Genomic DNA, 136,968 nt, shown 5'->3' on the forward strand with positions numbered 1-136,968 from the left:
GTCGCCCCCGCGCACCACCGTGCCGGCTCTGAGGCGTCGTAGTGGCGACGCACAGCAGGCGCAGCTGCCGTGCACCGTCGCACCGAGGGCGCTGGCGCCCCAGTGCCACAGCATGCGGCGTGGGTGACGCCCTGCCTTCCTTCATCTTCTTGTTCGTCGTTGCAGAGGATGAACACGGCCCCAGAAGCCTGAAGATCCAGCCAGCGCCTGTTCCTCCCCACGGACGGCGCCAAATGTCGTGGGATTTCTAGGGTACCCACAGCCGGGTGGCGGAGCGCACCCGCCTATTCCCAGAGAGGGAGTACTCGGGGAGGTACTAGGCGATTGGGCTGATCTAGTTCTGAGGCGTGCACACAAGAACACACGATCTTTAGTGGTTCGGGCCGCCGGAGCGTAATACCCTACGTCCACTGGGAGAAGTTTTGATCTCTGTTGTGTATGAATCTATCCTCTGCCGGGCCTTAGCTCTCACCCAGCTTGAATCTTCCTTCTAGCGGGCGCCCCCTTTTATAGACCAAGGGGGCGGATACATAGGACGTTGGGGCCCCGACAGGTGGGCCCAATGTGACTGCGCAGCATACTACGCAGAGTATTCAGATGGGTACAATGGTTACGGATCTTTCCTCCGATACGCTCTGCTAGCGCTACAGTGGTCTTCTCTTGTCCCGTCACCAAGGTGTCCGTTGGGGGAGCGTAGCTTGCGGCGTAGCCTGTGGAGGCTATTATGTAGGCGTCATAATGGGTGAAGCCGAGCCGTCGTATCCATCTGTTATGGCAGACTTGGCAGGCGCGGCGTGGGCGGCGCCTGCGGCTCCACTATCTTGGTAACACGCGATCAATAGTGCCTCCTGGTCAAAGAATCGCCTTGGCTTCCACCGCATCAATGCGGGTGTCCACCTACCACAATAAATGCAGTGGTGGGTGAGGCTTAGTATGGAGACCAAGCGGCCTTGAAAAGTCGTGCTTGTAGACACGTGTCGCTCCGGACCACCCCGAGGCAGGACGTCGACTTCTTCCCTTAGCGAGTGGTCCGGTTACCATACAAGGGGTCCGGGACCCTATGAGGGGTCCGGGACTTCCGCGGGGGTCCGAACCCCTCGGGAGGTCCGGAGCCCCGGCTGTTTGGGCTGCCCGCCTCTTCCGGGACACGCGTCGTTCCCGGACCTTTCCCAGCCGTGAGGCAGGTCCGGAACCGTCGCCGATAGATCAAGACTCCGGACCATAGGGGTCCGGCTGTTTGGACGTAGTCAAGGATAACTACAAGGCTCTTGCCTAGATATAGCAAGAAGGGGTACCCTAGTCCTGGGGTACCGACAAGGTGTGTCATGAAACATGGAATGGGATGTGAGCGGATCAAGATGGAATTTGCCCCTCCTAGATAACAGGAGAGATATCTCTGGGCCCCTCGAGATAGTTGGATTTGAAAGTGCATGGGCATGCCAAAGTGATTAAAGAGTTAATCATGATGACTAAAGGTTAGTTATGAATAGAATCCACTATTAGATCGAGAGAATGGTCGAGCTATCACAAAGGTGGCACGCATCTCGCTTTGAGTTTGACTGGTATCGTGTGGCAAAGGGATCGGTGTATGAGTATATCTAAGGTTCGGCCGATATAATCTTTATGTGTATTTTTGAGTCACTATGCCCTGCTAGGTGCCGCTATTGACTTGTGATTCGAAAATGATTTCCGATCACGACCACCTTCACATGAACCTAACGGGTCACACACTTAAGGGGTTTGGAATGTTGGAAAGCTTGCCTGTATGATTGTCTCTAGTGCAAGTGGGAGATTGTTGGTGATATGCCAAAGAGCTCATCATCACAATACGTTTTAAAGGCCCAAGAGGATATTGATCCAAGAGGGATTAGGGTTACTAATGGACCTATGAGATAGAAGCCCATTAGTACGCCCTATATATATATGAGGGAGGGGCTAGGGGGGCGAGACCCCTGTGAGCCGCGCCACCTCCTAGCCGCCGCCTCTCCCTCTCTCTCTCGGCCGCCGCCCATGCCGTGCGTGCGGTGCTAGCACACCGACGCCCGGCGTTTCATCCCCGTACGTGTGGACTCCGTGGAGGCGCTGCTACGACTGCTGCGCTGATCGGCTGCTGGGATCAAGTACGAGGAGCTCGGTTCGTGGGATGTGATCGACTACTTCCTCTACATCGACGCGCGACTTCTTCCGCTGCGCTGCGCGTCTAGTGGTAACGATCTATGATCTTCTACTCGCAAGCATCTTGGGTATATGCGGTAGTGATGCTAGCGTAGCCTAACCGTTTACCTACAATAGTACCTTCACTATTACAACACCGTACAGAGTGCAAAAAACTATGGCTGCTCCTATGACGACCATGGAATTGACATCCTCTAATATAGATGTGCATGTGTTTCATTTATGAGATGTATTTTCCTTTTTGAGAAAGGATAGCTGTTGACAATAGTTGGAAGAACATGATGAAGGGACCTCCTAGAGCAGCATGGAGCTGTCATTAAGTGATACATTATTCATATGTACCTTATGCCATATTTGTGACCTATTGTTGTTTCATTTTGAACTGATACCTTTTCTCATATGTATGTGTGATTTTTGAAAAGGTGAAAGATGCCATTTAAGTTATGCAGGAACTGTACTGAAGTGAGGCTTCTATAGTGTTGTTGTCACAAAGAATGTTGTAATATGTTAAAATCTCTTGATTGAGTGATTGACTACACGACATGCTACATTTTGTGACCGTGCAATGCTGTAGTCACTTATGCTTTGCAAATCCTATGATTCTTTACTTAATTGACATAACTTTCTTTAGCCTTTGCCATTCTGAATAACTAGATATTAATCCATCTTTATTATTAAATTACTATTCGTACCTTTCATACAATTCAGAAGTCTGCCTATTTTTAAGTACAATTGTTGTATGTTTAAAAGGGGTCAAAAAAACTATACTTTGATACAATCGTCAGGCGTCAGGCACAATGACTACACATTGTTCCTACACTAATGCTAAGAACCCAGGTCAACGCCTTTCCTACAGTCCAGCGTTAGCGCGCCCATCTTCCTAGTTGTAACTGTCATACAATACAAGTATAAACAAGAGCCCAACCACGTCACAGTTTAATCTCAGCAACCGGCAAGCGTGACACTAGTAGACAAACGCTGCAGTAAAGCAGGTAGAGGGGATCGGACACGGAGAACGAAAGGGAAGAAAAGACCACCATGACGGAGGGCGGGCGCATTAGTAGCCGAGTACCCAGTAGAGTAAGAAAAGAGCCACCGATGGCGACCCAACGAATGTTGGACGGAGATCTAATCGTCCTAATCGCTACGTCTTGTGCAATGTGTTGTCCTGCGCGGCGTTCGTGACACGCCCCTGTAACCTGACGGAGAACTTCATGCTGCCGATCACATGAACCCATCCCCGTGTCCTGTCCGCCTATATCCGTCGAGGTAGACGGATGGTGAGTTGAAGAGCCATGTGGTTGTACCATTGCGAGTTTGCGACCATGACTGTGTTTAGTTCCTTCAAAGTTTTCAAATTTTTAGTCACATCGAAATCACATCGAAATATTAATTATAACAAATGACGCATGCATGGAACACTAAATGTGGGTAAACAAAATAACTTATTGCACAGTTTAGATGTACGTTGCGAGATGAATTTTTTGAGACTAGTTAGCCCATAGTAGGACAATATTTATCACATAAAAACGAAAATGCTACAGTACTTTTCAACTTCACTTTTCGCAAATTTTTTGCATCTAAACACAGCCCATGGAAAGGTAAATTGAGTCCTCTTGATATGCATATCCAATGGCGATAGATCTTGGCCGCCTAAAGAAGGGGAAAAAACGCCAACCATCTTGCCACATGGTAGGGTCCGAGTCCCGGTACAGTCACTGTGTGGTAGTTGGCTGGGGGCGAGCCAGAACGAACACCCGTAGCGACCAGCAGCGTAGGGCAGGCGAGTGCGCAACTATTCCCGTGTCGCCCGGTTCCGTCCCTGGAAAAGCGATGCTGCCGAGCCGTTTACGTGCCCTGCACAGCGCCCCGGCATGAAGCTCGATAAAGAAATGGCAGCCGCAGAGCGGCAGCAGCACCTGCCGGTCGAGATCCGGGGAGATCCGCCTCGTGAGGTCAAGGCCCTGGCGCCTTGTCCAGGCACTGTTCCCGCACATGAGCGCACGAACATGGCGCGAGCGTTGCGCGCGCACGGAGACACGGGGACGGGGGGAGGAGGTCGCCGTGATTCAAGGTCGACGCGCGCGGAGACGACGGCACAAACCCACCACCAATCCTCATCACGGAGCAAGTGGCGACCGCGCCATTATTATTTTTTTCGTGGAAGTTGAGCGCAGCGCCGGCCCGTTTTGTCCGGTACCAACCGCCGGTTCGAGAGCGGCTCATCCTCACGTCTGGGCTCACTCGACTCGAGTGTGCAATGGAATTGGTAGCTAACGAAATTGAGTTGCCCCTGTACAGGCATGCCAGCAAGCGTGAGGAGGAGTTCCGTCTCGACGAATGGCTTGCTCGATTAGGATCCCGGCGACCAGGTCGCAAAGGACTGGACGGCGACGTGCGTGTGTTGCGGTCGCCGGCCGGCGCCCGGCGGCAGGCAGGGTGCCATGGACTCACTCCCCTCACTGTGTGGCTGTCAGGACGTACAAAGTCCGCATAATGACGCACTCATTCGATCGCAATCAGTGCCGGCTGGGGCCATCGGCAATGTTTTCCCCCTCACCTCTTAATCGAGCTGTTCATCGTGTTGCGATCGCGAGGGACTCACGGACATGCAAAACCAGCACCCGTGATCAGAAAATGCGCCATCAAAGTGCCCCTAACATTCGGAAAAGCACCCGCGATGCGAGTTGGTTGGCAACTTGACTGCCAAATGCCAAGTAGCAGGGGATAAAAATTGGCGAAACCACGGCCACGCCCGTGGATTTCATGTGGAAATGGAGCAAAGGCTGGTGCAAATTGCACGCGGATGCAGCTAACCTAGTTTTCTGATCTAAAGTGAGACCAATTTATATACGGACCACATGACACGTTCGGACAGGCTCTGAGGCAGCTCGTACAATTGTGCGTCACGGTCGATGCTGCGATACGAGCTACTACTAAAGTCCGGAGGCAACAGACAGTGGGGTCAGGCGATCTTTTTTTTTCCCTGAAGAATGGGGTCAGGCGATCAGAAAAGCATCTGCCCGTCCACTCCAATGTTCCATGTTCAGCATAGGATATGACCCTGGAGATTCAGAAAATCTGCCAAAAACATGTCACATGGTCGACGATGGCGGAGCCCAGCAGCAGCAGGTTTCATGCGGTGCGCGTGCAGTGCTGAAACGTGACGGCTGACGAGGGGCTGATGATGGCTCGGCCAGGCCCGTCCGAGAGATAAGACACTGCTGTTTTGAGGTGATCGAAGGGGATCCATCGGCCTCCCGACACGAACTCACAGGAGCGCCGGTCCGATTCGACCTCTGATCTGATCGAGCCGAGAGAAAGCTGTCTCGTAACGGACCCTCTTTCCTCTCGTGGCACGGGCTGCGTTCTCGATCGAACGATGCCGACCTCGGAGTCCCCGACAGAAGCCGGCCACAGCTCCCAGCTCGCGAACAGCGACTGCTGAGCTACGAGTAGCCGGCACGCTTTCCGTTTCTTCTTTCTTGGCCGCCGAAAGGAGAAGCTATGCTACGCAGCAGCGGTGGCGTCAGTCAAATGGCGTAGCTTTGAGCTGCGGCGGATCATGTTTAAAGGTAGCCCAGGGACCGGCCGGACCACCGTCCAATCGACAGCAAACGGCAGGAAGCAAGGGGAACGCGGGGGCGGGCGGGGACGCGTCACGCACCACACGTGGAAAGCGGCGGCGCTTTACCAGGACGGCGCTACAGCTGCCTGACCACGGTGTCTCACTAGCCGGCTGCCGGCCCGGATGATTCCGATCGGGAGCTCTGCCCCCGTGATGAGCGCGCGGTGGTGGCAGACTCGCGCGGGACAGCAGGAGGAGGACGCGAGCAGTTGCGCCGGGACCGGGACACGGGCACCACGCCACCACCCACGCACGGCCGCGAGCCCGTGAGAGGCGCCCTGCACTGGAACGGGCCTCTCCCACGTCCAGGTCGTTGCGTGAGCTGTGTGGGGGGGGGGGGGGGGGGGGGGACGTCCAGGTCGTTGCGTGAGCTGTGTGGGGGGGGGGGGGGGGACTGGGCGCGATGCTGAGTTTAAGGTCGACCGTAACTTTCCTCACTCGCGGTCGATTTTTTTCTTCCTCCTTCCCCGCACCTTTCTCCTTCCCCCATTCCCTCTTCCTCCCCGGCGCTGCTGCGCTCCCTCCCCTCCCCGCCGATGCCGCCGCCCCCCTTCCTCCCCGGAGCCGCGCTCCCTCCTCTCCCCATGAGCCCGCTCCCCTTCCTCCCTGGAGCCGCGCGCACCTCCCCCGCGGCCGATGCCGCCGCTCCCCTTCCTCCCCCCGAGCGTGTCTCCCCTCCCCTGAGCCCCGCTCCCCTTCCTCCCTGGGCCGCCGCTCTAGATCCAGCGCGGTGCGGCGGCTCCCCTTCCTCTCCTCCGCGCCGCTCGCCCGGAGGCGGCGCAAACCCCGCCGCGGCCCTTGCTCCCTCCATCGGCGCGCTGGCCACGGCTCCCTCCACACACGTCGGCAACAGTGGCGGGCACGCCCTCCTCTATCCCTGCCTGCCTCCTTTGCTCGGCCCGAAGCTGCGGCGCCGGTGGTGGCGGCCCGGAGCTGCGGCGCCGGTGGTGGGCGGCAGATCCGAGGCTGGCGAGGCCGGATCCGGCGGCGGGGGATGTGGATCCGGCGGCGGGCACCACGGCGACCGGGACCCGGCGGTGGCGGCTCCCTTTCGCTCCCTCCATGTCCGGCGGCGCGAGCGGCGGCGGGGCGCGGCGGGAGGCGCGCTGCGCCGGCAGGGGCGGCGGCGCTCGCCACCAGCGCCGCCCCCTGCCCGATCCAGTTTTTTTTTTTGGTTTTTTTTCATACAAATTTTTTTGATGTACTTTTTTTTTCTTTTCCATTTGATAAATTTCTCTACTGTCAAAATTTTTCTCGTAATTTTTTTTTATGTCACCAATTTATTTCTTGAATTTTTTTCTACCAAGTAATTTTTCACTTTGAAATTTTTTTGACTCATAAAAAAATTGTCTGAATTTATTTTTCTCAAAAAACGACAAAAAAATTTCTAAAAATAGAAAAAAAAAGCTATCGGGAAATCGACCGTACGGGAGCCTCCCGTACGGTTGACCGTAAATTAGCGGTACCCGGGACTGGGGGCGTTGCGTGAGCTGTGTGGACGCCGGGTGCGGCGGCCTGGCCCGTGTTGGGTGAGGGAGAGGTGATGGTCTGATGATGGGTCGAATGTCTCGGTGTGTCGGTGTCTATCGTTGAGCTGCGCGCGTTCGCCAACCACCCGGACCTGGGCCGGCCATAGGCCCGAGCGGGACCGTCCAAAATTCTTGCCTGGGATCAGCGTGGCTGGCGGGGACGACGAGGTTTCGCTGAGACGTCCATTGTTCGGCGCCGCGCGATGGTTGGTTGCTGCTGATGATGGCACTTGACAGCGTCAGGCGGCCGAGTAGCACCACTGCTTGTCTGCATCAGTGAAATGTCACTAGCTAGTGGCTCAGCCGTTCCAGTTATTACTGGGTATGCCGTATGCGTATGCGTATGCCTGTACTGGTGACTTGGAGAGCACAGAAATGGAAGGGAAAAACCTAGGAATCATAATTTGGACGGGAGTAATCGGCTCACCTTGCAAATGAGGAACTACTGTCTCGGGTAACAGTGATGATAAATAGATTGGCTGCTGAATTGACAGACGAGTCCTGCGCACTGCTCCTTCAGCTACTTCTGCTGAACAAACACATAAAATGCTTGCCGATACTGGCGTGGCATAATTGAGTAGTATGCCCTCAGCAGATGGTATAAACGATTCATAATTTCTCAACACGAATAGTACTGTATTGGATGACGAGCATTGACAGCTAATAAAAAATTTGAGGCTCTGAATGTACCATACAATGCAAACAAGGAGCTACGTTGCTTGTATTAACACATTCCACCGAGGTACCCGCGAAAAATCATCTGTACATGTAAATATGTAATCATTGCAACAAATCTACTGCTGTAGCAATACTGACACAACGGTTCAACAGTACAACAGGTGGCGATGCGTGATACTGGGTTTGCAGGGCTTGTGGACATCTTTCATGGGGAAGCTGGGGCAGGTGGTTTAGGAGTCTGATTTTTCTGGTTAGCTGCAGCTTGGGCAGCAGAATTTCTTGTGTCAGTCGCCATTGACTTCTTGATCTGATGATCATTACAAAAAGAGAGTAATACGTCAATACAACATGAAAAGAAAGCAAACCCTGAAAGTATAGCAGATTCAACAGACATGAATGTTCAGGCAAATTCAATGGTTATAATTGACTAATTGAGTGTTTCCAATCACAATTAACATTTTCTAGAATATGCTCCTAAGTTTCAACAGATTTGATGGAAGATGTATGGCTACATGGGCCCAATCATGCATGAAATTAGATGGATGGTTGCTGAAAACTTAAAAAGTGGGTACCAGAGCAAGCCTCTCCCTGTGAATGTCATTTATGTGCTGCAAATCATCAAGATAAAGGAGGTTAGTACAAGACGAACAAATAAGAAAATAACTACAAGAAGAAATTTGAAAGCAAGCAAAAATGAGAAATAATGAAGTACCTGTTTCTTGTATAGTTTGATTTCATCCCCACTGAAGCCTGGCAAGGTGATATTCCAGCTTCTTTCTGCAATGGAGAACTCTTAAGTTATAACAGAATGACATTTTAAATGTTACCTGAAAGGACATCACATATAGTCTAGAAGATAAAACAAAATGGGATCACCTGCATGGAGGAGTACATCTTTGGCTTCTAGGGTGTTTGACTTCCTATGCTTTGCTAATGAACAGGCAAATGTAGTGACCTGCTTAAAACAGTTGTCAGCAAATGAAACTTAAACTAGACACTGGAGAGAGAGAGAGAGACCCAAGAGACGTGATATTAAGTTAATTGATAATCATGACATGCAGATCTAATGATAGATAACTTTAACCAAACGAAACCTTTCAGAAGTTTTCATATGACATGATCTCCCATCAACAATAAACAATACTGATAAACAAGAGAGAAGAACTTTGAAAGTAAAGTCTAACAAAATGAACATTAGGGAGCCTTCAACCCTGTAAGGCTGTAATAACTGAGGAGTCTGGCACTTCAAGGAAAATTACAGAGACATTTATATTTACTCACTAAAAGATAAAACATAACTGAACTGATAATACCAAGGAAACTGGGCATCAAAATAAATATGAATACATAAGCCAAGAAAGACAAATATCTGGAAATCAGTGCATACAACATTAGGATGCATAAGATAATAGAATTTAGAAAATGGGAATGAGCACTTATATTTTCGAATGAAAAGAGATTTACACCAACTTGCTTGAGACTAAAAAGGCTTTCTTATTATCTTCATCTTGTTGAAAATATAATACACTTCCAATCTTGTTGTAAAGAAAGTACATTTCCCAAAATATGCTTTGTTTGGGGAAAAAAGAAGTCCCTAAAGCAGAGGGTGGAATAACTTACAGACTCAACAAAATCTTCCGCAATGTCCATAAGAACATCTTCGACTTCAGGATCCAGTTTTTCGTTAGGATCAATCTGTCCAGTATTGAATGATGTAAAATCAACCCAACAAATGTCTAATGTTCACTATTCACGACATTAACTAATATTTATTAACAATCCTACTTCAACATCTGTTCAAGTATCATTGAGGTAAAGTTTAGTGCAGATCATCAGAAGCACATGAATATAATGGGAACTACGAAGATGAAATCACAAACAGTTATGGTAAAATGAATTCTACTTTGTCTGTACTCTGTAAGATACTGGAATACGTATGCTGTGATGAAGTATCCTTTAAGTTTGGTCCTGTGACTGTATAAACTTGAACTGTCATTTCCGGATTTCCCCACTGCCAGGGAAACGTGGCTAGTAGCTCTACTTACGAGTTTAATAGTAGGATAATTGAACTAGCAAAGTGTTGGTCGTCATGAGTTCCACAGCCACTGTACAGACCCAGCAACAGATGGACTTGCAAGATGAAAACTGGGAGAAACAAAAGAGACCTACTGGACCTTGTTACATATTTGCCATGAGTCCATGACTTCCATGGCCACTGTACAGACCTAGCAAAGAATTTGCAAAATGAATTGAGAGAAACCAAAGAGACCCACTGGACCTTACTACAAGAATATAGGTGCAAATTGATCATATGGTCAGGATCCAAGAAAAGAAGAGGAAAAATGCAGGACCATGTACCTTTCAAACTACATTGAAGAAATAGCAGCATACCTGTGCAACTAATTCATGTATGCTTCTCTTGGTGAGTAGTCGAGTACCAGTTTCACTAACATCCGCATCAGTTGCGACTTTGTTGACAGATTGCAAAACAGTAGCATTTTGTATAGCAGGCGAATCAGGCTTCTGTGTCATTGCCACGGCGGTACGAGCAGCTTGCTGCTGAGAATGCTGTGGCTGGTTTGTGGGTGTTGAATTTTGTTGAATTTGATGTGAGGAACTTTGTTGCTGTTGCTTCTGCTGCTGCTGCTGCAAAATTTGATTGTGTGGTAGTTGCTGCTGCTGCTGCTGCTGCTGCTGCTGTGCTGAAATTATATTCTGTTGATGTGGAGTCACAGGTGCAGATTGTTGTGGTCTTGGCTGTGGAACTTGTGGCCTCTGTTGCGGCCTAAATGCTGAAGTTGAATTTTGTGGAGTTTGCTGTGAAGCAGGGGAAGGAGCAGGAGAACTCACAGACATCGGCCTCATCAAAGCATGGGAGGGGGTTCTCTGTAGGAAAATACTCAAATCAAGCAGAGATTATGAAATGAATTGGGATGAATAATGAGAGAGCATTCCATCATACATTAACAGCAAAATAGAACTTAACCAAAAGCAACTAAGGTGCTAGTACAATCCAGGTGATACACTTGGACAAAAACAATTATAACAAACTAGAGTCATATTTGTAGATTGATAACAGATAGATCAATATTTGAAGTAAACTATAATGGCATCCCATGAAAAATAAATTGAATATGGAATTTATGTCTATATTAACTTGGATACTGAAAAATGTAACTTCTATGACTAGAATTAAGATATATGATGATGCGCCCCATATAACTTAAACAGAATGATAAATTACCTACCTAGAAGTACAATATTCATTGCCTTAAACTAGAAAGTTTTCTTACTTGTGAACCTGGCATTTGACTACCAGATGGGATTGGAGTTGTTGAAGATGGAAGGCCAGGTCTTGGCTGCTGCGGACCAGATATTATTCCTGGTCTCATCTGGGATGCGCTTAGGGATCCAACCATCCCAATATTTTGAATCCCAGGGGAAGGCGGCCTAAACTGGAGCCCATCAATAATAAGGAATCTTCAGTGAAGTCAAAAGCACAGGTAAAGGATGCAATCTACTGACAATAAAACAGACCTGTAGGCAGGACAAAATTATAATGCTTTTACATGGTTTAACTAACTACAAAATAATCTTCCAAAAAAGAAGTCCCTAACATAGCTGAACTACATGCAGTCCAATACAGAAACTGAGTTTGACAATTCCTTGTGTTGATGGAAGGACGCAACACAGCAGGTGACAGAAAATAAGCAATTGAGTGTTTTCACTCCTATACCTACATTACAAATTGAATTTGACAGTTTCAGGTGCCGGGAGTGACAAGAAATAAGCAGCCGAATCTGTAGGACAAACATTGCAGAAGACATGTATCACTCCATAATTTGGAGCTTAGCTCTGAGGCACCTGTGCTCGATAAGCTGTAAACTGCAAACTTGGGTTCCAGTATTTTCTGGTATCTAATCCACAAAGGTCATGGGTGCTTGTGAGATGAAACTGCCGTAGCTAACACTCACCAGCCATGGTTTGTCTAGAGCGCAACTACATTTGAACAACTCGTGAATAAATAGTATACTAGCATAAAAATGAAAACGACCTGGAATATATACAAACCTGTGAAGATGACGGCGGGGACTGGTCAGGGCCGCGATGCATCGATCCAAACTGGTGAGCAAGCGGAGGCGGCGGCACGAACCCAGTGTAACCAGCGGGCGTCTGTGCGGGACGCGGCGCAGGGATCCCCATAACAACCCCTCCCCTTGGAATAGGGGGTGCAGCGGAGGAAGAGGGCGGAACGGAAGCGGAGGAGGATGTCGCAGTTGTGGCAGCAGAGGAGAACGAGGACATCGTAATGGGCGAGGCTAGGTGGGTGTACGGTGGCCTCATTCGCGGCGGCGGTGGCCGCGCGGACACGGCGCTGGGGCCTGGGGCCTCTAGGGTTTGAGTGGGGTTTGCTGCCGTACCTGGGTTCGGGGTGGGGGTAGGGGTGGTGATGGTGGAGTCGGAAGAGGGCGCTGCAGAGGCGGCGGAAGCCGGTGGCTTAGGTGGTGGCGCCGCAGAGGAAGCAGAAGTTGAGGTCGAGGAGGGCGCTGCCGCCGCCGCCGCGGCGTCCGGCTGCGAGGGCGGAGGCGCGTCCATGCTGTTCGTCGGGAGAGGGGCGGCTGGGGGTTGCGGCGCAGCCGCGGAGGGTCCTGGGCGGTGGCCTGTGAGGGCGGAGCAGGGCGCGGGGCGGCGGGTGGCGCGGGCGGCTGGGTCCTGCAACGCAGCCGCGAAGGGGGTCCTGGGCGGCGGCGGCCGGCGGGGTCGCGTGGGCCGATGGGCGCCGATGAGGATGAGTTAGCGTTAGAATGTTTGTGGGCCGGCGGGATGGGCCTGGGCTACTTCTATGCATATTGGAAAAAAAAATAAAGGGACGATACTTCCTTAACGTAAAGTCTATTGAGGGATTGGTCGCGCCACGGACAGATCGCGCGACCCCGCGGCCCAGCAGACCAACACAGGCCTAGGTAACCTCCGGCCTGCTCAACCTAGAAACTGCCCCACGCTCCCAATTCGACCATAGCAGCCGGCCGCGGGAAGGCGACTCCTCGCTCGCCGGCGAGGAGCGACGGCAGGAGAGCGCGGAGTGCGTGCAGCGACCAGCAGGGCACGCGCCCCCATCTCCCACAGTTCAATGTGAGTCTGAATCCTCCTCCCTCACCCCCCTATGGTGCTGCATGTTTTTGGCTCTGGCAGCGCGGCGCACGACGGCGATTCGTGCGACAGAGGGCAGCGGGGAAGGCCGTCTGCGCTCGTGCAGGGGCACGCGACGGTGCTAGATGAGGCAATGGGCACAGGGGAGGGGGTGCCTGTGCGGTGGTGCGCAGGGGGTTCGTGGGAGCACGGCACCATTGGGGGTGAGCTTAAGTGGGTGGGCGTCCGGGGTTGGGGAGGATTTTGTAGCATTCCCCTCCGGGGTTTTTGTTCGATTTGGTGTGCTAATCTCGGAAGGGGGGCAGGGGAGGGCGCAGGTTGAGCTCAAGTGGTCGGGAGCCTGGGTTGGGGAGGATTTTTTTTTAGCATCACCCTGGCTGGCTTTGATGTCCTAATCCCCGAGAGGGGAGGTAGGGAGAGGGACCATACTCTCATCTGAATTTTATGTGGGTTATCCGAGTGCGAATTTTAGTTCCCGAATATGTGTTTGTTTGTGTGAAGTTATAATCATGAACTAGCACCTTCATTCCGGCATCATTTTTCCCAAATGATGCACTAACGAACAACATCCCCCCATAAAAAATGTTACAAGTTGTGTTATTTTTTTGCATATAAATAGTGTCAAGTTACAGAGGCATGATATAGTGTCGCATGAGGGTCAATAAAACTATCAAAGCACAATTTAAAGTGTCAACATATATTCTATACACCTAATTTATTTATTTTTGTGCCTGTTTTTTTAGCATGTCTAAGAAACGGAAACTTGAAACTGTGAGACATCCTTCCCCTGGAGGGAGGGAGAGAGGGAGAGGGGCAGCACAACAATGGATCATCGAGGAGGGGAAGCCGCGATTCCCCAAGATGAGCAGCATCCCTAAGCACCAGAGGAGAGGCGGCAGCCGCCGTGGAACCTGCAATTTTCTCTGTAGAACACACAACTTCCAACACCTCGACAAATCGAGGTGACCCCCCCCCCCCCCCCGCACTTCCCATCCTTTGGTGCTCTCGTTGTCCTGTTTCCTGCTTCTTCCATGCGATGGGTCAGATTAGATCCCCCTGCTCCAATGGATGGTGGATGCCATGCATGATGTCGTTGTAGGTAGCGTTAAGCTTGGGAGGGAGGGATTAATAGGAAATAGGGGGGGAATTGCTTTTGCATGGAGCTGGCTAGGTAAACTTTAGTGACTGAGAATGCAAAAACCATAACATATATATCTTATTGATACTACAGAAGTTGGAGTGAATTATATCAAAAGGCCAGCTATGAACACCTCTTTAGAATAGCTCCGGAACAATGAGGCCTGAGTTTTTTTGCGTGCCTTTTTATACAACAAATGAGATGTATCGAAGTTTTATGGTACACCTGTATCAACTTATGAAACTCATAATATCAAGTTAGGTGTATGAGGTATCAATTTATATTTTGTGAAATTTCACATATAATGCACACCTGTATTAATTTATGCAATTTTTAATCTCAAGTTAAGTTAAGTTATTCTTTTTTCTACATGTAGGTATGGTACACCTAGGTTCTATGCTTTTTTAGACTGCAATTAAGAACTCGGAGTTACGGCACACCTGTATCAACTTAATCGTTTTTCTAATCTCAATTTAACTTTTTTGAAGTATCAAGTTTCATACGTCATGTGTCAACTTATGTCAAATATGTCACACCTTTTTGTTTTACGCATAATTTTTTCTATAACCTATTCTGCCATATTTACTAGTTTTTTTTCTTACAGCATGGCAAGACGAATCTGCCCCCTCTCCGAGGAGGAAGACGAGAGCAATGTCAGGGATGGAAGGAGTTAAATTTACTGTTACTGTAGATAACTTGCTAATATTTACTTCATAAGTTGATACACTATCTCTATATAAGTTGTTACATTATAATTTCATAAGTGGTGACAAATTTCATAAGTTGTTACATTATAATTTCATAAGTTGTTACATTATAATTTCTAGAACATAAGTTGCTACTAAGCGGGCAACAACTATGCTTTTTTCATGTTGCAAACTTTTGTTTGCAAGATTTTTAGTAACTACTTATGGTTATATATTATGTCAACTTCTGTGGTTGCATTTGTTAATTTATATAGTTTAATATATCAGACCCAACTTTTTTTAGATATTGTGCTATCAATCTATATTCATTCTGATATCAACTTGTATAGATTGTTCACCATTAATTTATGTATGCTCTGACTATCAATCTACATCCCTTCCGATTAACTGCTTTACCAACCTACACATATTTATGACTAACAGCTTAACAGTTTTACCAACCTACACATATTTATGACTATCAGCTTGTGTATTCCTACTAGCAAATTGAAAATAACAATTTTCTATGCCATTTATCTTTTATGTAAATTGATACATTATCTCTACATAAGTTGTTACTATATTTTCATGAGTGTTAAGTAATAGAAGTTATACAAAATATGTTGCCACCTGTCCATATATAAATTTGTATTAGACAACAAGTCACTATATATTTTTATATAAGTTGTCATTGTACGGTCAACATAAGTAGATAATTCTATACAAATAATTTTAAAACATATCATAATGAATCTTATATTGTAGATATTGCTATAAAAGGATACAATGGTGCAAATAAAATTGAAAACGATCCTTGACGAGAGAAATATGCAAACTTGAAGAAAATATCATCTCTATATAAGTTGTAACGAAGTAAAAGTTTTCACATATTCTATACATAAATGATATTAATAAGTTGATATAAAATCTCAATATAAATTATACAAGTAACAATATTGTACATTATAAGTTGCTATGTCTGTGTGTTTGTGCACATGAAGGACAAGTTATTATTTATAAAATATAATACAAATTATTACACAGATTGTACATATATTGTGATTACATATTCAACATAAATTGATAGTTGTATAAAATAGCTTCAAAATATACCAAATATGGATCTAGTTTTGTAGATCTCTTTGCAAAAAATACAATGGCGCAAACGGATTTAAAATATGATGTGTGATGAGAGAGTTATACTCATTTGAAGATAATATGCTTATTTCATAATGGTGACATCAGTAATGATGTCAGCTGAAAGCGATAGTTTTCCAAGATGCTTTGCGCGGGGCGAGGTTGAGAACCAACCGGGACCAACATGCATGCATGGGCATGCGCCAGCACTGGATATGGTCGCGCGGTCGCATGCAGCGCGACCCGTCGCGTTTTATCCCAGTCCCTTCCTTAAAATACCGAAGCTATATATCCAAATTTTTTCGAACTAGTTTTGAGTTTTACAATATCTTACTGGGCATTTTAGATTCGGGAAATTATGCCTAGAGGTAATGTTCCATGAATTGCCTGCCCGTCTGGCGGGACAGAGCCGTGAAGTATTGTTGCATACTCCATCCGTTCCAAATTATAAGTCATTCTAAAATTTTGGAGAGTTAAATTTTTTCAAATTTGACCAAATTTATACAACAAGATAATAACATTTACGATACCAATTAAATATCATTAGATTCTTTGTTGGTTATATTTTTATAGTATACCTATATGACATCATAAATCTTTGTGTTTCTCTCTATAATTTTGATTAAACTTTGAAATGGTTTGGCTCTCTAAGATTCTTGGAATGACTTATAATTTAGAACTGAGGGAGTACATGTGTGTCTCGGACCAATCTCATGGAGAATTTTATAGTATTAAATTTTATTTTATATTATCAATTTTGCTGATATAACGAATAAAGAGAATGAAATAGTTTCATGAAATGAGAGAGAAGTTTCATCCTCTCAGCCGTATGAGAAGAGTTTCTCATCAATTTTGCTGATATCAGAGGAGTTTCTCACGAAACTCAGCCGGCGTAAGTTCTCAATCTCGGTAAAACGTGCAGAGACTGGTCTCATTATTATGTATACAGAAATACGGGTCTGCACAAGGACTTATTTGCAAAATCAAATTTCCACAAGAACCAGAAGAACCGCGGCCGCTTCTCCGGAGGCGGGACACAAAATCGATGGGCAAAAGCGGGAAGAAGCCGAGGGAGTCGCACCGGCAGGGCCGTGGCCGCCGTACATCGCACTTCGGCGACGACTTGCCTTCATCAGCCTACGACGCGCCACCGCCCCACGACAACGACGACGGCACCAACGAAGCAACAGCGAAAGACGAACGAGAGGAAGATTCGGGAGCTGACGAGAAGGGCCAGTGGGCAGCGGGGTCCATGCCTTCCAAGTTTCACCTATACCAGCTCTCTGTGCAGGTAAATCACCGCCTCGGGCATTGCTTGGATTTGTGAAAGCCTCTAAGCTCACAACTTGTTCGACTATATGCCAATGCGTGCAATCTGTTTGTCTTTAGTCTTCAAAGGGGGACATCAGCTACCTGCTAAAGTTCTTCCTGATGTACGTTGGCGGGCGCGTCCCTCTCCACCTGCAGGAGGATTTCTGTGGCACGGCCCTCCTCAGGTGAAAGCACTCAGCATGGTAGCCTTTGTATGAATGTCCTGTATGTCGTTTTCACATACGCCCTTTTTTTGTGTGTCCTGTCGTATGTGCTCTGTTTTGCAGTCCCATTAGCAAGGAATGGTGTCCAGGTATTTGCACTTTTGTGCACGCGCTTTTTATAGGCTATCGCACTAAGCGTCTGAATAGCTGCTCTTTGGAGAACAACTTTTTTCCGTCAAATGTGTAGAGAGACGACTTAGGTTTAGAGTGCAATTCATGAATTGATCATGATTCTTGGCTGTTCTCTTGGCAGTGCTGAGTGGATCCGTACTGATGCAAGAAGGACAGCAATCGGCTTAGATTTGGACCTTGAGTCACTTGAGTGGTGCCTTGAAAACAACCTAGGCAAGATTGGAGCTGATGGGTACTCAAGGATGTTGCTTTTCCATGGAAATGTTCTACAACCTAAGGAAGCACGTCTTGTCAAGCAAAGGTTCAATGATCTTGTGCAAGGCCTTGATGTAAACAGCGGCAATGGCTTTTCAGAAAGTCACAGTTGCGAGCAGTCTAGTCTTGCTAATTCGAAGTGCATATCCAATTCGACCATGTCAGAGGCAGCTTTGCCTGGAAGGGATATTATCTGTGCATTCAACTACAGCTGCTGTTGCTTGCATAGTCGAAAGGACTTGGTTTTGTATTTCAGGCATGCATTTAACGCTCTCTCGAAAAGAGGTGGTATATTTGTAATGGATGTATATGGTGGCACATCATCTGAACGCAAGCTACGTCTCCAACGGAAATTCCCTAGCTTCACGGTGAGTGATGTCAAGTTAATTGTTAACACTGAATAGTCATTAACAAAGCATGAAGATCCTATTACTCTGAAGTATTGTGAAACAAAATATCATATGAGGCTAAGATCAGCATATATTATATTTTGCTATGGGTTCGATCAGGTTTTCTGTCTTTTTTTTTTGAAAGACAGGTGCAACACACCCTGTCCCATTTTCCATTACGAAAACAAGGCAAACAGGTTTTCTGTCTTAAATATCATATCGTCAGTTGTTTTCAAATTTAGCTTGGATAATTGGTATTATATGAAGATTATGTTGTCTCCATTACACTTTGAAACTTAGTATCCATCTAATTTATAAAATCACATAATTTGTACCCTTGTACTTTGCAAGTTGATACAAATTGCAGTCTAAGAATTTTTTGTCTTCTTTATAACCTTGCATACAGTATTTCTGGGAGCAAGAAGAGTTTGATATCATAAGTCGCCAAACAAGGATCAGTCTCCACTTTCAAGCTGGGAAGAAGCAAATGCTGCGGCATGCTTTCACATACCATTGGCGCCTGTAAGTTGCTTATACATTACTTTACAACACTTCCCTTCATAATCGCTGCTTATTATCCCCCCATTCACTTGGTGAAATGTTATGTAGGCTCCAAGTGTGTAACTCTTTTAAGTACTTCACCAATTCAATAATATTGAATCTCTAATTGAAAGTTTAACAGCATCATATACAGGCCATGAGGTTGGCTTGCAGCATTTATATGAAATTTCTCTGGCCAACCATTTCCTATGCCATATCTTTGTACCTTCTCGTAAAGAAGCGTGTGACCTTTGGGGTTTTCTTCAATTATCGTCAGCAGTGCCTGACTGCCTGTACACTTCTAAAGTACCAGCAAAGCTTCATCACTATTTTATCTTTATCTCTGTACATCATGCACTGCAATGGGAAGACAGTTTGCTAATTTTCTGCTAGTAAAACACTGTAGTCAGATGTGTAATTCTTGTTGCTCTTTGGCAGGTGGTCGATACCAGAGATCAAAGACTGCTTGGAGGAAGCTGGATTCAAGTCCATCCACGTTTGGATCAGGGAGATGCCAAACACCCAGTCAAGTGGAAACGCCAAGGAATACAATGCCAACCGAGATGTGAAATATGAAGAATCGCAGCGTTTCAATCAAGGAGATGCTTGGAACGCCTACGTCGTTGGAGTGGCAAACATCTAGCCGGCTCACGTTGCCTTCTGCTACGCAAATATGATGGAACCTGGTCGCTCTCAGTTTCCCCTGACAATTAATGATGTCTGAACGCTCACGCTTTTATCATGACTCTTGCGTCGCCATTGCTGCGGATGTATGCATGATGTACTACTATCCCATAGAATCTGTACTCGATCTAGAGTTTTGCTTGGATTACGTTTTTTTTTTAATTTCAGAATGAACTGTTATCACTTATCAAGGTACCATCCCTTTTATCCTCTTAGCCAGTCAACAATATATGTACATCCTACATGTACAATCTGCAGGATGCTTTGATAAATACTTTTCATGGCAGCTCTTCTAGCCCTTGCTTGATCGGGATTCGGATTTGGGCCGTTGATAATCCAATTGGTGATCCGTTAGGCGCCTTTCTGCCAGATGGAGCTTTCCGCTACAAACCGCTCAGCCTAATTGGGTCATGTCTAACAAGTGAAGTGGATATCGTCCACTCGTCTACACTTTTTTTTTTGTTTTCACTGGCATTGGAGCGGTCTACCGTCTACCGGTCTACGTAAGAACCGAAGAAGCAGCTCTTCTTGTCTTCTTGTCCTGTCATTTATTCGTTTGGTGGGCTGGTGCTGGAGTGGTGTGAGAAAAAAATACTGTTGACTGGCTGATGGTTGGAGGCCAGTGCTAGAGCGGTGTGAGAAAAAAATACTGTTGAGCTGGAGACTGGTGGAGCTGCCGAACACAGTGATTTTCTCCTGCATGAAGCGTCTCCGGGTCCGTTCCAGACGAGGCGGAGGCAGACACTCCATAGACGTGGCAGACACTCCATACGGAGTAGTCATTATCCCAGGTCCACGCATTCAAGACTGACGATCCAAAACGGTTAAAAATTTTACCCAGGGCCCGTTTGGTTGCACGGTGTAAAAATTTTGAAAAGGCATCTTTCTACATTTGAAGTACTAAACATAGACTAATCACAAAAATAATTACAGAACTCGTCTGTAAATCACGAGACGAATCTAACGAGCATAATTAATCCGTCATTAGAGGTTGTTTACTGTAGCATCACTGTAGCAATTTAGCGTCTGATTACAGCCTAGTTAGGTTCATTAGATTCGTCTCGCCATTTACAGACAGCAGTCGCAATGCGTTTTTTTTTTCGTCTAGATTTAAGTCTCCATGCGGGTGCCGGAAAATTTTTTTGGAATTTTAGTTTTTGGAACTGAACACGGGCCCAGTCAGCAAGTAGCAGTAGCAGCAACCCCAGTACATGCCACTTTGTCAGGAAGCTGGACTGCTACTTTGGACCAGTGCAGTGCAGCACTGCAGCGGGCCGGTAAAATTGTCTGCATTTATTTTGAAAGGGTTAAAATTGCCAGCATTGTTTTTGTCTGCACTTGCACAGAAGGTGCCCATCACTCTTTCTCTCAAAGTGCTGAAATATTCTTACCACACAGTGGACGCCCTTAAGGACACTGAAGATTCTCATTGCCTGTCATCGTGGACTCCGACTAGAATAGAGACGTGTGGATGGATGGGACGATGGGTACCTCACAGTCTCACACGACAAGGATAGATGAGGGGGAACAAACGGCAACGAAACGATCCACCTCTAGTAAACAAATAGGGAGATTTTATACTAACTTAATCAGCTGCAAAAACAAAAGAAGAGACCAGATAGTTGGGTCTCCTCTTACTCGCATGCGACGAGAGAGAAAGGGTTGAAAGCTCAGGCAGCGAGAGGCCAGAAGGCTGAGGCTTGCTCGAGAGCGACGTAAACCAGATCAATACAATGGGCTTTCCCTTTCGTAATATGGGCTCTAGTGGGTAGAACAGGACCAGGACGAGTTGGGGGCGGCAAGATCAGGGCGTGCACCTTCCGAGGCAGATCGGTTCGCGCGACGACGGGCAAAGTGTCCAACAGTGCCCGTGAGCCACAATTCCAGTGTGCCCAATTCACAATTGCTGCATACTACTCCACGAACCAAACGGTGTCGCTTGCCGTTCCCGACCATAATATACCACATCGTTTTCCACGAATCTGAATTATTTGCGCCTTTCTTTTCTGAAAGAAAAGGAGGCATGCATCTTCATCCTGAAGGCCTGCGACATGTGTGCCCAGAAATACACAAGTGCCCGGATCATACGGTCGTCGAGGGTCGACACAGGCCCACGCAATCATCAGAAAACGGCATGCGGCGTGGGCGCATTTCCTTTTCAGTTCTTGCACGACCTCCCGTCGTCCTCCGCGAGCCCGACCCCGCCAATGGCAACCGGTCGAGGAGGGCAGGAGGGGAAGACCACGCGACGGGTCCACCTGTCACGTCGTGCAGACATGTTGGTGGGTCCCGCGCACGGTGGGCGCCGGCCACCCACGTAAAATCATTACGGCCAACTTTGAAAAAAAAAATCGTTACGGCCTCCGATGCACGAACCGGAGCAGGGCACATTGGATCCCCCATTCGCCGAACCCCAAGTCCAACCAGCCACGAATAGCGCACTCCTATGTAATCCCATCTAGCGAGCCCGTTAGCACGGCGACCGATAAAAAACTCGCCGCCCCACGCGGCCGCACCCGCTCGGACAGAGCTCGGCCCAGCTCGGCTCGCCCCTCCCCACTCCCCTCCCTGATGCGCGTGCCCCCATGCGGCGGCTCCGACACAGTTAGGCCCCGTCTGGGGCTGCATCCGCGGCGGCGGCGGCGGCGGCGATGAAGCGGCCGCTGCGGCGCTCCTTCGCAGTGCTCCTCTTCGTCGTGCTCGTCGGCGCGGCCTCGTTCTCCGCCGCCCTCCGCCGCGCCGTGGCCCCCGCGCCCGCGCGGGAGCCGCCCCTCCCGGCGCTCGACCAGGCGCGCCTCAACGCCACGCTGCTCCGCCTCGCCGCCGTCGATCCCTCGGAGGCCCCGCTGCGGCGGGACGTGGACGACCTCCTCGAGGGCCGCCTCCCGGTCTCCGCGGCGCGCGACCGCGCCCGCGCGTGGCGCCGCGACCGGCTCCTCCACCCGCTCCACCTCCACCACCACCGCTTCCCGCTGCCCCGCCGCGGCCGCTACCCGGACGAGGACCACGACACCCTGCTCCACCCGCTCCCGCGCCACGACCAGCAGCTCCACATCGACCCCGCCCTCCGCCGCGCGCTCCGCTCCTGGCACCGCCTCCGCCGCTACGATCCCGCCGTCCTCGGCAGCCTCCCCTCCCTCCTCTCCCTGCCCGGCCGCATCCCATCCTGCGCGGTTGTCGGCAACAGCGGCATCCTCCTCCGGGCGAACCATGGCGCTCTCATCGACTCCCACGACGCCGTGTTCCGCCTCAACAACGCCCGCATCGCAGGGTACGCCGCGCACGTCGGCAGCAAGACCAACTTCTCCTTCATCAACAGCAACGTCCTTCACCTCTGCGCGCGCCGACCCGGCTGCTTCTGCCACCCCTACGGCCATGGCGTCCCCATCCTGCTCTACATCTGCCAGGCCGCCCATTTCCTCGACATCGCAGCCTGCAACACCACCTCATCCTCTCGCCACGGCTCCCCTATCTCCTTCACCGACGCCCGCCTCGACGTCCTCTGCTCCCGCATCGTCAAGTACTACTCCCTCCGCCGATTCGTCGCGGAGACTGGCCGCGCGGCTGAGGACTGGGACCGCGCACACGACGCCGCTATGTTCCACTACTCGTCCGGGATGCAGGCCATCATGATCGCGGTGGGAGTTTGTGACAGAGTCAGCGTGTTCGGCTTCGGGAAATCCTCCGATGCAAAGCACCATTACCATAGCAACCAGAAGGCGGAGCTGGATCTCCATGACTACGAGGCGGAGTACGCCTTCTATCACGACCTCGCCGAGCACCCGCAGGTAGTCCCCTTCCTCAAGTGCGATGTCCCGCCCGTTGTCTTCTACCATTAGGCCAGCTTCGTAAAGCGCGGCATGTGCTCGACGTTATGTGGCCCGGGTGTTTTTTTTTTCTTTTCGGGTGTTTTGATTAGTAAGTGCGATGTAAAACTTGTTGTGTCGGTGGGTTGATCTATTTTGATTAGATGAAATAGGCAAATTCAGGTAGAAAAGTTTTCGTGTACTGTTGGAGTTGGAAGTTGTATAGGGGATTTAGGGAGGCTACTCCATGGTATAGAAGGATTGCTTGGGTTTTTTAGCTTCAGCAGGACTGTAGGCAGGGTCTGGAATTGTATAATCTTAGACTGATATTTCAATTTATTATGAAACAAAATGTATATCTTATACACAAATAGCCATCACTTTGCTGCTATGTTTTCACATGTATTACAGCCTTCTTGTAGTTTTTCTATTTCTTGCCGTGATACCTTGACATTTTATTTTGATGAACTCTTTGTACAAACTCTCTTGCAACCCTACTGTTCCCTTGTCGGCATTGTCACCAATATTGTTGATATATATATATATATATAATTCACTTTCACTTTCTTCGAGTCATCTTCTTCTATTATTGAAGTTTGCAGCATAATGATAATGGCAGGTTGGAATGCAGATCATTTATACATATATTGGATATTATCTTGGTCAATGTCTAGCACATATTGGTTAATGACATTCTGCGTTTATTGTTTTCCCTCAAAATACAAATGGCCCACCATGGCCTGACAACAATATTCTCCATGTTTCTTTTAAGTAAATCCAACCATGTTCTGTGGTTCTGCCAAGTTCTCCAGTTGCTTGGTCTGTACACATCAGTCATCATGATTAAGTTCATTGCAGCCACTTGTTGGCTTTTATTTAATCCGACCTTGCAATGTGTTCAAGAAACATTTGATGATATGGTCCACGGCATTGTACCTTTGTGTTGTTACTTTATCTCTGAAGTTAAAAGGACACCACAATTATTGCGTGTACTAGATCTTCTCTCAAACATGTTAATTAATTCCTAACTTTGTTCACTTCAGGCATTTCTCCTTAGCTTTTGGGTACCCTACTATATGTATATTTCTGAGCATCTATAATTGCAACTGGAGTGATTTACTGATAACACCTGAAAATAGTTGTTGTGCACAAATTCAGTTCTGCAGTTTTTGTTTTCTTTTATACTGATTCTGCAGTTTATTGCTCTCTGCTATCTCTATAGTACGAGGAAAGAGATTCTCTGTATAAGAGCATCTCTAGCAATAGCTCCTACTTCAGGTCCCTACATTTTAAAGCAGAGGCTCCTTCTACTTTTTGAGGCTATGATTTGGGTGCTCAGCTCCAACAACAGCCCTTATATCTCAGCTCCAACAACAGTGCTATCCGTTGTTGTTTGATATAGTAAGTACTGCCACTTTTGTACAGAATTCCCGGCATGACCCTGTAACAGTATAACTGTTTTTGCAGAGGAGTTTGTTGTTATACACCAAGGTTTTCAATTGATATCAGATTCCGTATAGGATTCCCAAGGAAATCATGGTAAGTATCTGAAACAAGTCATGGTAAGTATCTGAAACGTGACCATACCAAGTGTCTCAAACCTGAACAGATGATACCACAGTTCTGTTTATATATATACTTGTCATGTTTATTTATTCCATCCTTGTCTACTGTTTTCTTTTGCAACTTATATGAGTGATGCGCGGTTAGTAAGTGTTACTGCAGGGCTTTTCTAGCAATCTCTGTGGTTACCATCACTAAGTTGTGAGCAAGGAACGATACTACTGTCTGTTTATCAAATAAAATAAAGAACTACTCAATCATTAGCCATTTACCTAAAAGCTTCTGGTCACTTGCCTGACATGGTACTTTTGCACCCACACCAATTGAAGATGCTCTTCTCCTAATAATGCCATTTGACAGCCTAGTCATGTTTATAATTCACTGGTGCTTCCACTAGCTCTTGCCAGATTGTGTTGAACTGCAGACTTTTGTTTTGAACCTTTAGTTCTCTCTCCATTTGATTCTATACGTCTGTGCTCCACCTCCATTTTCAGATGGCCAGTATATCGGCTTCACTTATCAATGTATCGCATTGCAGTCACTTTCCTGGCCTCCAGGGTAGGCTCTGCCAGATGCCTGGATTAGATGGGCCGGATCCGTTTCTGAACAATGGATGGGCCTGGTCTTGTTAATCTACCTAAAGAAGGCTTGCAAATAATAAGCCCAAACTGATAACTATCCACACTTTGCAGTGACAGTATGGGCCCAGGCCAAAAACATAAGAAGCCCAGGTATGTATTTTGCAACAATAACCAGGTGTCCAGGTTTATTTCAAGGAAACATAAATATATTAGGTGCAAACCAATCTTTTCGTGCAAACCGTGTAAATTTAATCTGAGCCATCGAATCAACATTTAAGGGACATATGGGAATTGAGTAATTTTACACTTAACCGCCCACCCTAATCACATTTTTGCAAATCCCCCTCCCACTCCCCCTGCGCACCCCCTTAGATAGCAAAAGGAAGTAAACCATGTCTTTTCTAGTTGGTGGCTGTTTTTTTTAGGGCAGTTGGTCTTTCATTTGACAACAAAGTACAGGAGACTTTGATATTTACCACTTACCACTCCCTAAACCTGCGAAAGAGTACTGCCTCTGGCACATGCTTTTACCAAGTTACCATTGACCTGTATTCTGCTGGCAGCACTAAATTGACATTGTACTACATACTTGGGCATGTATCTAACTGTTAGATACATGCACAAATGCGTAGTACAATTTTGTTCCAACCCATCAACTTAATCTGTGATAGATATAGATAGAAATCTCAATCGGCAGCGCAAGTCCGAGCAAGCTGTATACCTTCGAGAAATCAGTTTCTATCGGAGTGCGCCAGCGTGACTAGGGCCTGATGCCACTTCTCCTGAAAGTCTCTTATGACCACTCTCTGCAATCTGCAGGCTAGCCAAGGCATTTGAATGCTAGGTCCTGTCGTTTTAATCGCAGACTTTGACAGTTTGACTGATCAGGAGAAGATGGGCCTCCGACGGACAAAAGTAGTACCGCTGAATCGACGACTCCGTGCATTCGTCAAGGTAGTACTCCTACCAAGTACGTGTACCATAAGTCCATGTAGACATTGAGTGTGTTCAACCCTGATGTTACATTTGGTCCAGATTGTCTTTGATAATTGCTACGGATACGCGGCGAAGAATTCGAGCATGAATTAACAACGCAGAAATTAAACCAGGTTCAGGTCTTCTAGAACGCATTCTGCATCTATAACACAATCGAATTATAATTGTGGTAGCTGCAATGCTGCATATGGCTGCCAAAACAGAGGTCAAGCCGACAAAACTTTATCCTTTGTAGAGATCTTGCTGGACATATAGTATCACCACAAGATAACAATGTCTGTATGGTCTTTATACCTTTGAGCATATAATAAAAGAACGTCCAATTCAGCAATCTCCCAGGACGTGACTATTGCTCATTATGAAGTATTACTTTACTGAAAGTTTCCTTGCAGCTGCCGCAGGCATGCTATATGAGATCACATAGCGCCCGTATTCGTAACCATGCTTGTGTTAGTGATAATATATATCCCTTGTTTTTGGACAATCATATTTTAAGGAGAAATTTTGCTGGCCTGGTCGGTGTATCTTGACTGCAATTTGTCGAGTGCTGATATAATCAGGCATAAAAGAAATAGGACAGGTTGATCTAATTTAATGTGCATGTAGGCAGTAGTCAAAGGCCTTGTTTGGCAATGCTAGAATTCTAGCACGCACACATCCCGAAAAAAAAATCTCACATGTATGAAGCACTAAATGAAGTCTATTTGCAAAATATTTTTAGAAATGGGTGTAATTTTTCGCGACGAATCTAATGACGGTAATTAATCGATAATTAGCTATAGTGATGCTACAGTAAAATTCCTCTAATCGCGCGGTCAAAGGCCTCATTAGATTCTTCAGGGTCACTAGCGCGGGGGTTCTGAAGTTGGTTTTGTAAACTGGCTTTGTTTGACACCGTAATTAGCGGTCAAAGTTTACTATTCATTACCATGCTACAAAACCAAACAAGGCCAAAGCTACATACTGCAACTTGCTATAGATTATAACTCAACCAATGTTATGGCACAGTTATAAGAGAAACGGGGTGTTTATTTCTTTCAGAAGGGAGGTATGTGCAGATAGTTTTTACTTGGAAAATAACAAGAAAAACAGAAAAGGCCGCGAATTTGGTGGTGCATCCTATTCCTCTACACCAACGTCAAGCGAAGCGGCGGCGGTGACTGGTTTCTTTTTTGAAAAGTGAAAACCAGTTGATGCGTAAACAATGTTTCACTTGTTTTTGCTTCAATTCTGTGGGTGTGTGAAAAGGCGGAACGCCTTCGGTCTGCTCCTTTCCTTGCCTCGCCCGACATTCTTTAGCTAAAGTCGCTCGCTCTTACCTCCCTCTTTAATCATTCCTTCAGTGAAGCGTGATTGAGAGATGAAGTTTGAGCGGACCTGGAGAAGGATGGGTTGCGAAGCTGCCAGTGCTACCAGCTGCCCCTGCAAGCGAAGTGTTGTGTGCATGGTGCTAGTTCTTGTAGCTAATTAACTTGGCAATCCAATGTGCATCTCCTAATTAAACCGTATATATGCTGCCTGAATGTGCAGCTCCCGCATCCCGTGACGCCAACGTGACGCGCGCGCTGAGATCGATGTGGTAATACAAACAATAGGTGGCGTCCTAATTGCTGTCATAGCAGTTCGTACGTGTAATCATTGATTCATGTGAACACATGCTGTGTGCGATATGTGTGGAGCTAGCTAGCTTGCTGCAAATGGCCCGTCCACTTGAGACACGTCACGTCACGCCGCGCGGCGACACACGCACGATCAACGTCGTCGTCCAGCCATGGCCCGAATGTTGCTTGCGGCCGCAATGCCAGATCGATCGCCCGGAGCTAGCCCGCTCGTCGTTCCCACCCGACACACGCCACGCGACACGCCCGGCAGGATGGCCCCTCCCGCGGCCATCAAGTTCCGCTCGCATTGCTTGTTGTTTCACCATGTGAACCGGGCGGGCGTGACAGGATGGACGACGATGTGCGCGCATGATTTGTTGCTTACCTCGGCGAGCCCGACCGGGTGGGAAATAAACGGCCGGCGGCGGCGCGTTGCGTCGCCGAGCCGACAGGCCTTCGTGGCGGGTTTTATTCGGAAGCTAGCTAGCAGTACGTAGCATAGAGGCAGCTAGCACATGATCCTCGGCGCAGCACGTACTCACCCTGCGGGATTGCATCACCGGCCGGCCGTCCAGGCGGTCACCTTCGGCGCTCGCCCATGGCCTCCTTTTTGACATTCCTTCCCTCTTCACCCGCCCGTGGCTCCAGCCGCGTCCGGCGGCGGCGGCGTCGCCCGAATCCTTCGCAGATAGGCTGGGTCTCGCTGGGCTTCATGCAAGCAAGACTCTCGATTGCTACTTGGTAGTACATACATACATACTACTATGCAGATAAAGCATGTGGACTAGTCTACTTCACGAGCACGCATATTTTTCAAGTGTCAACCCCACCAACTGGTGGAATACACGAACGTATACACGTCAGGCCTTTTACCATCTTTCTTTTCCAGTTTTCTGCCCGCATACCATCGCACTCGCGCCAAATGAAGGCTGGATGAAGTGAACACACACTCGAGTCTCGATCGGTCGGGATCGCGGCGCGTGAGACCAGGCTGTGGTCCATGGCCGCCCCAAAGTTGGACTCGGAGGGGGAAAAAAAGAAAAAAGGGTCCTCGTCACCTTGGCCCCCAGGGGGGCTTTGGAAATGTGGAGACGAAAAGCATATCTGCCAAAGCAGGCCCCCAAAGCTAATCCGCGCCATAATTACTCTCTTAGCAGGTGCGACCGCCGCCCACCACCACTTGATCAAGGTAGTAAGAGCTGCGTGTGTGTGAGTGCGAGTGCGATCATCCTTGTCCAAGCTAACCTTTGATCTTGTCCGCGGTGTGCTGCGTCTGCGTCCGCCTGCTGACGCGATCGATATCGCTAGGTGCGCGTGCATCCGTCGCTTTCCCTTGTTGACTTGCGCACACATGTAGCCCTCCGCGAGGAATGATGAATTTTTTTGCTAGCTAGCTAGCGCCACATAAGAGGCCAAATCCGCGCTGCATGCTCCCGCGTGTATGCAGACCGGTAGACTGTACAGCATGCTAGAAATTAGCAAATGCAGAGTAGCATCGTCTACACAGCAAAAATACTGCATCTGCATGCATGGTAGACCTTACTGTTACCTGCACGCCTTCACATATCTGCTGTATTCAGCCGCGCATGTGTTTGTTGCCATAGCCAGTTTGCAAAAGAAAAGTATGGTAATAAGATTGCCACTAGTTTTTTTTTTTGAAATGATGATTACCACTAGTTATGTTACATAGAAAATGGGCCAATACGTGCATTGTATTGTTCAGTGCTAAAAAAAGGTACTCTAGCTAACCTAGCCAACAAAAACTTCTTTTCTTGAATACGCCGTGCATCATTGTATTAAGAAGAATAATACGGTAATTAAGTTTGTTACACGACATGCATCCTCGTGACAGTCGCACCAAACTCCTGCAAACTTGGCTCAAACGAAAAACTAGTTAAGGGCGTGCCAATAGTTTTTTCATATTTTGACATAGCAGTTGGTTTTCCTTAGTGCATTATGGTAGGTTAAGAGTTAAGACACAAATTTAAGTTTCTTCGTACAGTATACACATCAATATTAATCAAGTAAAAAAAGTCACATATGAAACCGAAGGAACAGATCAATCTATATAAATTCAAGATGATGGTTACTGAAAATAGTAAGAACAAACATCGTCGAAGATAGTAACCGGTTGATCAATATATGCCAGTTAACAATTGACCATGCCTCAATACGCACGTCTCATGGAATTGTATACCAGTAGATTCCGGACTACGACATCTAATTAGCCTGTGAAGCCGGGAAATTTTCTACAGTACAAGAGGTTACATGGACAGCGGGTAACGCAGCCTGCAGCAAGGTTCCGGCAGAAGAAAATTCAGCTACTTCACAGCTTAATTTGGTGCAAGCAGCTAGACACCTTATTGTTGATCTATCATGCATCTCGCTATAAATATTTTCCCTGGATACATCATCAGCATTGTTGGTGCTGATGTATCCAAGGAAATATCTGGCTACGTACTGCTAGTTCTCAGTTACCTTGATCCTAGTAGCATCATCGTTGGATCGGTTGCATGGTTCATTCGCACGCATGCACGCAGCACATGCAGATGATCGTCGATCGATCACATCTCACCGACAAGTAGTAGTACTATATATGGTGGAAGCGTCGGACCTCACCGGCGACGGCGGCGGCGGCGGGGTCGTCGACGGGGCGGTGGTGGGCGCCGAACGAGCGGGCGTGGTCGTTGAGGGAGCGCTTGTGCTTGAAGTCGGACCCGCAGGCGCAGAACCATCGCTTGCCGCAGTTCTTCTCGTGCGTGCGCCAGTCGCCCTTGACGGCGAAGGGCTTGGCGCAGCGGCGGCAGCGGAAGGGCTTGGCGCCGTGCTTGCGCTTGTAGTGCGTCTGCAGGGTGCGGAAGTCCTTGAGCGGCCGCGCCCGCGGGTGCCCCACGTTGTTCTTGCACCCCGGCGCGCAGCAGTAGCACGGCAGCTTCAGCATCGCCAGCGTCTGCGTGCCCTTGAGCGACTCCGGGCCCTTCCGGTACTCGCGCCCGTGGCCCCACATGTGCATCTGCAAATATGCAATGCATGATGCTTGTGTATTACTATTAATTAGCTGCTGGTTGGAGAAACTGTGATTTGTCTGAAATTTTATCAACATTATATTTTCGTGTTTGCATCTACTACTACACTGCATGACTGTGATCTTAACAACTGATGATCACTATTAATTTAAGCATCGGTGCATGCAGGGATGATATAATAGTGTGTGAATGATCGAGGAAGGCTATCCATGGAAGCAAAGGTCATCAGTCATGAAGATGAGTTGGATCTATCAATCGAGTTCCAACAAAATATCGTGATCTGTCATCTCTATGTGCAAGATCTTGCGTGCACTCTTGTTGCTGCAGAATATAGATCGATGACGTCGAAAATTCAAGACAATTGTACATGTGCTACCGTGATCTCTAACTTATAGTAGAACTCTACAATTCATTCACACCATTTTTGCAAGTTCGTGCGGGCACTTTCAATAACGACGTGCCTTCTGTTTTTTTAAAAAAAAATCTAAATCAGCAAGGTAAATCTTTTATTATCTTATTATTTGGCCAACAAACGGAGCCTCCACGTTCGCTCTCAAGGCCTAGAAATTCCCACATTAATCGGAGAAAAAAAAATTTACCCACCACAGCTATTACGATAAAAATTAACCTAAAATACCCCTGTGCCTAATTAAAAATCATCCACCAATGCCATTATGAAAAATTCAATATAAAATATCATTTAGCTATGTATCAGTTACAAATATATACTATTAATAAAAACTAAAGCTAACAGCAATCAATCAAAATAAAATAAAAATAAGAATAATTATCTGCATAATATTATTAAAGCTCAAGAAATCAAATTGTTATTATAGGTAGATCATAGTTGAATTGTTTTAATCAACAATAAAACATAATTTACGATAACAGGATGATGTATAGTAAAAAAATAGTATAATCTTTAAGTAAGGATACAACGACATGCAAATTTTTGAATTTTCAATACTAGTCGCGAAAATGCGCGGGCTATGCACCTAGTTAATCATAACTCGATCGATCGACTTACAATAGCCAAAACACTAGTAGGGAAGCAAGAAGATCCACGCACAGAGGAAACATCACAGTACCTGCATGTTGTTATATCGGTTGAAGGTCTTGTTGCAGACGTGGCAGATAAACTGCACGGGGCCGACCAGGATCTGCGCCGGCGTCGGGATCCAGTACCGGCAGCCGATCGGCAGGCCGTTCTCCGCGCCCACCACGCCGAATTCCCCCAAGCCGTTGTTGTTAGATCCTTCCACCACCGACGCCGCTAACTCGCCGTGCTCATGCTGCTGCTGATCGGCCGTCCCCTCCACCTTGCAGCCGCCATGCACATGCTTCCACTCCTCACCCTCGTCCTCATCATCTTCCTCCTCCACTTCGTTGCCTTCCTCCTCCTCGTCGTCGTCCTTGTCTTCCATGACGACATCCTCAATGCCGGATCCACCCACCGGCAACCCAATATTCAAATCCACCCCCGACTGCGCCAGATCGGTGCTCGCCCCGCTCATGGCGATCTCTTCTTTGACCGGGCACTGCTCGTGATGATCATCGGCCCCTCCTTTCCCCTCCCCGAGCTTGCTGAGCAGCGGCAGGCACGTCACGCTGCTCGCTTCCTCCGCTCCTCCACCAGTTCGCCCCTCTTCTCCGAGCACCGCCACTTGCTGCCCGGACGCCGCCGCCATCGAGGCCGACGGCGACGAGTCAGACGACGACGACCACGACGACGGCGACGAGGACCGCCGCGGCGGCTTGAGCCACTGGAAGAACGGCGACCCCACGGCATCACCGCCTTCCATGGCACAAGCCCGCAGCCCCATGGATCCCGTGATCGCCGATCGACCCTCTCACAAGCTATTATATATATAAGTAGGTTCCGGCTCTCTTCTTGATCTTGGAGGGGGGGTTTGGTGGAGAAGACGGAAGAGGAGGAGGAGGACAGGTAGCTGCTAGCGCCTAGCAGCAAAGCAAGCTGCCCAATGTCAAGGCGTGCCTGTCACGGCCCTGCAGAAAAACGAAGGGTCCGAGGCCACCAGCCCGTTGCCATATATACGCTCGAAGCCAGTCCAGCGCCTTCTCCCTCTAGCTGGGTAGCTCGCTAGCTCCTTTTACGTGTCCACCCCTCGCGCTCGCGGGTTGAAGTCCGGAGGCTTTCACACTCGAGGCAGGCACGGAGATGAAAGAAAACCCGCTCCGGATAACGCGTGGCGGTGTGAACGAGCGCCGAGCCGGATGCGCAGCGCGTGCTCAGAGCAGAGTGGAGCAGTGAATGCTCGTCACTGGCCAGTGCTGGGGTAGTACCGGGCGTTGAATGGGGTTTAATTTGGTGAGGCACGCTGGGACGAGGAACAGAGGATGGAACGGGGTTTTCTTTCTTTTGTGTCCTCATTCTCCTACATCAGCGTCTGCGGTCTAGCCTTGTTGACGCATCGTCGTCGTCAGCTACTTTCCTATTTTAGTTGCTAGCGCAATACTGCCTTAAGATTTGGACTACAAGTTGTCTTATGATTGATGAGCATAAAAAGAGGAATACTCCAAGCGAGATGACCACGTTACCCTTTCAAATTAAGGCAAAACATATTTTTTAATATAAAAATTGTTTTGCAAATGGCAGAGAAGTCTATAAAAAACTTACATTATTAATCAACAAAAAGTAAGAAACACAGAAAAATTATAACTTGTGGGACAGTGGGGTCATGGGATGACGTACGACCGGATAGGTTGTAGCCACTTTGAGAATCAAACAAAACTAGCTTAGGCCCTGTTTGGAACCGTGTTTGCTTCGCTTCTGAGCCAAAGAAACGAATTAAACCCGCCAAACGGGCTGCGGCGGACGCGCGTTGCCCGGCCGCCGCGCGTTGAATAAGCGGCCGTTACAACGTGCGGCCCCAGAATTGCGAAAAGCGAGCTCCGACCCGCGTTGCGCTTATGCGCGCCTCGCTTTTTTGGCTCGCGGTCCCAAACGGGGCCTTAGAATGGTTAGCAGCGATATATGGTTGTACCCCCAGTCCATTAGATGCCAAACTTATGATTTAGTGCACTCTGTGTCTCATTAATATATTTTATTAAAAGATGCTCATAGCTGTTAGGTGTGTGTCCATACCTTAAGGCCAGTTTCAATGGGAGTCTTCTAAAAGTTTCATAAGCATTAAATTTTACGTCACATTAGCAAATTTGATAATATGATAGGAAATTATATGAAGAGAGGAATGTGAGTTTCATGAGATGAGAGCATGGCTAATAACAGTTGCCGGCTGCAAGATGACCAGCTCATCATGCAAACAAAATTAGCTGTGGTGGTGGACCCTGCCATCTTGAATGCTCTCCATGGACATGAACCAATAAGAGCCAAGTGAAGAATGGCCCGCTCCCCTCTCTTTGTTGCTTTCTCTCTCTATCTCCCACGTTGGATTTCGCCCGCACTTCACCCCTTATAATACTTGCTCTAAGAGAGTAGCTTTATTCCCATAACATTCCTCCAGCTTGATTATCAAGTTCTCAGTCTTGATAACTGTACGATAAAATTATACACTAAGACTGGCCTTATAAGGAATTGGCGTTCATACATGTGAGCATATATCTTGCCACTTGATAAGTTTGCATGAAGATGTTCTTAGTTGAGAAATTGATGTTCCTACTTCTACTCGTTATGTTACAGGTTAGTGCAATTGTTATATACTCTCGTTTTTCTAACTTTGTGATTGTGCTCTTAGTATTCACAGGTCCATATGATTGTACCCCTATTGAACACGATTTTGCCCCTGTTTTGACTATTGACTAGAAGCAATTAACTTTGTAATTACACAATTCTTACAAAGGAAGTTTAGCGATCCAAACTGGATGTTCCCCTTCCTCCTCTTATAATTAATTTGTAAAGATACTAAAAAAATTCCAAGATACTCATGGCATGCATTGCATGTCGTCTTTCCTTTTCCACTTGAAAATTTTAGATCGGAAAGTTTCAGCTCACCCCTAGTGTCGTGTCGGCACTGTTGTTGTTCTCCCACCAGACCTTCTCTCCAATCCCCAGGAATATCCAGATTAAGACCAGAATCGAGCTCAGTCGAGCACCTTTCCCCCGTAATCTCTGCACCCTCGTGACTGGCAAGACCACCAGAAAACACTGAAAAAAACGTAACATTTTGGTGCCGACATAGCCCCGAGTGCAGCTTTACCTTACTCCCGTAGACACATGATGACATCAACCGGGCCAATGCGAGACGCCGTCAAAAAAGCAGGGACGCCGCCGCGTGACCGGACCCCGCCGTTGCTTCCGATCACCCGGAACGCATGGGGCCGGCCGGTTCGTTACACGACCACGCCGGCACGCCGGCGCCGCACATTTAACCGTTCAAAGCCGTTTGCGCGACGTGTCGAGCGAGCGAGCGCACCGGCCTGAAACCACGGATGCAGGGGGCGCGCGCGGTGCTGGCCAGAACAAGTAGGCGAGCGGCGTTCCAGGGTGTGCCGCTGCCCACGCAAGAGCCCAGGCGCGCGAGGCGCGTGCGCTTGTGATCGTGGATGGCTTTTTGGGACGGAGGGCGGCGGCACACGTAGAGGCGCCAGGGGCCAGCCATCGTTAGCCCGGACCGGACCTGACGAATTGGAGAAAAGGGAGGGAGGGTTGCGAATTCAAAAGCGGCGGAACCACCGGGTCGCGCCGCGTGACGCCTTGGCCGTGTTGGACCCGGTCTCGCCTGGGAGCTGGAGCTGGAAACTGGCCGCCCTGTAGCCGCTACCGGCGGGGGACCGTCACAGACTTTCAGGTGGTCTACTGGTGTTACTGGTGTGGGCTGTGTCGTTGTGGACGGACGGAGTGGAGTGGACTCCGAAGCAGCTGCAGCAGAAAGGGCTCGGATCGTGCCAGGCCCTTGCACGGTCGAGGGCCGAACGCGGCTGACACGCGCACTCCCATGTGGATGTGGCCTTGTGTGCAGCATTTTCATTTTTATATTTAAAAAAAATCAAAAATATATGGCCGTTCCAAAAAAATTCAAAAATGGGTCTCTGTCGCCCATGGGGAGGGCGACAGGCCCCTTGTCGCCCAAGCAGGGGGCGACAGTCCTTTTTTGTAAAAAAAAATTTACAAACCGATTCTCGATCAGCGCGGCGGCGGGGGGCGGTCGCCCCCCGGGCAACAGGGTCCCCTCCTCTATATAAGCCCCCCACCCCCATTCCCTCCTCATTTGAGCCCAAAAATTCCACTAAAAATTCAGAAAAAAGAGAGAAGAACTTCCAACAAAAATCCTGAAAAAAGAGAGAGGGGTGAGGAGAAGGGAAGCGGCGAAGCCCTGCCGGATTACGCACTTGTGATCTGCAGGTAATTATATTTGAATCCATTGATATTGTATAGCAATTTAATATAATTAGTGCTATAGTAGATCAATTTAAGTACGATTTCGAGGATAGAATTAATTTTTGGATAGTGAAATATAGAATTTTAAATTTATAATGATAGTACCTTATTGATATTACAGCATAAGTCAATGGCTACCTCCAATTCTTGAGGATTTTCATGGACCGAAGAAAAATCTAGTATAATACTTGATATCATGACACATCTTTTAATCAGTAAGAAGTTGGATCCATTAGCGGATGGTACGATAGAGATGGTGTTGTCCAAAATAGTAGAATTTAAAGATTTCACAATGTTTCGAGGTATTACAACGCAAGATGTAAATGGACACCTGTTAGAACGTCGGAATATATATACATGAGAGTATGTGAACTAGCGAATCATCATAATGTCATTGGATTCTTACAAAGTTCTTGTAAGATGTGGATGCGGCCAGAGGTGTATGAGATGCACATTAAGGATTCCTCTCTTTTTTTCTGGATTTTTGGTGGAATTTTTGGACTCAAATGAGGAGGGAATGGGGGTGGAGGGGTTATATAGAGGGGGAGACCCTGTCGCCCGAGGGGGGGCGACAGGCCCCCCTGTCGCCCGTTGGGGGGGGTGACCGGCCCCTCCCTCCCCCCGCCGCCGAGCCCCTGCGCCGCGCTGACCGAGGACCGGTTTTTGTTTTTTTTTTACAAAAAAGGTCTGTCGCCCCCTGCTTGGGTGACAGGGGTTCTTTTTGAAATTTTTTGGAACAGCCATATATTTTTGAAATTTTAATTTTTTGAAAAATATAAAAATGAAAAAAAGCCCTTGTGTGCACGTCCGTACCGTGGGGCCCATGTCTAGTTAGCGGGCTCGTTCATTCGTACTAGCGTGCTACTGGGCTGGAAGCCTCCACTCATCGGCCCATCATAACGTCCAACTCCGCGGCAACGGCCCAGACCGGAAGCGACGCGGCCACCAGCCAGTCAGCACAAGAAGCCGGAAGGCGATGAACGGGACGTCGCCACTTTACGCCGCGCCGGTCTCCTCGGTCCTCCTGTCCAACCATCATCAGAATCCCCGTCATGAATCCACGGACGAGCGAGCCCAGCGGTACGGTGGTGCTCGCAACGTACGGTGAAGAGTCGCGGTCGACCAGCCGTGCAGTCGCTGCCGGCCTGCCCACGGTGCGTCGATCCTCTCCGGGCGCCGTTGATTTGTTTGCCGAACGCGGGAGACCGACGATTCAAGACGCTAGCGCCATACCACCGCCTGTTTACGGCCAGCGAAAAGGACTCGATCACCGAGATCAGATGTGCGTGCGCCGAAGGCGGCGGCGGGGATCGGTGGAGTGGATGGCATCGCCCGCTCGCTGTCACTGCCCGAACAGCATAGACACCGGCCGGATCGCGGGTACAGACAAACTGGACGCACCGGCCGCAATCGCACCGCGCAGCAGCAGCCGCCGCCGCCGCGACAGGCCTACACAACACCGGGTCTTGTCATGTGGGACAAAGAGACTGTTCGGCTGGTAGAATAAATAATGCTCGGCTGGTAGAATGAATAATATTATGTGAGAGAAAATAAGTCGAGACAAGCCGTGCCAAGATCAGCCGAACAGGCTCAAAACCGGCGGCGCTCATTATCAGATGGGCATCTAACCTAGCCCTGATCGGCAGCTCTGGCTGATCCCGACTTCCCGAGAGACCGGCCGCCTCATACCACAAGCTAGCGCCCGGCAAGGCCAGCGACCTCTCTCTCATCTCCACCCACGCATCGCTCATTCGCTCATACCCTGGGACTTGGGGCCTGGGAAAACAACCGCAGGACGCGGAGGGGTGCGTGCACACGGCGGAAGCTCTCGCTCGCCGGCTACCGCACTTTCGGGCCACCGTCCGAATGGCAGGTCCGCCTGATCTTTTACATCAGTTGGTTCTTTGACGATTCTCGATACTTAATCCTCCTGCCTGTAATTGTGCACGGTACAGGTAGAATTTTTGCAGTGAATGGTAATATATTACCTTGTGGCAACTTGAAATTTGTGCAGTTTCGATCTTTCAGAACTTGAGATGCGGTGCTAGCTAGTTTGGTACTCAGAACTTGAGATTTATCTTTGCTTCACCCCAGAACTTGAGATGCTTTGCCGTATTTACTTTAGCCCTAATTCCATAGTCGCCTGCGTAACTGCTGCTTCCAGGCACAGTCCATGGCTCCATGCGCATGCACTGGCGCACTTGAAACTGCCTGCCGCTCCCGTTGGCTCTTCTGATACTCTCTGAGTCTCTGATCACCGTGCCATCTAGATGATCGGTTTCTTCAGTCGCCAGCTTAATTGTCATCCATTTGAGGGGAATTTCGATCGTCTCACGTGCAGGTTGACTGACGGATGAAGATGGTCGCGCTTTCCAAAGTAACCCTGGTGTTTGCAGCGGCGCTGCTGGGCTGGGCGTACCAGGCCACCCGGCCGCCGCCCCCGGCGATCTTGGGCGCTCCGGGAGGGCTGCCGATCACCTCCCCGAGAGTCCGGCTCAAGGATGGCCGGCACCTAGCCTACACGGAGAACGGAGTGCACAAGGAGAACGCGAGGTACAAGGTCATCTTCGTCCACGGCTTCGCCTCCACCAAGGAGAGCGGCTTCCCGGTGTCCCAGGTAGTAGCAAATCTTGCTCGATCGTACTAATTAATCTGGAATCGCGCGCCGCCGTGTTTGCGTGCATGATCGAGAATTGTGTAATCAGCAAAGCTCGAGCCTCACTGCTTCTTGTTTGTTTGTCACGATCGCAGGAGCTCGTGGAGGAGCTGGGGGTATACATGCTGTTCTTCGACAGAGCCGGGTACGGCGACAGCGACGCCAACCCGAAGAGGTGCCTGAAGAGCGACGCCACGGACGTCGAGGAGCTCGCCGACGCGCTGCAGCTCGGGGACAAGTTCTACGTGGTCGGCTGCTCCATGGGCGGATACGTCGCGTGGAGCTGCCTCCACTACATTCCGCACAGGTCAGGGCAGAGCAGCTCGTACGCACTCCAAAGCAGTTCACGAATACTCCTACAACGCAGCTTCAGATGATCATCTTGTTCTGGGTGGATGGAATCGGGGGCTTGCTGCAGGCTGGCCGGCGCGTCGCTGGTCGTGCCGGCGGTGAACTACTGGTGGCCGCTGCCGGACGGCGTGCGGAGGAGCGCGTACGGGAAGCTGGACTCCCGGGACCGGAGGACGTTCTGGATCGCGCACCACGCGCCGCCGCTGCTCTGCGCCTGGCTCACGCAGACGTGGCTCCCGACGTCGCCGATCGTCAGGGGCGAGCGCGGCGCGTTCACCGACAAGGACTGGGAGATCCTCACCGAGCTCTGGAGGAAGCAGCGCGAGAGCGGCCAGCAGGTGGATCGAGTACAAATTCACCCTATTTTGTTGCAAATTTTACCCGTACTGACGTGGAGGGAGGAAATCACATGTTTTTTTCTCCTCAGGCCAAAGCGACGCGGCAGGGGACGTACGAGTCGCTGTGCCGCGACTTGACGATCCTGTTCGGGACGTGGGAGCTCGATCCCACGGAGATGAGGAACCCGTTCCCCGACGGCGAGGGCGTGGTCAGCATCTGGCAGGGGTACGAGGACAGGATCGTGCAGGTGGAGATCCAGCGGCACGTGGCGCGGAGGCTGCCGTGGGTGCGGTACCACGAGCGCCCCGAGGCCGGGCACGCGCTCCCGGACATGGACGGGGTCGGCGACGAGATAGTCAGGGAGCTCTTGCTCGGCGCCGGCGAGGCGCCGCAGAGCGAGCCGCCGCGCGCGCCACAGTAGCTGAACGTGATGAGAGGTTGGTGAAGAAATTAAACGGGCAGGTGCATATCCGCATGTATGTAGGTGGAGAATAAACGGCGTTGGGCCAAATCTACGCATCGATGTCGTGACGAGTTGGGAAGTGCAGGAACTTGGTAGTTGATGAACATAAGTGGATGGAATTAGCAATTAGCACAGCTGGACAGTGGCGTCATGGTACTTGATCCATATTGATGGATTAAGACCCTATCTAGTTGCAAATAAGTCACCTACTTATAAGTTAAAAAATAAAAAAATTAATTTAATTTGTCAAACAATCCTAACTTATAAGTCACCTCAACTTATAAGTTTTAAGCAGCTCCACCCCAACTTAAAACTTATAATTCCCCTTTTTCGCATGGAGCCCACACCTTTTAAGTCACTTAACAACTAAACACCCTTGACTTTATAAGTCACTGATTTTAAGTCATTTGACTTATAATTAGGTGACTTATTTGGAACTAAACATGGGCTAAGAAGCTGCCCAACGTAAACTTGCCGTTATGGTGCCAGCATATACTCCGTCTGTTTATATTTACATATCGCATTAAGTTTATTCAAAATTAGATTACACAAACTTTGATTAAAACTATATACAAAAATAATAATCCACCATGAAATATATATTGATAGTGCATACCTTGGATAATATAGTTGTTGCTATATTTTTCTATAGAGTTATTTTTTTCGGTATTCTATAGATTTAGTTAGAGCTAATTAAATTTGATTTAGGATAAATCTAATCGGATATGTAAATAAAAATAGATGGAGTATAATTAAGATTGAACCTGTGCTCCGCTGAGAAGTTTGGCTGTTCGAGTTATATTCGTCCGGTGTGGGAGTAAATGATCTGCCTAAAGAACCAGATCCGAGCACGGCATGGCAGGGGAGGATGATCAAAGATCAAGGATGAGATCGGCGACAGCCGGCTGGGAGCTCTGCATCTCTGGACGGGGGCTCCTATTCAACCACCGGAAGATGCGGATGGAACCAATCACACAACCCACCACGGCCCATCTTTCTTTACTGAAAGCGCGTCGCGCTCCAGACCAGAGAGAGAGGCCACGTCAGCTCCGAAAATATTGGCCGTCGGATCGCGATCCGACGGTCAAAATAGATAGAGACGTAAATTTTGCAAAAAAAACCCCGAGCTTTGTAAAAATGAATACGGAGTCCATCAATTTAATGGAAAACCACTCGGACTTTGTGGAGCCTTACTTTATAAAAAAACCCAGTAATCGTGCCGTACTCCGTGAATTTTGTAAAAAAAACCCTGGACTTTGTTAAAATAATTCTGAAGTCCATCAATTTTATGAAAACCCCCTTTAACTTTTCAGTAATTGACCGGTACTCCATCGACGCCAAATTTACCAAATAACCCCCGCAGTCTACCAATTTTACGAAAATCTCCCCGGATTTTTTGCAGTTCAATTTCTTAAAATAAACCTGAACTGGAGGGCATATTTCTGCGCGGCGCCCTGTACTTTGTTAAAATAATTATGAAGTCCATCAATTTTATGAAAAACCCCCTTTAACTTTCCAGTAATTGACCGGTACTCCGTCGACGCCAAATTTACCAAATAACCCCCGCAGTCTACCAATTTTACGAAAATCCCCCCAGATTTTTTGCAATTCAATATCTTAAAATAAATCTGAACTGGAGGGCATATTTCTGCGCGGCAACGCCGCGCAATGTTCTAGTAATTGCTCAGCACCATCGCTCAGCCAACAACACAAGGTCTGTATTGGCATGCATCATGAATACACAGATCCACAACAGTCAACAAACACAACGTGCCATAGTCAGCTTATGCCGATGGGCAGGTATACTTTTTATCTTTTCTTTTAATCTATGTTAGTATTTTGTTTATTCCTAAAATAGCATAGCCAACATTTATTTAAACTCAGTTCAACAATTCCAATAAACTGGTTCAACATTTTATGTGAAAATGTTGAAATAGTAAATAGAAAATGTTGAATTAGTATGTTCAAAATGTTGATTGTTAAAAAAAGATAAAATATATTCATATTGGATCTTATTTTGTTGCATAAAATCTAAGTAACATCATGGTTCAAACAGAATCTAAAACGCATTTATGGTTTGAAAAAAATATAAGATCAAAGTCTCACGGCCAAAAAAAAAAATCAATTGAGTACCCCTCCCACATCAGCCATCCAGACGCCGACATCTGTCCCCAAGCCAGCCATGCGTTGAGCGGCTGTCCACGAGCTCTCATCTTATCTGTTTTTTTTTTTGCACGGATCTTAAATATTGGAAGATAACTAACAAATAATTTTTTGGAAGATATATAGGAACCGGCTCTCTGGACGGATCGGGCCGCAATGCGCCGTGTTTCTGTTTTTCACCGTGATTGTTTTCCCTTTTTTGTGGCGAACCCTGCACCAGGCTGCACGGACCATGCACCGACGGAAAGAGTTTGGGCCGGGCCTGCATCTGCCGACCTGGGCTGGACGTTATGATGGGCTGAGCACCTCTCCTCTGCTGGGCCCAGAACATAATGGTAATCACTAGAAAATCCGAATAACAAAGCCAGCCAGCCGTAATTTCATTTTAACTTAGAAAGACTCCAGTTTTCAAAATATTTTTTCTTCGTGTTCTAACACAGAATTGCAATAAATTTAGTCAACGTGCATGTTGGCTGTCCATTAATATATCATCTAGGCCAGTTAATTATTTGTTCCTTTTTCCTTAAAAGTGTACGGAACCCACCCAAACATCTTGTAAAATGAATGGTCGAAAGATAATACGCCGGGAGGTGACATGCTTGGTCAAACATCGCGGAACAGGAATCGGAGAGCTTCCACAACAAGCTCTGTTCAAAGCTTGCGCCTTTAGTTTGACAGCAATCGGACGCTTTTCCTGTTTTCTATTCTCTGCCGCTTACGAAATGGTCCCCGCCAAATCTAAAGTCAGATCTTCCTTTTGGTGATTTTGAAATTCCATCGAAGAAGGCCAGGCGTTCAAAAGAACCTTGTCCGAACGGAGGGGCCCCTTGAAAAAAAAACATCTTATAAGTGAAAAAGAATCTAAAATCTCATCCCAACACGATTAGTACACGCTGAAAACGTGGATTAAAATTTCCTAGAAGCGAAATATGAAAATGATGTTCTTTTTTCTTCTTTTTTTCTAACCAATACTTTGCCACTCTGCTGTAGCAGCACATTCGGATCCATTTCTTGAAGCACATGAAGCACGCGCACTTCATCCAAAGATAAGCACAAATACATCTGCTAATGGGGTTGAACCCGCCCCAAATCCGCCCCTACCCATATTTCAAGAGCTCTAACTACCACCCGCCCCGACCCACCCCGTCGGCCCAATGCCCCAACCCGCCCCAACCCGAAGTCACGACAAAAGATAATATGCGACTTACGCGCCGATCTACTACTATAGCGCCCCAACCCATCCCAACCCGTCTGTGTCGTCAACCCAACCCGCCCCAACCCGCTTTACAGTGTCACCCGTTTCTACCCATCCAATAGTACCCGTATTAAAACCCACCCAAAAAATCCGTCAAACCCCGCCCCATTAGCAGGAGTAAGCACAAACCCTTCCGTGTCATCCATCCACCAAACCATGCCAATCGGCGGCGGCCCGCTTGGGGTGTGGGAAGTGACGAAGTGTCAAGTGTGGATGCTTGCAAGGGACCCGACAGGACAGTGGATGTGCGTACCTGCTTCCTGTGGAGGTGCGGGCACCGGATGGGCAGGCCGCGCAATTGATTGCACTGCGCAACGGAGATTGGGACCGTCGACTGCAGGCACGGAGCGGAGTGGGGATCACCGTCACGGCACGTATCGTGCACGTGTCCGCCCGTCGCGGCCTGTACGTTGTGGCCCCCCTCCTCGTTTTCCTACGGCCACCCGGCACGGCGTGCGTCTGTCTTTTCGGTGCTGACAATGTTACCCGGGGCTTGAACTGAGACCCTGAGTATTTCCAAAAAAATAAAATAAAAAAACTGAGACCCTGAACCTGAACCACTGAGGAGGGAGGAGCCTTGCTACCTTTCCCGGATTCGTGCCAACTTTTCCATTATCTATTTGCAAAACAAAAGAAGTACTACGGTGAATGACGGGATTATGTTCAATTCAGATGCAGTGCAACTCGCTAGAGCAACTGAGCAAGGACAAGTTTTGTTTTTTTGGTTTGTATCTGAATTTCTGACGATTTTACACTGACATGCAATCATGCACGGGGATGTCTCTCGTCTCGTATTCCCATCTCCTCTCGCGAGCTCCTGTCTAACCTTGGCGCAAATCTGCGATGCAGAGCGTGCCACGCCAGAGGACGCCCATCCGGTGTACACCGGCGTCGGTGCGCGCAGCCGGCGGGCGGTGTGGCCCGCAGCTCGGCAGGGAGCCCGTGAGGGCAAACAAAAGCAAGGAGATAACGCGCGGCAGGCTGCGGCGTTGCCTGCGCGCCTGCCCTGCATGGGGGCAGCGGAGCTGACAAAACCCCGAGGCGGAAGCAAGCCGCATGCAGGGGCTAAGCCGTAGCGGCCCCTCGGAACTCGGAACTCGGAGCCCATCGCCTCGCCTCTCGCCTCCCCCGGAAGGAAAGGATAGCGATTGTGCTGGTGGAAAGCCAGCGCACCGACGAGCCCGACACGTCCAAACGACAGGGGGCGAGCGCCGTCTCGCCTCGCCCCCACGCGGCCGCGCCTGCCTATAAGTAATTGCCGAGACGGCCGCGCACATGTCTAGCTTCTTCAGAGCTACTGTAATTGCCTCCGTTTCGGCGCCGCACCCAGACCGCCCCGGCGCCCACGCCAAGCCAAGCGCACATCGCCCCCCGTTTAAACCTCTGCTCCGTCACTCCGGCGGCGCCTGGTCGGCTCGCCGCGGGCCGGCCAACCTGCGCTGGGCATCGGCCGCCGGGCGGCGCGCGGCCGCCTCCGTGCTCGCTTCGGCGCGGCGCTTGTGCAGGTACGCACCCAACCGCGGGCCGCCTGGTCTTCTCTCTCGTCCTCCTCCATCCCAGCCTGTAGCTGTCTAGTTTCACTCCCGCTTCTGCTAATTCGGGATGAATGCGAGGTGTTTGACGGTGCGCTTTGCTGCGTAATTCGTGATTAGAGCTAACAGCAAAGGGCAGGAATTAGATCGATGATACTATGCTGTTCATTCCTCATCTTTTTTTGCCGTAATGTTGAAGAAGCGACCTTCTGTTGCTGCATGTTTGGTCGATTGGCCCTCCATTCTTTTACAGTTGAGGCAGCCCTCAAAAATGCGAACACCACCATGCATCTGCCAGTAACCCGTGATTATCCCCGCCAAAATGGGAAGCTTGCAACTGCAAATTCCCTCTGATTTTCGTAGGTACGATCTTTATCATTTACAAATGATATAGGACTAAATTGTGTATTTTCTTTTGTAGCTAGGATTTAAATGATCCTGAGAAACAAATTTTAAAAACACTTGAGGGGTTAACACTTTTTTCAAAAAAAAGAAAAAAGAAGTGGCAGCTTTTGTGGAGAATAAGACAGAAGTGATACAGTACTAGCAGTGGTAGCTAAGTGGTTTCAGTGTTATTTTGACATGGGCCTACAATGGGCCAATATCGGATTTATGGGACAAATGCGAGTTTTCAAGTTACATGCATATTATGGGCCTACAATTCATTCTGTCTGGACTCTGGAAGGTAGAGAGAGAGAAATTGGCCCGCGCGGGGCTAGGAGTAGAGTTCACTAGTTCGGACTTGTGACTTTTGAATCGGTTGATTGATTCTAATGGAGATTCCATTTTCTTTTGAAATCGTCGAATTTAGAGCAAACGTCTGAAAACTTTAAGATGCTAGCTAGATGCGCGGCCTTCCATCTAGCGCTTTATTATGGACCAATGTGAGAATCCGAGGAAGTTCCAAGGACTAAGGTTGAGAATTTCACCTCAGGCTGCCGTATAGCATGACTCTGCATGCACAACTGCGTCATGCAAAAAAAAAAAAAAAGAATCACCGCGACCGCGCCTAGCACGCGCTTCGAGGTCGAATAGGAGTGGCCGATCCCGCTACGTCCGTGCTAATAGTCGGTCGGCACGGGTGAGGTGCGGCCCAGCGAACCGCGAGCTAAATGTCAACAAGGTGCTCGTCAGACCTCGCGCGCTTAGCGCCCGGCCGGGTTGGCTGTATCCCCTCAACGTAGCCGTGGGGACTGGGGAGACGGATCAAGAAGGTCACGCCTCCTCGCAGCCCCACGTCTACCTGCAGCATTCAGTTCCGTTGGGAAACGGCCGGGGGGAGACGTCACCACGCGCTCCTTGGCTACCGCCACAGAGCAGAGGACGCACGCAGGCCTAACTGACTCGCGTGCCGAGACCCAAGGAAAACGTGCGCCGATGACCTGCCATGCATATCGAAGCCGAAGCCGGATCCAGCCAGGTGCCGCCGCTCAAGCCTCAAGGAAGGATGGGGGCGTCTCGTGTATCTCCCCGGGATTGGCTGGTAGAGTAAGTTTCTGAGGATGTATGCGAGCGTTTACCTCTGTTCTCGACTTCACCTGTTTTACGAAAATTAATACGGTAGTACAACGTAGTTTGAAGTTGTTTGTACAGCGAGAACAAAATAAGAGGCAGCGTGAAATCATCAATATTTTCTTTTTATTTACCGTCTTCGGCCGAGCGTAGAAGATCGGTCCCGTTTTGCGAGAGCATGAAACTGAACCTACGTAGTAATAGACGAAGCAAGTGTACAAACGAGGAAGCGTCTGTCCACCATCCACTGCGCTGATGAGCGAAGCGCATCAATTGCGCTCCCCATTTATCTGTTCCGTTCATTCATTCAAGCGCATCCGACAAGCACCGGCACCGCACCTGGGTTTTCTCGGTCTGACCGTCTAACCGGAGCCAGTTCTAGGTCCTGTTTAAGCGCAAAAAATTTTTGCGTTGAAATTTTACTAATTTAAAGTACTAAATAAAGTATATTTACAAAATTTTTTGTAAATCGCGAGACAAATCTAATGATGCTAATTAATTTATGATTGATTAATAATTAGCGGATGGTACTGTAGCATCAATGTTGTAATCATTGACTAAGTAGGCTCATTAGATTCGTCTCGCGATTTACGGCCATCTATGCAAAAAGTTTTGTAAATAAACTTTATTTAGTCTCCATGCATGTGTCAAAACATTATTCGATGTGACGGGTTTTTTGTGTTTACGGGGTTTTATGGGGTGGGAATAAACAGGCCCTAATCACCGCGCTTTGTTCTCGCTTGCAGGCTATAAATAAGGACGGCGTGCGGCGTTCATCAAGCAGAGCACTAAGAGAAAAAAAATAATAAAAGAAGAAGATCGAGGGGAGGAGCGTGATGGCGTCAGAGATGAGCAAGAACGTCAAGGTCCTTGACGAGCAGGAGGTCACCTCGCACCAGCGCGGCGACCAGGGCGTCCGCGCCCGGCCCGGCGGCGCGGCGGCGGAGGGCCAGGAGGATCAGCTGGCGCGGCAGCCGTCGATCATGTCGCTGACGCTGGAGGAGCTCCAGAGCTCGCTCTGCGAGCCGGGACGCAACTTCGGGTCCATGAACATGGACGAGTTCGTGGCCAACATATGGAACGCCGAGGAGTTCCAGGCCGCCACCGGCGGGTACAAGGACGACGCGCCGGAGCAGGAGCAGGAGGCGACGGCGGCAGCGGCGACAGGGGTAGGTGGTGGGAACGGGGGGAGCGGGTTGGTTCGGCAGGGGTCGTTCGCTCTGCCGCCGCCACTGTCGCGGAAGACGGTGGAGGAGGTCTGGGCGGAGATCAACCAGGGGGCCCCGGCGGACGCGGGGGCCCACCCGGCGCCGCAGGCCATCGTGCAGCCGCAGGTGGGGAGCGGCGGCGTCGCGGCCAGCGGGCGGCAGGTGACGCTGGGCGAGATGACGCTGGAGGACTTCCTGGTCAGGGCCGGCGTCGTCCGGGGCGCCTTCGCCGCCGGGCACGGCCAGGGCCAGGCGGTCGGCATGGTCCCGGCCGCGCCGATGGTCCACATGCAGCAGGGGCAGCTCGCGGCTCCCATGATGTACCAGGTGGCGCCGGGGAACGCCGTGTTCCCGGTGATGGGAGACGGCATGGGGTACCACAACGGGTACCCCGGGGCGGCCATGGCGGTGGTGCCGCCTCCGCCGCCGTCCCAGTGCGTGGCGCCCGCCGTGAGCCCGGGGTCGTCGGACGGGATGAGCGCCATGACGCAGGCGGAGATGATGAGCTGCATTGGCAACGGAGGGATGGTCCGGAACGGCGGCGGCGCGAGGAAGCGCGACTCCCCCGAGGACGGGTGCACCGAGAAGACGGTGGAGCGCCGGCAGCGGCGCATGATCAAGAACCGCGAGTCAGCGGCCCGGTCACGAGCCAGGAAGCAGGTTTGCATTCGTCAATTCTCGGTGGTCTTTGCGTTTGAAGTGACAACAAGACTTGATGTGCTGTGAGTCTGAAATGGTGCTGGTGCAGGCGTATACCGTGGAGCTCGAGGCCGAATTGAACCATCTCAAGGAGGAGAATGCGCGCCTCAAAGCCGAGGAGGTACTGAGAAGCGAAGCGTGATTCATCAAGATTTCCCAATTTTTTTTTCTCTTATCAATCTATGCATCCATGTTCTGACCAAACACAATTTCTGTGCTCCGTCTTCTTTCTCCTGCAGAATACAATTCTGCTGTCGAAGAAAAAGATGGTAATGCCCCTGCCATTCTCTCACAGTGTGTTCATCGTCCGCTAATTGTCAGTGTAGCAATCAACACGGTTGTCTGGCAGCTGTGTGCTGACGGGAACATGCCATGGCTTTGTGTCTGTTTCAGCTGGTGGAGAAGATGATGGAGCAGGCGAGGGAGAACGTCAGCGCCAAGAAGAGCGGTCGCGGGCTGCGCCGCTGCGGCAGCGCCATGTGGTGAGCTGTGACTAGCGCGGCTCGCATTGTGCGAAGTCCAATCCCCTTGCTTCCGTCCGAAGCGCTGCTGTAGCTGCAACGGTGTTCGGTAGCAACGTCGTTAGTAACAGCACGCGATGTGATCGCTGTAAAATGTTCATGAGCACGAGCTGCGTGTTGGCCTGCTGCTGTTTATAAACCGTGCGTGTCCTAGTACAAACAATAAACCCGCTGTAAGATAACAACACAAAACACAAGCTCTGCGTGTCTTGCTCGTGTATAGTATGTTAGTATTTAACAGGGGCCATACTATACTGTTTGTTTCTCCATCTTCTACATTTGCTTCTGGCGTCCAGTGCCTAGTACCAACATTTTCTCAGAGCAGAGTGCTTTTGCCAGGTGTTTTGCATGGCAGGTTTTCTTTCCTAAAACCGTGCCGAGTCCAAAGTTTTTTCAGTGTTTGAGTGACAGATTCTAACATGTGCATTTCTCGCAGGAAAAAGATTTCTAGCATTTTTTTAGTGATTGTTGAGTTACAGTAAATCGATGTTGTGAGGACTGAGCGATAGCTCAGTTGGTCCGCTCGCCAGGTGAGCGAGCGGCCGGGCGCGGGTTCGATTTCTGGAATCGCAACTCGCATGCCTCATCAGGGCTACTGTACATATAGTGTACAGTATCTTAAATAATCTCTGTTGCCTCTCACGCGTGGAGTTATAAAGGGACTGCGACGCGCCCATCGCCTACAGAGTCTTGGAGGTTTCTGGTGATCTCTGGAAGGACGCGGTCTTTGTATCTGTGTGTAGTTGTAGGTCTGATTGTACACGTATGGTGTGAGTATGATGTGTGTGTAGGGTGGTGCGTGCGTGCGTGTATGAACAGATGCTACTGCTGTACCCAGATGAGAGGCGTAAAAAAAATGTAAATCGATGTCGTGCACTAGAAATAAAATGCAACCTGGTACGAGTTACCGGATCAATTTTGGGCCACACGCACCTATTCCCTGCACTAGGAACATGGGCCCTCTAGTGGGCCGTGACTTTTCTGCAAGCCCATATACACACCACTCCATCGCCTGTAAGGATTCGGGCGGCCCCTCTCGAGAAAAGAGGACACATAGACGAAAAGATAGACACACAGTGACACAACAACAAACTAGACATAGAACGGTTGCCCAAACTAGTCTAATCCTCTTGTTTTTGAATGTTAGTCATCAAGCTACGAAGAAGCATGATGCAAATTTAATAGCCGGTGATCGAAACACCGACACCACCAATCTCTCTTGCTTTTGAGTGTCAAGCCATCGAGCTCTCGGGCATCATTCACGATGATGGCTTTCGTGACCTTCATTTTAAGCCCCCTTTGGCACAGCTCCGCCCGGGCGAGCTTCAGTTTTGTGCTACAGTAAATGGTTATGCACTGTAGCAAGAATCTAGAAGGCCAAAACGAATTGGAAAAATGGTGAAGCTGATGAAGCCAGGAAACTGAGCTTTACCGGCTTCAGCTTCACCTCGGCACAGTACTGCTACAGTGCCAGAAGCTGCAAACGCCGAAGCTGCGCCAAAAGGGGCCTTAGTAACAATGAGGGTGCCAACCATATTAGCATACTGTGCTCGTCCCGCACTGTAGTTTGATGACATGATGCTTTACACCCGCTTACCTCTGCTGAGCATTTACTGTTCATCCCTATATCTAAGTAGGGTTACTAGAAAAGCTCAAGACTCTAAAGCTATTTATATTTGACTTACTAAAAACTCAATCCAAGCTGAGCTATACTTAGAATGAAGCTAAGCTTGGACCTAACCTAGAGCTCGTGAGCTTTAATGGTTCGATATCGAGGTATTCCATAAAGCTTGAGTATTTCAATTTGCATGGCACATGCACCCTGCTACCTTTATTAATTAAATTTCCAACCATCGAAAGTAAAAACAATATGACCGGAATCTAGAGCTTCGCATTAGCTAGCGAGCTATTGTGTTGCATAAGCTAAAATAGGTACAAAATAATTATTCCTCTATTTTTTTATAGTCCTATTTTATCTTGATACAATGATACAGAAGAAGAATGTTTACTTATCATCTTATTAATGACGACCTCTCACTTTAGATGTTATTATATATGTACACTGATCTTTCAACGGAAGTGAACGGTCATCCATACTACTATTTGCAAGATATCAACTCAAATGAAACTATCGAAAAAGAATAATTCAATTTTGGAAACAGAAATATAAAAAAATAGAGGGAATAAACCTAAATGTTCGTATATGCTTCTTTTTCCATTTATTTATTTAATTAAATGAGTCTTTTAGGATAATCTCAGTGCATAATTTAATTGCATAATTATAAAGATTTGGTAAGCAAATTGGACGACTGGCATATGTCCGTAAATTTGTTGATGAGATATGAGAATTAATACCTATAATTTTTTTTACTGAAACTAGTGTTATATGTATCTCCTTATCTATCCTGAATACTGAATAATGCTGCCGTGAAGTCGTATACTGTGATTCTTCAGTGAAAATTAAGAAAATTTCGGACTTTGATCGACTTCGCTCGGCTCGTTAACAGCCCTCCCGCTCCGGGCCTCAGCCCTCAGGTTCATTCATCTCCTCTGTTTCGTAAACCTTTCCCTTCTCTCGGACTCTCTCCTCCCTTGCTCTTCCTTCGCTGGCGGGGACGACTGGGCGAGCGGCGGCGCCATTTGTCCTGTCTTCGCCCAGCCCAGCCCTTCGCCGGCGACGAGCGCATCCTCCAGGTATGCCCGCCACTTCTCTTTCCTTCTGCTGTGCGAGACGGAGCACCCCAAACCCTAACAAAACTATTTGTATTCGGATCTGATTCCAGTTACAATATAAACCTACTAACTTCGATTTCGTTTGCAAGAATTATCGAGTGTACATGTGTACACCCATGTCCTATGCTGGGCCCGCCCCAGTGACTGTTTTCAGATTGATGTGCGTCCTCGTGGAGTTTCGAAATGCTAATTTTCAGAATCATTGGATTGTGCTAATTAAGGATCAGTGGATCACGACTAGATAAACTTCTGGAGATAACTTTGGATGGGGAATCAATAAACTGCACATGCCTTAAAGGCTTGAATGTTGCCTTGAAGGCTTGAATGTTAAATCATTGAAACCGCTCACTTAGAAACAAAATGCAACTGAGCAAGGTATAATATTGAATGGCATTATCCCACTGAAATAACATAAATCCTGTATATTGTGTTCATTAAACAAGCAGTTTCTTATGGTGAAAGGTTGCTTTAACTACTATGTTTTTTGTGGTTGTTCGTCCTTGATTTTTGGACTCAGTCTATATCTAATGTCTTGCAGAGATGGGTTGGGGAATATCCAGGTTGATTGGACTGAAGGCTGCTGTCCTGCTTTCTGTGGCATATTTTTTCCATGGACTTGGAGCGACCCTTATCTCATTTCCTCTCATATATGCATCCATGATTGCAATGCTAGTCTGCATAGCTTCCCATCCAGCGATTGATCTTCCTTTACTCCTTGGCAAGGCATCCGATGGAAGCTTTCCTTTGTGGTCATGGATCATGTTCTCGCCATTTCTTCTTTTCATCCACATGTTTGTGCTACTACGAAGATTTGTGAAAAATGAGCCCCTTTACACTGAGATTGCAGATGGAGTGTTTGTTGGAGGATGGCCTTCTTCAGTTGAACACCTGCCACCATGTGACCCTGCAGTCATAGATTGCACATGCGAGCTGCCAAAAAGCCCGACTCTATCTAATAATGCATATCTGTGCATTGCTACTTGGGATACAAGGGCTCCTCAGCCATCACAGATTGAGTCTGCGGTGCGATGGGCTATGAGAAAGCGATCGCAGAACAAGGCTATCTATGTCCACTGTGCCTATGGTAAAAATGATTTCCACATCTCTATTTTGGATGATGAACTATGTTGTTTTTCCCTATGTATTTTTTCGTGAAAATACTTGTTTTTTTAGAAAAAGGGTTCACCTAGCTTTTATAGAAAGCGAATGATAAAGTTATTACAGGAACCAGAACTGGGGAGACCAGTTTTTGCAAGCAAAAGAACAGAAAAAGAGCAACCCGCTCAACAACCGAGAAAGAAACTAGCTAAGCCACTAATCAACAGAAGTCCTCATCCGACGGCTTGTCGTGTAGCTTCTCCACAAACAGCCTCACCCATGCTCTCAGCTGGCCCTCCAGAATGCATTTGTGCAGTTTAGTCGTATTTAGATAGTTGCTGGGACTTGAGATACATATTTATCTCCAGAGATGATGATTTCTAATGAATTGGTGAACCATATATAAGATGTTGGCATTGATTGTTTAGTCAGGAAAAAAACATACTGATACATTATTTTTCAATTTTCATGTCATCTTGTGTCATGTGGGTTATTTTTCATGTATAATTTATTTTTTCTTATCTGCGAACAAGATATGAAATCGCCATGGGTATGGGGAACGGCATCTGCATTACACTCTGGCTGTATCAAGGTTCATCCCATATATAGTAGTCTTGTAACAGTATCAAACTTTACCTTAGGAGTTTGTTAGCCAAGTTTAGCGTGAAAAATTAAAAGAAAATTAAGCTTAAGCTTGGTACATGTGCCCAACTCAACCTTTAATTTGCCTTTTAGCTTAAACCTCCTTGTTACTGGTTTCAAAATAAAATCTCTTCATAATGGTTTGTGCATACCAATTTCCTCACTTCTCCAATAGACCATGCAATTGACTGATTGATCACTAGGATTGGCTGGTTATTTAATAGTGTGTTACATCTTTAACAACAGGTCATGGCAGAAGCGTCTGTGTGATGTGTGCACTTCTTGTTGCACTAGGATTGGCTGAAGATTGGAAAGCTGCTGAGCAAATGATTCGTGAGAAACGGCCCTCTATTAGTATGAACACTCTTCACCGCAAAAGCTTGGAGGAATGGTCGAAACATCTGCTCACCTCTTCAAAAAGAAGTGGGGAATCAGATGTGAGTTCTGTTATCCATTCAGATTATAACCGCAAATGAAATCTGGAAGAAACAGGATTGTTCAGTAACTGTGATATGTAAGATGAACTGTACCATTCTGTAGATTTGTTTACTGCTTCCAAGTATATCCATTGCTCATTCTCTAAGTTATCCTTTTGTGGTATGTATGTTGTGTGAACTATTGTATAAGTTTTACTACTGTAGTTGTACTGATGGTTCTTTGAGGAATATTTAGTGAGCCTGCTCCTTATTGAATGCTTGCCAGACAAGTGCTGTTGTCGAACCCTTTTCTTCTTCGGGGGGAAAAATATCCCTGCTAGGCTGATGGGGTCTCATTCATAGCTAAATGTGATATGTTTCTTTCTTTCAGCAACCTGCATTCAATATCACCGCTATGTTTTCTTCACTTGATTGCAAAGAAAGTGTCTAGCTATTCTTCTCTTTCAGTTTTCCTACGAACTACGAAGTTCTCTTGCGTTTTGGATGCTCTTGTGGCCTTTTATACTTTTCACTATTGCCAGGCCTTTTAAATCACAAATTTGCAGTCAAAACAGTGGAAATTTGTGAGCTGTATGATTGGAATATTGTTCATCTGATGGAAAGTGCTGTGCACGATGACTAATTCAAATGTTCGTGGTAGATGACATTCAAAGCGGAGCTGATTCTGAATCTTCAAGCCCGTTGATAGGTTGGGCCATGACTGCTCTCTCCTGTATTCATTTGTCCATCAATAGAATGGACTTGCATCTTCTAATTTGCAACCCAGCTAACATCTGTGTTATTTCTAGTTGTGTTGCTGAATATTGCTCTTCTTTCTTGACGTCTATTTCTAGCTGTTTCAGACATTGCTCTGCCATACTCTTGACTAGTCATGCTTTTAAATATTATTTTTGACGGTATTAAAAGGCTTTGTTCTTGTTGTTGTAGTTGATGATATTAAACTTTCGTGTTGGCTTTAGACAGATTTAGCAGAATCAGGTTTCGAAAATTGGCTTCTTGTTGTGTTGGTTTCTCTATTTCTCATTCCCATCAGTGCTTAGCAGAATCAGGTTTCGAAAATTGGCTGCTGGCAATTTGGATTAGCATTGGTTTGATTCAGTTTGTTTAGTTCGTTAGCAATTTATTTGTTAGTAGAGATACTATAGTTCAGGTGGTTTGATCGATGTAACCCAAGGCTACGTTTGCTCCATCCGTCCATGTAATCCAAGGCTACTTATATGAAGATGTAGAACTGCATAAACAAATCTGGTTACGATACTTTCTTACCTCTCTGGCTCTCTATTCTCATCTTCCAGCTGAACGTCGCCCGGGCCAACATCTACCTCCATCGCGAGCAGGAAACTGGCGGCGCAGCGGCTGGCAAGCTCCCGCAGCTACCCGATCTGATCACTGTTGCAATGCCTTGGCCCTTGGCAGCCTGGGTTAGCTGGTGTCTTTGTTTATTGTTGAGCAATACCAGATTATAGCTGATGACAGCCCGGTTAGCTGGTGTCGTTTATTGATGAACACTACCAGATTATACCTGATGATAGACTATTGTCTGTCTACCATATATACGTGGTAAGTGGTATAATAATCTCTTAGGCCTGCCTATCCATCCTGGATAAGTTTGGAGACAGTCTACTAAAGAAGTTTTTCATAACAACTAAAAAACTTGAGAGTTATTTAATGGTTACTCTGCTCTCTAACTGCAATTAGTCCTCTCAGGCAAGTGAGCAGACATGTTTCTGCCTCTGCTTTGTTTTCTCTTGCTACGCACAAAAAAATCTGCGGTGCTAACCCTTCAATCAGTTCAAGAGACATATGAACAGGTGAGCCACCCAACATCGCACCACAGCAGTTCCTTCTCCCCTCCCTTTCGCCTAGTGATGCTGCTTTCTCAGTACTTTAATAATACAACATTACAATGCACCTCCCTCTCAAAAATCAGAATCTTCATCACATCACTGGCGGCCCCTAGTTTACTACACCCTCCAGGTGAGGCCTCAAAATCCCGAGAACTGGTTCTGCTGCTGTTGGTGCATAACCTGCAGCTCTGTTGCTGTTGGACTGAGGTTCTCTGTACCGATGAAGTTACTGTTACAGGAGAGTGTAAAATGCATGCATTGTCAGCCATGTCGATTTCTCACTTTTCATTTGTTGAAATCTAAAGTAAAAGAAGAAGTGATCCTATCTTTCGGAAAGTGAAGTACATGTGATTCAGGCATGGTTGGGAACAACCACAGTGCAGTGAGTTAAGAACAGGGTGCAGTTTTTGCAGCCGAAGGCTTAAGTCTGAATCTTACTCGCGAGGACGGGAAGCCCAGAGGTTGCTGAGAGCTCGGAGGCGGCGGTAGTACTCCCCAATGGAGAGGAAGCACCGCGCCGCCTGCCGAGTAGTCAGGATCCGGCGCATCTGATGCAATGTCTGCTGCCTGAGATTGTCGGCCTGCAGTTGGAACAACACACATGAAAAGAAAGGTGAGATGTCACATTAGTTTTGTTTCTTGTCTTGGCTATGCTGCACATCGGTGCTTCCATTATCTTGAATGACAGGGCATTTTCGGATCATGCACAGATGCATCTATTCTAGTGTTGTCGTGCTGTCTTATTCCTACTATATTCTAGTCTGGACGATGGCTGAAATTAATCTTAATCCATTGAAACGTTCTTTTCAGAAAAGTTTGGACTTTTGATGGTGTAGCAATTGTTTTCCACCTATTGACAGCTGTATATCAACTTGCTGAATTATGCTTATCATTTTCTTATATCACATATCTCTAGAGAATGAAAAGAAATACTCCCTCCAGTCACCAATACATGATGTTTTGGACAACAAACTGAAATTAGTTCATTTTGTTTGTCCAAAACATCATATATTAATGATTGGAGATAGTAGGATGTGAGTATCAACAACAAGCAGCTTCTATCCTGAAAGCCTGAAAAAATAGGAGAGTGACCTATCATCTGTGATCATGTTGCTAATAGGTCTTTTTTCATATGCACCTTTATCTTATCCAAATACGCTGCTACTCCTAACACTTTGTTCATTGTGCCCATGGGTCTTACAAGGCTTTCTGTGGAATGATTGCTCCAATCATGAACCTAGGAAATACTAATTAGCTGCCTTCTTGCAAAGTTCTGTCTACAGACCAAAAATAAGCATACATCTCAAAAGGAATCAGAGCGCAGGAAAGGTGAAAATAAACTAACAAAATGGAGGTCGCAATCTCCTTTTACCACCCTGATAGGAAAGATAATCCATAAAAAGGCACGATCATTTATTTTAGGCTTCTCGCCGTCCCTGGGGCTGAAGTTTAGGTGGCCGTGTCCTTTTCCTGACCACTGCTCATGGATTGAGCCCTTGCAACTTTTGCAAGCCATGGAGCACACCATGAATTGCCTCAAGCATTTTTTTTGCTGTGCCCGTGGGGCCTCTGTTCTGCTGAGGCACCAGCAAACAGAGGAGGGAGAGAATAAAAAGGAGATGGCCGGCACAGGGAAGGCGCACAAAAGGCATTGTTTATGCACAGTGCCAACCGTATATATACGGCCATTGACTTTCTGTAGAGACAGGTGTGTACGTGTATGTACAGCCAGTACACACGTGTGACCAGGAACAAAGACTTGCCTTCTTTGGTCCCTACCAACTCCTCCAGGGGCGTTTAGTTCCCAAACCAAAATTTTTGTTGTTGTCAAATCAACAGTTTGACTAGATGTCGGGAGGATTTTTCGGACACTAATTAAAAAACTAATTTCAGAACTCACCTGGAAATCGCGAGACGAATCTTTTGATGTCTTTGACCGCATCATTAGCACAAGTGGATTACTATAGCACTTATGGCTAATCATGCACTAATTAGACTCAAAAGATTCATCTCGTCGTGTACATCCAAACTGTGCAATTAGTTTTGTTGTTTAACTACATTTAGTACTCCATACCCGTGTCTAGAAAGAGAGGCACAAATTTCGAGGTAAAAATTTCGTCGTGTACATCCAAACCGTGCAAAGTTCTGTCTACAGACCAAAAATAAGCATACAAATAATTGTCACCAGCAGCATTAGCTTGTTGTGATCTTTGAACCCAAAAAAAATGCATTTGGCTTGCTTGTTGTTTAATCACGAGCTAATTATGCGTGCTGGAAAGTGGTAATGATGCTTATCCGGTTTTCTGCAGGTTTAAGCTAGCTTTCTGACAAAAGGTTGGCCTGCCATGGAGAAAGCAGGACAAGGCCCTGTAGCCTGTGGGACGACTGGACGAGGACCAGCTCCGTCGCTACTGTTACTGTGCAGTTCTGGCAGGGAAGGACTGCTGTACTTGAAAGTTTATTAACCCAGCTTTTCCTCTTTGTATTGATTCTTGGGTTAAAAATTGTTTACCGCGATCATCAGTGATGCAGTAAGAATAACAGCTCAAGGCGGGGGACAGTGCTGAATGAGGCTGGGAACGGAGAGAGGGGGAAGTAAAAATGGTGACCTGCTGGTAGAAGCTTTCGAGGCTGGCGAGCTTGTCCAGCGCGACGGCCATGAGGCTCATGTAGTCCGGGGCGGCGGCGCCGTCGTTGAGCGTGCCGGCGGCGACGGTGTCGGCCAGGGACTGGTGCAGCTGGTGCAGGCCCTGCGCGAGCGCCTCCTCCGCCTGCTCCGACGACTGCTGCAGGTTGCAGATCCCCAGCAGCTGCTGCTCCGTCAGCGGGTCTAGCTGCGGTATCAGGATCTGCATGCATGGCAAAGAAAATCAGAAAAAGAGGGACCTTGAGCCGCGCCGCCTCGACCGCGGGCGGACGCCATGGCGGCGGCGTACCTTGAGCAGCTCCGACGGGCGGAAGCCGCCCATCCAGAAGAAGCAGCGCTCGGCGGGGGTGGCCCAGCCGCCGGTGAGGAGGTGGAAGACGTCGGCGCGCGCCAGCACCGCCTTGAGCTGGAACAGCTCGTCGTAGTGCTGCAGGCACTCCTCCACGATGAGGCCCAGGTTGCCGTCCAGCAGGTGCGCCTGCAGCCCGCCGCGGAGCTCCGCCAGCCGCTTGCTGTCGTCGTCCAGCCACCGCGCGTACTCCATGTCGAACATGGCGGCGCCTGCACGCGTACGCCACACAGCGGAGTTAGCAGCCGGACAACAAGGCTGGGGGCCGTCTCGGCCACCGCGCCGGCCGGCCGGCAGCTAGCTAGTGGTGTACTTGTACGAAATGGACGGCGCTGAGTTACCAGAGCTCATGTCCCCGGCGGCGCTGCACCCTCCAACGAACAGGCCCTGGACCACGGTAAAATGGCATGACACATGAAGCTAGTAGCAGCTCTGAATGATACGAGCTCGATCGCATCGATCCAATGCACGATCAGATTCATCAGATGGCCTGGGTTAGTGGTTTCGGAGTTGGGGCTGCAACAAACCTGTGACCGTGCTCTCTGGAGGTCATGCTCGACCTGCTGGAGCCTGATCCTGCTAGTCTCCAGCTGCTGCACGTAAGCCTGCGGTGAAAGGACGAGGGCAGATAAGATAATCACTACTACTCATCAGCAATCTCAGGACCAGGCAAATAATTTGTCCATCATCAAACAAAATGACAGTCTTTTTCTGAAAAGATCAAAGTGGCAGTTCATGGCTGGAGTCCCTGTAATCAACCAGTCACCGATCACCTTCTTCCTGAGCCTGCTCTTCCTCGCAGCCTCTCTGTTCTGCGCCAGCCGCCGTTCCGTCTGCCAGAACCCACACACACAGCGATCCAATGGTCAGCCGTGCAGGAAAACGAAACAGATGCGGCAGGGTCTGGCCATGCATATGAAAGCAGAAACAGTGGTGCTGGAGCTGGGGGAATCCAGACATCACCCAGTGCAAGTGTGCAACAAACTAGAGCAGCAGCTATCCCACCTTGGCATCCACCAACTTGCCATCTTTCCTTGTGGATCCTGCTTGCTTCCTCTGTGCAAAGTACACCAGCAACAAGGCACCCGAATTTAGATGGTATAACCTGCTATAGCATACACAACACTACTAATAGTAGTCTCGCCATCGAAGTCGAACGAAAGGGAACTGCAGCTACAGCTACAGGCACGTTAGAGCCGAAGCTCCTGTCTGCCCGCCCATCACCGTCGATGGACGCGGCGGCCGCTGCTGCACCGCCACTGTCCATCTCCGTCCAACACAGGCAGCTTTTGGCTGTAGCTGTCCCCGAAAGCTCAGTGAGGCCGGTGTTGGCAGCCACGGCCCTGTTGCTATCGGGGCTGTTGGCGGGCGGCAAGGTGCAGTGCGGGCAGATAAAAATAAAAATGGGCTTGTCACAGCTTTGTTTTTTTTCTGATGAAGGGGAAATTATCACAGCTTTTATCCATCCAAATCCATCCATGATCCATCATCCAGACTCCAGAGTTGAGAGAGAAAGAGAGAGGGAGAAGGTGACAAAAAGGGAGGTTAGGGCTGACCCTGGCGATGATTTGGCGGCCCCTCCGTAGGATTGACCAGATGCCGTCAGTCCAATCACCCAGGGCATTGGGCACGGCTGGCGGCCTGGCGACATCACACTACGCACGCATGCCTCTGTGTTTAGCGGCAAGACACACACCATCATGATTCACTCATCCTATCCTAGGGACATGAGCTAAGCTGCAAGTGACTGGGGGTAGGGGTAGTAGTACCAACAGGCAACAGCACAGTGGCGGTTCTTGCCGTACGCGCACTGCCTCGGCGCTGGTGTGACACGAGAGAACAGCATGTGTCACGTACAAGGAGTACCGCAGGATTGAAGACCGGTTTTTTTTCAACGACGTGACAGCAAGCAATATTCTCAAGAGAAGAGAAGAGACTGGTGAGCTCGTGGCTGGCTGGCTGGGGCCGGCCGTAGGAGCGAGCCTAGGACAGGACACAGGAGGGGGTGTCCGTGCTCCACGGTTTGGTAACAGGGGTGTTTAGTTGATGAATTTTTTTTTACAAAGATCGCATCAAATGTTTGATCAGATGTTGGAAGAGATTTTCGGGTACTAATTAAAAAACTAATTTCAGAACTTGCTTGGAAACTGCGAGGCGAATCTTTTGAGGCCTTTGACCACATCATTAGCACATATGGATTACTGTAGCACTTACGGCTAAATCATACACTAATTAGGTTCAAAAGATTCGTCTCGTTGTATATATCTGAACTGTGCAATTAGTTTTATTTTTAACTATATTTAGTGCTTTATATATGTGTTTAAAGGTGAGACAAAAATTTTTGGTAACTAAACGGGCTCTAATGAAAAGAGGAAGGGGTCGGGCGGGGCCGGTGACTGGTGAGGGCCAGCCGGCCAGGCCAGGCAGAGGGAGGGCAGGCAGGCGTACCTTGTCATGGTCTCCCCCTCCGTGCAGCTGCAGCGGGGGCGGCGGCTGCTGGTGGTGGTGCTGCTGCTGAAAGCTTGGCGCGGCAGCGGCGAGGCCCCCCGGCTTGTAGCTGTAATCATCAGTGGTCACCATCATGACCTCCTGCCTCGGCGCAGCGGGGGAGGCTGGGGACACCAACTCCATCTGAGACATTGTGTTCTGAGCTGAGCTCGAGTCAGTGGTGCTCCCTACTGACTGCGAATTCCCCTGTTCAGCAATTACAGGGCAACAGTGAGCGGCCGGTAAAAATATTTATGCCAATGTCTGCTCTGCCCCGTCCCACTCCCGCCGCGGTAAAAACCATAGTACTACCACGCTACGCTAGTAGAAAAACACACAATCAATGAGCCACCACCACCGCACATCGGATCGCTCGCTCGTCGGCTCGTCGTCGCCGTGGCTGCTGGCTGGCTTTTCTTGGGTTCAGCGACGAGGCAGAGAGCGGGCGAGATGAATGCGCTGCGTGCATGCATGAATCAATAATCATGGGAGATTGGGAGAGGCCGCCTTTGCTTACACTGTGCAGCTGCTGTTGGTGCCTCATGGGCCACGAAGGGAAGATCTCCAGCGTGGGGGGCCTGCCTGCGCCCGCGAGGTATCCTGCCGCTGCATGCATACAAAGAGAATTAACACGGGGCCTTATCGAACACCGACCGATTCCGCCCCGGCCTGTTCATGCATCCCCTCTCTCATCCATCCTCCATGGCTCCATGCCATGAAGTTGCAGAGAGAGAAAGAGAGAGAAGGGTAGTAGTAGCAGCTAGTAAGCAGAAATAATGCATACTACTAGATACGGTAGAGAAGAGAAGGCAACCACCGAAGAGAGTAGTAAACGTGATGTTTCCATCTTTGTGGCATCGGCATCGACACCATTATATGTATGCAGTGCCGCTGCAGCTGCTGCACACTGTGTTGCTGTTGCATAGGAATGGAAACCAGCAGGGGCGCCAAAAGGCGAGGCATGTCTCGCCCTGTGCGGCGCTGTGCACAGGGCGAGCGCGAGCGCGAGGCGAGAAACGAGAACGAGCCCAAGAGCCTTTTTGGCATGTAGCCGAGGTTCCGAGGGAGGAGAAGAACAAGAAAGGCTTACGCTTTGTCTGCGCCGCGACGTCGCTCCTGGTGATCACGCCCGGGTCGATGCCGCAGCCGCCGGTGCTGGCCGAGGCGCCGCCGCCGCCATGGATGAGCGCCTCCTCCAGCTCCCCGAACCCGAAGTAGGCAGCCGCCGCCGCCGCGGGCTGGAACTCCCTGCTCGAGCAGTGGGGCACACAGAGCCCGTCAGTCATCGGCCCCCAAGCTAGGCTATAGGCGAGGCCACCGAGGAGGCAAAAGCTAGCAGATAAAAACTTTTCAGGAATGGAAAAGCCGAGACCCGAGGCCGCCTAGAGCTCCTGCAGATGGGCAGCAGGCAGATAAGGATGAGGGCGAAGCGAAAAGGTGGAGCCGATCCGATCGACCTCGGTGCCCAAATCACTCGCGGGATGCAGGCCTTGGGCATTAAGAAAAGAAATTCCGGTGCGCGGGCGGAGGTGTAATCCAACCAAAGTGGCGCGGCATAAGCTGCTGGAATCAGTCTGTTATAAAGACGGATTAAAAGGAGGGCGAAATAAAAATACTTTAAAGAGGCTGCGCACTCAAGGATTTGAAAACACGGCAAGTGCTCGTAGTTGTAGCGGCTGGTCGCGACGCGGAAAAGTTGCAGCAGCGGGAGCTCTTGCTCTTGCATGCTGGCTCTTGGATGAGGATGAGGCGAGGTAGGAGTAGGAGATGGCGGGCCAGAGGGATCAAAGAAAAAAAAACCAACCGGAACCGCGAGGTGAGGGAGGAGAAGCGGCACGTACAGGAAGCAGGAAGGCGGTGGCGCGGCGGCGGCGGCGTGGGGTTGGACACCGTAAGCGAGCGCCGGGTTGAGAGGCAGCGCCGCCCGCTCCATCCTCCAGGAGCTCTCCTCGCCGTGCACCATGGTCACGAGCTCTGCGGCCACCAACAAGAGACCATGAAGAAGGAGAAGAAGAGTGAGTGATTGTGGTGGCACTTGCTGTTGCAGGAAGAGAGGGAGGGCTAGTAGAGAAGAAAGGAAGAAGATGCCGCCGTGGTGTGCTTACCATCCTTGCAAAAGCATGCAAGGCTGCAGGCAGAGCCCTCGCCGCCTCTTTGTTTGTTTCTGCTCTCAGCTCTCGCACGCGAAAAAGAGGAGCACTGGCGAATTGAACCGGCCTTGGAGTTTCATCCACTGTACTGCAAAGAAGATCTTGTCCTTTTGAACACGTCCTGCCTCCTCTTTTCTCACAGGCTTGTAACAGCTAGTTGGGGACATTGGTGGGAGGGAGGGAAGGGATGCAGAGGGAGGCCAGAGGGGGCGAGGGATAGAGAGGGGCGTGGTAGGGCTTTTCTGTCAGCATTTCTGTCTCCTACTCCACTCCTTGTAACCACCTTTCACCTCTCATTGGCCGGCCTCTGGCCCTCGCCCTCTGAGACGGCAAGTACTCAAACAAAAGAAGCATTGAATAGAGAGAGGAGGAGGGAGAGGAAAAAAGAGAACGGAGAGAGAAAGGAACACAAGCTTTTTTATAAAAGGTCTGAGATTGAGAAGTTGTTCTACACTTCTATCTCCTCCCCTTGTATGATTCTATGGTGTTGAAAGCAGATGAGAGAGATAGAGAGGAAGCCTAGCTAGGAGAGACAGAGGGACTTCATTTAATTTGATTCGTCAAAGCATATGCTCTTACTCCATAATACATCTCCAATTATCACAAGAAACTAGTTTAATCCCAAGCGATCCTAACCAAAGCACCGCCAAATATGATAAGGATACACATCCAATGTGAAGAATCATAAAAGTCTAGGAGCATGGAAAATATTAAAATCTGGTAGGTGCTTGGAAATGGGTTTGTTTGGGATTATCCCCGTCTTCACAGGTCAACATCAGGGCATTGTCATGCGCCAAATACTAAAAACATTGTTTCCTCAAATAAAGAGAAATATTTGTTCATAGAGAGAAGGCCTCACTCTGGTCTCCTTGGCTCTTCCCCTCCTGAGATGTTATGGATAACTGCAAACAAGGAGCACACTAAACACATTTGTATGAGTTGAGGCCAAGTTGCTGACTGGTCATTAGTGCCTAATCCTTTGCCTAAGTAGGGCCTCAAGTGCATGATAAACTACTCCAAAAAGAAGCTGCATTTATACTTGCTGGCCAACTCCTCAGGTCACTTCACCAAATTGCTTGATCCTTTTTTAACTAAGAAATTACTTGATCCCTGAGCTGCAAAAGCCCAATTCTGGAAAATTCTTATTGATTTCTCTGACTGCTGCTTTTGTTTAACACTTCTTTCTCTCTCTAGCAAGACTTTCTTTCTTCTACCGGGCTTGGTCAAGTCTGAAGTTCCAAAAGGCTTCCTGTTCATGTGCCGGAGGCTGGGGCCTTCAGTGAATCATTGAACAGTGCGTACGGAGAAGCAGCAGAAAAATACTAGTATACTACCCAGTGCCAGTAGAAGGTCACCCTGTCGGCCTGTCCAATTCTTTGTTCAGAGATTCGGTAGATTTCGCAAATCTTTTGGCAAGAATAGGTCTGCACTCTATGGTCTAGTATCTCGTTTTCGCAGTTTTTTATTGGGCAGAGAACATTGCGGAATCAACAAGTGAGATACACGCAAGAAGAGGGAGATGGGCATGCAGTTCTCTGGCGAATCATGCTTTGCCATCCGACAACGGCAAATTATGAAAGTGAAAACGAGATACCGCAAAAAAATTAAAAAATAAAGAACAACGCCCAGACATCGCAACGACATAGTCTTGGATTGCACCACTTAAATCTCGTTCGTTGTCTTCTAGATTTTATCACCGGTAGCCTTTTTGTTTTGACATGCATGACACGCCAGTTGGAATTTCACGCTTAGTGGCTGGAATATGGATAATCCGAATGCTTCCACGGCTTGCATCTTCTTCTTTTTTAACCCACTTCACTTGAGAGAGAAAAAAGAAAGATTTTGTGCTAGTGTGCTACTGGTTCATGCCAACGCCGCTACGAAATTCTCACCTGCAAACTTGTGTAGCAAAGCAATTACCACAGGAAGGTCAACGGTTTGAACTTTCAGATCAATCTTGTCTCATCGTATTCTATCAGGGAACAGGTCAAGAGAGAAAAAATAGTATTCCAAGAGGACGGTTAGCATGAGATTCTCATCATAGCAGCCAATGGATTAGTTTAGCAATGGAAAACAGACCAGGGTGGAACAAAAGTTCAGTTTTTACAGAAAATGGATAGAAATGATTTTACCCAAAACAAATCAAAAGCATAAGATATAGGCCTACAGAGATTATGTCAAACCAACCCAACCCCACCCAACCAAATCCAGAAAACGTTCAATAATGCAAGTTGTACCACAAAAATATTTTGTGAATAGCAAGTGAACCTGCATCAATACTCAATAGCGAGGAACATCTATTGGCAAGCCAGGGAGGACCCATAAATTCGATATGATCTGCCAGGGAATATGTTCTGTTCTAAACAACTGTAAAACAAAAACCCAAACGGGGTAGCAGCACAGGATTTTATAACAAACCCCAGTCTGGATAACTAGGATTAGGCAGTGATGCTGCCCATATGGACTAGTTATTAATTTATCATGGAATCCCTTGGAGTGGAATGTCAATGTAAAAAGTGACAACGGTAAATGACGAATTTCCAAAGAGAATCAATCTACACTTTACTGAGCATGAAGTCGCCAATTTACAATTTACCATATTTAATGATATCTTCAAAGCATTTAATGCAAGGTTAGTTTCATGAAATATTAAAGCTCTTGCTATTACGTAACAAAGGCCAATAAATCTCAACATAAGCATTCCATTCCAGTCTGAAGAATAGAAAGAGGAGGATTTTGTTCCAGAAATGGAGTGCATTCCATTCTCCAGCCCGCACTTAATGCATATTGAGCAAATGCAGGCATCTGTGAAGAGGTTGGCACGAACTTTCTTTAACAATTTGGAGCGGACATGCACCTGGGATTAATTTTCACCACAGTCCTCGTGATGACGAATCAGAAGCAAATCTGCCAAATGCATAAAATGAAAAAAAAGGTATACTTCTGGTGAATATTAAGGGGAGCAAACGATTGAGTGTGGAAGGGTACAACAAAGTAATATTGCTCTTGAAGGCCATGTTGACAGATGTTAAGTCAACGATAATAAATAGCAATATGTACAACAAAACTTGCAGTTACTATGTAACTATGCAGCTCTACCAGTGTATACTTCCACATAATGTTTCAAATGATAAAATGAATCAAAAAGTTAAAGAATTACTATGTAGGAAAACTAGTGAAGCTACTTTAGGAGCAGCATAATGTCAGGTACCAAGATTAAAATACGAAACATATGCACAGCTGACAAGCAGACTGTTACAAGAACTGTAATTTAGGTCAGGTTCTATGAGAGAATATGTCTGGACTATGGGAAAAAATGGTTTGCCTGCTACCTAGTCTTGCAAAATCAGAGTTTCTGGATATGAGATCAGAAAAGATAGACGTGTAAGCTATGGTCTGTAATGATGGCTTTCACGAAAGTCACATCTTTGCCATAAAACCATTAATGATAAAAAAAGTACCCAGCATCTTCTTTCCTTTCTCTAAAAGTACATACATGAAGGTTAATACATCAACAACATCAACATCAACAAAGCCTTTTAATCCCAAGCAAGTTGGGGTAGGCTAGAGTTGAAACCCAACAAAGACCATTATTCATGGTTCCGGCACGTGAATCGCGGCTTTCCAAGCACTCCTATCCAAGGACAAATCTCTAGGTATACTCCAGTCTTTCAAGTCTCTTCTAATTGTTTCTTCCCATGTCAACTTCGGCCGGCCCCTGCCTCTCCTCATATTACCGTCGTGCTTTAGGATACCACTATGCACTGGTGCCTCTAGCGGTCTCCGTTGGACATGAAGGTTAATAACTCAAAAATATAATTGCTTGCCAATCACTATCACATACATTAAGCTAAGAGACACAGCAATCAGATAACAATTGTATTCAGGGAACGTTTGTTCCGATATATCACATAAATATACACAGTGCAGCCTTAAGCTAAATTAAGAAGGAGCAAACAGCCAAATATAGCATTGGGATCCTTCCATAAAATATCTTAAGCCCTTGCTAGCTACTCTAGTTCTATAAAATTACATCAAAATTCCAAGAGCCTGAAATTGAATAAGTTGTTTTGGAAATTTTGTTTTTGACACTAAGGATTTTGCACTCAAAGATTCTTACAGGACAAACATGAGACCCTTACAAACCATCTACAAAAGCCAATATCACGAAGAGATCACAAAAACTGTAACAAGATCATGCTGAATAAAATGTTGTGATGCTACAAAAAGGAAATTTTTGGGAAAGGTTACCTGCTGCCATGGCTTCAACTGAACTAGGACAGCCATTGAACCTAGTAGATGTCACTCATACTCAAATTGTACATCCACATGCACATACTTCCTCATGAGACAGACTATAAATGAGGTGAAGCTTGCTAGCATCTGGCGTTCTTCTCGTGTTTTTGCCTCAGAAAGAACACCATGAATAACAAGTTTCTTGAGATTTGGACACCTTTCAATCATACCAAACACCCAGGGTCCAAAGTGCTCACTTATTACTGTCCAACCAAGTTCCAGAACTGAGACATTCTCCAGCGGTGATGAACCCTGGAGGCTGTAGTGGAGCAATCCGTCTCGTAATTCGTAGCTCAATGAAAGATGCCTAAGAAGAGGAAATGAAACAGCTATAGTTTCTGAATCCACAATTTCATCCTCGTCATCAAATACAACACCCCAAAATCGTAGCATACGCAAGTTGGATGCTCTGGATATCATATTATAGAACTTAGGCCAGACTATTGTGAAGTTGCTCACATCTACTATCTCCAGATTATCAGTACTGTCCCCAATATCCAAATGTGTAACACTGACGTCATCGATCTTAAGATGTTTTAGTGTTCTTTTCCCAATAAGCTCAAACAGATCAAGATTCAATGCATTCAAGTGTAGAACTTCCAAATTATCTGCATCAAGTATGATCTTATCTACACCTACTGATTTTGCGAAAAGACTCTTCAATGTATGGCTTGTGAGCTCCATTGTAGATTGTGGATCTGAAGTGACAACCTCAAGGACATCAAGTGCTAATAACTCTATCTTTGGGCAAGCAGCAACTAGAAGGCTCAGATCCAATGCTGAAATGCTGACATGCCTCAGGGAAAGGGATTTCAGACAGGTGAACCTCTGATAGCTTGGTTCAACACCTGTGATTGTGTTATGGTCCAAATCTAGCACTTCGAGCTTCTGCCTGCCGCACTTTTCCAGAATGTTTACATTAGGTATTGTCCTGACATTGTAAGACAAGCTCCGGAGTGTTTCCCTGGTATACATGAGCCAGGCAATCACTGGTGCTGCAGAGAACTCATGGGTGTTATCTATATGAATCGAGAGGCATTGCAGCCCCATTGTCTGAAATATAGTCTGTGTGATAACAATCTCCAATTGACGTGTAGTCATGTCCCGAGGAAAGTCATCGGAGTTAAAAGACAGCAAACGAAGGTGCCTCCTGCAGGCATCCCACCACTTCCGGCATACCACAGAGGCAACCATGACATCACGTGCAACACCAAGATGGGAAAGAATGTTGCCAATGACTTCAACAGGGAGGTGCTCCATTTTTGGCACTAAAAGAACACCCAACACTATCGAGTATAAAATCTAATGAAGAATTTTCTCCATAGCAACAAGACAGTCTTCTAGCATAAAGTTGCAAACATTTTCAGATGTCAATATCAGTGTTCGTTAAGACCTCGTCACCTTCCTTTCCTGTAAAATTGCAATTGATAATTAGCAAGTAATAACACCAGTGATTTAGTAAACATCATCTATAATTTCTTAAGACTTTGTAAAAGCTCAGCTGCAGCAACAGAGATGCTCAAATGTCCTGTGACGCCTCGATTCACCCAACCCATTTTAAACTAACCGACACAAGCAAAATCAGAGTTGGGTGTAGTCGCGCGATCTACCAGTGAGAAGACCCTGCTCAACCAAATCTAGATCATAATCGACTAAACACTGAAAATGGTATCATACAGTTATTCGGTTGGAACGCAGAAGGGCGCATGGGATGATTGAATCTAGATAATCCACCACACAATTCTGCAATTCGATCATCAAGTGCAACTTCCAACCCGATAAAATGAGTAAGAGACAAGTGAGGGCGAGGAGGGAGGGAGCCAACCTTGATTGGTATAGCAACACGACGATGACGCGACAGTGGCAACGACCGCTCCGTGGCCCGGAACCCGGGCTTTGGCTGAGCGCTGTCGCCGGATCTGCACACCGCAAGCCGGTCCGTCGTTGCAGGACCCCAGATCGACCTCATGCGATAGCTCGAGTCCAATTCATGGCGTCTTCCTCGACTCCGGCAGACGCCCAAGGCGAGAACACGCCGTCTTCTTCAGAGGACCCGTCACCGACGCCCCGGCGTGGAGACGCCGGCTGAAGGCCGGGAAGAGGCTACGGTGGCAGCGCAAGTCTCGAGAACAGGAGGTGGTGCGGCGCTGACTCTTGAGACCGGCGCGTCGGACAGGTCGCGGAATCGCGACCACGGCGGCGTCCCGGCGAGAGGAGAGAAGGAAATGTGCCCGCCGCACACCCACGGGTAAAAGAAAAGAAAAGCTGACGAGGCGTGGGCCGATGTGACCTTGGCAGAACGATCCGTAAATTCAACCCAAGAGGCCCAGCAAACTGGGGTGGTGGCCCAAGTTCCCTCGCGCGAAGGACAGAAAAAGCCCACACGGTTTTTTCTCTTTCGTTCTCTTTTCTTTTTCATTCAATCTAATAAAACTCCTCTAAAAAAATCAATCTAATAAAACTAATCTTTCTCATTATTGATATCGAACCAATTTCAATGTCGTATTCCAACATTTTTTCGCTGCCTATGGTCCTGATATGTGATGCCTGTATGGTCCTTTATTTTTTCCATTTTTCTGGAACCTTTCAGCCGTATAGTTTCTTGTCCTGATTTCTCTCGGTTCGAATGGAATAGCGAATTTTATCTTTTGGTTTGGTCATTGTTGCAGTCATGTTTGGTCGGTGCTGACCTGTCACTTGACCGTGGTAATTTTCATGCGTTCCCGGTTGGATTAAGTTAATCTTGTTGTATCCGTGTAAGAACCTTGGAATATCCCAAACTTTTTGTGTTTGGACTGTTGTCCATTTCTCCCACATTGGGTTTCTCCATTTGTGGCTTGCCTAGTTTAAAGTTTTGCACCAAGCTGCAAATAATCCGAACAAGTAGAGTGATAAAGATAAAAACGAACGTACCCGTCACTGACCCATCGTTTGTTGGGTCAGAGGGTGTGTCAGACACAAAGGCATACAGCTTAGAAGATGCAGGAAAGACGTAATTTTTTTTTTTGTCGCGTTTGCAGTTCAGTTGCGTACGTCTGAGTGTTTCGGAATTGAATGTAGCCTCAATGATCTTAGCTCGCTCATCATCAGGACAACTAAACTAATTGTGGAAGCTTAGCGGCCAAATGAAATGTCCAAGCATGGCAGCATTCCTTAACCGCGACCACTCACGGTAAATGCGGACGAGCCACGGTACGAAAGCTGGCAAAAGTTTCTCCCCTTGACAGCCCTATTGCATTCGCAATCGCTTGCCCAAAAAAACAGCTATAAAACGGCGTGCCGACTAAGCACACTTCGCCAAACATCGCTCCAGAACCAAAACAGAATTCCTACTAAGTAGTGGCTGAGCCTAGCTGGGCACGCTGAAGCCATGGCAGGCCGAGCTCTCACTTCCTTCCTGCTCACTGCCACCATCCTGGCGGCGCTCCTAGCGACATGCCACGCCGGCGGCATCGCCATCTACTGGGGCCAGAACGACGGCGAGGCGTCCCTGTCCACGACCTGCGCGTCGAGCAACTACAAGTTCGTCATCCTCGCGTTCGTCTACAAGTTCGGCAAGGGGCAGACGCCGCAGCTGGACCTATCCAGCCACTGCGACCCCTCGTCGGGCGGCTGCAAGGCGCTGAGTGAGGACATCCTCCTGTGCCAGCGCCGCGGCATCAAGGTCCTGCTCTCCATCGGCGGCGCCGTCGGCAGCTACGGCCTGACCTCCGAGGGGGACGCGCGCGACGTGGCCGCGTACCTCTGGAACAGCTACCTCGGCGGCACGTCGTCGTTCCGGCCCCTCGGCGACGCCGTCCTTGACGGCATCGACTTCGACATCGAGCACGGCAGTGCCAAGTACTGGGGCAGCCTCGCCAGGTAAAATCGCGCAGCCGTCTAGCTAGCTACTCGTCGTTGCACGCTCTGATTGTGCCCACTCCCACGATGCTGACATGGCTGCAAGACATGTGCAGCGACCTGAAGAACATGAGCAAGAACCAGGGCGGCAAGGAGGTGCTGCTGAGCGCGGCGCCGCAGTGCCCGTTCCCGGACGAGTGGGACAGCGGCGCGATCGACACGGGGCTGTTCGACTTCGTGTGGGTGCAGTTCTACAACAACCCGGAGTGCCAGTTCAGCTCGGGGCGCAGCGCGTTCCTGGCCGCGTGGAAGCAGTGGGAGTCGGTGCCGGCGGGGAAGATCTTCCTGGGCCTGCCGGCCTCCAAGGGCGCGGCGGGCACCGGGTTCGTGCCCCCCGGCGAGCTCAACTCCCGCGTGCTGCCGCTCATCCGGGGCTCGCCCAAGTACGGCGGCGTCATGCTCTGGTCCAAGTACTACGACGACAGCACGGGCTACAGCTCCGCCATCAAGAGCCACGTCTGATATTTGCCGTGAAATTAAGGTCGATCGGCATACGCATGGTGTCGACAAAATAAAATGGTTTATCTTTGCGCTTGCTCGTGTTCGTCTGTCGACGTGTTTCAGAGTTGGGAGAGTTTTTTTTTTTTTTGAAAAGGAACTGGCAAGAGTTTTGCCAGTACAATAATTTTCTTGGTACAATAATGTTGCCTTTTGTTTTCCAGTACGCCTTCCAGATTCATCTGTTTGTCACATGTAGAGCATAACCGTAGAAATAGTGCTTAACCTGCATGATCTGAGGCAAACATTAGCAGAAAAGGAATTGCAGCAACATCCTCCGTCAGGTACAAATACCACAAAGGGCGCGAGGACCGTCTTCGCGGATGTGCTCTCGTGTATGATCACATGACATGACAAGACGAGAATGCATTGCAGACAAACCTGCCAAGGCCGTCCGTGAGCTTAAGCAAGCGCGCGTGTGGTTCCACGACGGCGAGCTTGCTTGGCTCCAATGACCGCCATGGAGCCATGTTGGTAGGGGTGCAAATAGGTGATCTTTAGATGTACTTCCAACCCTCGTTAGTTTGAAATTTTGTACTACTTCTTCAAAATAGGTTTCTCCAAAATGGGATTTCATTTTAGAAAAATAGTACAAAATATTGAACTAAACAGAGTTGGAGGTGCACCTAAGGGTCATCCATTTGCACCCCAATATGTTGGGGAATTGCTACAGGAGCAGAGTCAAGGCGGAGATCCTAGGGCTTGAATGCTTCAGATGGCGATGGCCGATGGGACTTTTTGGCTGCCGGCTGGAACAGAAGATCATGAAGGCAGTGGCGGAGGAGGCCGTTGCCGAGGAGCCACAGAAAGAGTGGAGGGACTGAGAGCCCAATCGGAGCAGGGGGCATTTTAAAAATATATGGGGTTATTTGTTAATATTTGGATCCGAACTAGAGGGTAATTTGAGTTTGGATCATGATTAGGGGGTGTTTTGAAAATAATTAGGGGTCTATATGTCAATTCAGGGGGCATTTTGTAATATTTCGGGCCGGCACCATGGGATCGCGGTTTTGTGCATACAGATACATGAGCACGGGCAGGAAAATTGATTCATTCAGTGAAGAACATGTTACCTAGCGCTATAGAAAGATGAGTAATATGCATAAGCAATGGCGCAATCTGTGACTGTTTGTTCAAAAAAAAGGATTATGCATAAGCAAATTGCAAGCAAGATGATGGCAAGACCAATTCAGAGAATAAAAGGCATTCTCAAGGCGATTATGTTAATAAGTTCTTCAATTGTACGCTCAAGCCTCAATGTACTGAAGAAATTATGAAAAAAAATACCAAACTGAATTCCGAGGTTTCCATGGAACATGCCTCAGTGTACTAAATAAATCAGGAATGCTCTCATTGAGTACATGAACGCTGAATGAAATATAAAATAAAAAACTTCCATTGTGGCAGAAGTGATGGAATTAGTATGCATTATGAAGCTTGACACATAAACAGGCTGAGAGGTTCGGCCACTTGTTGGTTGCAGTGCTATGATCAGATGCATTTCAAATGCTCAGTTGTGTTGGTTTATCTTGCTCTATCCAAAGTGGAGCGTATTACAAATTTCAGATTTTGCACAGCTTCAGCATGTGCAAACGACCAAAACGAATGCAAAACGCTCCATGTTTCATGGCATCATGAATGAAAATGAAGGAATGCAAACCATGCATGTAGGCAGAAAAGAAGTTGGTCAAAAAAAGAGAGCAAACTTTGCCGCATGCCATGTTGTGATTCAGTAGAGTACGGCGGAGCGTTTTATACTCCATCTCAGCTCCAACTATCATCCTTTATTTTAATTAACAGGGAAGGTAAACTGCATACCGGGGTAACCGGTAACAAATAAATCCAACTTTACTTAACCGCAACTACTGAATATAAATTCACACTTGTGCGGACGAACCACGGCACGAAACCTACTCAAAATTTTCTCCACGGCGTTCACATAGTTTATGCTAACACTGCCAAACCATTATAAAAGGGAGACACCACAATGCACAATTCGCCATCCATCCATCCATCTCTTTACTCAGAATTCGTAAAACTTCCCTACAATTATAGCCAGCTGGGCACGCTGAACTGCTGAAGCCATGGCAAGCCGAGCTCTGACTCCCTTCCAGCTCATGGGCATCCTCTTGGTGGCGTTCCTTGCCACATGCCACGCCGGCGGCATCGCCGTCTACTGGGGCCAGAACGACGGCGAGGCGTCCCTGTCCGACACGTGCGAGTCCGGCAACTACAAGTTCGTCATCCTCGCGTTCGTGTACAAGTTCGGCAAGGGGCAGACGCCACAGCTCGACCTTGCCAGCCACTGCGACCCCTCGTCGGGCGGCTGCACGGGGCTGAGCGAGGACATCCGTTCGTGCCAGCGCAGCGGCGTCAAGGTCCTGCTCTCCATCGGCGGCGGCGACGGCAGCTACGGCCTGACCTCCGAGGGCGACGCGCGCGACGTGGCCGCGTACCTCTGGAACAACTACCTCGGCGGCACGTCGTCGTCCCGGCCCCTCGGCGACGCCGTCCTTGACGGCATCGACTTCGACATCGAGCTCGGCGGCGCCAAGTACTGGGACAGCCTCGCCAGGTGAACTCTCGCAGCCTAGTCTCGCCTTGGCACGCTTGGCTCCATCGCGCTAAGCTCGCGTATGCTCACCGCCTCACCCTGGCCGCACGCTGTGCAGGGACCTGAAGAACATGGGCAAGAACCAGGGCGGCAAGGGGGTGCTGCTGAGCGCGGCGCCGCAGTGCCCGTTCCCGGACGAGTGGGACAGCAACGCGATCAGCACGGGGCTCTTCGACTTCGTGTGGGTGCAGTTCTACAACAACCCGCCGTGCCAGGTGAGCGCGGGCCGCGGCGCGTTCATGGACGCGTGGAAGCAGTGGGAGTCGGTGCCGGCGGGGCAGATCTTCCTGGGCCTGCCCGCCTCCAAGGACGCCGCGGGCACCGGGTTCGTGCCCGCCGGCGATCTCAACTCCAACGTGCTGCCGCTCATCAGGGGCTCGCCCAAGTACGGCGGCGTCATGCTCTGGTCCAAGTACTACGATGATCGCACGGGCTACAGCTCCGCCATCAAGAGCCAAGTGTGATATTTGCTTGTTGATCCTCCTGTATCTCGAGGCTCGACCTGTTTACAGTCTTACGGATACAGAGCTACGATATAGTTTGTATTTCCCTAGTGCATTGATTTGTTGTATTTTGTTATGTCGACTGTTGAGCCGTGTTCCATGTACATTCCTTTGTTACATGTAGTATCATACCACTGAATAAAAAGGAGATACCACTTGGTTGCAGGAAGCACTCTTTCTTTGCCAATTCCCCGCATCGCTCTGATGTCTGATCTAGATCAGCATACAGGCCTGAATCCTGAAGGCCTGAACTGACCTCATACTACAAGGACAGTCGAACAACATGGCAACACAATTACACAAAAGTTTTGAGCAGAAAAACTAGCGAATGGACCTCATACTACAGCCCGGAGTCGTCGCTCACAGACTAAGGCCTCGTTTGGTTTTTTCAGTTTAAGTCTTAAGTCCCGTCACATAACATGTTTACACACCAATTAGGAGTACTAAATATAGACTTATTACAAAATTAATTTCATAAGTCATGAGTTAATTACGAGATGAATCTATTAAACCTAATTAGTCTATAATTTGACCACTAATTGCTATAATAACCATCCACTAATTGAGTATTAATTATATTTAATAGATTCATCTAGAGCCCTAATTGCAACTTATGCAATGAGTTTTATATTAAGTTGGAATCTGAACATTCAAATTGGCATCCGAACATTCGATGTGACAACAACTTAAAAAACCAAACGAGGAATAAATCGGCATGGCCACTTCAAGAAACCAGATTAGCACACTTTACAGAATGTTCTCTCGTTCGGATCATGATTAATAACCGTGATTCAAATATTTACATAAAACCTCCTAAATTGGATATCACGATCCAATTTAGGAGGTTATTTATAGAATGTAGGAGTCTTTTGAAAATAATCCACCATGATTTTGGAACTTTTATTCCTGTATACACGTTGGTAATAGGCTTATAGCCATTAGAAGGGCAATCTTGTGGGCGGCAAATTAAATACCGTAGCTGCAGGAATGAAGAATGTTGCATTGCTGCACCTGACATCAATGGAAATGTATTCTTCATCAAGTTGAAAGGATTGGTAGAAATGAAACGAGCCAAGGAGCACGCCTAGTTTGATCGGCCGGCTGTCCATTCTTCCGTCCAGGAGCGCCACAATATGCTGGACCAATTACTATGTGTACAGGCAGGCCCATCCCCATGACTCTCAAATTGCTACTGCTAACACTGTCAATCCGCTATAAAAAGGGGACCCGGCTAATCACACTTGGCCAGTCCAGCCATATAGCTACTCAAGGCAAGCACATCCTTATTAGTAACACTAGCACACACTGTGTTGGGTTAGGTTAGTCGCTTGCTCCAACCATGGCAGGCCGAGCTCTCATTCCCATCCAGCTCGCTACTACTCTCTTGTTGGCGCTCCTCGCCACGAGCCACGCCGGTGACATCGCCATATACTGGGGCCAGAACACGGGAGAGGCGACCCTGTCGGCGACGTGCGCGTCCCGCAAGTACCAGTTCGTCATCCTCGCCTTCGTCTTCCAGTTCGGCCAGGGCCGGGCGCCGAAGCTGGACCTGTCCGGCCACTGCGACGCCTCGTCGGGCGGCTGCGCCGTCCTGAGCAGCGACATCCGCTCGTGCCAGCGCCGCGGCGTCAAGGTCCTGCTCTCCATCGGCGGCGGCGTTGGCAACTACGGCCTGTCCTCGCCCGCGGACGCGCGGCTGGTGGGCGCGTACCTCTGGAACAGCTACCTCGGCGGCTCGTCGTCGTCGCGCCCCCTCGGCGATGCCGTCCTCGACGGCATCGACTTCGACATCGAGCTCGGCAGCGGCAAGTTCTGGGACAACCTCGCCAAGTAAACTCTCGCCGCAGCCGCCTGCTGCTCATCGCTGCATGTTCGTTTCATGCATGCGCACATCTGCTCATGCTCTGGTTGCATTGCAGGGACCTCAAGGACATGGGCAAGAACGCCGGCACGGCGGTGCTGCTGAGCGCGGCGCCGCAGTGCCCGTTCCCGGACCAGTGGGACAGCGGCGCGATCGACACGGGGCTGTTCGACTTCGTGTGGGTGCAGTTCTACAACAACCCGGAGTGCCAGTTCAGCTCGGGGCGCAGCGCGTTTCTGGCCGCGTGGAAGCAGTGGGAGTCGGTGCCGGCGGGGAAGATCTTCCTGGGCCTGCCGGCCTCCAAGGACGCGGCGGGCACCGGGTTCGTGCCCGCGGGCCAGCTCACGTCGCAGGTGCTGCCGCTCATCAGGGGCTCCTCCAAGTACGGCGGCGTCATGCTCTGGTCCAAGTTCTACGACGACCGCACGGGCTACAGCTCCGCCATCAAGAGCCACGTCTGATAGACAGATACTACTACGGCACAAGCTCTAGGAACTCGGCAAGCGTGCATGTTTTGCATGCGTTGACTTGTACGTGCGTGTTCGTGTTCGATCTTGTTTCGAAGTGTCACCCGTAGTTGGGAGACCGTGTGTTCTGTAGTAGAGCGAGGAAAATATCAGGTTTGCTATTGTTCAGTCACCATCCTAGTTCCAAGGCCCCTAGATCAGCAAATAAGTAGTGTAGAGTCGTAGAGATCATTCCTCAATCCTCATTTCTGATTTTTGTTTGTGTATTGCGAAAATAAATTAGATAGTCCTATTCCCAACGGACCACTTGGATTCCTCGGCTATTTAGGTATCTTCATCCAAATCCTAATTCCAGTAATTGAATATTTTCACCAAATGCACATCACTATCGATACATATGGTGTACTCCCTCCGTTCCAAATTACAAGACATCGTAAGAATCTTGGAGAGTCAAAGCAATCTCAAGTTTGACCAAGATTATAGAGAGAAATATAAGAATTTATGATATTAAATTGATGTACTATGAAAATATAACTAATAAAAAAATCTAATGGTACTTAGTTTATATAATAAATGTTATTATTCTATTATATAAATTTGGTCAAACAAAAAAATTATGACTCTCCAAGATTGTTGGAATATCTTATAATTTGAAACGGAGGGGGTATCATTTAAGGGAACATATCATGTGCAAACCAACTCCTTCGTGCAAACTATACAAACTCCAATCTGGACCACCAGATCAACATCTAAGGGGACCTAACCAATTAAGCTACTCTAAGGTCGCATTCATTTTACATTTTGTGAGCGAATAATAAATCAATGTGGTGTGAAGTTTCTAGGTCATGAATGCAGATTCTAATTTTTTTTCTCAAGTTTTCAGAATGTCACTCTAAGCTGCTTGGACAAGTATATTTATGATGTCTTTGTTAGAAATCTAGGCAATTTTCGGTATATTTTAATTCCAAAATTAGATGTATAAACTAGCAATATTTCTATGACTTTAAGGAGTAAAAGAAAACATGTGAACATGTTTATACTTATCACACATATAAGCATAAACAATATAAATAACCAAAGTTTTAGGGAGTACCCTAAAGCGGGGCCGTTGCCGGAGGCATTGGCTGCGCTGTTACCAACTGGAGTAGACATCTACTCGGTTGGCCTCAGTCGAAGTAGTCGAACTAAATCGGTGCAGGAAGATGTTCGCAGTGCAGTCCCACGAACGGTCACCAAGATGTAGTCGACGTAGTTGTTCGGCTCGTCCACCAGGAAGTAGTCGTACAATCGGGTAAAGCCTTAGTATTTTTGAGCAGTCACGCTAAAGCGTTACCCAAAAACCTGATTGCCCGCCTATCCCGTGCAGGATCTCAAGGCGAGCAAGGTTTCGGAGGCCTGCTCACGCTAATTCTGTGCGCGCAGAGATTAGCGTTGGGGAACTCAGTTGTTGCAACTGGAGAGGGAGAAGAGAGGAGCCGAGTTGCCTCAGTGCTCTGGTGCAGGATGGATGAGGGGCATGGCACTCCTTATATAGTGACTCAGGTGCTCAGGTTCGTTGAACCTGGACACCATCAGAGTCATTTAGGTGATGCGGTTATGGCCATTAATTACAGATTTAATTGCACGTTTAATCGCACGATTAATTGCTGTCAACGGCAAAATAGCCATCACATCACACCGCGCCGCGCCGCGCCGCGCCGCGCCGCGCCGCGCCTCGCCCTCGGCCTCGGCCTCGGCCACGGCCACGGCCACGGCCACGGCCATGGCCCGGCCCGGCTCGGCGAGGCGAGCGAGCGCGCGCGCGCGTGTGGTTCACCGTCCTCCTCTTACCGGCTTCACAAGTGGTGTACAAGAAGTCCACCTTTTAAGTCGGTTGAGATCCTCCTCAATTCCCGGTACGGAATTAAACATTGATTCCCTAGCATTAATAGTGGGCTTTAAATTCTTTTATTGCTTTAGAATAAATGGGCCAAGCCCATTACTCCAACAATCCCCACCAAGAAATTCAAGCCACACTAGAAATACCCTCATTCTCTCTTTGATATACCAGTATTCGACAGAGACTGTTAAGTTGAACTTCCATCTAGGACAAAGGCTACACTTATTCACAACTGTGCAATGGACTATGCCTTGAATTGCCAGTTTTGTGCAAACAAGTTTGACCAGAGCCCTACACTGGTACTAGGCTGCAAAAGCATCCCCGCGGTTTGGAGCTTATAAGTCATACTCCAGGCCCTTCATGAGTTTCTAGAGAATACCCAATTCTCATAGACCATGACCAGTGGTCAAACTCATATAGGTGTGTTCCTTTCAGATGTTCTGTAGGACAACATCTTTTGTTTCAAGAAAACAACTCATTTGTTTAAAAGAAACCACCTGGCACACATTAAGGTATAGACCAACCTGCCATACAGATTAGAAGAGAAATGCACCTTATACACGGAATGAGCCCTTTTCACAAAGGTTCTCTTCTCACAGTCAGACTTTAGTTTTGTTTCACCATCCTAATTCACGGGATCTCCGATCACATAGGACAGGTTTCCACTATAGAATGACTCACGTGGGTCTCAAGCCCAATTCCATAGATGCATTGTCTATCACATTTCGTGAAAGACCCTTTGTAAACTGATCTGCCAGATTTTTAGCCGTCTGAACATAGTCCAGGGCTATAACTCCGGAGTTTCTCAATTTTCTGACAGATTTCAACCGCCTTTTCACATGTCTAGATGACTTCATGTTATCCTTTGAACTATTCACCTTGACAATTACCGTTTGATTGTCACAGTTCATTAGGATTGCCGGTAATGGTTTTTCAACTATCGGCAAGTCCATAAGGAGCTCACGAAGCCACTCAGCCTCAACAGTGGCGGTATCTAATGCTGTGAGTTCTGCTTCCATAGTTGACCTCGTTAAGATGGTCTGCTTGCAAGACTTCCAGGAAACAGCTCCACCACCAAGTGTAAACACATATCCACTTGTGGCCTTTATCTCATCAGCATCAGAAATCCAATTTGAATCACTATACCCTTCTAGTACCCTTGGGTACCCGGTGTAGTGAATTCCATAGTTCATTGTCCCCTTCAGATAGCGCATTACTCTTTCAAGACCCTTCCAATGATCATCTCCCGGGTTTGAAACAAACCGGCTCAGTTTGCTTACAGCAAACGAGATATCAGGTCTTGTAGCGCTCGCTAAATACATTAATGAACCAATGATCTGAGAATATCTCAGCTGATCTCGCATTATCCTTTTGTTCTTTCTAAGAATTAAACTGGCATCATATGGTGTTGAGACAGGTTTATAGTCACTATAACCAAAGCGACTTAACACCTTCTCCACATAGTGAGACTGTGTAAGAATCACCCCACCATTGATCTCTTTTACCAGCTTTATATTAAGGATAACATCAGCTTCTCCCAGATCCTTCATCTCAAAATTTTGAGATAAAAACTCTTTGACTTCCTTAATCACATTAAGGCTAGTGCCAAAGATCAGTATGTCATCCACATACAAACACAAAATCACTCCTTCAGCCCCACCATAGCGATAGTACACACATCTGTCAGCTTCGTTCACAACAAAGCCGGCAGAGGTCAAAGTTCTATCAAACTTTTCATGCCACTGCTTAGGCGCTTGCTTGAGACCATATAAAGATTTTAACAACTTACAAACCATTCCTTCTTGACCCTTTGATACAAACCCATCCGGCTGATCCATATAGATCTCCTCTTCTAACTCTCCATTGAGGAAAGCCGTCTTAACGTCCATCTGATGAACGAGAAGACCATAAGAGGCTGCCAAGGAAAGTAACACTCGAATTGTGGTCAATCGGGCAACTGGTGAATAAGTGTCAAAGAAATCTTCTCCTTCTTTTTGTGTATAACCCTTGGCCACAAGCCTAGCCTTGTACTTTTCAATAGTACCATCTGGCCTAAGCTTTTTCTTGAACACCCACTTGCATCCAACCGGTTTACATCCATAAGGACGTTCAACGACCTCCCAGGTTCCATTAGACATAATAGAATCTATCTCACTCCTTACTGCTTCCTTCCAATAGTCAGCATCAGGAGATGAATATGCCTCTTCAATGGTTCTGGGTGTATCATCTATGAGGTATACAATGAAATCATCACCAAAAGACTTTACAGTCCTTTGTCTCTTGCTCTTTCTCGGAGCATCATTGTTATCCTCCTCAGAATTTTCTACAAGTGTATGTTCATTGTGTTCTATCGGCTCAGCAGAGCCATCATCCTTGATGAACTCTTGCCTAGATGAACTTGTTTCATCTCTCATGGGAAAAATGTTTTCAAAAAATGTAGCATCTCTGGACTCCATTATAGTACCAACATGCATGTCAGGTACTCCAGATTTCACTATTAAAAATCTATATCCAACGCTGTGAATAGCATAACCTAGAAAGATACAATCCACAGTTTTAGGTCCAAGCTTACGTTTCTTGGTTATTGGCACACTCACTTTTGCCAAACAACCCCATGTACGTAAGTATGACAGTGTTGGCCTTTTCTTCTCCCATTCCTCGAAAGGAGTTATCTCTTTATTCTTTGTAGGAACACGGTTTAGGACATGACATGCAGTCAATATAGCCTCACCCCACCATTCCTTGGAAAGTCCCGCTGTATCTAACATGGCGTTAACCAAATCCGTTAGAGTGCGGTTCTTTCTTTCGGCAACCCCATTTGACTGAGGTGAATAGGGAGGCGTCCTCTCATGAATAATACCATGTTCCTCGCAAAATAAAGTGAATAAATTTGAGAAATACTCGCCACCACGATCTGACCTAACTCTTTTGATCTTTCTCTCAAGTTGGTTTTCTACTTCAGCTTTATAGATTTTAAAGTAGTGTAAAGCTTCATCTTTTGACTTCAACAAATAGATGTAACAAAATCTAGAACTATCATCAATCAAAGTCATGAAATATTTTTTACCACCTTTTGTCAACACTCCATTCATTTCGCACAAATCGGAATGAATTAATTCTAAGGGTGCCAAGCTCCTTGCCTCCGCGGTCTTATGAGGCTTACGAGATTGTTTTGATTCAACACATACATGACACTTAGAATTTTTGACAAAAGTGAACTTTGGAATTAAGCTCAAATTAGCTAAGCGCATCATACAACCAAAATTAACGTGACAAAGCCTCGAATGCCAAACATTTATTTCATCAACGTTAATAACATTGTATGCAATTTTATTACAAACATCTGACAAAGAAAGACGGAACAAACCTCCGCTTTCATAACCTTTTCCAACAAAAGTACCAAACTTAGACAAGATACATTTATTGGACTCAAAGACTAATTTGAAACCATCTCTACACAGTAGAGAGCCGCTGACTAAATTCTTCTTGATGGTGGGGACATGCTGCACGTTCTTCAGCTGCACGGTCTTCCCCGAAGTAAACTTCAGATTTACCGTACCAACACCAAGAACACGCGCATGTGATCCGTTCCCCATCAGCAAGGAGGAAGTCCCGCCGGTCTGGTAAGAAGAGAACAAAGAAGCATCAGCACAAACATGAATATTAGCACCAGTATCAACCCACCACTCGGGTGAACCAAAGACTGAAAGAACAGTAGGTAATAAATTACCGTACCCCGAAGTTCCTCCAGGCTCGCTAATAACCATGTTGGCGGAGTTGTTGCCTTTGCGGTTCGGACACTTTGCAGCAAAGTGATCCGTACTAGCGCACACATAGCAAGCTCCCGTCTTCTTCTTCTTCTTAAAAGTGGTTGTCTTCTTAGTCTTTGGTTGGTTCTGCGGTGGCTTTTTCTTGTTCTTGTTGGAGTTGTTCTTCTGAACAAGATTGGCACTTGAAGCACCAACAACTCCTTTCCCACGTATGTCCTTTGCTCTCGCCTTCTCCTCAACATCAAGAGTCCCTATGAGTCCATCTATTGTGAACTCCTGTCTCTTATGTTTTAGAGAAGTAGCAAAGTCCCTCCAAGAAGGTGGCAGCTTAGAGATTATACCTCCAGCCACAAACTTATTGGGTAACACACATGGGGACTCTTTGCTGCAATTTTTGAGATCTTTTGCCAGAGTATGTATTTCATGAGCCTGTTCCACTACAGAACGGTCTTCGACCATCCTGTACTCAAGGAACTGCTCCATGATATACAACTCACTCCCGGCGTCAGATACTCCATATTGAGCCTCAAGAGCATCCCACAAAGCTTTGCCAGTTGGCAGCCGGATATAAGAATCCACCAGGTTATCACCGAGAACACTAATGATCAAGCCTCGAAAGAGGATATCAGCCTCATCGAACGCACTCCCTTCCTCTGGAGAGAATTGTTCAGGCTTACCCTCTTTCACATGGATCACTCTCGATAGTGTTAACCACAGTATAAGCCGCTCTTGCCAACGTTTGTAATTTGAACCATCAAAAGGTGATGGTTTGATTGATGCAGCAAAGCTAGATACCGAAAGCCTATTAACACATTCAGGTTTTTGGAATGTTAGAAATCTAGGCAATTTTCGGTATATTTTAATTCCAAAATTAGATGTATAAACTAGCAATATTTCTATGACTTTAAGGAGTAAAAGAAAACATGTGAACATGTTTATACTTATCACACATATAAGCATAAACAATATAAATAACCAAAGTTTTAGGGAGTACCCTAAAGCGGGGCCGTTGCCGGAGGCATTGGCTGCGCTGTTACCAACTGGAGTAGACATCTACTCGGTTGGCCTCAGTCGAAGTAGTCGAACTAAATCGGTGCAGGAAGATGTTCGCAGTGCAGTCCCACGAACGGTCACCAAGATGTAGTCGACGTAGTTGTTCGGCTCGTCCACCAGGAAGTAGTCGTACAATCGGGTAAAGCCTTAGTATTTTTGAGCAGTCACGCTAAAGCGTTACCCAAAAACCTGATTGCCCGCCTATCCCGTGCAGGATCTCAAGGCGAGCAAGGTTTCGGAGGCCTGCTCACGCTAATTCTGTGCGCGCAGAGATTAGCGTTGGGGAACTCAGTTGTTGCAACTGGAGAGGGAGAAGAGAGGAGCCGAGTTGCCTCAGTGCTCTGGTGCAGGATGGATGAGGGGCATGGCACTCCTTATATAGTCGAGTCATTTAGGTGATGCGGTTATGGCCATTAATTACAGATTTAATTGCACGTTTAATCGCACGATTAATTGCTGTCAACGGCAAAATAGCCATCACACCGCGCCGCGCCTCGCCTCGCCTCGCCACGGCCACGGCCACGGCTCGGCGAGGCGAGCGAGCGCGCGCGCGCGTGTGGTTCACCGTCCTCCTCTTACCGGCTTCACAAGTGGTGTATAAGAAGTCCACCTTTTAAGTCGGTTGAGATCCTCCTCAATTCCCGGTACGGAATTAAACATTGATTCCCTAGCATTAATAGTGGGCTTTAAATTCTTTTATTGCTTTAGAATAAATGGGCCAAGCCCATTACTCCAACAGTCTTATAGATGGTCTCTTGTATAGTTACAAAATCTTAAGGCGAATATATACATAAATTATTTGAGTGTCTTTTTTAACGGTACCCTATCTATTATTATGTATTTTGTGCATGGAACAAGTAAACTGTGGAAGTAGCCTTAACTTAAGGGTTATTTGTGAAAATGACACCCAAATCATGCACGACATCAAGACGAGCCGCTGACATGTGGGGTCCAAGACTTCTTATTAGTGGGGTATTGGCACACGAATTGTTTTTCTTTTTTCAATTGCTTTCTCGACAACTAATGCACTTGCCTTTTTTCAGTCGTATAATGCTTCAGACATGTTGAGTTGAGCTGTCTACGCACGCCTTTGGGCTATGAGGACTTTTGTCAAGGAAGAATCATTTAAGCATTATATTTTATCCAGCTGAATTCAGCATGAGTGAGGTGGCATTACGAGCCACACATGTTCTTGTGCTGTACTGGAGCGCACTATTGTTTGCAAGCTCTTTGTAACAGCGAATGCCCTATGTTACCGATACATTTGACGTATTAAATATAGACTAATAACAAAATAAATTACAAATTTCGTCTGTAAACTGCAAAATGAATTCATTGAGCCTAATTAATTCGTCATTAGCAAATGGTTACTGTAGCACCACATTATCAAATTATGGCGCAATTAGACTCAAAAGATTTGTCTCGCAATTTACACGCAAAATGTGCAATTTATTTTTTTATCCACATTTCATACACCATGCATGTGTCCAAATTAATGTGGCATTTTTGACTAAAATTTTTTGGGATCTAAACAAGACACTCAATACTGCCAAACCTTTGCGCATGCTGAATTTTAAATTGCGGTGGAGCCTCTGCTGTCGCAATCTGCTTTCTGCTGAAAATGAATCGCCGTTTCCTTTTTTTTTCGCCGCTGTGTCTGGCCCTGACATCAATCGAGCTGTATTCTTCATCAAGCTGAAGTTTCAAATGACAGAAACTGAAAAGGAAGCAAGCAGCAGGCCCAGTTGGGGAGGGGGGGGGGGGGTTCGGCCGGCTGTCGGTTCCTCTGTCCAGGGGCACTGCAAGCTAACTAGTCTCCTCAGTGCGTGCTGGCCCATCCCTAAAGGTTGGTTAATCCTTGGATTAGCGACAGGTTTGGGGGGTTTCCTGGCCTTACCCGCCGAGTAGTCCGAAGATGCGTGACTGTCTTGACGTCGCTTTGTCAATCAAACAGTTCTGCTGAACTTGTCCCCTTCTCTGTCCGGGGGTGTGTTTAGTTGCGAAAACTTCGTGAACAAGTTGTTGTAGTATGTTTCGGTTTTATTTAGTAACTATTGTCCAACCATGAAGTAATTAGTCTCAAAAGATTCGTCTCGTCATTTACAATCAAATTATGCAATTAGTTATATTTTTTAACTACATTTAATATTCTATACATATATCGTAAGATTCGATGTGATGTACGTCAGTGAAAAATTTTAAGAACTTTTCGCGGAACTAAACACAGCCTAAGTTGAGCGGAGGACGGCAGGAGGATGATGGTACTCTCGGGCTCGCTATCCAAACAAACATCCGAGTCACCTCCGTCACCGGCAGAGTCACATTGGATCTCCGGCTGTGTTTAGTTCCAAAAATCAAAATTCTAAATTTTTTTTTCCGGCACATGTATGAAGATTTAAATCTAGACGAAATAAAAAACGTATTGCGACTGTTGGCTGTAAATCGCGAGACGAATCTAATGAACCTAATTAGGCTGTAATTAGACACTAAATTGCTACAATAACACTACAGTAAACAACCTCTAATGATAGATTAATTAGACTCATTAGATTCGTCTCGCGATTTACAGACGAGTTCTGTAATTATTTTTATGATTAGTCTGTATTTAATATTTCAAATGTAAAAATATGCTCTTTCAAAAATTTTACGGGAGACAACTAAACGCGACCTCGGAAAATTGCACAGGCCTTTGGAAATGGACATCAGTCACATCACCAAGGCCACCTTCACCTTGGTTGCGAATTGCGATTAGCAGGGCGTGCAGGGAATGCCTCGTCGGAAACGCATTATCGAGCGATTCCGCAGAGGCGAGCTTGGAGAGAAATGGTCGCCGCACTTGGCCGCGCGCTCAGTGGAAGCCGCCGTTCTGAGCCCGACGATCCGCGCGCATGGGTCAGCGGTCAACCACTGCCGACGCATCACCGTCGCCTGCAAGAGTATGATATTGACAATGCCCTGCTCTCGACGATAAGTCCCGAATCTCGACCACAAATTGCGCTACCTCGATCGTGCCCGGTCAACTTGTGACGGCTAGCACACCTAACGGATGATGGAGTCGTAGACTCTACAACTCAACTGCGCTGCCGCTAGTTGCGCACCATGCACGTTGCTCAACGGATTCATCGGCTATATAAACACCAGGAACCTTGAAGCATAATTCAACCTTGAGAGCACTGCCACTGCATGTGACGGAACTGCCAAATTAAAACTCTCAATTAAGCGTAATGGCTGTCATTTAAACACATCGGGCGCATTAACTTAATGGTTTAATTTGACAGTCCTTTCTCAGCTCACGTCCCGATCGAAACAACACCGATAGTCTCATGCGAAGATGAGCGCAGATGGTACAAACACGACATACATTTGAAAATACAGCAATATACATATGACCCTACCATAAGTTTTACAAACCAAATTTGAATACATACATAATTTTTATACACTTTACCTTGCTGGAACCAAGGTTTGAATAGAAAAAAAGACCTACAACTATGCCACTGCTTCTAGCACTGCCTATGCCCAACCGGCCACACCAGTCCACGGATAGATCGGGCGGCCGATCAAAAACAAACGGGATGTACACCCAGCCCACAAGTGTACCCCGATGAGTCCCCTAACTAAGTATCCGGCTCCACAACCTTCCATCCCTCTGCGTCCCGGCGGATGAACTTAACGCAGCAGGGACAGAAGTCTACGTCTGAGTGTCCTGAAATAATGTTTCAACAAAAGCCCTGAGCAACTAATACTCAGCAAGACTTACCCGACCAGTGGGTATAACTTAGCCCACATATCTAGACATGCAAGACCTTCTGGCTGGTGGTTATTTTGCAGAAAAAAACTCCTAAAATGAGTCCTTATTTTTTCCTATTTTTAGCTCCAAATTCTATATGCTAAAATCATCAACTAGTATTTGCACCTGCTAAGCAATCGTAACAAATTTGGAGTAATAATTCATGATAATCATTTCCAATCATCACTTAAATTCCATATAGCATTACTACGATGCGGTGCTGCGATCAAGGTGCTCATATTCGAGAGCGACTGACGGCGAATCTATCTGCTTTAACCTTGCAAGGTGAACCCAACTAACACGACACGCGTATGCTCCGTCGGACAACACGCACCAACCATTCCCCTCCCCGCCTCGAATTACAGGAACCAGCCCAACGACATATGGTTAGCCGAGCTCAATGTGAGACCACCAAAAGTAAACATATGCATCCCCAATTCTCCGCGACTACTCGACCACCCCAGGAGTTGGGTGTGGGTTCCTATACTTTCGAAGCAAGACAATACTCGGCTTACCGGTTTCGACTACCTCCTACTCCCGGCATGCGGCTAGTACAATTCAAACTCGATCACAGGGCCAGACAACGGACGGTCCTTAACCGACACAGACGGGGCTAACCTTTCCCCGCCCGGTCTCCAAATTTCCATATCCCATATCAAGTTCAACTACTCAAGTACTGGAATATAAATATACCCTATATCTCGCGAGTGACCATAATTACTCGGCTTCTACCGGGATCTTTTAAGCACAGCATCTCTATCGTCCTATACATACTAGTATAACTCAAGGGAACCTATGGATCATGCAACTAGGGTTCCAAACAACTCCTAGAACTTAATGCACAAGTAATAGAGACATATATAGGTATCATAAATTTGAAATAGTAGGATGTGCACCGGGGCTTACCTTTGGGCTGCTGCTCAGAGCTGGGGTCAGACGGTCCTTGGGCCGGTTTCTCACGCCTCTCCTCCTGGGCTTGCTCCGGCTGCTCATGTGGTGCCGCAATCACCTCATACACAACGTTCTCAACTGCGGATGCTATATGAATGCATATGAAATAATTGAGTGCAACCCAACTATATACCTACTATACTTCGAAATGAAATGTACGCCGGACTGTCCGCGCCCAAGTGGTGGACCGTCCGCGGTTCAACTCGGCAAACCCACCAGAACCACCAATGTTTCTGGAGAATTTCTATACTGGCTGGCGGACTCTCCGCTCACCTTTAGCGGACTGTCCGCAATATACCTACGCCAATCCACCAGAGACAACGACGTCTCTGGACAAATTTCTAATCCTACCGGCGGACCGTCCGGTCCCCCTTGGCGGACCGTCTGCAGTTCACTCTGCCAATCCACCAGAGACGACAACGTCTCTGGACAAAATTCTAGACTCTACGGCGGACTGTCCGCTCTCCAATAGCGGACTATCCGCAGTTCAACCCTGCGAAACCCACCAGAGACAACATCGTCTCTGGACAAATTTCGAACTCTACGGCGGACTGTCCGCTCTCCAATAGCGGACCGTCCGCAGTTCAATTCTGTGAAACCATCAGAGACAACAACTTCTCTAGACAACGTCTATCCTGACTTGCAGACTGTCCGGCCCTCCTAGGCGGACCGTCCGCGATTCCTGTCTTTTGACACCGCGCGCCGCCACCAGTGAGGTCGGCGCGACAGCGCGGCGCGCCGTTCCCGCCAACGGTGACCCGACCGATGGCGAGGCTAGCACTACACCATCTACTGGACGAGACGCACACGGGTATGGGTGATGCACGCGAAGAAATCAAGCCTAACCTAGTCGGCGACGTGCGGCCCGTGGCGATAAAAAGGACTTCTTCGAGAACGTGTATGGAAACAACTAGAACGTGGAGGAACGAGGGGAGCACGATCATTAGCGGGTTACTTACTGTCAATTCGAGCTCTTGGAAGAAATAAATGGTGGCCGGGCGATGGAGTTCCACGGTGACGTCGAGTTTGGGCGAAACTCCAACCAGCGGCCGGGGAATCCGGGATTCCCGGCGAGGTGGGGGTCGTGGCTGTGGTTTGAGGGGTTGAGGAGGAAGCTAGGGAGGTGGTAGAGCTTTGGGTGCAGTGGATTTGAAATCCATGGAGGGGAGCTCGCCGATTCGGCCGGCGAGCGGAAGGTGCTCAAACGTCGCCCATGGCGTCGGGATGGAAAGGGAGAGGGAACCGAGAGAGAGAGAGAGAGCGAGGGAGTAGGCTCGGGTGGGTGAAGGGGATGTGCACGCCTTCAATGCGGCGTATGGGATGGCCAGGGACGAGCTCGACGGTCGCCACGTGGCGGCGACCGACGAACCTCGGTCTCGGAGTGGTTGAAACAGGGCCGTCGCGGACCGTCCGCCGTCCCAAATGGACTGTCCGCGAGGCAGGGCGTTACAATCCTTCCCCCTAAAAGAAATCTCGTCCCGAGATTTTGATGGCGGTGCAAAAATTGAAACGAGAGCGAAATGTTAGGTACCTCGATAGGCTTGTAGCAACTCAGGACACTTGGATTGAACGAATTCTTCCATCTCCCAAGTAGCTTCCCGCTCGGAGTGATTGCTCCATTACACTTTATAGAAATCACTGGTTTCATTCAGAGTGACCCTGGTCTTGTGATCAACAATTTTGATTGGATACTCTGGATAGACAAGATCGGGCTCCAGTTGCAACTTCTCTATGGCAATCACCTTTTCTGGAGCACGGAGGCATTTTCTGAGCTGGGAGACATGAAAAATATTATGAACCGTGGATAATTGGGCAGGAAGCTCCAGGCGATATGCCACTGGCCCACACCGCTCAGTGATAAGAAAAGGCCCAACATAGCGAGGTGCGAGCTTTCCTTTCACCCCGAACCGTTGAACCCCCTTCATTGGAGATACCCACAAATAGACATGATCTCCCACTTGGAATGAGATAGCTTATCGTTTCTTGTCCGCATAACTCTTTTGGTGGGATTGTGCAATCTTCAAATTTTTCTGTATGGTCTGGACTTATTCTTCGGCTTCATGAACTATATCAGGGCCAAAGAAATTTCTCTCCCCTGCTTCCGACCAATTCAATGGTGTTCTGCACCTCTGTCCATATAATGCCTCAAAAGAAGCCATTTTGATACTCTCTTGATAGCTGTTGTTGTAAGAAAACTCTGCGAGTGGTAAACATTCATCCCACTTTTTAATGTAAGAGAGTACACAAGCTCGCAGCATATCTTCCAGAATTTGATTGATTCTTTCTGTTTGACCGTCAGTCTGAGGGTGATAGGCTGAACTACAAACAAGCTGAGTACCGAGAGCTGAGTGTAACTGCACCCAAAAGCGTGCAATAAATTGGGCACCACGGTCAGAAATAATAGTCCGACGTACCCCATGCAGACTAAGGATTCGACTGATATACAACTCATCATAATGTTGTGCTCGATAAATAGTCTTCACAGGTAGGAAATGGGCTGACTTCGTGAGACGGTCCACAATCACCCCAATAGAGTCATACCCTTTTGAGGTCTTGGGAAGCCCAACAATGAAATCCATACTAATATCTTCTCACTTCCATGATGGTATACTCAGGGGCTACAAGGGACCAGCTGATCTCAAATGACTCGCCTTCACCCTTTTACAAATGTCACACTCAGACACATATCTAGCAATTTCCCGCTTCATCCTTGTCCACCAGAAACGTTGTTTCAAATCTTGATACATTTTATTACTGCATGGGTGGATAGAATACCTAGAGAGATGGGCTTCATCAAGAATCTGCTTCCGTAGCTCCAAGTCCTTAGGTACCACCAGGCGACTATTGAACCATAACACACCCTCACTATCCCGGCGAAAACATGCAGCTTTAGGACCATTCTCCATAAGCCTCCGTCTAATCTTCTCCATGCCAGCATTATTTTTCTGAGCATCCACAATTTGATCCCAAAGTGTAAGTGCGAGGGTAATATTAGCAAGTGTGCCTTCAGGTACAATAACTAGATTTAATTTCTCCATCTCCTGACATAAGGTGGCATGCACCGCTGTGGCTGAGATGCAACTAGCTTTGCGGCTCAATGCATCGGCCACAACATTAGCCTTGCCCGGGTGATAATGAATCTCCAGGTTATAATCCTTGATTAGTTCCAACCACCGTCTCTGGCGCAAATTCAACTCACTCTGGGTAAAAATATACTTGAGACTCTTATGGTCTGAGTATATATGCACATGATTGCCTAGAAGATAATGGCGCCAGATTTTCAGTGCGTGTACCACTGCTGCCAGCTCCAAGTCATGAGTAGCATAATTCTCTTCATGCCGTCTGAGGGCTCTGGAAGCATAAGCAATCACCCGCTGGTCTTGCATGAGGACACAGCCGAGATCTGTACCTAATGCATTACACAAAAATGTCAAGGCCAGAGCAATATCTGGCTAAGCCAAAGGCAGGAATGAGAATATGGCCAAGACTCGTACATGATGCATCACAATAAACATCAAAAGGCCGAGTAGTGTCCGGCTGAGCCAAGACAGGGGCTGACGTCAATAACCTTCTCAAAGTCTGGAAAGCATGTTCACATTTGTCGTCCCAAACAAACTTTACCCCTTTCTTAAGCAATTCCGTCATGGACCTAGCAATTTTAGAGAAATCCGGAACAAACCGCCGGTAATAGCCTGCCAGCCCAAGGAAACTCCGAATCTTAGAAACAGACTCAGGAGTCTTCCAATTCAACACATCTTGAATTTTGCTAGGGTCCACTAAAATACCGTCCTCAGAGATAACATGGCCCAGGAATTGAACCCTTTTTAACCAGAATTCGCATTTGCTAAATTTGGCATATAACTTGTGCTCTCTGAGACGTTTGAGAACAATACGAAGATGCTCAGCATGTTCTTCTTCATTTTTGGAATAGATAAGAATGTCGTCAATGAAAACCATGACAAACTTATCCAACTCGGGCATGAACACCGAGTTCATGAGATACATAAAATGAGCAGGGGCATTTGTTAACCCAAACGACATGACCAGATATTCATAGAGCCCGTATCTGGTGGAGAAAGCCGTCTTGGGAATATCCTCAGCTCTAATCTTTATCTGATAATAACCAGAGCTGAGATCAATTTTTGAAAATATCTTGTCCCCGAATAGCTGATCAAACAGAATATCAATTCTGGGAAGTGGATATTTGTTATTGATTGTGACGGCATTCAGAAGTCTATAGTCCACACACAATCTGAGGCTTTGATCTTTCTTCTTAACAAAGAGTGTAGGACAACCCCAGGGTGAAGTGCTAGGGCGGATATACCCTTTATCAAGTAGTTCTTGCAATTACTTCTTTAGCTCTGCTAGCTCATTGGGTGGCATCCGATAAGGTCTCCTAGAGATGGGCGCCGTGCCCGGTTGCAACTCAATAACAAACTCCACATTGCGGTCAGGTGGCATGCCTGGCAGATCCTCCGGAAATACATCTAGATACTCACATACCACTGGTATGTCAGCCAAATTCTTGCCCACAACCTGATTCACCGTAGGAGTCACTGATATGTGATCCCTCAAGTTCAAGGTCATACTACCATGAATAGAAGATTTGATGTGCACAGATTGTGAGGTCGTGTCCAGAATAACTCCCTGACCCTCCATCCAGTTCATGCCCAATATAATATCTATCCTTTGTGTTGGCAACATTATCAGGGCTGTAGGAAAAATTTTCCATGCAAATGCAGGGGTACTTGCTTGACAAACTGATTAGTGATCAACTTTCCCCCAGTTGAGTGAATATGGTACGGCTTTGGCATGTTCTCTATCTTCAGCCCCAATCTAACCGCACATTCTTTGCTAATAAAAGTATGAGATGCCCCGGAATCAAATAATACTGTAACGGGTTGATCGTTTACTGAGAACGTACCCGCCATCACTGGAGCTCCCTCAGGAATACCCTCGAGGGTGGTGTAGTGCACTTGCCCCGGCTTGAAATGAGCCACGTTCTGCTTCTGGCTCTGCTGATCGGACTGCTGGCCCTACTTTGGTGGCATCGGGCAGTTCCGTGCAAAGTGCCCCGGCTGCCCACAGTTGTAACACGGAAACAAATTGGGGCGTACCCCCGGCTGCTGCACCCAGACCTTCTGCTCGCTCTGCTGAGGAACATGGGGCCTGACCGTCCCCTGAGCCTATGTGTACTGGGGTGGCCGATACCCCCACTGCTGCTGTGGCTGGTACTGAAAAGGGGCTCTCTGTGGGCCCGACTGTACCAAGCCTAACCTAGTCGGCGACGTGCGGCCCGTGGCGGTAAAAAGGACTTCTTCGAGAACGTGCGTGGAAACAACTAGAACGTGGAGGAACGAGGGGAGCACGAGCATTAGCGGCTTACTTACTGTCAATTCGAGCTCTTGGATGAAAGAAATGGTGGCCGAGCGATGGAGTTCCACGGTGACGTCGAGTTTGGGCGAAACTCCAACCGGCGGCCGGGGAATCCGGGATTCCCGGCGAGGTGGGGTTGTCGCTGTGGTTTGAGGGGTTGAGGAGGAAGCTAGGGAGGTGGTAGAGCTTTGGGTGCAGTGGATTTGAAATCCATGGAGGGGAACTCGCAGATTCGGCCGGAGAGCGGAAGGTGCTCAAACGTCGCCCATGGCGTCGGGATGGAGAGGGAGAGGGAACCGAGAGAGAGAGAGAGAGAGAGAGAGAGAGAGAGAGAGAGTGGGCACGGGTGGGTGAAGGGGATGTGCACGCCTTCAATGCGGCGTATGGGATGGCCAGGGACGAGCTCGACGGTCGGCATGTGGCGGCGACCGACGAACCTCGGCCTCGGAGTGGTTGAAATAGGGCCGTCGCGGACCGTCCGCCGTCCCAAACGGACTGTCTGCGAGGCAGGGCGTTACACTGCATACCAAGAACTCGAGGAAGAAGATGGCGAGATCTTTTCCGGCAATGCTGCTGGTCGCGGCGCTCGCGCTGGCGGGGCTAGCCGCGGAGCGCGCCCGGCGACATCGCCATCTACTGGGGCCAGAACGGCAACGAGGGCACGCTGGCGGAGACGTGCGCCACCGGCAACTACAAGTTCGTCAACGTGGCCTTCCTCACCACGTTCGGCAAGGGGCAGACGCCGGTGCTCAACCTGGCGGGCCACTGCAACCCGGCCACCAACGGCTGCACGGGCGTGGGCGCCGACATCAAGTCGTGCCAGAGCCGGGGCATCAAGGTCCTGCTCTCCATCGGCGGCGGCGTCGGCAGCTACGGCATGTCGTCCCCGGCCGACGCCAGGCAGGTCGCCGCCTACCTCTGGAACAACTACCTCGGCGGCGCGTCCAGCTCCAGGCCCCTCGGCGACGCGGTCCTCGACGGGATCGACTTCGACATCGAGGTCGGCGGGAGCCTGTACTGGGAGGACCTGGCCCGGTCCCTCAAGTCCTACTCCCGGCGGGGGCGCCGGCCGGTGTACCTCGCCGCGGCGCCGCAGTGCCCGTTCCCGGACGCGTCGCGGGGCACGGGGCTGTTCGACTACGTGTGGGTGCAGTTCTACAACAACCCGCCGTGCCAGTACAGCGCGAGCGCCGGCGTGGGCGGCCTGGCGCGCGCGTGGGCGCAGTGGGCGTCGATCAGGGCGGGGCGGGTGTTCCTGGGGCTCCCGGCCGCGCCCCAGGCCGCCGGCAGCGGGTTCGTGCCGACGAGCGACCTGGTGTCGCAGGTGCTCCCCGTGGTCAGGAACTCCACCAAGTACGGGGGCATCATGCTGTGGTCGAGGTTCTACGACGGGCTCACCGGGTACAGCGACGCGGTCAAATCCCAAGTGTGAGCTAAGGCTCGTGGCGTGTCGGCTCTCGGGCGTGTGTGGTGCACATGCGTCCATGTGCGTGGGCCGTGCGGGATCGTGCAGTGATGGGTATGAAAGAGCATGTGTCTTGGCTCTAGAGATCTCTATGATGTGCTTTGGCATGTACCATCTCCACTGATTCAGTGAACTGTGAGCAACATTGTTGTGACCACAACATACTGCAAGTCTGCAGCGTTTCTGGACGTGTACTGAGGCCTTTGGCTTGGCTTTCATGGATAGCCGGCTGCTCGTGGCATGCAGCGTGTCAGCGCTAAAGAAGGCATCATCTGCTCTGTGGCGGCATGGCACAGGGCCACCGATCTTACGTACAGTGTTCCGTTAGCGCGGCCGCAACATGTCGCGTATGCCTAGTTCCTCGGTGCCGAGTGCCGACTGCACCCACCGCTGCAACCCCCAGCTTCTGGCCCCCTGGCCGCTCCAGGGGACGCGCGGCAACGAAACAAGCCGATCGAGCCGAGAGTAAGCGACCAGGCAAGGCAATACCTCCAAAGTCTGCACTGCACCTTGCGAACCTGCGCGACACCTGTGGAACACTTTCTGATGCGGGCGTTCTACTTTCCCCCAGCACCTTCGCCTCGCCACCAATGGCCGTTTCCCAAGGCCATGGATCGGCATCGGCCAAGTTGAATGAAGCCAGGTTGCTTCTGGTTCAGGCGTGCTGCTCACAGCATCTAGTAGCACTCAGCCTTGCTTTTAAATACCGTAACGTGCAGAGCTCGTGTCACCGCTCCTCTGGTTGCCTTGGAACTCTTGTGCCCGTGCGCTCGCTCACCACTCACCAGGCATCGTGTCGAGGAGGTAAAAACTGGTAAGCGTTGATTGATTCCCACCGCACCCTTATTTTCTTCCTATCCTCTGTAAATTGTCAAATTTCCGATCTTGTTTGCAGACATCGTCAGCAAGGTCTCTCCGGGAAGGATCTGAAACTCTCAAGTATGGCGGCGGCTGCTGCTCCAGCAATGTGCTCCGTCCCCGCACCGCCGGGCGCCATGCGGTGCCGGGCCTTCTCCCCGCTGACCAGGACCGGCGCTGCCGCCCCGCGCATCGCGCCGCCGGGCCTCGCGCGCGCGGGCCGTCTCGAGGCGGTTCAGGGCGGCGGCGGCGGCCGCGCACAAGGTGAAGCTGGTGGGGCCGGACGGGTCGGAGAGCGAGCTGGAGGTGCCCGAGGACAACTACATCCTGGACGCCGGGATGGAGCTGCCCTTCTCGTGCCGCGCCGGGTCGTGCTCGACGTGCGCGGGGAAGCTGGCGTCCGGGGAGGTGGACCAGCCGGAGGGCTCGTTCCTGGACGACGCGCAGATGGCCGAGGGCTACGTGCTCACCTGCGTCGCCTACCCCAAGGCCGACTGCGTCATCTACACCCACAAGGTGACAAGGAGGAGGAAGTGCACTAGACGGATTGTTGGTGCTGCGAGTCCTGTTGCAGTGCGTACGTGGTTGAACACCTTATGTTCAGATCAGGGATTATGAGGTTCTTCAGTTGTACCTGTGTCGATGATCAGTGTGTTTGTTGAACGTTACTATGTAGAGTACGCTGTCTGTTCATACGTGATCATTGCAAGATGGACGCAACTAAAGAAAGTTCAGAATCGCTTGTGTACGTTTGCTACCAGCACGGATCAATTGCTTTCCTAAATTGTTTGACGGACGGGCCTGTCTGGGCCGGGAAGCATCTAATCACTAGGAAGATTGGGCCCGGGCCAACAAGATTTTTTTTTGAATGGGGCCCAACAAGATTTAGTAGACCTTTATTACAACTTCGCTAGGTTTTCGGCCCAAAGAAAAACGCCCAGGTGTGGCGTTGTGTCAGTGTCTCCAAAAACGAAAACAGAGAGAAAAGATAGAAAAAGAAATGAAAGAAAGACGGGTTAATTGGATTCATGCCATTACAATTATCCGAGTTCACTAATATGCCATTCCTATTCATCATATTTGAACCGTGTGTTGTCGGTCGAAACCCACCGGCGAGCAGCGACAGGCAACACGAAGAGCCGGGAGGTTGCCGGGGCGCTGGCAGGCACTGCTCCCTCGTCGACGGCCCGCAATTCCAGCACACGCCGCGGCTTATGAAGACGCAGAGCATGCCACCTGACCTATACCCGATCAGGAAGGTGCGAACGTGCTTGCAACGATTAGCCTGCATACACAAACACGTGGAAACGTAAGTCCGAGCCGTGGTCGGCTCCCCGGGACGACTCTTGCATCGGCTTTAAGGAGCCGATCGAGTCCCGGTGTCAGATTGGATCTGTTTACATCCGGATATTGATAAATAAAGCGAATAACTGTAAAGCTGCTTCAATTAAATTTAATTAATCTAATCCACGATGATAAAAGATTCACTGCTAGATCGGAACATCCTACACGTGACTGGGCCTAATCAACGTAACAGATAACTAAACCATAACCCATAACCCAAAACAGAGGCCTAAGAACTAGCAAGAGCCGATTCCCGGAACAATCCCTATTAAGGCTAAGATAAAGCATCTAGTACACCACCGGATCATCCAACCCGTTTGCAAGGCTTAATCTAACAGATATTACGCCAACTCTTAGAGATAAGAGCAAACCATAACAGATTAGATCTACTAGACGTAAAAGAAGCAGGGTGTTGCCTTTACGCAGCTAACTCTATGCAACAAGAGCTAGCATAAGACGATGACATGATCGCGTAAAGACAACATGATATTCGTAGATGATAAGCAACAAAGCACAACAGATCTACTAAAAGCCATGCTACGAACATCGAGATAACTAGTACTACTCGCCATAAAAAACGCTTCAGTACGAGTAATACCAAGGTAAAAGCAAGAACAACGCTGCCCTGATCGCGAGAAGCGATCAGGGCAGCATGGCACTTACTTGGATGAAACCCTAAGATTAGGGGTGGCGATGCACCGAGATTGTTGTTTTGCGAGACGTGATGACGTTCTTTTTTTCATGAATAACATAGGGTACATATTTATAGTCCGGAGACTTGGGAAACAATCTAAACTAATCTTGTCCCGATCGGACTCTATCTCTAATCTTAAACTAAATCTAAAGATACATGGCCCATGTGGCCCAAATGCTCACGCAGGAGCCGATTTACAAGCCTTCTTCAATCTTCTGCTTTAAGCCCATATTGCTCTCGGCCCATAAATTAATCCTGTTAATTTATGGCGATAACACCGTGCCATTACAATTTCAAAACTCATCGACACATGTCATTACATACCCCTTCGATGTGTTTCTCAAACTTTATGGACCAAAATACCCCTAACCTTCTTCTTCCTCTCATCCCCTCCCTCTTTCCATGGCAGATCCCCTCCGTTGCCGCCGCCCCTGTCCCCATCGGCCACGCGACTTGTCGAGGATCCGGGGGGCAGCGGTGCACGCGCTCAGGCGGCTGGAGGATCGACGCGGCAGGGCGCGGCGCGGCTGCACGCCTGCTGCCCGATAGGAGGCTCGCCCTGGCGGTTTCGCAGGCAACGGGGCAGGCCAGCGCTGCGCGGGTCGTTCCTCCACGACGACCAGGCGTGGGCTGAGGATCACCGGCAGTAGCATGAGTCCGGCATGTTGGCGCGGGGAAGACGATGAAGGAGCAGGCGTGTAGCTTGTCGGGCGCCTCCGAGGAGAAGGGGAAGGCGTCAGCCACGGTGGTGCTGTGGGTGCCGACCGGCTCGCCCATGGTCGCCGCCGCGCGAAGGGGATCTGCCATGGAGAGAGGAAAGAGGGAGGGGATGAGAGGAAGAAGAAGCCTGGGAGTATTTTGATCCATAAAGTTTGAGACACATCGAAGGGGTATGTAATTGCATGTTTCGAGGAGTTTTGAAATTGTAATGGCACGGTTCAAATATGACGAATAATAATGGCATATCACTGAACTCGGATAATTGTAATGGCATGAATCCAATTAACTCAAGAAAAACTGGTGTGACCTACTACGTTGCTTCGTGGGGTTCAATTTTAAACTGTGTGCTAGAATCTATGCAGCGGATAAGAAAGGCCAGTACCGTATCAATCAACCATCGACCATCGACCATCGTTTGGAAGGCTAAATCAGCTTTGGTAGCCTCAATCAGCTACGTTGACAAAGCTTCATAAGATAAGGTCTAAACAACCCTATTAACATGATTGTGACACCCGCATGATTGACCCCCAAATCAACTTCAACAGCTGTGCATTTTCCTTGGCCGGACCCGGCGATCGGAGATCTTTCTGTTCATGATAAGGTCCTGATTGCTTTCAAGGTTCAAACACCACGGGGGACAGCCGACTCCTCGCATCAAATGAGGCTTTCTCCAACAACATAGCCATTTTTGGATAGGCATTTGAATAGATGGCTCGTGTACAGTAGTTGCATAGGGCACGCAAAAAAATTGTATCTCCAACAGCCAACGCAAAATGAAATGTCTCTCCGTCCGACAGTTTACTTCCCGGGCATTTTCACGCAAGGGTTTCCATTCCCCACGCTTTCTCCACTTTGGTAGCTCCCCAGGTCAGGCTGTGGCCGCCGCCGCATCACGTTCCGCAGTCGCCGGACGGCCGGAGTGACCACTACCAGTGCGGCTTCCGATCCTCTTCGGTTGTGCCGAGGTGGGCATAGGAGATTCGCGAGTTGCAGTAAGTATTCGTTTTCACGGAAGCAATGTGTGTGCAATCTGAATTCGACTGAAGACTCAAGTGCCGACCTTGCAACTTGCAGCTATGGCATGGAGGTACTTGAGCATGTTCATAAATGCAGAGCAGATTATGGCGTCCTCTTCTTTTGTGAAGCTACCTCCTCGTCTAGACACTCGCTTGCCCTTTGGGACTTGACATATTTCTGGTGAGGTTTGTTCAGTCGCAACTGCTTCTGTTAACATGCCATTACCTAATCTTGTGTGATGAACAACCTCCTCGCCATTTGGGGCCAAACTAGGATCTCCGATCAGTTCTGAGGAATTCCCAACCTGGATGCAAAATATATAAGCTGTATGTTAATTCCCATGATCAGTTAAGCTTACAAACAGAACCATATAACATACAAGACCTGCAGGTTTTACTTGAGAGTTAGGGAGTTGCTGGTTAATACTTGCCACCAGCCGATAAGCCCATTGGTCGTTGGGGAAGAACGTTGTGTCCTGTGATGATGGATCAACCAACTCTGTATGGTGGTTCTCCATCCTTGCCAAAACATTCAGTTATATCAATGCATAGCATTCTAGACACATGGAAAATGCAGATCTACTTAATGTAGTATTTACCACCAATACAATACTAAATCCTGAATGAAAGTGGCGTTAATCTCAGATTTCTGGTGAAAGCAAACGATCTACCGAAACAGGTCCATACTTACCGCCGTATGCTAGACTAAACAGTTTGTGCTGGTTTTAGAAAAAAAATGAAAAATCAAGAACATCGAGACCTCAGATCCCTGCCCAAACTTGTGGATCTACATGTGAAAAACTCCATGGTAACCTACCTAAAAATCTCCATCAAATCCCAATATCGTTGTAGACCCGCCCCCAATAACTGCAATCAGATTTGGGAGATCCAGATCGCTCCTACAGCCCATGAAAAATGCCCCAACCAAGCCACGAGCGATGGAGAAGGGGGGAGGGATGGGGCTGTTACCTTCTTCCTCTGCTTTCCTCCGACGAGGTCGCCGCCGTTGGGTCGCCCGCGTGTCGCCGCATCAGCGCACGGTACAACCTTGGGGCAAGCACCTCTTCCTACTCGTTGCGGAAAACAGCCGTCGCTCTGCGGCCAGATGCATAGAGGAGAGAGGCTATTCATTTTTTGTTCGTCTCTCTCCTCTGAGGCAAAATGCACTCTTCGTATGCGTCGTTTGTTGGAGACCATTGCGTGGTGCTACAGTGTCCCGGAGGAGCCATTTATACGCTTGCGCCGTCTTTTGCATTGTTTGTTGGAGAAAGCCTGAGTCCGGGTAAAACCGCGCGAGCCAGCCGGCGAAAGCTCCGTCGTCTGAACCCACCAGGCCAGGTGCATGCATTGCTCTGCTGCTGGCTGCTGCGATCCTGCCCTGCTCCCTCACGTCACGTGCGATCATGGAAGCCTGCCAGATTTTACCCCTCGGTTACAGCTTGTTTGACCGGCTGACGTGGAGGCATCTGATGTTTTGGTCAGCGCCCAGTCGTGGGTCCAGCGTGCGCCCGGGCCCGCCTCCGACAGGGCAACGAAAAGCGCTCGCCTCTCGGCACGTGTGGCGGTGTGTGTCGGGCCCACGGCGGTGGGCCGGTGGCTACCTCCACACCCTTTTGGTCTTTTTCCGTGGCGCTGTTTATTTCTGTTTCCGTCAGGTTCAAGATCAGGCGCCCGGTTAGCGTTACAGAGAAATCCTATCAAAATCTCGTCTTCAGCTAGCGTGAACTTCAGAACTTGAGAGCTTGGCAAAGAAAGCATCGCTCCCTCTTCATATCAGTTGTTGCCGGAAAAGGGTGTGCTGCTGTTATTGGGATTGTCACTAGTCACTTGATACACAAAGCAGGGTTTGATCGGCGATCTTTTTTTTTTCTTTCTTTTGGGAGTAGGTGCTGGAATTGGGCTTCGGACTTCCCAACATAATCGAAAAGTGTTCCAGCTTTCCTCCGGCTGTCAAATGACGCACCATTGACGTTTTTTTTGAGACAACGCACGAGTTTTGTCTAAACCATCATCATTGGTAGCCTTACATCATCAGAAGAAACATACGTGAACAACAAGGAACGCAAAGCAGGATTGAGGCTTGAGCACTTTTGCATCCTGAAGTCTGCAGGATGGATGACAGAGATGTGAACAGAGTGGAAAAGGAATGGATATGATCAATAAACCTTAGGATTAGACGTAGCTTATCACGGAAGGAGAATGATTAGTTATTTCTGGACGCATTTTCGTGCATGATGGGCTGTGTGCTGTAACGTAGCCAGACGCAACACGCACCTGCAGAAATCAATGTTATATTTGGGATATGAACATATGGTTGCACACCTGTTCTTCTTCCACACACGGCGCCTGCATGACTCTGAGAAGTGAGAACCTGAAGCCTAATACAGCTCTCCTCCACTGATTGAACATCCCAATACCGATAGGGCTCTTTAGGTCGGCAATGGCTTGCGATTGTCTCACACGGAAGGAGAAAACCGCTATCCCGTGTGGTCCAGCCCACGGCTCCACACTACCCGACCGGGACCTGCTGAATTCGGTAGGTCTGCTGGTGGCATCGTTTCAGTGAACACGCACAGTCCCACGGCGCTGCAAAGCCTGAAGAATATTCAGAACCACCAAGCTATTTTCGGCTCAATCATCCATAGGCGACAAACCGACGCTATGAGGCGAGCTACTCGTACTATACAATCCGCCGGGTGACACATTGGCACGTCAAGTTCCACCCGATCCGTGCCTCCTCGCTTTGTTAATTCAGCAGAGAGGCGTAGCATCCGTGGGAACTTGGGGGAGGCATGATCGCCGGATTACGATGCTGGCGCGTTCTTCAGGTACCCTGCAGAGGCGCTTCCTGTTAAAATAAGCAAAGACGGCCGCCCAAAACTCCACACCGCCTCTGTTCTCTTCAGAGTTCAGACTGCTCCAGAGAACGGCCAAGTACAGACAGTGTGAACAGAGGAGAGATGATCCCTCTTCCCGTGTCCCGCCAAGGGAACCAGCACTTCTCAGCAGCAGCCCAACTCAATTCAGTCACTTCCTCAAATCAGCCTCAGTGACGTGCAAACTGCTGAAAACCCCTGAACGGAAGAGAACAGTTTTCTGCTGCACACGGGGAAAATATCTCCTCCGAAAAAAAAAGAGAAAACAGAGACTGAACAGGGATTTTTTTTTTGTCAAACCGTCAGCGTCTAATCCTACTGCAAGTCGCACATGAAACATGCTTGTCAAAGACACGAGAGAAATGACCAGCCGTGGCACCACACACGTATGCACGAACTGTGGATAGTGGGCGCACGGAACGGTCAGCAGCAGCCGCTGTGGAAAATCCCAAACGCCCGGCCGTTCAGAGCGTGCCGGGCCGTGGCAAAATCATACTCTCGGCGGCCGCGGCGGGGAATGTAAGCACGGCAGCAGAGGTGAGTGGGCAGGCGCAGGAAGCGTAAAGTGCACGTGCCGGAGAGGCGGTGGTGACGCACTGGGGGGTCTGGGGCTTGCCGCCGACCTGAGCACGGAGGCAAAGATATTTCTTCCCTCCCTGCCCCTGCGCGGGTAAAACGAATTTTTACTGACGGGGGCGCGGGGAGCCGCCGTCACCGGGGAGAATAAAACCGGAGGGCCCCGGCGAGGCCGCCGGGGGTAGGAGGCTATACCGCACTTAAATGCGAGCGTAACCAAATACCTTCCACCCGTACCGGCGAGGAACAACAGACGAGGGAGGAGGAGGAGGCGAAGCGGAAATGGGGCTCCGCCACCGCGCCTCCTCGCTCCGGCTGCTATCCCTGGCTCTCGGGCTCGCCGTCTTGCTCGTCTCAGGTAACTCGGTCGCCGGCTGGCGGCTTCGCCGCCCGTTCGCTCCCCCTGTTTGTATCGCTGTCGATCGGTTCTGCCTCTTCTTGCTCGTGCTCTGCTTTTGCCGCCATTGCTGTGGATTGGTGCCCGTACGTCTGTGCTATGTCTCGCTCTTTCGAGGTCCTGGGCACGATGCTCTACTGGTCCCACGTCTCGCTCTCCGAATATGGATAGAGATAAAGAGCAATTCCAACATATTGATTTTCTTCTTTCCTCTTTTCCACTGTATAGAGAAATCATCTTTCTCAATTTTAATATATATGAAAGAAGTATTTCAGTAGATTGATTTCCCCCCTTTCTATATAGAAAGGGAGATGCGATGTCTCCCCTTGGATTGGAGAGAAATTATTAGGGATTGAGAAAAAATAAAGGGAAAAAGGAGATGGAAAATCAATTTTTTGGAGTAGTTTTTTCAACATCAATCCCCTATATTGAGAAAAAGTGGAAAGAAGAAATAGAAAGATCAGAATTTCCTGCAAGGGCGACACTGAAAGAAGCTGCTGCTATGTCTGTTCAAAAAGAAAAGAAGCTGCTATGAACCGGAGCATGGAGGCCTGAGATCCAGCAAGACGGGCTAGAATTGTATTAGCAAACATCTGCGAGGTCATTTCCTCGCGATCAATTGAGCCAAATTGCTGGCTGACTCAACTCTGCGCACCCATTCTGCCGATGATACGGGAGTGTGCTTAACGCTGCTGGCCTATCGTATGATCATTTGTTTCCTGATGAAACCTCACGCTTCTGCAGTGACCCATGCTCTAGCTATGATCATCCCATTCGCTTGCATACATTATTGATTAGGTATAGTATAGGCACGCTCTCTCTTTTTTTTTCGAGTGATTATTTTCTGCCGTTTCATCACGAAAGCGACTTGGTACCTAAAGTTTTCATGGGTCTGTCTGCAAAGGAAATTCAATTCCGTTGATTAAAAAAATCATCAGCAATTAGTGCGCGATTACTGAGTGCTGAGCTCGGCGTGTGTTCCCCGCAGTGTCGGCGCAGCAGAAGTTCGGGATCAACTACGGGCAGATCGCCAACGACCTGCCGGACCCGACGCGGGTGGCGGGGCTCCTCCAGTCGATGAACGTGAACAAGGTGAAGCTCTACGACGCGGACCCCAGGGTGCTGACGGCCTTCGCCAACACCGGCGTCGAGTTCATCATCGCCGTGGGCAACGAGAACCTGCAGACCATGGCCGCCAGCCCCGCCGCGGCGCGCCAGTGGGTGGCCACGCACGTGCAGCCCTACATCCCGGCCACGCGCATCACCTGCGTCACCGTCGGCAACGAGGTCTTCTCCAGCAACGATACCGTCATGATGTCCAGCCTCCTCCCCGCCATGAAGGCCGTCTACGCCGCGCTCGGCGACCTGGGCCTCGGCACCCAGGTCACCGTGTCGTCGGCGCACTCCGTGAACGTGCTCGCCACCAGCTTCCCGCCGTCGTCGGGCGCGTTCCGGGAGGACCTCGCCGAGTACATCCAGCCCATCCTCGACTTCCACGGCCAGACGGGCTCGCCGTTCCTCATCAACGCCTACCCGTTCTTCGCCTACAAGGCCAACCCCGGCAGCGTGTCGCTGCCGTACGTGCTGTTCGAGCCCAACCCGGGCGTGCGCGACCCCAACACCAACCTCAGCTACGACAACATGCTCTACGCCCAGATCGACGCCGTGTACGCGGCGATGAAGGCCATGGGGCACACGGACGTGGGCGTCAGGATCTCCGAGACCGGGTGGCCGTCCAAGGGCGACGACGACGAGACCGGCGCCACTGTGCAGAACGCCGCGGCGTACAACGGCAACCTGATGCAGAGGATCGCCATGAACCAGGGGACGCCGCTCAAGCCCAACGTGCCCATCGACGTGTACGTGTTCGCGCTGTTCAACGAGGACATGAAGCCGGGGCCGGCGTCGGAACGGAACTACGGGCTGTTCTACCCCAACGGCTCGCCGGTCTACGCGATCAACGCCGGCTCCGGCTCCGGCGGCGGGTCGCTGAACCCGTACTACACGTCCATGTTCTCCTCCTCGTCCAAATTGGCGGTAAGCACAACATTTTTGACAGAGCGTGTGATACTATTATTGCTGCTGCAAGCAATTGTAATACTCCTACAGTCCTAGTGTTAGCCAGTGATACCTTGTAATCTTGTACACGAAAAACACGCATTTCAATTCAACCATGGGGTAGGCCTGGATTCGGAAATTTGGCATGAAAGTGAGACTGCCCGAAAAGCTCTCCTCTTTTCCCTTACGGCCGTTTAGTTCCCAAAAATTTTCACCCAATACAATAACTTATAATGTTTGACCACTAATTTAGAGTATTAAATGTGGATAATTAACAAAACCCATTCCACAACCCCCGGGCAAAATCGTGAGACGAATCTAACGAACCTAATTATGCAATGATTAGACAATGTTGTGCTACAGTAACCAACCTCTAATGACGAATTAATTAGGCTTAATAGATTCGTCTCGCGATTTCCCGTCCATCCATGTAATTAGTTTTATAATTAAATCACATTTAGTCCTAATCTTCGATTGAAAAAGTGCTACAGTAACTTCCCCAAAAAATTTTTGGGAACTTCCCCAGCAACGATCTCGAAAAAGTGACATTTTCCTCATTGTTCACACACCTATCGAGATGTGGAAACCTCTAAAAGTGATCTTGGTCGGTGTGGCCGGGGCATCGAGGAAAGCGCGGCCATTCTCGGGCTTTGACCGGAAGGACGAACCCAAACATTTTAGCCGCGTACCCTATGATTTTCAAAACTGCCTGATGATTCCAGTATTGTGCCAGGCAGGCTGCAACTGGAACTGAAAGGGGGCAGCTGGATGTCAAAATGAAAGCGATCGGGTGCTCTAGCCTAAGAGAGGAGGGGGTGAATTAGGCACAATTAAAACCTTAACCTATGGCTCCAACTAGTTTGCACAAAACTTAAACTAAAACAAGCTATCTTGATGTGCAACTATGATTCACCTTAGTGTGTAACTCTCATCCCAAAAGAGTTTTACAACCTATAGTCAATCCTAGCAAGATCCTACACTAAGAAAGTAAAGACATACAAGTTGCAATAAGAAATGCGGAAGCTTAAAGAGAGGGATGAGAGGAAGCGAACTCTTAACACGAGGATTTATCCCGTGGTTCGGTTTGCCACAAAGGCGCCCCTACGTCCACATTGTTGAAGCACTCACGAAGAGTATCGCTTCCCGGCAATCAAGTCTCTTCCGTGAACACAATCACGGTCACCTTGATCCCGATCTTCACTCAGGGAGATTGCCCACGAAGGAGGGTTCTCCGCCCCCCGCACAATGTCGTCGACGCCGCTCCACACCAAGCCGGAGGGTCGTTAACTTGCCGGCGAGCCACTAAAGCTCCAAAGATGGCCGGCGCACCAAGATACAAGAATGGTTCACTCTAGAACCATAGCACAAGGATCTAAATCTTGCTTGATCACTCACTCAAGAGCTAACTTTGCACTAACACTCACAAAGCTTGTGCTAAGGACTAAGGATTTGATCTTTATGCTCTTGGATGGCTTGGAGATGTTCTTAGGTGTGTGTGGGATGTTCAGCAACTCCAGCAAATTTCAAATGACCGGGGAACACATATATATAGGCCACCAACTCAAGAGAGCCGTTACTAGCCATTGGCCAGTTTTCTGCGTAAGCATCGGAACATCCGACCAAAGGGCATCGGTTCTTCCGGTCACTCTGCGCTCTGAACTAGCCATTGGCTTCTCTGACACGAGCGCAGCACCTTCAGAGACCATCGGTTGAACCGATGCTTAGGCGTCGGTTCTTCCGGTGACACTTGATCTGCAGATAGCCGTTGCTCTTGCTGACGTTATTGCACCGACGCACCACCGGTTCAACCGGTGCTGAAAGCTTGGCTGCTGCACGCTTGACAACGTCTCTGGAACATAGTACGTTGGATGCACCGATGCCTCTCTTGACACCGTCGGTTCATCCGGTGTTTCGCTTCTTTCTTCACTTGATCTCCAGAGGCGCACATGCTTGTGCCAAAGCCAGGCCGTCGGATCTTCCGACAACCATTGGATGCACCGATGCTATAGGTATCGGTTCTTCCGGTGCTACTGATTTCAGTAGAACTCGTCTAATTCAACGTTTATTTGAGTTCTTTCTTCGTGTTTTACTTTGCATGGCCTTTTTACTTCATCCCTAGGATTTAGAAATGTTTACTTAACAAAATCATTAGTCTCATTAATTATGTTGTCATACGATTACCAAAATCACTCGAAATGGCATAAATGGTGCCATATTCGTTACACCAAACCCAGCAACAATCGTCTCTCGATCTGGTTTCTGGCACTGACGACGAAGAAGATTTGCTTATCTTTGAGGTGGCTTGTAGATAACGTTTCCGACGGTGGTGGTTGTCCTGCTCGCCGCATTATTCCTCTGACAAGCTTCCTCCACACGTACCACCCAGAGGGAAAGGCGCGCAGATCATTGGCGGCTTCCCTTCCGACTGACGCAACCGGCCTGCCTGAGTTGTCATCGCCACCCATCACTGCCGGCGCCGGGTGCATTGCTGTCGCTAACAGCGAGGTAACTGACGCCGAACTCATCTCAATTTCCTCCCCCATCTGCTGACGCAGTTTTATCCGAAAACAAAGGTTACAAAAACACCAGGCTCCATGGGGCCGTTTAGTTCCCAAAAATTTTTGGTAAAATTTTTTGTCTTCTCTTTGAACACATGTATGAAATATTAAATATAGTTAAACAACAAAACTAATTGCACAGTTTGAATGTACACGATGAGACGAATCTTTTGAGCCTAATTAGTGCGTGATTAGCCATAAATGCTACAGCAACCCACATGTGCTAATGATGCGGTCAAAGACCTTAAAAGATTCGTCTCGCGGTTTCCAAGCGAGTTCTGAAATTAGTTTTTTAATTAGTGTCCGAAAAACCCTCCCGACATTTAGTCCAACAATCGATGTGATCTTTAAACAAAAAATTTTCACTAACTAAACACCCTCTAACAGAAATACCGATTTCCTATCCAAGTAGGTAACAGGTCGCGTCCAGGCCGCGACACTTTGGCGATTAGCTTCCGGTGAACCATGTGACGTCCGGCGAGCGTGCTCGTCGTGTCCGCCTGCCACAGACGGATGGCGCCCCGTTTGTTCAGGTCCGTTCATCAGTTGAGCGCGGCTGGTGCCTGGTGCTGGTCCCTTCAATTCCGTCCGGTGAGGGCGCCGCCTGAACGGACCAGCAAACCACCGAGAGCCGTCGAGGCTGTTAGCGATGATGTACAGGCCACGTTCCAACGTGGCTCTCCTAACTTGTAGCTAGTTCAGTTAGTTGCTGACCCATTCTTCATGTCCATGTATTTATACACCAAGCAGTAATCAATGCAAGTCAGTTGCTGCAATCCCGTTCTCCCTTCCGCTTACATGGTATCAGGCGATCTCTGATCCTATTCTTCCGCTGCCCACCTCTCCCTCTCCTGCGCCGCCGCCATGAGCTCCTCCTCCTCCTCGTCGGACTCTGACTCCGGCGGCGCGTCCCCTGTCCACAATGGCCTTCGCTACACCACCACGCCCGCTGCTCCATCGATTGTTCACGGCATCAACATTCAGTCGCGCGTTCCCATCGTCCTCGACCTCAATGAGGCCAACTACACGGCCTGGGCACGTGCTTCTTGGACGTGTTTGGCCAGTATGGCCTTGCCGATCACGTCGACGGCTCCACCCCGCAGGGCGACGACGATTGGGTGTAAAACGAATGCGCCATCGTGTCATGGTTCTACAACCGTATCGCCTCCGATCTGCTCTCCGTCGTCTCCAGCGACGAGGACACCGCCTACTCTCTTTGGCATGGTGTTCGCAACCTCTTCCGTGACAACAGCTCCACTCGAGCGGTCTACCTCGGCGCCGAGTTCCGGAGTCTTGTCCAGGGTGATCAATCCGTCCTCAACTACTGCACCAGCATGAAGAAGATGGCGGATCGCCTTGCCGGTCTCGGTTCACCAGTACCTGACAAGGAGCTCGTCCACAACATTGTCCGCGGCCTGAACCCTCGCCTTCATCACGCCATTCCCCACATCACCTATCGCAAGAAGCTGCCGTCGTTCCACAAGACACGTTCCATGCTTCAACTTGAGGAACACCGCATCGCTCAGGCAAAGATGCAAGCGGCCGCTGCCCTCTTCGCTTAGGCCAACTCCAGTGGCCAGTCTCCAACAACTGGCACCACGGGCGGCTCCTCCGGCAACAACTCCCGCCCACCGGCGCCGGCCTCGTCCTCTTCCAAGAAGAAGAAGAAGAAGTAGATCTCTTCTGCTTCGACTTCCTCCTCTATGCCTGCACCAGCGCCGACCGGCTTCTTCCCCACAGTCAATCCGTGGACAGGCATGGTTCAGGCCTGGCCCTTTCCCCTCAGTAGCGCTCCGGTGCGGGCATCCTCGGCCCTCGCCCACCAACTCCGCAGGCACATGTGGCCACCAATGCGGCGCCCACCGCTGCGACGTCACCACTGGATCCCCAGCTTCTCGCCGCCCTGACGAACTTGTCTCTCCAGCAGTCCGGCTCTGGTGGTGACTAGTTCCTTGACACCGGTGCCTCATCACACATGGCGTTTGGCTCGGCCGCTCGGGTAACATCTCTTCCCTCCAACCCCATTCATCCTCTTCCCGAATCATTGTGGGCAATGGGTCCTCCCTGCCCATTACTCACACTGGTTCGACTTCTGTCTCCACCACCTCTCCTTTACTTCTGAGGGACCGAAAAGGCGACCAGATGGGGGTGAATGGGAGCCGATTGAAAATTCTCGCAATCGAAAGCTCGGCGTGAGGTCCCAAGTTTGCACCTAACCCTCAAGTCCTAGGTGAAGTGTTGAGTAGCTATAAAGGAGCTACACTAACACAAAACAGCCCTAGGAACAAGCGAGAAGTAACGCGGAAGCATACGCGAAGAAACAGCGCAAGAAACAGCACGGTATACCTCACCGGTTGATCCGTCGCACAGATTTGAACAGCGTCGGTTCAACCGATGAGCAGAGCTGGCAGCAGAGAAAAAGTGAGCACCGGTTGATCCGACGGATGGGTTTGAACAGCGTCGGTTCAACCGGTGTTACACACCGGATGATCTGGCAAAATCGGAGCTTAGCGTCGGTGCAGTTGTCCAGAGAAACACCAAAACTGACTGAACATGCACCGGTTAAACCGACATAAGCAAATCTAAAACGCCGGTGCAGTTGTCTAGAGAGGCAACAAAAGGACCAAGCAGAGCACCAGATGAACCGACGTTAAGAAACTCCAATACGCCGGTTAAACGCTCAAAGCAGCACCGCAAATAAGTATCACCGGTTGATCCGATGCACGTGGAGCTAATGCACCGGTGCAACCAAGCGAAGAGCAGAAAACCCTAACGTGCGAAAAACCTACTCACCGGTTGATCCGACGCATACAACTTCAAAGCGTCGGTTCATCCGGTGATAGGAAAAACAGAGTCCAGAAACATTTTTCCAGCCCGTGACCTTTGGAAATTTCGATGATTAGAGGATCAAATCAAGTCCAAAGGAGCTCAAATTTTGTAGGCCTGATCACAACGGACTTGTGAACATGTCCACGGAAGGAATCGACGAATCACTCAATGGTTTGGGAGGAATCGAAGAATTCCGAGCAAAACGGGGGTTTTCTTTAGAACGTCAAGAACTTCGATTCAAGTGAACTCATGATTCCAGATGGATTAGCACTAGGTTAGATGTATTAGAATCACTACAAAGAGTCACTCGATCATCCGAAAACCACTCGTCATCTCGTGCTCAAGATTCGTCAAAGGAAAATCGAATTCATCCAAAACAAAGCACAAATGGTACGAGATTGAATTGAATTCAAAACCCCGGAGGGCACAAGGAGGATTGGGCCTCCTTTCCCGATCAATCTCAGTACAAAAACTCAAAACTCCATGGTTCCAAACCTACTCTAGAGAACAGAGGGAGGAGGAACAGAGAGGAGGAGAGGAGGGCGCCTGGGAGACGAGCGGGAGGTGCTCTAGTCTTCAGGGTGCCAGGCGCAAGGAGAGAGAAGAGAGGGTGAGGGGTATTGAAGGTGCCCACGCAGGGGTCCAAAATACCCTCGACTCAAACTAGACACTAAAACGCCCGTAGGGGCAAAACCGAAAATATGTACACGATCTCATCCGACGGCGGAGATTCTTTCTTCGAATTGAACTCTTCTCCGCGATGCCGCCATGTCGATGAAGATCCGGTTCGCAGTTTTGGAAGGTCCGCGAAACCCGGGTAGGTGGCCGGTTTTGAGAAAACCGCCAAAACTTCACGCGCGGGAAGATTCCTGTCTCCACGCCGTGGCCCTAGACGCCGTTCCGCCTCGGCCTTCTGACGGCCCTAGACGCCGCCCGTCACCTCCTTGCCCGCAGCGAGGCCCTAGACGCCGTCGACGCCCGTCGCCTCCGTCAGTCCCGAGACCGACGCCCGTGCCTCCACGACTTGGCGTCTTCAACCGCCGTCCGCCTCCTTGGTTTTGTGGCGCAAACCAAGAAACCTGCCTTCCATCGCCGCTTGCGCCCTCAATCCCGGAGTGGACGCCACAGCTGCCGCCCGGCTCGAGCTCCGGTCCCGGCTGCCCTTCATCGCCGTCCACTGCACGGTCCATCGGCCACAGCACCTCCACGGCAGCTCACCGTCGACACTCGACGCCCGTGTACTTGCAACCAAAGACCAAGCGCACGATTACACTGCACGGTTGACAATTCACTCATCACAAGCAGGATAGAGTACTCCACATTCCTCAACTTCTTAACAACATTCTTGTTTCTCCTCATCTAATTAAGAATCTCGTCTCTGTTCGTGCACTCACTCGTGACAATCCTATCACCATTGAATTTGACAAGTTTGGTTTCTCTGTCAAGGATGTCGCAACGAAGTCAGTGATACTCCGCAGTGACAGCACCGGTGATCTCTATCCTCTCCGGCCGTTGTCTACTTCATCTCACTGCCTCACCACAATAACAGCCGATCTTTGGCATCAACGGCTTGGTCATCCCGGCAGGGAAGCATTTCTTCGTTTGTTAAATTCATCATCCTTCAGTTGTAATAAAGATCTATCACACACCTGCCATGCCTGTCGTATTGGCAAACATGTGCGTTTACCTTTCCAAAACACTGTGTCTAGATCAACAGCTCCGTTCAAACTCATGTATTGCGATGTTTGGACATCACCGGTAGCCAGCTTCCCTGGCAACCAGTTTTATCTTGCGATGCTTGATGATTTCACCCACTTTGTTTGGACATTTCCTCTACGACACAAGTCTGACGTAGCTCAAACCATCAAGCAATTTCACTCCTTTGTCAAAACCCAGTTTGACCATTCTATCTGTGCCATCCAAACCGACAATGGGCGTGGATTCGACAACACGGTGCTCCGCTCCTTCTACTCCTCACACGGCATCGTTCTTCGCCTCACCTGCCCATACACCTCTCCTCAAAATGGAAAGGCTGAGCGCATTCTCCACACCATCAACGATGGTGTTCACGTTCTCCTTCTTCATGCCGGTCTGCCTCCTCAGTTCTGGGTCGAGGCTCTACACGCCTCCACCTTCCTACTGAATTGTCGTCCCTGCAAGCCAAAAGCTTTGGACACTCCGTTCCATCTGCTCCACGGCCGTGCTCCAGACTACTCGGTTCTGCGAGTGTTTGGGTGTCTATGTTATCCTAACACTACAGCAACGAGCGCGAACAAACTTGCTCCGCGCTCGACTGCCTGTGTCTTTCTTGGTTATGCTCAGGATCACCGCGGCTACCGTTGCTACGACCTCGCGACACGACGGGTCATCATCTCCAGGCACGTGTACTTCGACGAGCACGTCTTCTCGTTCCGGTCGCACACAGCTTCGGCACCGCCCGATGCCGCAGGCTATGATCCGTGGCGGCCGGACCCAGCTCTCGACTCGACTCCGGCCGTTCCTCCTCCAGCCGCCGCCGAACGACGCGCTGCCTCGACGCCCAACTCCACGCCGCCCGCGTCACCCACCGATCCCGAAACTGCCGGGCCATCTAGACGCACGCATCGGACCTCTGAGTCTGGTGCAACGTCTAGGCGTGTGACTCGGTCGCCAGCTTCGCCGAGTGATCCAGGCGACTCCACGTCGTCCCCGGCTCCAGAGTCCGCGCGCCTCGTCCACAACTCACCGGCTCCGTCGCCATCGGTAGTGCCGCGCGCCTCGACTCCACCAGTTGTCGATCGAGCCATGGGCCTGCACCCGATGACTACACGTTCTCGTGTCGGCACGTTCAAGCCCAATCCGCGCTACGCTGGCGTCTCCACCACCACAGCGGTGTCTCCCATTCCGAACACCGTTCACGCCGCGCTCAAAGATCCCAACTGGCGTGCGGCCATGCAGGCCGAGTTTGATGCCCTCCAGGCTAATCAAACTTGGGAGCTGGTTCCTCGGCCCGCCGGTGCCCATGTCGTGAGAGGCAAGTGGATATTCCGCGTGAAGTACAACGACGACGGGAGCCTCGATCGCTACAAGGCAAGATGGGTGGTCCGCGGCTTCACTCAACGTGCCGGCATCGATTATGATGAGACATACTGCCCGGTCGTGAAGTTTGCAACCATTCGCGTTGTGCTCACGCTTGCCGCGTCCCGTGGCTGGCCTGTGCACCAGCTCGACGTCAACAACGCCTTTCTTCATGGCGTCCTTGACGAGACCATCTACGCCCGGCAGGCAGCCGGCTTCGTCGACAAATCCTGCAGGACAAAGTGTGCAAGCTCAACAAGAGCCTCTACGGGCTCAAACAAGCTCCGCGTGCCTGGTACACACGCTTTGCAGGTTTCCTCGGCGAGCTCGGCTTCCGCCCCACACGGTCCGACAGCTCGCTCTTCGTTCTTCGTCGCGGCGACGAGTGTACCTACATCCTGCTGTACGTGGACGACATCGTGCTCACCGCGTCGTCCTCGACACTACTCCGACGGGTCATCGACAACATCAACGCCGAGTTCAAGCTGAAGGACATGGGCTCCCTCCACTACTTCCTCGGCATCCAGGTCCAACGCTCACCATCTGGTTTCTTTCTTCATCAACACCAGTACGCGATCGACCTCCTGGAACGGTTTGGGATGCAAGACTGCCGACCGTGCGCCACTCCAATCGACACCGCCGGCAAGCTCTCAGCTACCTCAGGCGCCGCGCTGTCGCCTGACGACGCGTCCTCCTACCGCAGCATTGTTGGTGCTCTTCAGTACCTCACGATGACGCGGCCGGATATCCAGTATGCAGTGCAACAAGCTTGTCTCTACATGCATGCGCCGACCACCGATCATCAAGCACTGGTGAAACGGATCCTCCGGTACGTCCGTGGTACCTGTGCTCTTGGTTTGCATCTGCTCCCCTCCACCAAGCTTGATCTGGTTGCCTACTCCGACGCCGACTGGGTGGGTTGTCCTGACACACGCCGATCCACCTCTGGATTCTACATCTTTCTCAGCGACGCCATGGTGTCCTGGTCCTCGAAGCGACAAACAACGGTCTCTCGCTCCAGCGCGGAAGCGGAGTACCGTGGTGTGGCCAACGCGGTGGCCGAATGCACGTGGCTGCGCCAACTTCTTGGAGAACTCGACTGCACCCTCACGAAGGGAACGGTGGTCTTCTGCGACAATGTGTCTGCCTGTTACATGAGCAGCAATGTTGTTAAGTAGCACAGCACTGACGGATTTTTCTTTTCGTTGTTGAGCTTGTTTTGTGTACTGATTCGTTGCGAGCATCACAAACTACTGGCAATACATTTTTACTTTTTTTTTAGAGCCAATACATTTCTACTATATCGGCAGAGAAATTGCAGCTCAGAATAGTTCGTATACGCAAAGGAAAGAAAACTTCCTGTTGTTTGGATCAATGAATGAAAGAGCAACACGGCCCAGCAACCTTGTGGTTGCGTCGCCATTGGATCCAAAATTTGTGTTACACCCAGGGCCAAATCCTGGGCTCTTGTATGATTGTATCAGACAAACCAACCTTTCAAGAAAAACAACGGTCTGTTTAGTAAAGGAACGTGCACTTCAACTAGATTCAAATGTGCTCTACTAGCCAGGATCGCATCAGCGAAAAGATTCATTCCAAGAGTTTAGAAAGTAAGAACTTTGTTCACGGGAAAACATGTTTCTCAAGAAACGTGAGGGAAATGGTCTTGTTTCGAAACGGAGACGAGGACAACAAAATTTTGCTACGACTCGTCACCTAGCGCAAACACCTGCGCCTCCACGGTAGAATAGAAAAATAAAAGTCTGGACAGTGAAGCATCGATTTGCACGGACCGTGCATTATACATGTCGCGATTTCAGATTTTCAGATTTGAGAAAGTCCATAGGTGGCCGGCCGCCTAGATACCGTGGCAGGCCAAGTGTGGCGTGGTGCGTCCGTGCGGCGGCTACAAGGCATCAGCCATCACCGATCAAGATCAAGAATACCTCAAGCGGTGAAGCCGGTACCGTGCACTCGCCGACCTTGGTGCCCACGCTACGGCAACATGGGTAGGTGCCATAGACTGGTAGGTGCTGTACGTTTCCGCACGGGTGCGGATTCGGGCAACACAAGCCCCGTTTAGTTTCCAAAATTTTTCCTAGAGTACCCGTCACATTAAATCTTTTGACACATACACAAAGTATTAAATGTAGTTGAAAAAATAACTAATTACACAGTCTAACTGATTAGCACGAGATGAATCTTTTAAACCTAATTAGTTTATAATTAAATATTATTTGTCAAGTAATAACGAAACATATTACATTAACTTTTCGCCAACTTTTTGCAAACTAAACGGTGCCTGAAGCAGGCCCTGACTGTATGAGTTGTTAACACCAGCAGCTGGCCCATGATTCTGTGAGCACGTACGAGATGATTTTACATGACTCACACGATCACTAGGGAAGAGAAATGAACCTGAACATAGTGTCAGTGTCAAGTCTCATCTATGAAGAACAGTTGCGGTGGAAGAAGAGGAGGAAGACACGCGAATAGCCGAGCGCATTGTGCGCTCGTGTTATTTGCTGTACAGCGTACACCGATCATTGATTCAAGTTTCGACAAGCAAGCTCTTCCAAAACAGGGTGCAAAATTCCAAGCAGAAACAATCCACCGAAATCCAAAAACTCGCAGTTCTAGGCCAGCCAGCCTCCGATCGCCATCGGCCAACCGAAGCCCATCCCCTCGCTGACGGACGATACGGCGGCCAGCTCGTGGCTCACCTATCGGCAGCCACACGGCGGTCACTTACAGCGGGGCCCAGCGGCGGCAGTCTCCCGGGTCCAAGCGTTTCCCGCCCTCGCTAGCCCCCACAACCTAATTTACCGGCCGCCGGGACCACTGCTCAGCGTCCTGGCTGTCGGGCTTCTCCATCTCCTCGCCATCGCCGGCCGCCGCCGCCGCCGCCGCAAGGGCCTCCTCTCCCCACGAAGCGGCTCTTCGCCCGGACTTGAACCTCCGCATTCCGGCAATGCCCGGCTGCAGCTCGTCCCCGTCGTCGTCGTCCTCCAACGCCATCTTCCTGGACGCGCCGCCGGGTCCGGTTACGCGACCGCAGCCGCAGCCGTCGCACCGGAACATGGCCGCCACGCCGTGCCACCACCCGCGGCGGCGGCGCCCGCGGCGTCCGTGGCGCTCCCGGTCGGACAGGACCTTGCCAATGCACGACACCTTGGGCGACCGCGGCTCCACCTCGCCGTCGCCACGGCTGCTTGTGCCGCCGCCGCCGGAGCGCTTGTCGGCCAAGATCCGGCCCTGCGACGGCCGGCGGCGGGAGAAGGGCGGGCGGATCTTGGCGGGGAGGCCGAAGAACGTGGTGCCTGCCGCTGCGGGCGGGGCGCCGGCGACGCGCGTGGAGTTGGATCGCGTCTTGGCCGCGATGGGGTTGGCCACGACGGCGGCCGCGAACTTGGGGTTGGTGCTGCCCTTGGTGGAGTCGTCCCGTTCGTATATCGGGTTGAGGTCCGCGAACGCCGCCTCGTCGCCGATGGGGATGGTTATCGAGTCGGGCGGGAAGTCCGGGTCCGGCGGCGGCATCCGCGGCGGCGACGCGTCCCCGCTGCCCCCCGCGATGACAGTCTCGCACGACACCTTCCTGTCCCCGGCGCCGGCGCCCGACACGCCGCACACCAGGCTCTCCAAGTCCACCTGCATTGCACTCGCTCGCTCGCTCGCACGCAGCTTGCTGTGCCTCGAGCTCTCTGTGCAGGGTAGCGCAAGAGACTACTAGCAGCTAGGAGCATGGGCAGCGAGAGGAGGCTGCTGCTGGGCGCTTCCCTTTAAAATTCTCACGAGGAAGATGGGGGAGAGGCATAGCACAGCGAGGCTGCATCAGCAGTGCTCAGAGATTGTCCTATAGAAATAATACGGGTGACGCAGAAAATGACACCTCTGAAACGAAACGAACTCCAAAAACGGATCTCGACTATTGGTCTCCCAAAAAAAACAGTGTTAGACCATTTCCAAGAGTTTCTAATATTTTCTCCTCAAAATTTGTTGTTTGCCAACTCTCCAAATAGGTATGGGAAGTTAAAAAAGAGTCCACCTCCAATAATTCTCTATTTTTATCCCAAAAAATGAGAAGTTGTGGTCTCACAAGGATAATTCTACGATAAACTTTCTTGGTTGGCGGACATGGCTGGCAGACAGCCACTTCTTGCAAATAAGATTGTCGGTGATTTAGGGCATGATAGAGCTTGAAATTTAGGGGGAAAGCAAGAGAATGACGAGAGGGTTCTGTTTTACCTCTTGCGTTGGTGATGCACCGTGGCAGTCGAAATCGATGCGGGAAGAAGTGGCGGCAGTTTGGTTCGTGTGCAGGGTGCGCATAGCGATGGGGAGCAGCATTGCAGCATGCGGTGTGGTGATTTTTCTTCTCGCGGTGGTGCTACTGGACCAGCAGGAGAACAGGGTGGTGTTTCAGGCTGTGCAACGACGGCCGGCCGGCGGGAGGGCAAGCGGGACGTTCGGCGGCGTCCTCGGCGCCGGCGTCGGGCCGCGCATAGAGAGGACGCGCAGCGACGACTTCTGCATGAGAAGCGTGCCCGGCATGCCGGCGAGGGGATCGGCACGAGCTGCACCTGCGCACGGGGAAGAAGAAGACTGCAATGAAAAACCCGGCAGGAAGGGGCGATCGGGAGGAACGATAGTGTGCGTATATTTACGCATAAGAGAGCTCAGTTTGCCAATTGTTAGAAGATGGAAAATTTGAATGGAAAACTATTGGAGAGATTTTTTTTTCCCCTAAAAAAATAAGGATGGGGATGGGAGATTAGGAATTCTTGGTGTCAAGTACTATCAACTAACTGAGGTTAAAAGAGGAAACGGTAATTGCACCAAACAAAGCAGCAACCAGCAAGCAAGCGGTCACTGTAAAGTCCCCAAAGTTACAGAGCAAGATTCTACGGTGTTTCTGCAGAGCTCATTTACCTGGTCGGTCTACGATGTAACGGTGAAGCAGAGTAGCAGACAGGAGTGACCGAGGCGATTTTATGCCGATCTGGAGACCTCCGACAGAGCCCATTTTCTGCTGTGGCCCTCCCAATTAAAAAGCTCTAGTATTTTCATTTCAGCGTGCAACCGCCAGTGATCCGCTGAGACCGATCTGTCTTTTAGTTTTGCAACAGTCAGTGGCCAGCCACCAAAATGTGATGAACCTGTCGCGGTGCTTAAGTTTTTGCAAATAAAGAACAGTTGCGCCTGCAGCCTGCAGGATCAGCCTGTCGACACCTGTCCTCAGTAAAAACTAATGTCACCGCATCAAGGTCAGAGAACACGGTATGCTAAGCCTCACCAAGAAGGGTAAACTTAATAACTTTACTGTGCAGAATAGTTCACGATCACTTGATCAGAAAGAAGGGCAGGGCTTGGTAAAAGGAATCAAGGCCAGTTCTTGGCACGAGTCCTGTTCGGCCATCACATGGCAATGTCGGAATGTGGAGCAAGCAGCAGCAGGAGGAGGCGCACCAGCGGGGCACCAGACCAATTTGTACTGCTCTCTCCGTTTTAAATTATAAGTCATTCTAAAAAATTTAAAGAGTCAAAATTTTTCAAATTTGATCAAATTTATATGACAAGATAATAACATTTATGATACCAATTAAGTATCATTAGATTCTTTGTTAGCTATATTTTTATAATGCACCTATTTGATATTATAAATCTTTATATTTCTCTCTATAATTTTAGTCAAATTTTAAGATGGTTTGACTCTCCAAAATTCTTGAAATGATTTATAATTTGAAACGGAGGGAATATTTTGTTACCTTCGCCGCACATATAGCTGCAGTCTTTCATAGATCGGCTACCTTAGCAAGAACCGTGGCTTCGTTTGTAAACGCGCCGTTTCGCTCAGTCCTTCGAACTCGCTAAGCATATCAGCCATACGCACATGAGTGGCTGAAGCCTAACAATGCTAGGAAAGAGACATCTGAATGGCCCCAAGAAACTACCAGCTACTGATGGGTCAGCCTGCAGCGATCAAACACAGGGACCTCAAACATGTCATACGCCTTTCGTATTGGTAGAAAGAAACGAAAAGCAGAAGTAGCCTTTTTCAAAATATGAAACGTCTAGGATTTCAGCATCAGCCTGTAAACCTATGAAGCTATTAGTCCCCAGGAATAAGCCAATCTGCATCTTGATTCCAAAGATATCCATGCTTGGACTTTGGTCAACACTCAACAGCCCCACTAGTTCCCATGGGGGCAGAATTATTGTACTCTGCTACAGATTCATATTATGAGACAGTTGAGAATGGGCGAGGAACCATATTAAGATCGAGTGTCAGGTATGATAAATTGAAAATAATATCTTCTTACGAACAATCCAAATGGAATTAATTTCTACAATTCTGAATGCTCCTTGAATCTTAGTAGGCTAATGATGAGCTATCAGTAACAGGCATCCAAGACAAGATTTCTGAATTGGAGAACCCATGTAAAACCTATAGCAGAATATTACATAGTTAAGAAAAGAAGAGTATGAGCATGTCAAAGGAAAATGGGGGACTAGTATGATCTCAACTGAACAATAATCCAATTGCAGTCGAATGGAACTCTTCCAAGATTTAGAACAACAGTGGTGATAACCAAGAATGCACCAAGCAAACTATTCAACAACAATACATTTAATATAGTTACAAAAACAAGATAGCGCAGGACAAATGTCAAGATGGGTTCAAACTTGCCTGAAATTTGTAAAACAATGAAGCTATGGGTGCCAACTATAGGGAAGTGAAATATTTTAAGGCACAAAACTGAGGCTTAGCAGTTTGATTATCCACAACTGAACTTCATACCAACCTACTTGATAGTTGGCAACAGACAATGTTAGGTTGCGGGTTTGAGAAATATTAGCAGGAACATTAGGTGTGTTGGTTGAGCTCTTTCTGTCAACTTATCCAGAGGACCATACAGTGCACTGCTAGTCTCTTGCAACCGAAAACTATGTTAAACGCCGAAATTAGGTTGCCATAATGAAGGATAAGCTTTCACTATCCATTTATCCATAACGCCACATAATACACTCCAATGATGATAATTCAAGTAGATCCAGTGAGATCACAGCATAAACATCAAGGACCAATGGCATTATTACAGGTAGCGAGGAAGTAGATGTGGATGGAGAAAACTGCAATCCAGTATCATGGAGTCAAAAGGTAGGGCATCACTAAGAAGGGTTTTGGTGACATTAACAGTAAATTCAAATCCCTCGTGGGAATGATCATACACGATCCACAAAATTTTAAGCTTCTCTCAAATGATTCGATTACAAACAGAGACTCACCAATATCTCGCCTACACGTCTGATCTAGGATCACCTAATACCAAATAAGAAGGGCAGCCGCAAGATGAAAAAGGTTCCAAAATCACTCTGCAACTTGTAATCCGTCACGCCAAGAAGCTAGAAATGGGGCTCTTACCCAGTCACGGGCCGGAGGCGGGTTTGGTGGGCCCAGCAGCCGGCTCCTGCGGCGGGGGGAGGGTCGGGGCAGTGGAAGCGGAGCCGGAGGCGGCCTGCGACTCCTCGGCAGCGGCGAGCTTGCGGAGGCGGTCCTGTAGGACGCGGACGCGGTCCTCGGTGCGGCGGAGCTTGCGCCAGCGCCAGGCGAGGTAGGCGCCGAGGCCGCCGTAGACGAGGATGTAGGAGCCCCAGACGTAGGGGTACGTCTCGGCGTGCTCCTTCGTCTTCCTCCACTGCTCCTCCAGCTTCGCCATCACGCCGCCTCCAGAGGTCGCTCCCTCAGCCGGCAGCGGCGGCGGCGCGGCCGCCATCGAGGTGCGCTTGGTGTGCGGCCGGGCGGGTCAGTGGGGCTAGTGTCGTTTCACTAGGGCAGAAGTGGGGGCGGGCCGGGCGACTTGTGACGAACGAGATGGCCCAAGGAAGTTGGCCTGAACTTGGGCCGTGTAATCTGGACCTTTCGGAACTCGTAATTTTGGCCCAGACAAGTAAAAATTTGACCACACTAGTAGGCTGAAAAGAGCTTCAAGGCATAGCGGGCTCAAACTTTTCTGGGCTGCGAGCCTTTATGGAGTGTAGGTGTATGTATTTTTTTGTTACTTCTTTTAAAAAAAAAGGTGTATGTATTTTTTAAACGTCAATCTCAATATATATGACCTGTATTTAATTTAGCATGGATTGTTCATGTAGTAATATTTTGCTTCTGAAGAAAACTGCAAGGAAATCAAATGAATATTTCATGCAACATTGTGGTGTATGAGTGTGCTATTTTAATGTTTCCTTTGGAACGTAGGAATTTCATGGGAATATAAATTTTATTCATACCTTCCAAAGGGCCAAAACTTCTTATTCGGGTACTACTAGTAGTACTACATACTAGTACTCTCTCTGGATATGTAAGGGATTTCAGTTTTGTCTTACGTCAGATCATTCAAACTTTGATCAAATTTATGAAGAGAAATATTAATATCTACCACATTAAGTAATAAATCATTTATGAAAATATATTGCAAAACGTATCTAACTGTGCTCATTTGATTTATATAAATATTTTTTTCTATAACTTAGATCAAAGTGTGGATACTGAAAATCCCAGAGGTAGTACTAGTACAGTAGTAGTATTATTTTGCTTCGTCAAATCAGAGACGGATACCGCGGCGCGCTAGGGTGAGGCGGCCGCAAACACGGCAAAGTTTGTCATTGGCCTCAAGGGTAGAGGACGAATTGAATCACCGATACAATACGGCACCGGTTTGGATCTGATCTCGATCAGGCAATAAGGTAGTACACGTACGTCGTATATATATAAACATACAACAACTTACGTTTGTATTTTCAGGCACATCATCATATACCTAGGTAGAGAGCAGATCAAATAAATCTGCCTGATTTGCCTCATCAGCTAGCCGGCCGGCCGCCAGTTTGGTGGATTGGATTGGATCGAAGGCAAGAAGATCGATGGAGAGCGGGAACGACTCGACGCAGCAGCCGTAAGTTTCTGCTTCTGGATCTATATCGTTGCTGCCCGCGTGGCCTAGCTAGCTTTTCAATCGATATGTTGCCCATGGAAAATTGGTTTTTATTTGGTTTGGATGATAGATAGATGAGCTACTATACAATATAGTACACCGTGTGGATCTTCGTTCCTCCTGGAAAGATAGCCTGACAGGGGTTGTTCGCATCCAGGGGCTAACCTTTAGACTATGTCATGTCAAATAAAATCTTAGTATTTTGAAGTATTAAATGAAGTCTAGTTACAAAATTAATTCCAGAATCTTGGGACTAAACTACGAGACGAATCTAATGAAGTATACTAATCCATAATTAGCAGATGGTTACTGTAACATCACTGTAGTAAATCATAGATTAATTAGGCTCATTAGATTCCTCTCGCGAATTAGCACCTAGCTGTCTAAATTTTTTTATAAACATATTTTATTTTATACTACTAAATAGTAAGATTCCTTTTGGTGTAACAGATTTCATTTTATACTCCTAAAAACTATGGGAATCAAACAGGTAGGTTGGTCTCTAATGAGATGGATGGGTGATGTATGGATCAATCCAGCTCTGACCTACGATCCGGCCAGCCATGCCGCCTCCAGCAGTTTTTACGGGGGGATCTATTCACCGCATATGCGATAAATTAACGTCACATCGCACAGTGCACTGGGCTTCTCCGCGAGCTCCGATGACCGGACTTCGGTGGAGGAGGCAGTGGCGGAAGGCGGAGGGGGATCCAGTGGTGGAGGAAGGCAGAAGCGGCGGGGCAAGCGGTGAGGAAACAGAGGGGGCGGAGACGGTGGCGGTGGATGAGACGGAGGCGGCAGAGGAGACGGAGGGAGCTCCGGCGACCTGACTTCGGCGGAGGAGGTGGCGGCGGAAGGCGGAGGTTGCTCCGGTGGTGGAGGAAGGCGGAAGCGGCGGGCAAGTGGTGAGGAAACGAAGGGGGGCAGAGTCGGCGGCGGTGGATGAGACGGAGGCGGCGGAGGAGACAAAGGGAGCTCCGGCGATTGGACTTCGGCGGAGGAGGCGGCGGCGGAAGGCAGAGGGGGCTCCGGTGGCGGAGGAAGGTGGAAGCGGCGGGTCAGGCGGTGAGGAAATAGAGGGGGGCGGAGACGAAGGCGGTGGATGAGACGGCGGTGGAGGAGACGGCGGCGGGAAAGACAGAGGAAGACCGGTATCTGCGAGTGGATTGAATCCACTCGCATATGCGGTAGATAGACGTCCCTATTTTTACGGGCCTGCCCTGCAGAGGCTCTCGCAGGCAGGCCGCCCAACCATGGTGCTTTTGAGTTTTGACCTCGATCCTCGCCAGCCGCCACCGGCACGGCGGCAAACCCTTGCCCCTCTTTCGTGGCCCCCTTTTTTTCGTTGCCATGAGTAGGACTCCTCGTAGTCAAAGTCTGTAAGGATCATCGGGGTGTCCGACCCTAGAGGGGGAGGGGGTGAATATGGTCGTTAATCGCTTTCTATCCTAGGGCTCAATCTATTTGCATGAGATAAACATAACACGTCCTACACATGCTAGTTATGACTAAGGTTTATCTATGCTACTCTCTACTTACCCCTGAAGGACTTGCAACCTATAACCAATCCTAATCAAACTAACTAGGAAAGTAAAGGCACGCAAGATAGAGTAAATGCGGAAACGTAATACGGGAAGTAAAGAGGTAAGGGAGAGAATATGCAAACTCCCGTGAAGTCACCAAGACACACGATTTAACGTGGTTCTGTTAGGACACCAAGTCCCTCCCTACGTCCACGGCCACTTATCCAACAAGAACAAGTGTGATGCCGAGTCTCTTCGCTTGATCACCGTCTTGCGTTCGCCACCAAGATTTCCGGCAAGCAAAGGCTAAGTGGCGCCAAGTCACCAAGACAAGGCCACCGCCACTGTCTCTCTCGAAGCGTCACCAATGGCACCGTCTTCACTATCGGAGCTTCTCACCAAGAGGGGTCTCCTTCCCCGCACAAAGTGTCGTTGCCGCTCCACACCAAGTCGGAGGGTCACACAACGTGTACACGGTTGCTTGCCGCAGCAAGACTTTTGCTCAAGGGAGCTCTCGCAAGAACTAATCCCTATACAAGTGCACAAAACACTCTCTCAAAGCTTTGCACAAGCTAGATATGACACTAAGCTTTGCTAGGATGGTTGGAGATGTTAGTTTGTTTGGGCAACACTTCCTTCAACTTTTCTGGCGTCCAACCATATGCAGCAACCGGCCTTGGGGGTATATATAGCCCACACACCCCAAAAGAGCCATTGGAAAAGTGGCTGACAAAAAGCACTATCACCGGTTAAACCGATGATCCACTTTGTGTCATCACCGGTTTAACCGGTGAGCACCTTTTTCCAACTAGCCATTATACTTCAACAGCTACCTTAATCAATCGACATAATCAACTGGTGAATGTATCTTCATCGCCGGTTTAACCAGTGCATGTAACTGTCCCAGAGTTCCCGAAAACCAACTCTTTGGACAACTACACCGACGTTCACTTTGCCTTGATCGCCGGTTTAACCGGTGCCTGTAAAACTCCTGCTGCTTCTTCGGCCTCCAAGTCCATTACACCGGTGAGTGTAAAACACCCAACGCCGGTTAATCCGGTGCCAAAACCTAGCTCGTAGCTTCTGTGTTCATTGCACCGATGAGTGCAATTTGCTCAATTGCACCCAATTAGCGGAACCACCGTAGGTGCGGCCCTTCGGGCATAGCTACGCCTATCTTCTCTTTGTCATCACTTGAACCTAAAAGTCTGAGAATGGTCATCTTAACAATCATATTAGTCCAAGTGTTGTGTTGTTTATATCAATCATCAAAATATTATATTGAAATATGGCATGAAAGGCCATTTTCGCTACAAAGTCCATGAACTCCTCGCATGCACCCGCGCTCCCGTGTCCTGTCGCATCGCATACGTCGCATCCCAAGTTCACGCACCAAGTCTGTCTTCCGATATGTAAATGTGTGCGTCGTGGACAGGTTTTTTTTACTGACCGGTCTGACGAAACCGCCGTCCTCCGGTTTCGGTAAACCGGTCCGGTTTGACCGAAAACCGGTAAAAACTGGTCAAATTCAAAATTCAAATTTAATTTAGTTCAATGGTTTCCACCGGTTAGCCGACCAGTGTGGCCGGTAAACCAGTCCGGTTTGAGTGGAAACCGGTCCATTGAACAAAAAAACCAATGGTTTTAAAGTGGTTCCCAGGTGTGAAATAAATGAAAATTTTGGCATGAGCTATGCACATATTAATGTAAAAGACCACATCAAAACAACAATTTATAATCATACATACAAATACAATAGTAATAAGCGTGCATACAAATACCATAGTCATAATCGTGCATACACTGATACACATAAATAAAGGTTCAACGTAAGAATGGGAAGACCCCCATTTGGGACGCCATTTGGTATTCGACGGTGGACATCACATTCAAACCTCGCACTCTAAGCAGTTCAGCCTTGTAGTCTTGCCAAGATTGCCCTGTCCACACCGATGTTGTCTCCCATTCCTGAACTAACATAGTGTAAAAATGGAGGTCTTCCCATTCGTTTTTTTCTTTTTTGTTTAAATTCAAATGCCTGCAAAGTATACTAAATGAACGAATATTTGAAAAAATTTGACACCATTAGATTCGTCGTAACTTGAAGTATTTTTAGGAATTTTTTGGGATTTTTTCATTTTTTTGAATTCAAATTTGAATTTTAAATTTGGGCCGGTTTGAAACCGGGCGGTACCGAAACCGGTCCGGACCGGTTTGATCGGTTACCGCGGTTTCCGGACCGGTTTCGGTCAGTAAAAAAAACCTTGGTCGTGGATCGTCGGCGGCTACCGGCTAGCTAGCATTCCGGCCAGCTGCAAGAGACGATGCATCGCTGAAACTTTGTGTAACCCTGAATTACAGAGCGCAAAACACCACTTATGTGTAATCGTAAAAATCAATTTTCTTAAAAGTAAATATTTATTCTTTTTTTTAAAAAAAAAGTTACACATCTGTAGTCCATCCATACATATTGTGCCATAAAAATTAGGGTGCAAACAAAACCTTGAAACTTTGAATAATGTCGCACAAGTACTTTTGAAAAATTCATAACAATGTTTTCAAAGGTGATGTTGCATCCCAACTTGCGGCATAATACATGTAAGGGTAGACTACTTGTGTGCAAAGTTTGCAAAAAAATTTGAGTGTCTGAACTTCATCTTCTTAAATTGGTTTCCACCATTACACGTAGGTGGTGGTTTCCATCACATATCTCTCCTGCATCGATGGTTACTCCACGTTTTATAATAAATTGATTTAAAGATATAAACACGAATACTATTCACTAGAATCACGATCAAACGTGGACAGAGTAGAGTAGTTGTTCACTTGTTCTGATGACCTGAAGTGACCCGAATAATGATAAGGCACTGCGGAGGAGTTACCAGACTGCTTTGCTTGACTGCACAAGCCAACCCCAACAGCTCAGGAGTCAGGACAACATGGGCAACCACGGACCCGCTGATGCTTTCCTCTTCTCTCCACACGGCCACACCCCTTCGTCTCCCTCGGTTCGGCCGCCCGCCTCCCCTCCCCTCCCCTTCCGGCCAGACGTAGATTCGGTGACATTGCATGGTGACATTCCCGCGACATTGAGCCATTGACATGTGAGACCCACGTGGGCTCGAACTGGCCTCCCCCTCCCTCCTCACCTCGTTGAGCCGGCAGCTCCAGTCTGGCACGACGGGTCCGAGGATGAAGATAACACCGGTTACGAGGTGTCTTCTCCCCTCGATCCACTGCCATTTCCCCCGCCTAGCCTTACGCATGAGTACTACAAGATCATCGTCAACACGCAAGGGTTCTTCCACATTGAGCCCATCTACCTCGAGGTCGCCCCATTCTGGAGCGTCGGCGAGGCCTTGACCTCAGCAGTGGAGGCCAGGCTCGATCCTAGGATACGCAGTCGCCGCTCACCTGAGGAGCCGCCCTGGTGGGGTCCTAGCAAGCCTATTGTCCCTTGCGCTAGGATCTACACCAGACTAGTGTCATTGCTTTCCTGACATCGATTGAATCGGAACAAACTGTATGTAGTCACTCTCGGTGCATGCATGCACAGATGATTAAAAGCATAAATCTTTAGTGCTTGTTGCTTGTGGGGGCAAGCATGCAGCTCTGTGCCGGTGCTCTCCCTTCACATACTAGATATGGTACTGTCATTTTAAAAGACTACTTGGTGCTTGCCTCGATAGTACTAATTGATTACTTCATGTACGACAGTTGTCTGTTATACTACTCTACTTAAATGGTTTACTTAACTCTGCTGTTACTTAACCATGTACGTATTGCGCTGGTTCGTCCAAGTAAAGCTGGGAGTATCATGTAACCTTAACCTTGAGGGGAGGTCTCTTTTGTGTGCATCCTATCGATGTAGGCGGGCCCTTTCAGAGTCTAGGCGAAGCTGCCGCTGCCATCAAGCGCCACTCCACTTGGGTATCAGCTACTCAGCTACTGTAAGAATCACCTTTTCATTAGCAGATTTTTGGTTGTGAGATATATATATATATAGTTTATGTTTATGTCCTTTGTCTGCCCTTTTTTATTGTATATATCAGTGTTTAAAATAGCGGGCTAAAGCATTTAGCGGCTGGTGTTTGTATAGACTAAGAATTCTATATCGAGTTATAACCTAGCTAACCCATTTAGCGGTTCTATAAATAGAATGTGTGAAGAAATTGGCGACTCTAACGAACTCTATACATGAACTCAACCCTTTATTCACCACAACTTAATACAACACAAGACCCTTGCACTTTTTATTTAGCTACCATACCATGACACTACTACACTACACGACAACCTTGCTATCTCCTATTTAAGACCTCTTATGCTATGGTATGACAATATGGGAGGGAAGCACCCCTATTTGTAGGACTCCATGGCTCATATGGTTTTGCCATGTGTTTATCTTCTACTCACTTTTTTACAAAATATCTAACTTTAGAATTTTTTTCATACTTATCTAACCATATAAATATTTAATTTCTAGAGTAGTCCATATTTCACCATGAAGCATGGTAACCATAGTTCATGTATTCTCTCTAATCTTCTAGAAGCTTCTCACAATTATGCATTTCTACTTCGACACCATGCATAAATCTATAAGTAATTTTGCATATAAACATGAAATCAAGAAAATTTCATATAATGAAGTACTCTTGGGCTTTATTCCCTTGTTACATCAATTGACGAAATACTAAATTTTGTAAATGATAAAATTCAATATTAAACTAACAATAAATAGAGATTAATTATATGATTTAGCTAGCTAAATAAACCTTAATTTAGCGGCTATAGCGGGATATAGCTGGCTATTAGCGGATTTAGCCTTTTAAAGAAAAGAGATGAATATTCTATATTTCTCCTCTTCCAAAGGCTATAACAGGCTACAGCGGTGGCTATAGCCGGCTATTTAGAATCTCGGTATATATGTTCTACTTATTTTTTATGAAGCTACTGGTAATAAAAATTCCCGATCCATGTACAATAGAATCAAGCTACCTTCCAACTTCCTGATGAGGCTGAATATGTTGTATGTATATAAAGACAGAGATAATAAAATGGTATAAATAAAATTCATGATTGTGATGATACAAATAAAAAGAGGTTTAGGTAAATAGTAGGTTCTTGAAGTTAGATCTTTCCTAAGCTCAGTTGTATGTATAGCAAGTGAACATAGGAGTATTTAAAGATTTCTTACCTGATATTTAGATGATATGTATGATGTTACTTTCACTGATGTAGTACGGAAGGCTGCTATGTCACGTCGAAGGACGGATGTTTCCATGAACATCCATTTCTTATTGGTGGACCTTTTAAAAGTCTAGACAGCGCCTCAGAGCTGTGGAGAGATTCCGTGCTTCTGAGAAATATATTAAACAATTTTTGTAAGACCTCCATTTTCCATCAGCTCTACTTTCACAAGAATATATATAATATATATTGCTTTACATGCCCTTTGTCATCCTGGTGTAGCTCTCTTGTGTGTACAAGTTCTATAATTTACACAATTGTAGCCTTAAAAATTAAATACGGTCAGGACATATGGCAGTATGCTAGAATACTATTCTAGCATACCGTCACTGTTAAATGTTCAATAGACATATCTACGTATGTTGTTGTGTGAGATCTCATGGTACTTTGGGAATTTTAGTGAAGTTCTATGTCTAGGCTAAAGAGTGTTGTACTTCGTGCAAATATATCACATTTGCATGACTTTGAAATCATTTGAGATATGCATAAAAATTTGATGAAATGAGTTACTTGTATCCTGACTTTACTGACCAAAAATCTTACTAATACTTTGCTACTCCGAAGGGCAGACCGCGGCAGAGCGCGTGATCTGCCGCTGCCCTCCAATATTAAGGATGTGTCGTTCCAATATTCTCCAATATTAAGGTAGTATATGAGCATCAGAAATGGCTGATTGTACTCGGAGTTGCTCTGCGCGATGGTGTCAGGCTGTCAGCATCCCAGCGAGCGCATGTCGAGGACCGTGCCTCGACGATGCCGCAGGGCGGGGAGGGGGTGGGCCAACGGCCGGGAACGAGATCCGCTGCAGTTGAGTGCCCTGCAGTGGTGTCCCTGACACGTGGGCCCCACACATGCAGGCCCACCTGTCAGTGGCCCAACTGCAAGCTGCCGAACTGCAGCGGATCCCTTTCCGGCCACGGCCCCGCCATGGTGGCGTGAATTCTCTGACTTCTTTAAGCAAAGTCACAAGTGGCGTCTCCCCTATCCGATGCCATCCATTTCCCATCCTATGGCTGCTGCAGATTCTTCAGTTTTCCAAGTGCACAACCTTAGCCCAGGTGAAGTTTTAGCCCAAATAAGAGCCCTGTTCAAGATGCAAACCAATTGAGCTCGAGATTGAGAGGATAAACAGGCAATAATTAGTCTTTTGGGCAGTGTCATGCACTAAAAGAACCAAAATAATCTCCACCAATTGCCAACATAGATTTTTACAGATAACCTTGAGTTTACAGGTCATTGAATCTCCACCAAAAGCTGTCAGTTAGCATAGCTTAGCACTGAAGTTTCACCAAGTGTTCAGCACATACATCCCAAAAGAAGGAAATAATCTAATAACCTCCCATGTACCATCGACTACTATATCAGGGATCTAAAGAAGATCTTGGACAGACAGATCATCAATGACACTAGGGCCCTGCAAATGCAAAGAAAATCTGATAAAATACGTGGACCGGGCCGGGTGACTTGTGACGAACGAGATGGCCCAAGCAAGTTGGCCTGAACTTGGGCCGTGTGATCTGAGCCTTTGGAAGTCGTAATTTTGGCCCGGATAAGTAAAAATCGGGCTGCATTAGTAGGCCGAAAAGAACTTGAAGCCAATAGCGGCCTAAAACATTTATGGGCTGCGAGCCTTTATGGAGTGTGTATGCAGCAGATTCTTCCGCTCGGCGCCAGTTGCTGCGTGTAGCGTGCTGTGGCGGCAGGCTGCTGCCAGTCAAGCGGATTGGACGAAGCTGTTGGCTGTCAGAGCTTTCACGTGGGACAAACCGGTCAACTGGTCAAGCACGTGCTGCAGCAGCAGCAGCTAAGATCTATCGTGGTCGTGGGCTCGTGGCTGTGGTTATCCACGAGCAAGCTCGATCTACACCCAGATCACTAGTCTACTAGATCAAGATCAGCATCCAGAAAAGTCTTCGCATTAGCGGCGCATTAACAAATCCATCACGCCCGACCGCCCATCACGACGTTCCATCGCCGCAGCGGAGAAGAAACACCCCGTCGCATCGCATTCGCATGTTAGCCCATCACGCGGATGACCGTACTCTTTTATGGCGATTGATAGGTTCGGACGTCCGGTTTCGCTGCGCGGTGGTGTCAGCGTCCCAGCGAGCGCACGTCGAAGACCGCGCCTCGACAACCCCGCAGAGCGGGGTGGGGTGGGCGAACGGCCGCACGGCGTAGACCGGGTCGGGGGGAATTCATCACGGGCCGTCGGGTCCTACCGCCGGGGAGCAGTGCGACACGCGGATTGGCCACGACCACACCGCCGACGGCTCCCAAACCCGCTCCTGCGCAGGGTTAAATTTACGGACCGGAACCGGTGCGGATACCGCGGTAACCGGTCAAACCGGTCCGGACCGATTCTGGTTTGGAGCAGTTTCAAATCGGTCCAAATTTAAAATTTAAATTTAAATTCAAAAAATAAAAGAATCTAAAAAAAATTAAAAATATTTTAAGTTGCGACGAATCTAATGGTGTCAATTTTTTTTAAATATTCGTTCATTTAGTATACTTTGCGAGCATTTGAAGTTAAATAAAAAAATATGAATACAAAAATATACAAATACAATGTAAAACATGTTATATATTATATTAATATAAAAGTAGTACAAAAGAGGGTTGGAGGGTTCATTTAGGCTAAAAACATGTTATACAAAAATTCAAATTTTGAACAAAAATTGGTTTTTTTTCAACGGACTGGTTTTCATTCAAATCAGACGGTTTACCGGTCAAACCAGTCGGCTAATCGGTGGAAACCGATTGAACTGGCGTCTATAATTTGAATTTGATCGGTTTTTACCGGTTTTCAATCGAACCGGTCCACCGCACCCGGCGGTTTCATGGGACCAGTTGGTAAAAAAAATCCCTGCTCCTCCGTCGCTCGCGTCGTCGTCCACGGGTTTGGGCGGGTCTGACGTCTGGGCCGAGCCCTGGGCTGTCAGTGCCAAGACGGTTGCTGAATCAGTCGTGGTCGTGGGGACTACTCGACCACTAGGACTGCTAGCTTGCCTTCTCATGTGTTTGCTTTGGCTTTGTCGCGAGGCAATCCATCAGCATCAGCGGGCGCTGTTTTGGATTTCTTGGCCACACCCGGGCGAAGGATTTGGTATTACGCCGTTGGAACATCTTATCCAATAATCTCCGGATCAGACAGTTGATTACTTGAGTACGATCGAGTAGATGCGCATACCGTAACGATCCGGCCACAGAGTCCTGCCAATGGACGCTGCAATTATTTGATCCCTTTTGTTTCTCTTGATGTCGAGGCGCGGTTACACGAAAGGAGCCTGCCAACGAACTCAAACGTTCCATCCTCAGGATATTCTTTAAGTAGCCATTATTATACAATGTCCTGGATTCCTTTCAAGTTTCAGCAATTGATCGTCTTCTCGTTGATTTCTCTGACCGATAAAGCTTAAGACCGGCACTCATTTGCCATCAAGTGCGAGATCTTACCTCCTTGTCTCATACTCCTATACATGGATTAGTTTGCTTGGGTGTTTGTCTTTTGGGGGGAAATGATTATGGTGTCTGATTTTTAAAAGGTCAGCATAGATTACTTGTAACACCCCCTCGACAGTATTATTGGAACATTGTCTCCTATAACCTACGAAAATAATTACAGGCCGGCTTTGTGGGTCCTAGTATCGTGAACACACCTTGTAGGAGTACGATCTTTGTTGTTTAAACTTTTCATCATTCCGGTGCTGCAATGGGGGTGTGAATGATTTCAAGAGAAAACCTAGCTAGGTATCAACTTTTCAACATTGAGATGCAAAGCTGTCAAACAAAGTTTAGCTTCCCAGCAGAATTAGTTATACACTGTTCATCAACATAAGCTTCAAGCTACTTCAGCGCAACTATTTATGTGCGCGCTTGGCAAATGGCAACCACCAATGTGAGCTAGATGTCACATTCAGAATTATGAACCTCTACTACGTAGGTTGTAGTTGTCCTATGTTTCCATGAGCCATATGACTCCCAGCAAAGAGATCGTCCTCTGGGAAAGCAAATCTTGAAGTGTTCAAATTGTACATGATAGCAACATTTCCACAATTCGGTGGCAGATTAGCCGAATAATATGTTAGGCGGCGCAAAGAATAAATTAACTCTCTGCGCTGGAAATATTTGGCACATTAAACACCAGAACTAGTACCAAATCCTAAATTAAGTTTTCACTAACAAAACTTATGTAAATGTAACAATCGGAACGTAAATATAGGACTCTTCTCGCACCCTCCCGTTCCCCTTCTACAGTAACCGAGAGAGGCGAATGGCGGACGGCGACGATTTCGGCGTCGATCTGCTCGATCCTCTTCCCTCCTGTGGCGGTGGCTCTCCGCCGCCGGTAGGGGGAGGAACGAGCGGATCGATGGGCGACGGTGTATAGCTACTAGTAGTAGTGTAACTAGTAGGCTAGGGTTCCGGTGATGCTGTGACAGACCCGCCAAGTTAAACGGCTTAATTAAGCGTAACCGCCATCATTTGAACGCATCAGACACATTAGCTTAATTAAGTGTAACTTGACAGGCTGTTTCCAACCCACAGGCCGATCGAAACACACCAGAAATCTCGCACGAAGGCGAGCGCAGAAGGTTCCAGCATAAAAAAAATCTTACAAAAATAGTAATTAACGTTAAGGCTTTTACAAAACAGCTTTAACTTTTAAATTTACAAAGGAAATAATAGCAGCGGAAGAGAATCTAATTTACATAGCATTTTTACTAGAGAATAAATAAAATAAACTAAATAAGTCGAGAACTACCGAGACGTGAAGAAAAGGCGCCACATCGAGCCCCCCGATGTGAAGCCTAGTTAGCTTCTATACCTGAAATAGGGTAAACAACAAACCCTGAACAACTAATACTCAGCAAGACTTACCCGACCAGTGGGTATAACTTAGCCCACATATCTAGACATGCAAGGTTTTGTAGCTAGTAGTTGGTTTTGCAGAAAAGCACTAGAAGTGAGTCCTTCTTTCCAAATTTATCTCCCATTTATATCGATAGATCCACTAATAATCTAGGATTTTGTAATTCTACAACAATCAAGGTGAGCAATGCATTAATTAAATAACAGCAGCCCACATTGCATCTCATCTCATCTCATTATATTCCATTTCCTTTCTACGATGTGACCAAGAGATCAAGGCTCTCATAACCGCGAGACACGGCGAATCGATCCGATTTAACCTTGTAAGGTGGATCTAACCAACATGGCACGCAAAAGCCCCGTCGGACCCCACGCACCAACCTTTCTCCTCCCCGCCTCGAACTACAGGAACCAGCCCAACGCATATGGTCAGCCGAGCTCAATGTGAGACCACCAAAAGTAAACATATGCATCCCCAATTCTCCGCGACTACTCGACTCGCCCCAGGAGTTGGGTGCGGGTTCCTGTACTTTCGAAGCAAAGCAGTACTCGGCTTACCGGTTTCGACTACCTCCTACTCCCGACATGCGGCTAGTACAATTCAATCCCCGATCAGTACAGCCGACAACGGAACGGTCCTTAATCGACACAGATGGGGCTACACCTTCCCCCATCCGGTCTCCCATCCCATACCTTCCATCTTGAATATAATAATTCATATGTTGTAATATAAAAACATCATATATCTCGCGAGTGACAGAATTATCACTCGGCTTCTATCGAGCCCTATTAAGCATAGCAGTGCTAACATCCTATTCATACTAGTATAAGGCCCAGGGAAACTTAGGGATCATGCAACTAAGGTTTCAAATAATTCCTAAACCTAATGCACAATTATTAGAGACATATATAGGTGTCATAATTTGAAATAGTAGGATGTGCACCGGGGCTTGCCTGAGGGTAACACTAAGTTAGTGTTAATATTATTTTCGGCCTTGGGCCCTTCCGACCTTGGGCCGGGTCTTCGGTTGCTTCAGCAGTCCTTCCATTTTCTGGAGATGTCCACCGAATACCGTCTTGTGGTTCGGCTCCAACACCGCGTGCTTCACGTCCATGTTTTGCATATCTAGCGTATCTAAATGAAACGCAACAATATTGATATATGAATGCATGGGTGATGTATCAAAAAGACAAAGCAAGCTTAAAAGGAAAACGGTTCCACGCTACACTATGAGAGTTCATTCAATTT

At 48.6% G+C, this 136,968-nt stretch overlaps 16 protein-coding genes, 2 long non-coding RNA genes and 2 pseudogenes across 34 annotated transcripts; 12 read left to right on the forward strand and 8 right to left on the reverse strand.

Moving 5' to 3' along the window:
- Positions 1 to 7,985: 7,985 nt before the first annotated feature.
- Positions 7,986 to 12,744, reverse strand: LOC120708733 (transcription initiation factor TFIID subunit 12-like). Of its 2 annotated transcripts, XM_039994128.1 has the most exons (9): positions 12,082 to 12,744; positions 11,304 to 11,465; positions 10,711 to 10,896; positions 10,402 to 10,659; positions 9,631 to 9,705; positions 8,887 to 8,965; positions 8,723 to 8,787; positions 8,583 to 8,618; positions 7,986 to 8,317 (listed from the first exon to the last, which is right to left on the reverse strand). In XM_039994128.1, the coding sequence occupies exons 1-9, from the start codon at positions 12,604 to 12,606 to the stop codon at positions 8,216 to 8,218; spliced, it is 1,488 nt and encodes a 495-aa protein (XP_039850062.1). In that variant the 5' UTR covers positions 12,607 to 12,744; the 3' UTR covers positions 7,986 to 8,215. The 2 variants fall into 2 exon arrangements, with proteins under 2 accessions (XP_039850062.1, XP_039850061.1); XM_039994127.1 differs by having other exon boundaries at positions 10,402 to 10,896; positions 12,082 to 12,743.
- A 4,350-nt stretch (positions 12,745 to 17,094) lies between these two features.
- Positions 17,095 to 19,872, forward strand: LOC120708734. The gene is made up of 5 exons (XM_039994130.1): positions 17,095 to 17,413; positions 17,512 to 17,618; positions 17,911 to 18,412; positions 18,840 to 18,955; positions 19,412 to 19,872. The coding sequence occupies exons 1-5, from the start codon at positions 17,168 to 17,170 to the stop codon at positions 19,614 to 19,616; spliced, it is 1,176 nt and encodes a 391-aa protein (XP_039850064.1). The 5' UTR covers positions 17,095 to 17,167; the 3' UTR covers positions 19,617 to 19,872.
- A 2,263-nt stretch (positions 19,873 to 22,135) lies between these two features.
- Positions 22,136 to 26,934, forward strand: LOC120708735 (sialyltransferase-like protein 1). Of its 8 annotated transcripts, XR_005689466.1 has the most exons (6): positions 22,136 to 23,445; positions 24,686 to 24,864; positions 24,931 to 25,002; positions 25,719 to 25,757; positions 26,427 to 26,561; positions 26,643 to 26,934. XR_005689466.1 is itself a non-coding variant. In XM_039994131.1 (1 exon), exon 1 carries the CDS (start codon positions 22,309 to 22,311, stop codon positions 23,494 to 23,496), a length of 1,188 nt encoding a protein of 395 aa, XP_039850065.1. In that variant the 5' UTR covers positions 22,139 to 22,308; the 3' UTR covers positions 23,497 to 23,864. The 8 variants fall into 8 exon arrangements, 1 of the variants encoding a protein (XP_039850065.1); XR_005689461.1 differs by having other exon boundaries at positions 24,931 to 25,757; XR_005689463.1 differs by having other exon boundaries at positions 25,521 to 26,561.
- A 3,356-nt stretch (positions 26,935 to 30,290) lies between these two features.
- LOC120708736 (protein TRANSPARENT TESTA 1-like) lies at positions 30,291 to 33,255 on the reverse strand. The gene is made up of 2 exons (XM_039994132.1): positions 32,319 to 33,255; positions 30,291 to 31,217 (listed from the first exon to the last, which is right to left on the reverse strand). The coding sequence occupies exons 1-2, from the start codon at positions 33,051 to 33,053 to the stop codon at positions 30,795 to 30,797; spliced, it is 1,158 nt and encodes a 385-aa protein (XP_039850066.1). The 5' UTR covers positions 33,054 to 33,255; the 3' UTR covers positions 30,291 to 30,794.
- A 4,976-nt stretch (positions 33,256 to 38,231) lies between these two features.
- Positions 38,232 to 40,596, forward strand: LOC120708737. 4 transcript variants are annotated; one of them, XM_039994136.1, is made up of 6 exons: positions 38,232 to 38,462; positions 38,754 to 38,835; positions 38,931 to 39,206; positions 39,341 to 39,552; positions 39,664 to 39,943; positions 40,024 to 40,596. In XM_039994136.1, the coding sequence occupies exons 3-6, from the start codon at positions 38,943 to 38,945 to the stop codon at positions 40,354 to 40,356; spliced, it is 1,089 nt and encodes a 362-aa protein (XP_039850070.1). In that variant the 5' UTR covers positions 38,232 to 38,462; positions 38,754 to 38,835; positions 38,931 to 38,942; the 3' UTR covers positions 40,357 to 40,596. The 4 variants fall into 4 exon arrangements, with proteins under 4 accessions (XP_039850070.1, XP_039850067.1, XP_039850071.1 ...); XM_039994133.1 differs by lacking the exon at positions 38,754 to 38,835; XM_039994137.1 differs by lacking the exon at positions 38,754 to 38,835 and having other exon boundaries at positions 39,664 to 39,934.
- A 4,320-nt stretch (positions 40,597 to 44,916) lies between these two features.
- On the forward strand, positions 44,917 to 49,553 carry LOC120708738 (bZIP transcription factor ABI5 homolog). Its single transcript, XM_039994138.1, has 5 exons — positions 44,917 to 45,321; positions 47,607 to 48,728; positions 48,817 to 48,888; positions 49,007 to 49,036; positions 49,161 to 49,553. Exons 2-5 carry the CDS (start codon positions 47,697 to 47,699, stop codon positions 49,251 to 49,253), a joined length of 1,227 nt encoding a protein of 408 aa, XP_039850072.1. The 5' UTR covers positions 44,917 to 45,321; positions 47,607 to 47,696; the 3' UTR covers positions 49,254 to 49,553.
- A 2,257-nt stretch (positions 49,554 to 51,810) lies between these two features.
- LOC120708740 (uncharacterized protein YnbD-like) lies at positions 51,811 to 55,851 on the forward strand. Of its 2 annotated transcripts, XR_005689467.1 has the most exons (4): positions 51,811 to 51,982; positions 52,560 to 53,105; positions 54,008 to 54,886; positions 55,494 to 55,851. XR_005689467.1 is itself a non-coding variant. In XM_039994141.1 (3 exons), the coding sequence occupies exons 2-3, from the start codon at positions 52,562 to 52,564 to the stop codon at positions 54,235 to 54,237; spliced, it is 774 nt and encodes a 257-aa protein (XP_039850075.1). In that variant the 5' UTR covers positions 51,811 to 51,982; positions 52,560 to 52,561; the 3' UTR covers positions 54,238 to 54,481. The 2 variants fall into 2 exon arrangements, 1 of the variants encoding a protein (XP_039850075.1); XM_039994141.1 differs by lacking the exon at positions 55,494 to 55,851 and having other exon boundaries at positions 54,008 to 54,481.
- A 48-nt stretch (positions 55,852 to 55,899) lies between these two features.
- LOC120708739 (transcription factor LG2) lies at positions 55,900 to 64,054 on the reverse strand. 2 transcript variants are annotated; one of them, XM_039994139.1, is made up of 13 exons: positions 63,634 to 64,054; positions 63,370 to 63,502; positions 62,619 to 62,776; positions 62,046 to 62,134; positions 61,490 to 61,735; positions 60,047 to 60,097; positions 59,815 to 59,874; positions 59,569 to 59,646; positions 59,383 to 59,428; positions 58,982 to 59,253; positions 58,655 to 58,894; positions 56,484 to 56,626; positions 55,900 to 56,274 (listed from the first exon to the last, which is right to left on the reverse strand). In XM_039994139.1, the coding sequence occupies exons 2-13, from the start codon at positions 63,489 to 63,491 to the stop codon at positions 56,184 to 56,186; spliced, it is 1,596 nt and encodes a 531-aa protein (XP_039850073.1). In that variant the 5' UTR covers positions 63,492 to 63,502; positions 63,634 to 64,054; the 3' UTR covers positions 55,900 to 56,183. The 2 variants fall into 2 exon arrangements, with proteins under 2 accessions (XP_039850073.1, XP_039850074.1); XM_039994140.1 differs by lacking the exons at positions 63,370 to 63,502; positions 63,634 to 64,054 and adding an exon at positions 62,901 to 63,060.
- On the forward strand, positions 56,526 to 58,568 carry LOC120708741. Its single transcript, XR_005689468.1, has 2 exons — positions 56,526 to 56,658; positions 58,355 to 58,568. It is a non-coding gene; the product is annotated as an uncharacterized LOC120708741 (long non-coding RNA).
- Positions 64,055 to 66,208: 2,154 nt separating the features above from the next.
- LOC120708742 (F-box/LRR-repeat protein At1g67190) lies at positions 66,209 to 70,206 on the reverse strand. 4 transcript variants are annotated; one of them, XR_005689469.1, is made up of 3 exons: positions 69,800 to 70,203; positions 67,930 to 69,384; positions 66,209 to 66,585 (listed from the first exon to the last, which is right to left on the reverse strand). XR_005689469.1 is itself a non-coding variant. In XM_039994142.1 (2 exons), exon 2 carries the CDS (start codon positions 69,232 to 69,234, stop codon positions 67,981 to 67,983), a length of 1,254 nt encoding a protein of 417 aa, XP_039850076.1. In that variant the 5' UTR covers positions 69,235 to 69,384; positions 69,800 to 70,205; the 3' UTR covers positions 67,071 to 67,980. The 4 variants fall into 4 exon arrangements, 1 of the variants encoding a protein (XP_039850076.1); XR_005689471.1 differs by lacking the exon at positions 66,209 to 66,585 and adding an exon at positions 67,071 to 67,451 and having other exon boundaries at positions 69,800 to 70,206; XR_005689470.1 differs by lacking the exon at positions 66,209 to 66,585 and adding an exon at positions 67,071 to 67,459 and having other exon boundaries at positions 69,800 to 70,206.
- A 1,084-nt stretch (positions 70,207 to 71,290) lies between these two features.
- Positions 71,291 to 72,447, forward strand: LOC120708744 (acidic endochitinase-like). Its single transcript, XM_039994143.1, has 2 exons — positions 71,291 to 71,835; positions 71,931 to 72,447. The coding sequence occupies exons 1-2, from the start codon at positions 71,345 to 71,347 to the stop codon at positions 72,334 to 72,336; spliced, it is 897 nt and encodes a 298-aa protein (XP_039850077.1). The 5' UTR covers positions 71,291 to 71,344; the 3' UTR covers positions 72,337 to 72,447.
- A 2,009-nt stretch (positions 72,448 to 74,456) lies between these two features.
- On the forward strand, positions 74,457 to 75,578 carry LOC120708745 (acidic endochitinase SE2-like). The gene is made up of 2 exons (XM_039994144.1): positions 74,457 to 74,947; positions 75,045 to 75,578. The coding sequence occupies exons 1-2, from the start codon at positions 74,457 to 74,459 to the stop codon at positions 75,448 to 75,450; spliced, it is 897 nt and encodes a 298-aa protein (XP_039850078.1). The 3' UTR covers positions 75,451 to 75,578.
- A 1,169-nt stretch (positions 75,579 to 76,747) lies between these two features.
- Positions 76,748 to 78,131, forward strand: LOC120708746 (acidic endochitinase SE2-like). The gene is made up of 2 exons (XM_039994147.1): positions 76,748 to 77,319; positions 77,409 to 78,131. Exons 1-2 carry the CDS (start codon positions 76,829 to 76,831, stop codon positions 77,809 to 77,811), a joined length of 894 nt encoding a protein of 297 aa, XP_039850081.1. The 5' UTR covers positions 76,748 to 76,828; the 3' UTR covers positions 77,812 to 78,131.
- Positions 78,132 to 87,914: 9,783 nt separating this feature from the next.
- On the reverse strand, positions 87,915 to 94,939 carry LOC120708749. The gene is made up of 3 exons (XR_005689472.1): positions 94,651 to 94,939; positions 89,216 to 89,347; positions 87,915 to 88,225 (listed from the first exon to the last, which is right to left on the reverse strand). It is a non-coding gene; the product is annotated as an uncharacterized LOC120708749 (long non-coding RNA).
- Positions 94,940 to 95,182: 243 nt separating this feature from the next.
- On the forward strand, positions 95,183 to 96,235 carry LOC120708747 (annotated as a pseudogene).
- Positions 96,236 to 96,922: 687 nt separating this feature from the next.
- On the forward strand, positions 96,923 to 97,696 carry LOC120708748 (annotated as a pseudogene).
- Positions 97,697 to 100,367: 2,671 nt separating this feature from the next.
- Positions 100,368 to 101,931, reverse strand: LOC120708751. Its single transcript, XM_039994149.1, has 3 exons — positions 101,703 to 101,931; positions 101,132 to 101,252; positions 100,368 to 101,038 (listed from the first exon to the last, which is right to left on the reverse strand). Exons 1-3 carry the CDS (start codon positions 101,762 to 101,764, stop codon positions 100,766 to 100,768), a joined length of 456 nt encoding a protein of 151 aa, XP_039850083.1. The 5' UTR covers positions 101,765 to 101,931; the 3' UTR covers positions 100,368 to 100,765.
- Positions 101,932 to 104,213: 2,282 nt separating this feature from the next.
- Positions 104,214 to 106,791, forward strand: LOC120708750 (glucan endo-1,3-beta-glucosidase 14-like). Its single transcript, XM_039994148.1, has 2 exons — positions 104,214 to 104,543; positions 105,571 to 106,791. The coding sequence occupies exons 1-2, from the start codon at positions 104,468 to 104,470 to the stop codon at positions 106,695 to 106,697; spliced, it is 1,203 nt and encodes a 400-aa protein (XP_039850082.1). The 5' UTR covers positions 104,214 to 104,467; the 3' UTR covers positions 106,698 to 106,791.
- Positions 106,792 to 117,562: 10,771 nt separating this feature from the next.
- LOC120708752 lies at positions 117,563 to 119,665 on the reverse strand. The gene has a single exon (XM_039994150.1). It carries the CDS (start codon positions 118,736 to 118,738, stop codon positions 117,902 to 117,904), a length of 837 nt encoding a protein of 278 aa, XP_039850084.1. The 5' UTR covers positions 118,739 to 119,665; the 3' UTR covers positions 117,563 to 117,901.
- A 2,482-nt stretch (positions 119,666 to 122,147) lies between these two features.
- LOC120708753 lies at positions 122,148 to 122,917 on the reverse strand. The gene has a single exon (XM_039994152.1). It carries the CDS (start codon positions 122,857 to 122,859, stop codon positions 122,512 to 122,514), a length of 348 nt encoding a protein of 115 aa, XP_039850086.1. The 5' UTR covers positions 122,860 to 122,917; the 3' UTR covers positions 122,148 to 122,511.
- Between the last annotated feature and the right edge of the window lie 14,051 nt (positions 122,918 to 136,968).

The sequence above is a fragment of the Panicum virgatum genome, chromosome 5K (genome assembly GCF_016808335.1).
Source record: "Panicum virgatum strain AP13 chromosome 5K, P.virgatum_v5, whole genome shotgun sequence".
Lineage (NCBI taxonomy): Eukaryota > Viridiplantae > Streptophyta > Magnoliopsida > Poales > Poaceae > Panicum > Panicum virgatum.

Bases quoted from the DNA above. Each gene is read 5' to 3' on its own strand.
- LOC120708738 (XM_039994138.1), top strand. From the start codon at position 47,697: ATGGCGTCAGAGATGAGCAAGAACGTCAAGGTCCTTGACGAGCAGGAG. The intron at 48,729-48,816 runs GTTTGCATTCGT...GTGCTGGTGCAG, and splicing joins GGTCACGAGCCAGGAAGCAG to GCGTATACCGTGGAGCTCGA. The intron at 49,037-49,160 runs GTAATGCCCCTG...TGTCTGTTTCAG, and splicing joins TGCTGTCGAAGAAAAAGATG to CTGGTGGAGAAGATGATGGA.
- LOC120708735 (XM_039994131.1), top strand. From the start codon at position 22,309: ATGAAGCGGCCGCTGCGGCGCTCCTTCGCAGTGCTCCTCTTCGTCGTG.
- LOC120708739 (XM_039994139.1), bottom strand. From the start codon at position 63,491: ATGGTGCACGGCGAGGAGAGCTCCTGGAGGATGGAGCGGGCGGCGCTG. The intron at 56,627-58,654 runs GTCACCATTTTT...TTCCAACTGCAG, and splicing joins TCGAAAGCTTCTACCAGCAG to GCCGACAATCTCAGGCAGCA. The intron at 56,275-56,483 runs GTAAGATTCAGA...CTCCTGTAACAG, and splicing joins TGGGCTTCCCGTCCTCGCGA to TAACTTCATCGGTACAGAGA.
- LOC120708734 (XM_039994130.1), top strand. From the start codon at position 17,168: ATGGGCAAAAGCGGGAAGAAGCCGAGGGAGTCGCACCGGCAGGGCCGT. The intron at 17,619-17,910 runs GTGAAAGCACTC...TTCTCTTGGCAG, and splicing joins TGTGGCACGGCCCTCCTCAG to TGCTGAGTGGATCCGTACTG. The intron at 18,413-18,839 runs GTGAGTGATGTC...CCTTGCATACAG, and splicing joins GGAAATTCCCTAGCTTCACG to TATTTCTGGGAGCAAGAAGA.
- LOC120708736 (XM_039994132.1), bottom strand. From the start codon at position 33,053: ATGGGGCTGCGGGCTTGTGCCATGGAAGGCGGTGATGCCGTGGGGTCG. The intron at 31,218-32,318 runs GTACTGTGATGT...GCATATTTGCAG, and splicing joins ACCGATATAACAACATGCAG to ATGCACATGTGGGGCCACGG.
- LOC120708742 (XM_039994142.1), bottom strand. From the start codon at position 69,234: ATGGAGCACCTCCCTGTTGAAGTCATTGGCAACATTCTTTCCCATCTT.
- LOC120708737 (XM_039994136.1), top strand. From the start codon at position 38,943: ATGAAGATGGTCGCGCTTTCCAAAGTAACCCTGGTGTTTGCAGCGGCG. The intron at 39,553-39,663 runs GTCAGGGCAGAG...GGCTTGCTGCAG, and splicing joins CTCCACTACATTCCGCACAG to GCTGGCCGGCGCGTCGCTGG. The intron at 39,944-40,023 runs GTACAAATTCAC...TTTTCTCCTCAG, and splicing joins GCGGCCAGCAGGTGGATCGA to GCCAAAGCGACGCGGCAGGG.
- LOC120708752 (XM_039994150.1), bottom strand. From the start codon at position 118,738: ATGCAGGTGGACTTGGAGAGCCTGGTGTGCGGCGTGTCGGGCGCCGGC.
- LOC120708751 (XM_039994149.1), bottom strand. From the start codon at position 101,764: ATGCGGCGACACGCGGGCGACCCAACGGCGGCGACCTCGTCGGAGGAA. The intron at 101,253-101,702 runs GTAACAGCCCCA...TGTTTTGGCAAG, and splicing joins GAGGAAAGCAGAGGAAGAAG to GATGGAGAACCACCATACAG. The intron at 101,039-101,131 runs GTAAAACCTGCA...TTTTGCATCCAG, and splicing joins AGCAACTCCCTAACTCTCAA to GTTGGGAATTCCTCAGAACT.
- LOC120708745 (XM_039994144.1), top strand. From the start codon at position 74,457: ATGGCAAGCCGAGCTCTGACTCCCTTCCAGCTCATGGGCATCCTCTTG. The intron at 74,948-75,044 runs GTGAACTCTCGC...CACGCTGTGCAG, and splicing joins TACTGGGACAGCCTCGCCAG to GGACCTGAAGAACATGGGCA.
- LOC120708753 (XM_039994152.1), bottom strand. From the start codon at position 122,859: ATGGCGGCCGCGCCGCCGCCGCTGCCGGCTGAGGGAGCGACCTCTGGA.
- LOC120708744 (XM_039994143.1), top strand. From the start codon at position 71,345: ATGGCAGGCCGAGCTCTCACTTCCTTCCTGCTCACTGCCACCATCCTG. The intron at 71,836-71,930 runs GTAAAATCGCGC...AGACATGTGCAG, and splicing joins TACTGGGGCAGCCTCGCCAG to CGACCTGAAGAACATGAGCA.
- LOC120708746 (XM_039994147.1), top strand. From the start codon at position 76,829: ATGGCAGGCCGAGCTCTCATTCCCATCCAGCTCGCTACTACTCTCTTG. The intron at 77,320-77,408 runs GTAAACTCTCGC...GTTGCATTGCAG, and splicing joins TTCTGGGACAACCTCGCCAA to GGACCTCAAGGACATGGGCA.
- LOC120708740 (XM_039994141.1), top strand. From the start codon at position 52,562: ATGGGTTGGGGAATATCCAGGTTGATTGGACTGAAGGCTGCTGTCCTG. The intron at 53,106-54,007 runs GTAAAAATGATT...CTTTAACAACAG, and splicing joins CTATGTCCACTGTGCCTATG to GTCATGGCAGAAGCGTCTGT.
- LOC120708750 (XM_039994148.1), top strand. From the start codon at position 104,468: ATGGGGCTCCGCCACCGCGCCTCCTCGCTCCGGCTGCTATCCCTGGCT. The intron at 104,544-105,570 runs GTAACTCGGTCG...TGTTCCCCGCAG, and splicing joins CGCCGTCTTGCTCGTCTCAG to TGTCGGCGCAGCAGAAGTTC.
- LOC120708733 (XM_039994127.1), bottom strand. From the start codon at position 12,606: ATGGACGCGCCTCCGCCCTCGCAGCCGGACGCCGCGGCGGCGGCGGCA. The intron at 10,897-11,303 runs GTAAGAAAACTT...ATTTTCCTACAG, and splicing joins GTCAAATGCCAGGTTCACAA to AGAACCCCCTCCCATGCTTT. The intron at 8,619-8,722 runs GTACTTCATTAT...GATGATTTGCAG, and splicing joins TCAAACTATACAAGAAACAG to CACATAAATGACATTCACAG.